The 128,864-nt window shown below is 42.1% G+C and overlaps 2 protein-coding genes across 2 annotated transcripts; both read right to left on the reverse strand.

Moving 5' to 3' along the window:
• Positions 1–5,493: 5,493 nt before the first annotated feature.
• Positions 5,494–53,051, reverse strand: ATG14 (autophagy related 14). Its single transcript, XM_003267724.3, has 10 exons — positions 52,773–53,051; positions 37,732–37,794; positions 36,298–36,340; positions 31,269–31,350; positions 26,230–26,467; positions 22,361–22,590; positions 20,991–21,108; positions 17,122–17,212; positions 16,957–17,042; positions 5,494–9,032 (listed from the first exon to the last, which is right to left on the reverse strand). Exons 1-10 carry the CDS (start codon positions 52,991–52,993, stop codon positions 8,726–8,728), a joined length of 1,479 nt encoding a protein of 492 aa, XP_003267772.1. The 5' UTR covers positions 52,994–53,051; the 3' UTR covers positions 5,494–8,725.
• Positions 53,052–55,577: 2,526 nt separating this feature from the next.
• On the reverse strand, positions 55,578–81,604 carry TBPL2 (TATA-box binding protein like 2). The gene is given in 8 exon segments (XM_003267725.4): positions 55,578–55,654; positions 65,374–65,468; positions 70,197–70,364; positions 75,015–75,106; positions 76,906–76,993; positions 77,626–78,083; positions 81,442–81,525; positions 81,527–81,604. Coding segments are annotated over 8 exon segments (1,140 nt in total).
• Between the last annotated feature and the right edge of the window lie 47,260 nt (positions 81,605–128,864).

A 128,864-nucleotide genomic window follows, 5' to 3' on the forward strand; every position in this document is an offset into this window, starting at 1 on the left:
GGGCATGGTGGTGCACGCCTGTAATCCCAGCTATTCGGGAGGCTGAGGCAGGAGAATTGCTTGAACCCATGAGGTGGAGGTTGCGGTGAGCTGAGATCATGCCACTGTACTCCAGCCTGGGTGATAGAGTGAGATCGTGTCTCAAAAAGAAAAAAAAGTTGATATTTTTACTCTTTCCATGAATCACAAATGTTTTTAATGGCATCTAGAATGGCGAATCCATCCCAGTTTTCAGTTGACTTTGCCCAAATCCATCAGAGGAGTCACTATCCATAGCAGCTGTGGCCTTACAAAATGTATTTCTTAAATAAGACTTGAAAGGACAAAATTACTCCTTGAGCTATTGGCTGCAGAATGGACGTTGTGTTATCGTGCATGAAAACATTAATCTCCTTGTATATCTCCATCAGAGCTCTTGGATGACCAGGTACAATGTCAATGGGTAGTAATACTTTGAAAGGAAGCTGGTTTTCTGAGCAGTAGGTCTCAATAGTGGGCTTAAAACAATCTGTAAACCATGCTGTAAACAGATGTGTTGCTATGCAGGCTTTGTTCTATTTACAGAGCACAGGAAGAGTAAATTTAGCATAATTCTTAACAGGCCTAGGAGTTTTGGAATGGTAAATGAACACTGGCTTCAACTGAAAGTCACCAGCTGTATTAGCCCCTAATGAGAGAGTCAGCCCGTCCTTCCCAAGCTTGGAAGCCAGGCACTGGCTTCTCTCTAGTTGTGAAACTCCTAGATGGCATCTTCTTCCAGTAGGATGCTGTTTCATCTCTATTGGAAATCTGTTGTTTAGTGTAACCATCTTCATCAATTACCTTAGCTAGATCTTCTGGATAACTTGCTGCTTTCTCTTACACTTTTATGTTACAGAGACAGCTTCTTACACCTCATGAGCTAACCTCTGCTAGCTTTCGACTTTCCTTCTGCAGCTTCCTCACTTCTCTCAACCGTCAGAGAATTAGAGATAGGGCCTTGTTCTGGGTAAGGCTTTGACTTAAGGTAACGTGGCTGGTTTCATCTATCTAGCCCACTAAAGCTTTCTGCGTATCAGCAATAAGGCTGTTTTGCTTTTTAAATCATTTGTGTGTTCACTGGAGTAGCATTTGTAATTACTTTCAACAACTTTTCCTTTGCATTCACAACTTGGCTGTTTGGCACAAGAGATCCAGCTTTCGGCCTGTCTTGGCTTTTGACATGCCTTCCTTACTAAGCTTAATCATTTCTAGCTTCTGATTTAAAGTGAGAGACATGGGACTCTTTGATTTGAACACTTAGAAGCCTCTGTAGGGCCCAATTCAATTGAAATTGGCCCAATTTCAATATTGTTGTGTCTCAGGGAATAAGGAGGCCTGAAGAGAGGGAAATGAGGGAACAGGAGGTCGGCGAAGTAGTCAGAATACACACATTTATTAAGTTTGCTCTCTTATACGGTTTGTGGGCCTCCAAAACAATTACAATAGTAACATCAAAGATCACTGATCACCATAACAGATATAATGAAGAGATTTGAAATATTGTGAGAATTATCAAAATGTCAGACATGATGAAGTGGGCACATACTGTTGGAAAAATGGCGCTGATGACTTGCTCAACGCAGGGTTATCACAAACCTTCAATTTGTAAAAAACCCACTGAGAGGTGTGACAAAGCAAAGCGCAATAAAACAAGGTATGCTTGTATTAAGGAAAAAAAGAATGTAAAATGTCTCAAAGGAGTAGCAGAACTCCCTTAAGCCAGTACCAGTGGCCCCTGAACCAGAAAACAGTTATTTCCTCCTGTGGATACTAGACTTAGTCCTCTTTATTTTGAATGCAACTGTGAAACTGCTGATCACAGAAGATACTCTCTGCTCCTATCATTCTTTCATCAGCCTTGGGTTGAGAGGTGTTTCTATTCCATCTACCATCAAACCACTTGGCACTTTAATTCCCAAATTGAGAGCAACATGCTTACACTCCAGAAATGTTGTCTTGACAATTTTTTTTTTTTTTAATTAGGGAAATAAGCTGCTGGAAAGGGTAGGAAAGTTCTTTCCTCAAAATCCAGGTGTCTTCTGAAGCCATACAGTAAATGCTAAAATGCCACACCCAAAGGGAGGGTGAGGTCAGGAACAATCTGATATGGATCTGGAGGTATCAATGCCACAGGACCCTTTTTTTCTTTTTTTTTGAGATGGAGTTTCGCTCTTGTTGCCCAGGCTGGAGTGTAATGGCACCATCTCGGCTCACTGCAACCTCTGCCTTCTGGTTTCAAGCGATTCTCCCGCCTCAGACTCCTGAGTAGTTGGGATTACAGGCACACACCACCACACCTGGCTAATTTTTATTATTATTATTATTATTTCTAGTAGACATGGGGTTTCATCATGTTGGCCAGGCTGGTCTCGAACTCCTGAGCTCAGGTGATCCACCCAAAGTGCTGGGATTATAGGCATGAGCCACCAAACCTGGCCTTTTCTTTTTTTGAGATAATTGGCTCTTTCATCCGGGCTGGAGTGCAGTGGCATGATCTTGGCTCACTGCAACCTCAGCCTCGCGTGTTTACATGATCTTCCCACCTCAGCTTCCCAAGTAGCTGGGATTACAGGTGCCTACCACCACACCCGACTAATTTCTGTATTTTTAGTAGAGATGTGGTTTCACCATGTTGGTCAGGCTGGTCTCGAACTCCTGACTTCAGGTGATCCACCCACCTTAGTTTCCCAAAGTGCTGGGATCACAGCTGTGAGCCACCACGCCCAGCCCACAAGACTCTTTAATGCAAGCTTGTTCAACCGGTGGCCCATGAACTGCATGCGGCCCAGGATGGCTTTGAATGTAGCCCAACACAAATGTGTAAACTTCCTTAGAACATCATGAGATTTTTTGCAATTTTTTTTTAATAGCTCAGCAGCTATTGTTAATGTATTTTATGTGTGGCCCAAGACAATTCTTCCAGTGCGGCCCACAGAAGCCAAAAGATTGGACACTCCTGCTTAATGCCTCTGAGTTTTTTTTTACTCAACTGGCTCTAGCCCATTTTCAACACTTAACTAGTATCATCAAATACCTTCTGCCAATTTTCTCACTTTTGTTTTTTTGAGACAGAGTTTCGCTCTTGTTGCCCAGGCTGGAGTGCAATGGTGTGATCTTGATCTCGGCTCACTGCAACCTCTGCCTCCTGGGTTCAAGCGATTCTCCTGCCTCAGCCTCCCGAGTAGCTGGGATAACAGGCATGTGCCACCACACCTGGCTAATTTTGTATTTTAGTAGAGACCGGGTTTCTCCATGTTGGTCAGGCTGGTCTGGAACTCCCGACCTCATGTGATCCGCCTGCCTTGGCCTCCCAAAGTGCTGGGATTACAGACGTGAGCCACCACCCCCAGCTAATTTTCTCTTTTTAAAGGGCAGCATTCATTCAAAGGCTCCTTTAGATCCCTCCCACCACCAGAGTATCTCTCACTCCTCCCTACAAAAGGCACAACAAAAGTCATTGATGTAACTCTTGTTAGTTTACTATACTCTTTCTTGGAGGAAAGATTATCCCACTGGTGGTTTCTGGTTTTTGTTGTTGTTGTTTTGAGATGGAGTCTTTCTCTGTCGCCCAGGCTGGCATGCAGTGGTGCGATCTTGGATCACTGTGACCTTCGCCTCCTAGTTTCATGTGATTCTCCTGCCTCAGCCTCTTGAGTAGCTGGGATTACAGGTATGCACTACCACACCTGGCTAATTTTTTTTTGTATTTTTAGTAGAGATGGGGTTTTGCCATGTTGGCCAGGTTGGTTTTGAACTCCTGACCTCAGGTGATCCGCCTGTCTCTGCTTCCCGAAGTGCTGGGATTACAGGTGTGAACCACTGCGCCCAACTTTTTTTTTTGAGACAAGGTCTCACTCTGTCACCCAGGCTGGAGTACAGTGGTGCAATCACAGCTCACTGTAGCCTCAACATCCTAGGCTCTTGTGATCCTCCCAACTCAACCTCCTGAGTAGCTGGGACCACAGATGCACACCACCATGCCTGGCTAATTTTTAAATTTTTGTAGAAATGGGGTCTCATCGGCTGGGTGCAGTGGCTCACACCTGTAATCTCAGCACTTTGGGTGGCCGAGGTGGGCAGATCACGAGGTCAGGAGATCGAGACCATCCTGGCTAACATGGTGAAACCCCATCTCTACTAAAAAAAAAAAAAAAAAAAAAAATTAGCCAGGCATGGTGGTGGACACCTGTAGTCCCAGCTACTCAGGGAGGCTGAGGCAGAATGGTGTGAACCTGGGAGGCGGAGCTTGCAGTGAGCCGAGATCACGCCACTGCACTCCAGCCTGGGCGACAGTGAGACTACGTCTCAAAAAAAAAAAAAAAAAATGGGGTCTCACTATGTTGCGCAGGTTGGCCTTGAACTCCTGAGCTCAAACAATCCTCCTGCCTTTGGCCTCCTAAAGTGCTGGGATTACAGGCATGAACCACTGTGCCCAGCCCTAAAAAAAATTCACTTCAACTATCTAAGCAGATTGTGAACTCTTTCCAGTGTATTTTCTTACGAGGTCGGCTGGTGGTGGTTTTTCCTCATTGAGTTTCAAGGCTGACGTGCAGATGGCTTGCCCAAGAGTCCAGTTTCAAGTTTTCTGGTACATTTTATTGATGCAACTTTTAAATAATCTCCTCACTACCAATGACAAAGTTATCCTTAATTCCTCCCAATCTGTTTCCTGCATCAATCATGATGTAACTCAGGATGGAGAAATCTCCCTTTAAACACCAGATGGGAGCATGCTTTAAACTGCTGCCTGGAAAGACTGAAGGACATTGCCACCAAAGCACACACCCTGTTTGAGAACCCTTCCATTTCCTTGCCTATTTCCTCCTGTTGCCTGCCAGCCTTCTGCTCCAGATAAAGGGGCAGTATGACCATGGCAATAGCTCCTGGAGGTATCCTGGCTGGCCTGGCTCTTCCACAGTAGTCACTCTTGGTAGCTTTCCACCACCTGCAGGTGGTCCTTCTCTACAATAATCTAATCTGAAGGGTACCGCCGACTACCCACCTGGGAGAAATTAGTTATAAAAAATAAGGGGTATTGGGTTGGGGAGGGATTCTCCAAAGCTACTCAGGCATGTGAATGGTTCCCTCTAACATTTCCCTTTTCCTCTTGTCCTGAAGAAAGTCTTGGCAGGTTCCACGTGGGCATCCTAGAGGCCCTCTGCCCCAGGGGTCTGTTGCACAAAACTAGGTCATTGTAGGCCACATGCATCAAATGATGGCTACCAAAGAAAAACACGTCTTTAGGGAAAGTATGCAACCAGCTTCTCAGCTTGAGAAAGATCATTGTTAATACCACCATGATCCATAATTTTAAAAAATATATTAACATTTTTTCTAACCTGGCAAAAAAATTCTACAAACTTATTCTATAATTTGTATAAAGTACCCCAGGGTTCAATCTCATTCTTGCTACCCTCAATGTAGCAGTGCAAATGAACAGTTTGAAAAAGACATACATACACATTAGCGAAGTACTGTTAAAAGATTTATTGCAGTAATACAATAAAAGTTTAGAAAACATTTGTATGACTCAAACTGGTTTGGAAGTTGCAGAGCAATGAGGAATTCCTGCAACATGATACTGTGAGGAGATTCTCAGACACTAGTCCTCTAACAGCATGCCACTGAATGCTCTTCTCCAAATTAAGTGAGTCCTTACATGAGTCCCGTCCACTCTACCCAATGGTCATATACTGTTTTTCCCCCTTACAGATGTGCAAAACTTTTCTTAGTTATATTCCATAACCAAAAAATGTCTTTAACAGACCATTTTAAGCAGCCTGTTTGGTGCCTGTGGGTTTTTATTAGTATTACCTTGTTTCAATAAATCATTTTAAAATGGAAAACATGACCAAGTTCTATGGCTTTTTGTTTAAACAAAATACCAGCTTCAATTTTTTAAAAAGCTGTTTACATAAGGTTCTGGCACCTACATGAAAGATTTTAATGAGCAGCAAAAAGAGTAGAAAAAACAGTGGTTGAAATGTATACTTAAGAGTATTTACAGGGTGGATCCAGTGCAAAATAATGAAACCCAAAATATTTCAGCAGTGTAAGCCAGTATGTTGGTGTTTCAAAACCACAAAAGGGTTCGATCATTTAACCCTACGTAAAGTGCCTCTAGTTGATATTAACAACAAAATATATCCTATCCCTAAAGTTCCCACATCTTTGTAAATTTTGTGGAAGTACTCTAGATGAGTTTGTGATCTCTGGATTCTATTCTATTTAGCTTCATCTCACATTCATGGTTTCATAAGAGGCTTAAGAAAACCATGACTATTGCGCATCTCTCAGTTGAAGTCAATCTCCACCACCAAGCTCCAAATCCCACTCTTACAACTCGTGAGAGTAAGCTCTTACTTCTGAGGGTTTTAAGTAGCTAGACAACTCTTACAAGATCGTAAGTTTATTTGGTATCTGTTCAAGCCTACCATCTTCACTCTCTACGAACTCCAGAACTGGATGGGAAAATGGAAACCCAGCAATCAATCATGAAGCTGAGCACTTAAAACAGAGATCCCAGCAGTGTAGAAGAACCCACAAGGGGCCGGGCGCAGTGGCTCACGCCTGTAATCCTAGCACTTTAGGAGGCCAAGGCAAGCGGATCACCTGAAGTCAGGAGTTTAAGACCAGCCTGGCCAACATGGTGAAAACCCTGTCTTTACTAAAATACAAAAATTAGCTGGGCATGATGGCGGGTGCCTATAATCCCAGCTACTCGGGAGGTTGAGCCGGGAGAATCGCTTGAACCCAGGAGATGGCGGTTGCAGTGAGCCGAGATGGTGCCACTGCACTCCAGCCTGGGCAGCTGAGCAAGATTCTGTCTCCAAAAAAAAAAAAAAAAAAGACTACCCACAACGAGAAAAGCCTACTTCCTCCTTTCATGGAAAATTCATAGAGCCAAGGAATTTGTGACTACCGGATAGAAATAAACTCTCCCTTCTGTAACTCTACCCAAAACTATACCAAACACCAAATATACCATTAGCAAAAGCTATATAGCACCCTGGACTTGGAGGCAAAGTATCAACTATAATTATCATTATGAGAAAAGAAGCTGGGGCATGGCAAACCTCTGAATGATTTATCAGAGGTGCTATCATGCCAATCACATAAGATATGGTAATAATGCCTGTTAGGACTCTCATAGGATTTCTTTTGGTAGTTGTTACATAGGATTTTTTACAATTATTAAAAATAAACTACTTACATATTTGTACATAATGCCTCCTTATAGTTTTCTTGTAAGATTGTCACTAAAAGAATGACAAGACACATGAGCTGAAAATGATCTCCTGGTGAGGGAAATTCTTTTTTTTTTTTTTTTTTGAGACGGAGTTTCGCTCTTGTTGCCCAGGCTGGAGTGCAATGGCACAATCTCGGTTCACTGCAACCTCTGCCTCCTGGTTCAAGCGATTCTCCTGCCGCAGCCTCCCGAGTAGCTGAGATTACAGGCATGCGCCACCACGCCCGGTAATTTTTTGTATTTTTGGTAGAAACAGGGTTTCACCATGTTAGCCAGGCTGCTCTTGAACTCCTGACCTCAAGAGATCCGCCCGCCTCGGCCTCCCAAAGTGCTGGGATTACAGGCATGAGCCACTGCGTCCGGCTGGGAAATTATTTATGTTGTGCTTTCCCCAGAACAGAGCAGAGCAGCGTCAGCCGTAAGGATCTGTGCTGCATTTCTGAGCAAAGCTGTGTCCTCAGAGCAACAAAGAGTTCGGGGAAACAAGCAGGATGGTTTCCCCTGAAAACACCTGCCACCTACTCACTCCCATAGAAAGAAAGTGGATACCACAAGAATGACCAGAGGCCACTTAACTAAGTGGCTTTTCCCCTGTGCCCAGACAGGCATTGAGCTTACATAAGGGAATGACCTTCATGACTTATTTTCACCCAGAAAAGATAAGTTCAATTTCAAAATGCTCATAGTGTGGATGGCAGGAATTCAATCAACTAGGTAAGAATAAGCTTAATTCCCTTCAGAATACAAGAAAATAGTTAAAAACTCTCGACATTATTGCAGCCAGGATTTCTTCCATTTATGGATGTGGGTCCTAAAGAAAAAGACTTTCACTTTCTTTGGTGTGTGGGGGAAAGAAAAACAGGAATGTCTGACAAACTACGACAGAGCAGCATGAATAAAATACATGTAACTCACTTCTCCCAAACAAAATCAAAGGACCAAATTAGAAAGAAATTTCAAATTGCCTGCTGGTTCTCATACAAAAAACAATGGCAGAAAAACTCTTATTAAAGAGCTTTTATCTTTCATGTCCTAATCATCAAGAATCACCTCTTGTGATTCAACCAACCTCTAAAACTTAAAGTGTCAGGAACAGTCTCAGCACCGCAAGGACCGGCACGCTGACCCATGTCTGTGGGCCCAGTGGCCCGGGCCCAGAGGGAACCCAAATCAACTGCTTCCTTGGCAGAACTGGCCACACGCACAGGTCCTCCTTCCACCAACACTGGTCTGGGTAGAAAGACCTTCGACCCCTGTTCTATTATCATAAGCATGTTGGTCACCATTGTAGGCCACTTGACAAATAGAAATGTTTGTCTCCCTGCTTAAAAAAAAAAAACCACTTTAACCTCTTTGTTCCAGGCACTATCTTAACTTAAACAGAAAATGTTTACTAGAGTGTAGTGGGAAAAGAACTTTCTTGATGCAGATTTGGCATGTTTTGGTCCATGCTCGTTAACGGTGTCCAGTGTAAGCTTTAAACCAGGAGGTCACCGAGGCTGCTGCAGAGGAGATCATCCCACCTGCACTGCTGCTCGCGATGGGTGGGGACGCCTGGGTGCTCTGACTCTGGGAGACTTCCACAGACTGGGAAGGGATATCACAAAACCGGGGACTAGGCAAGTTCTCCCAGTCTGTGCCCAGGTCGGTTTCTTCATCGCTGACACGCTCATCTCCGCTCTCATCTGATTCTCCAGCAACTCCGGGATCCACAAATTCCATGGACTCCTCAAGGTCTGCTCGTACTTCAAAGGGCCCTGACCTGTGTGCAGACAGTGAGGGTCTCTTTAGGATAACCACCATTCTCAACACCAGAAAATATGCCATCTTCCTGAAGGCCCTCGCCTGAGGGGATGAGGGACGCCGCACACCCCATTCATTCCCCAAGTCTGTGCAGCACTCCGTGTTGACATATGATTGCGTTTTCCTTTAACCAAATAATCTCCACCCAAGTTAGAAATAAAATCATGATACCACACTTTCCCACAAGTCTGCCTACTTAATTGGTGATGATATTCACTGAGATGGCCCATGCTGGTCCTAAGTCTGACTTCCTGTTGTAAAGAACTGCAGTGTCTATGAAGTAAATACACGGCACTCCAATGAGACAATTCTAACAAAAAGCCACTTCATGTATACTCTGGATATTATTTAGTGTAACAAGTAATAAATGGTATACAAAGAAAACTCAGTGGGTTCCTGTAACATGTTTAAAAATATCACCACAATTTTCTAGGACACATTTCTAGCACAGAATGAGGCACAACTGTTTAGAATATATTCAGAGGCAATGTTGTATATTTCTGCACTGTATTTCAGGAGAAAACAATTTTTTATTTCCCAAAGGTCCCTAATAACACCCTCACTGCCAAGTCCAATAACCCTTTCTTAGGCTTCATCCTCTTTGCTGGCACCTCAGCACAGGGAACCGAGTCAGCAAACCTCAGAAGCCTTCTGCATTTCTTTTTTTTTTTTTAATTTAGACAGTCTCATTCTGTTGCCCAGGCTGGAGTGCAGTGGCACGATCTTGGCTCCTGCAACCTCCACCTCCCAGGTGCAAGCGATTCTCCTGCCTCAACCTCCTGAGTAGCTGGGGTTACAGGCACCTGCCACCATGCCCGGCTAATTTTTGTATTTTTAGTAGAGACAGGGTTTCACCATGTTGGCCAGGCTGGTCTTGAACTTTTGAGCTCAAGTGATCCACCCACCTCCGCCTCTCAAAATGCTGGGATTACAGTCGTGAGCCACCACGCCCGGCCGCCTTTCTGCTTCTTTTCCCCCTCCCTTTCAAATGCCCCTCAGCTCCTGCTCCAGGGCAGCCAGGCTGCATGTCTTCCTTGTAGGCAGCCACCCCCACCCACTGCCTTCCAGGGAACTGCCCTGCAAACAGCTACAGGGTGGGACCAAGGTGCCTGCCGCTCTCTCCCTGCTGCTGCCTCCAAGATAAGCACACGATGCCTTGGTTCATTTAAGGGTTTCACGGATAATGACTTTGGGGAAAATAAGAGAGGTCAAAATAAATAGCAGGCAGAAATGAGAGCCTAGAATTGTATAGCCTGCCATTTCAGCCTATGGTCCCAAATTCTCCACAGCCTTCACAATGATGAACGGCTAGACCTGGCCTCCAATGCACCTCACCAGGTCTGCACCTTTGACTCACTTTTTACAGAAGCAAGCAGCCCTCATTCCTCCCAGACACCTGTGCTTCCCAGCTGGCTAAAGCAATAATAATAGCTAACATTTATGCTCCAGGGACTGTTTTTAGGGCTTTATTAAATTGGAAGATATGCCATGGGGTTTCCCACTTGGTCTCCAGTGAGCAATTTACATTTTCAAAGAGCCCCTCAGGCCGGGCGCGGTGGTTCACACCTGTAATCCCAGCACTTTGGGAGGCTGAGGCGGGCAGATCACGAGGTCAGGAGATTGAGACCATTGGCTAACACGGTGAAACCCTGTCTCTAGTAAAAATACAAAAAATTAGCCGGGCGTGGTTGCGGGCGCCTGTAGTCCCGGCTACTCGGGAGGCTGAGGCAGGAGAACGGTGTGAACCCCAGAGGCGGAGCTTGCAGTGAGCCAAGATCGCGCCTGGGCGACAGAGCGAGACTCTGTCTGAAAAAAACAAAGAGCCCCTCAGACTAGGGGTGCTCCCAAGTTTACTAGGCCCCACCCTGCCCAGAAGTCAGTATTTTGCAAGGGCGAAAGGAGTAGGACTTCCTACTGCCCCTTGAATTTCTCTGCCAGCAAACTATTGGCAACAGCACAGGTTTTAGCTCTAAGCACCCTTTTCTGTATCCTCAAGTTTCTCCTTGCACTTCATTTCTTTTCTCCCCTTTTTCTTTCCTTGGCAAACAGTTCTACTCTAGAGCCATCTTCTCAGATTCCTCTCCTAGCGCCACTCCCAAATATCCTCTGGTTACTAAACCCTCAGGCTTATCTCAGCTATCTGAACCAGTCTCAAAACTTTAGCTGGCTGGGCCTCCTCCCCTCCCACCTCCCACTCTGTGTCTGGGGTCACCAGGGCTACCTGTTACCATTAAATAAGCCCCCTTTCCATTCTCAATTTGTCACCCTGGCCCAGGTCCTCAGCATATCACCACCACTTCCCACCTGCCTCATCTTGCTGGAGAGCTGCCTCTCTCCTCCTGGCATGAACCCACTAAAAATGTTCACAATTTGAATTCCTTCCCTGGGCTCCCTCCTTTACTAAACCCAAGATACTGTGATTCTGTTCTGTTCAGCTGTGCAGTCCAGGGGACCTCAGAACTGACTGCCAGGCTAAGTCTCTCATCTTTCCCAGGATCCCCCAAAGGTCCCAGTTGGCTTTTTACCACAGCTCGCTCCTCCCTTCCTCCCTTCCTTCTTTCCCTTTCTCCCTCCCTCCCTTTCCGTCCTTTCTTCCTCGCTCCCTCCCTTCCTCCTTCTGTCCCTCCCTTCTTTCCCTCCTTCCTCCCTCCCTTCCTTTCTTCCCCAGTCAGCTTTTTCCACAGCTCGCTCCTTCCTTCGCTCCTCCCTGCTCCCTCCCTTCCTTCCTTCATTCCTTCCTTTTTACCACAGCTCCTTCTTTCCTCCCTCCCTCCAAGGCTCAGCCTCTTTTCTTCTTTGATGCTGCCTTCTCTAATCCTGGGGACTTAGTTTTCCCAGGAGACAGGCAGAAGGGACAGAGAAGAGGAAATGACATTTCCTCCAGGCAGAGTTCCCGGGGGACTCCAGTTCTCTGAGTGGAGAAACCCACCTGGCATGGAGCAGGCGCTCAGCTAAGGACAATGAAAAGCGACTGAATGGAAGACTCCTCAAGGGGCCAGTATGGAACAATTTTGGTTCCAATGATCAACCTACATTTCTGAGAAGCCACAGAGCAGGAGGAGGGTCCTGGCAGAGGCCCCTGTAATGTTTCTCCACCCAATGCCTCTCTCCCACCACTTCTAGATTAGAGATACATCACCTGCCTGCCAGACCCCAAGCTAGAGACACAGCACATGCAACCAGCTAGCAAAATAATTCATCCTACTTTGCTTAATGTCTTTGGGGAATAAAGATTATAAAATAGTTTCCTAATTTTAGTTTAGCTGAATAATGGATATCTTTTTATTCAAGACTCTGAACCAGGAATACTCATTTTCTCATGGTGCTGCAGGGAGATATTCTACCAATTAAGGCAACATAAGGATCTTTCTAGCTCTGTAAGTCACTTTTACAATATATCCTATTTCAAATATGTGGGAGTGTGTGCATTTATGGATACAGAGACTGCACAAAGGATAAGCAATGGGCAAAATATTAACAGGTGAATCTGGGTAAGGGTGTATGTGACTGTACTATTTTTATTTTTATTACTTATTTTTTTATTTTGAGATGGAGTCTCACTCCGTTTCCCAGGCCAGAGTGTAGCGGCACGATCTCAGCTCACTGCAACCTCCACCTCCTGGGTTCAAGCGATTCTCCTGCCCTCAGCCTCCCAAGTAGCTAGCATTACAGGCACCCGCCATCACGCCCAGATAATTTTAGTACTTTTAGTAGAGATGCAGTTTCCCATGTTGGCCACGCTGGTCTCAAACTCCTGAACTCAAGTGATCTGCCCACCTCAGCCTCCCAGAGTGCTGGGATTACAGGTGTGAGCCACCATGCCTGGACCTATTTTTATTTTTTTGTAATTTTTCTGTAAGTTTAAATTTGTTTCAAAAAAAAAAAAAGTTTATCTTTTCAGAATAGAATCTTCAGTTGTGCCGGTCTGAATAGAAACAGGAAATCCCACCCAGGTTCCATTAACAATCTTCTCTACACTTTGATTCTGATGAAGCAGGTGTGAAAAGGGGACTTTTGAAGTTCTACTTCCTGTCCTCTGGCCATAAACTTAGATGTGGCTCACAGCCTAATTGTGTGTGCAATTCTCAATGGAAAACCTGACTCAAGAGTAAGCCTACAGAAAACTTTAGACCCGCTACAAAAATTCACCTCCAGTATGAGTGCCTTTTTCCCTCAACTACCAGCAATGCTGGATTCATCGATCCTTCCTATTTTTGTCAAACTGATGGTTGCACATGGAAACTTGTTTTGAACTGCATTTTAAATTTTTTATTATTTTAATTTTTTTTTTTTAAAGAGGTGGGGGTCTCACCATGTTGCCCAGGCTGAAGTACAGTGGCTATTCACAAAAGTGATCACAGTTGACTGCAGCCTCCAACTCCTGAGCTCAAGTGATCTGACTACTAACATCTCTTGTGTGAGCCGCATGTTTTAATCTTTTGTCTATTTTTCTAATAGGTTGTTGGTCTTTCCTGTACTGATTTGAAATATTTCAGTTGTCTAGATTTTAATCTGTTGTCTGTTATAGAGGTTGTGAAACCTATCTATGACATGTCTTTTAGCTTTGTTTATGGCAGCTTTCACTAGACACACTCAGAGTTTTGACACAGGAAGATGTCTAACTCCTTTCCTTTATGGTTTCTGGGTTTTGTGGCTTACTTGGGAATTCCCTCACCACCCTATCATTATAAAACACTGTCCTTTTGCTTATTGTATAGCTGTATTTTTTAAAAATAAGGTTTTTTATATCATCTGGATTTTATTTTTCTATATAGAATGTGGTATGAACTCAACTTTCCCCCCATATGAATACCCAACTGGCCCAACACTATTGAACCATTATCTGATTCAACACCTCCTCTATCATAAGATTATATTTCCACACATACAAGAGTCTGTTTCGGGACTATTCTCTTCCTCTGATCACTCCACCTATTTGCATGCTAACAGCACTCTGTTTTAATTACCTTTATGCTATGTTTTAAATGGACCAACACCATCCCTCATTATTGTTTTCAAAACTTCCTTGCAGACTATACTTCTAGCTGAACTTTAGATCAGCTTGTCAAAGCTCCATGAAATACGATCAGTCTTCCTTTTGAGAAGTAGCCCTTTTGCAACACTGAGCCTTCTCATCCTGGAAAATCATAAGGGTTTTCCCTGCCTGTGGCTTTCTTTCAGCTCCACTCCTCATACAGTGTGTAGAGCCATTCAAAAAATACATGTGGAATAAAAATAAGCTTCATAATTTTTATAATCATTTTACATATATTTTATCAAGATCACTGCTATAGAATTTATAGTTTTTGCTGCTATAATAAAAGGAATACTTTTTCCATTAAATTTCCAAACTGGTTGTTGTTGGCACACAAGACAGCAACTGTTTTTTGTATGTTTATCTTTTTCTTTGTGAAGAGACAGGGTTTCATTCTGTCATCCAGGTTGCAATGCAGTGGCACAAACTACCGCAGCCTGGAGCTCCTCAACTCAGGCGACCCTCCCACCTCAGCCTCCAGGGTAGCTGGGACTACAGGCATGCATTACCATGCCAGGCTAATTTTTTTTTTTTTTTTTTTTTTTTTTTTTTTTTTTTTTTTTTTACTCTTTGTAGAGATGGAGTCTCACTATGTTGCCCAGGCTGGTCTTGAACTCCTGGGCTCAAGTGATCCTCCCACTTCAGCCTCCCAAGTAGCTGGGATTATAGGCGTGAGCCACCACACCTGGTTTGAACTATCATTTCAAATAGTTTCTTAGTTCTCTTGGATATCCAGTTCAATAATTATACCATCTACAATACTCTCAACTTAGTTTCTTTCTTTCCAATATAAATACACTTCACTTCTTTTTAAAAATGCTTTGCCTTGGCAAGGCCATCAGAGCTATGTTAACACAGCACTGATAGTAGGCATCCTTGATTTTTCCTATGTAATCTATTACATAAATTACATCAATATCTATGTAAGTAACGTGCCATTAAGTATAACTTTCCTTGTAGGTTTATGATAGATATCCACTAGTAATAATCTACTTTTAACTTGCTAGTAATTTTTCCCCCTAATTATTAATGGGAACTGCATTTTATTTAATTCTCTTCGGCATCTATCAGGTCGATCTTATGTTTTTTCTTCTTTAATCTGTTAATGTGATGAAATAACAAATACTGGTTAACTGCATGAGTATCTGCCACTGTGGAGTCAGCCAGGTGTGCACTGAGACCCTTGGCTCCACTTGTACTGGCTCTGTGACCATGGCCATGAGTTACTTGATCATACTAAGCTTCAGTTTCTCCTGTTATAAAGTAGGAATAATATCCAAGGCAAGTAAAGTGGTTGGCCTTGTGTCAATAAATAGTGGCCCAATAAATATTAGCTCTTATTAGTAAGGATAAATTTCCTAATTTGAGCCCTTTACAGGTAAGGTACAGACAGAATGGTGAGTAAACTCACAGAAACCAACCATCAAAACTGGGATGGATTTCTAATGTCACATTTCCATGGCTTATGAACCAATGAATGGGATTAGGGGTGAGAGGCATGAACTCCCTGTAAAATGGCACAACATTGTAAGTATATGTGCAGTTTCCTGGCGAGTTCACAGCTTTTTATAAAGGAGTCTATGTTCCGGAAACGTTAACTATCTGAGGTGGGGAGGGGGAGGAAGCATAAGACAATGTTTAAAGGCAGATTATCACCGCAAGTTAACTGCTGCATGGGGGAAGCCAGGCACACGCCTTAGTGGACGAGGCCTCCCCTAATGCCTTAGGTTTCAGTAGATGGATGATGCGGAAGGGAATCCCAAAAGAACTTTCCCACCATTTGTCTTTTCTTGAGTTCTCTTTCAAAAGTGTAAATATATAACCATATCACATCTCTGCAGAAAGGTATGGACAGACTGCTAAGAGCAAGGAAAAAAGGGCAAACGCTCAGCACAAGGGTGCCTGGATGGAACGAAAGCTAAGTCTCGTACAGTACGTGCTTTCATGGCCTGAGAGAATAAAAAGATCTCACACACCAGCCCTGGTTGGTATTTTTTGTTTAACTGTTTTTAAGCTAATTGATTTCAAACCAGTTCATCCCCTACACCTCTAATACCTTTTATCTCCAACAAATGGTGATCAGATTGACTCAGTGATAAGAAGAAAATTGTGCGGCCAGGCACGGTGGCTCAAGCCTGTAATCCCAGCACTTTGGGAGACCGAAGCGGGTGGATCACCAGAGGTCAGGAGTTTGAGACCAGCCTGGCCAATATGGTGAAACCCTGTCTCTACTAAAAATACAAAAATTAGCCAGGCATGGTGGCGCGCACTTGTAATCCCAGCTACTCGGGAGGCTGAGGCAGAAGAATCGCTTGAACCCGGGAGGTGGAGGTTGCAGTGAGCCAAGATTGCACCACTGCCCTCTAGCCTGGGTGACAAGGGTGAAGCCCTGTCTCAAAAAAAAAAGGAAATGGTGAATTGGACAAGGAGTGAGAAGAAGCCAAAGAAAATGCGCAGGAAACAGGACAGACACTAGGTAGGGCTAGAGAGTTCACAGCTTTTTATAAAGGGGTCTATGTCCAGGAAGGGCTGGAGAAGAAATAGACGCAGATCCAAAGACATGGTCTTTGGACTTCAGGGAGAGCACAAAAAGGAACATGTGGGTTCTTCAGCTGTGCTTTAGGTATTAAAAATGATTGATATTAATTTTTTCTAAGACATGATTATAAAAAAAAACCCATAAAAGTTCAAATATAATTACCTTTGTTTCTTTCTGTATGGGACTCCACTATTTTTGTCCGGTTTGAGGAGTTTGGGATTAGGGAACATGACTCTGCTATGCCAATATACAACTCCTCTAACAGGATTCACAAAAACACTTAGAGAAAAGCAACAAATATCTCCTTACCTGCCTAGGTGTTCAGAGCTCGGACTGACCAGGTACATTAGATTCCTGAGGGTATGCAGTGGTTGTAATTGATCTAAATTTACATGCTAAAAAAAATTAAAGAATTGGTTAATATTTTCAATTATTTAACAAAGTAAAAATCAGTTCACAACCTATTTTTCATACCTGAGAAAAACAAAGGTAAAGAATATTTGCATTCAGTTTCTTCACTGCTCGAGTAAATTTCTGCTTGCTTAGATTTTCGCCACAAAATTCACTGTAAAACAAACACACAATTTATAAAGTTGCATTTTTTGAGGAAATTCTGTTAAAATCTCCATTTACAATGGGGAAAGGATTCCCTATTTAATAAATGGTGCTGGGAAAACTGGCTAGCCATATGTAGAAAGCTGAAACTGGATCCCTTCCTTACACCTTATACAAAAATTAATTCAAGATGGATTAAAGACTTACATGTTAGACTTAAAACCATAAAAACCCTAGAAGAAAGCCTAGGCAATACCATTCAGGACATAGGCGTGGGCAAGGACTTCATGTCTAAAACACCAAAAGCAATGGCAACAAAAGCCAAAATTGACAAATCGGATCTAATTAAACTAAAGAGCTTCTGCACAGCAAAAGAAACTACCATCAGAGTGAACAGGCAACCTACAGAATGGGAGAAAATTTTTGCAACCTACTAATCTGACAAAGGGCTAATATCCAGAATCTACAATGAACTCAAACAAATTTACAAGAAAAAAACAAACAACTCCATCAAAAAGTGGGCGAAGGACATGAACAGACACTTCTCAAAAGAAGACATTTATGCAGCCAAAAAACACATGAAAAAATGCTCATCATCACTGGCCATCAGAGAAATGCAAATCAAAACCACAATGAGATACCATCTCACACCAGTTAGAATGGCCATCATTAAAAAATCAGGAAACAACAGGTGCTGGAGAGGATGTGGAGAAATAGGAACACTTTTACACTGTTGGTGGGACTGTAAACTAGTTCAACCATTGTGGAAGTCAGTGTGGCGATTCCTCAGGGGTCTAGAACTAGAAATACCATTTGACCCAGCCATCCCATTACTGGGTTTATACCCAAAGGATTATAAATCATGCTGCTATAAAGACACATGCACACGTATGTTTATTGCGGCACTATTCACAATAGCAAAGAGTTGGAACCAACCCAAATGTCCAACAACAATAGACTGGATTAAGAAAATGTGGCACATATACACCATGGAATACTATGCAGCCATAAAAAATGATGAGTTCATGTCCTTTGTAGGGACATGGATGAAACTGGAAAACATCATTCTCAGTAAACTATCACAAGGACAAAAAACCAAACACTGCATGTTCTCACTCATAGGTGAGAATTGAACAATGAGAACTCATGGACACAGGAAGGGGAATATCACACTCTGGGGACTGTTGTGGGTTGGGGGGAGGGGGGAGGGACAGCATTAGGAGATATACCTAATGCTAAATGACGAGTTAATGGGTACAGCAAACCAACACGGCACATGGATACATATGTAACAAACCTGCACATTGTGCACATGTACCCTAAAACCTAAAGTATAATAAAAAAAAAAATCTCCATTTACAGTACAATTAGGTATAACACATACTCTGTGCCCTTTTACTCCTTAGTAAATTGCACTTAAAGACTTTCTAAGAATACACCATTCCCCTCAGAGAACAATTATACTGCATCTATACAAATTACAAATGCACATACCCTTTGACCAAGCAATTCCACTTCAGGACATTTATTCTACACAAATATCTGCACATTAATGAAGTGAAAAATGTACAAGATTATTTCTTGAAGCATCAACAGCAGACTGGTAAGATCTTGACACCTTTACAGAAAGGCAAACTATACAACTGTCATCTGCTTTACGCAGAATGGCAGTCAAAGGCTTACAACGGCCCTATGAGGCCAAGATTTGCACCCCATCTTCCTCTCTGCCCTCGTTATTCTATCCAGGACTTTGCAATTGCCATTCTTTTTGCCCACAGCCTCTTTCCTTAGGGGTCCACATAGCTTGCTTGCTCCCTCCCTCCCTCCCTCAGTTCCCCTATGACCACACACCTGCCCACTCAAACACAGCAAGCCCCTCTCTCACCACATTCCCTTTCTCTTAACTTTTTTTGTTTGTTTTTTAGGCAAGGTCTCACTCTGTCACCCAGGCTGGGGTGCACTGGCATGATCATAGCTCACTACAGCCTGCAGCCTCAATCTCCTGGGCTCAAGCGATCCTCCCACCTCAGCCTTCCAAGTAGCTGGGACTATAGGTGTGTGTCACCACATCCAACTAATTTTTTTTTATTTTTAGTAGCGACAAAGTCTGTTTCCCAGGCTGGTCTCGAACTCCTGAGCTCAAGTGATCCTCCTGCCTCAGCTTCCCAAAGTGCTGGGATTACAGGTAGGCATGAGCCACCATACCCGGCCCTCTCATCCTGTTTTAACGTTCTCCACAGCACTTACTGCCATGTGACGTGCTGTTGATTTGTTTACTATTTATGCTGGGCCCTCCATGAAAATGTGAGCTCCAAGAGGGCAGGGATTATTTTTTTGTCACCAATGTACCCTCCAGTGTTGGCACGCAGTAGGTACTTCATAAATATGTGTTACATAACTAAAAATTTTAAAAGCAAAGTGTAAAACACCATAGTATAGCATACTACCATCTGTGTTTATTTAAAGGGGGAAGATGATGGCCGGGTGCAGTGGCTCATGCCTGTAATCCCAGCACTGTGGGAGGCAGAGGAGGGTGGATCGCTTGAGCCCAGGAGTTCAAGACCAGCCTGGGCAACATAGGGAGACCCTGTCTCATACAAAAAAATACAAAAAAAATTAGCCAGGTGTGGTAGCGTGAACCTGTAGTCCCAGCTACTCGGGAGGCTGAGGTGGGAGGATCGCTTGGGCCTGGGGAGGGAGGAGGTTGCAATGAGCTAAAATTGTGCCACTGCCCTCCAGCCTGGGTGACAGAGTGAGACCCTGTCTCAAGAAAAAAGAAGAAAGCAAACTTCTAATTTTTTTTAAAAATTAAAAAGAATAAGAATTTTTTTAAGTGGGAGAAGATGGTAATAATATGTTCATATATGCTTGAAATGCAATGATAGTTGGAGGGTAGTAGGAAGGTTGTAGTGCAAACTGGGTAGACTGTATATCTTTAAATTTTCTGAAATTTTATTTATTTATTTTTGAGACAGAGTCTCACTCTGTCACTCAGGCTGGAGTGCAGTGGTGTGATCTCAGCTCACTGCAACCTCCAGCTCCCGGGTTCAAGAGATTCTTCTGCCTCAGCCTCCAAATAGCTGGGATACAGGCGCGGGCCACCACACCCAGCCAGTTTTTGTACAAATGTTTTGAATTTTAAACCATGTGAGTTTTTTATTAAACAACAACAACAACAAACAAAAAGAATTCAGGGCAGGGCACAGTGGCTCACCTGTAATCCCAGCACTTTGGGAGACCGAGGCAGGTGGATCACTTGAGGTCAGGAGTTCAAGAGCAGCCTGGCCAACATGGCAAAACCCCCCTCACTCCTAGAAATACAAAAATTAGCCAGGCGTGGTGGTGGGTGCCTGCAATCCCAGCTACACAGGAGGCTGAGGTGGGAGGATTGCCTGAAACTGTGAGGTGGAGGTTGCAGTGAGCAGAGATTGCGCCACTGCACTCTGGCCTGGGCAACAGAGTGAGACTCTGCCTCAAAACAACAACAACAAATCAAAGAATTCAACAGCTACAATTTAACATATGAGGATCTGCAGCAAACCCTCTGAACATCCTGATACTCCCCTTTATATTCTCTGCGGTCTTCTGGAAGACTTCATGTACAATTGTAACATAATGAAACGAATCTGCACATAAGGCTTTTGAAATTAATCTCAGTATTTCAATCCGACCTTCTCTGTCTTGATAATACTTACATTCTTATTTTTGGTTTATTGGAATAAATAAGGACAAAACAGAAACTTGAAAGAGCCATGATAAAGATGACATTACCACCTTCAATTACTTACCTGTTGCAGAGCTTTTTGGGAAGATTTACATCAAGTATATGAGACAGAATGTTGACCAGCTGAGTTGCATAGCACAGCGCAGCACTGATGGTGTAGGCAGGGTTACTCTGCTCCATGTCTGCAGTAAGAAAACCACCACCATGTACAAAACCTTAATTCCAACAAAACTACTAATGATCCACGAGTTTATCATTTATAATTTTATCATGATAGCACTGTTACGTTTTAGTGCTTACTTAATAGACGCTCCATGACCAGACATAAATGGTGCATTATTTGTATATATATATATATTTTTTTTTTTTTTGCTGAGAACAATGTAACAGAGCAAATGGGCCTAAATAGACCCAACATAAATGAAATTAAAGTCTGACCTGCATGAACCTGATAACGTAATATCAAAACAATGAATGCCCAACTTGAATGTCACCTCCCCAGAGAGGCCTCTCCTGACAACCCTACGGAAGAGTCATCCCTTCCTCTGTACCCCATCCTGCCCCAGGATGCTCCCCTAGTTCCTTCCACGGCACCCACTCAATTTACAGCATCTTGATCATTTACTTGCTTCCTACCTTTCTCCCCTGAGAAGGGCAAAGGGCCACATCTGTCTTGGTCACCTTTGTATCTCCAGCACCCAGCAGTGTGCATGACACAAAGCATGAGCTCACTAAATATTTACTGAGTGACTAAATGAACAGTCTTTCTCCACCAAAGAGAAACTGCAGGGGTTTTAAAGGGTTTTTCCATTGGGGCCTTTCAATCTCCATTTAGGACTACTAAAACACATTACAAAGTTATACACTATAAATATGGGTCTCAACAGGTTAAATATACTTCTTTAAATAATGTCCTCATATAAACAAGGCAATATTAACCCCCAAAAGGTGAGACATCTAAAAAATGTTTTCAGTCCATCAAGTGATAAATGAATAAACAAAATGTGGCTTATCCATACGATGGAATATTACTCAACCATAAAAACGAATGAAACACTAATATATGCTATCATGTGGATGAATCTTGAAAACATTATGCTAAGTGAAAGAAGTCTGACACAAAAAGCTATATATTCTGTGATTCCATTTATATAAGTTGCCCAGAACAGGCAAATCTATAGACACAGAAAGCAATGTGTGGTTGCCAGGAGCTGAGGGGAAGGGAGAGTGGGGGAACGTGACACTTTCATGCCATGGGGTTTCTGTCTGTGGTGATCAAAATGTTTTGAAATGACATGGAGGTGATGGGAGCACAATGCTGTGAATGTACTAAATGCCCCTGAATTGTTCACTTGAAAGTTGTTCATTTTGTTATGTCAATTTTACCTATAACTCTCTCTATATATAGATTTCAAAGGATATGCTGCTTCTCACCGGGCCCCTGGGTTGTTTTCTTCTCCTCCACCCAGCTGTAGTAGGCAGAGTAGTCCCCATTGTTAGGAAGGCTAATCCAAGGCCCTGTAATGCTAATGCTGGTGTCTCCGTTGTGATCGTCACAGACCCATCGTCCTGAGAGGTAAGTTGTCCTCCGGGCTTCAGCAAGCTTGCTCACAGTGCTGGAGGTCATGGCATTGTCACTCTCTGAAGACACATCTGCGGGGTCTCTACAAGTAGGAAGACACATACGGATTTCAAGAGAGAGGGTTTTTAAGGGCATGCAATATACCTGCAAGACATGCTAGAACATCGAAAAGCTGCCTATGAGCACAGGAATTTTACATTAAATTTTTATTTTTTATTTTAGAGACGGGTGTCACTCTGTTGCCCAACATGAAGTGCAGTGACAGATGTGATCATAGCTCACTGAGGCCTTGACTCCTAGACTCCAGAAATCCTCCTGCCTCAGCCTCCTAAGTAGCTGGGACTACAGGTACCTACCACTACACCTGGTTAACTTAAAAAAATTTTTTTTGTAAAGATGGGGTCTCACTTTGTTGCCCAGGCTGGTGTTGAACTCCTGGCCTCAAGCAATCCTCTGGAAGTGCTGACATTATAATCATGAGCTACCATGACCAGCCAAAGTGCGAATATTTCAGTTGTGAGCTATCATGCCTGGCCATGAATTTAACTGAAATATACATAGATAAGAGCTTGCTATCGGAAAGGAAGATCAAACCAGCTGTGGCACAGAAGCCCACACAATGTGAGGAAGACGGAACCATGAGGTAGGGCTGAACATATAAGGTTTTCAAACTACTTGGTCTCAACACCTCTCTACATGTTTAAAACACTTTGGAATCCGAAAGAACTTTTGTTTATATGGGTTAGATTACTGATACTGAATTAGAAATACTGAGAAAAATATAAATAACTCATTCAAAAATACCAATAAACCTATTATACATTTTTATGAAAAAAATCTTTCAAAACAAAAAATTAGTAAAGAGTGACACTGTTTTACATTTTTTAAACTCTCTTTAATACTCAAAGTCTTTCTGTTGTTCTTCAAGTAAAAATGGCGTCCCACAAAAAGAGCAGCTAGTTCAGCATGCAGCTCAGTCTCTCAAGTGCTTTTCCTTGAGCCAGCAATGGTACTTCAGTGTGCAGCACGAGGGCCTTACGCATGCTTCCTATGCCATCACATGCCACAGCCAGCCCTGTATTCACAGGTTCCATGTCTTGAACTAACCGAGGACTGAAAATATTCGGGAAAAAAAAAAAAAGAAAATAAACAACAGGGCTAGGTGCAGTGACTCATGCCTGTAATCCCAGCACTTTGGGAGGCTGAGGCAGGCAGATGACTTGAGGTCAGGAATTCGAGATCAGCCTGGCCAACATGGTGAAACCCCATCGCTACTAAAAATACAAAAATAAGCGGGGCGTGGTGGTGGGTGCCTGTAATCCCAGCTACTCGGGAGGCTAAGGCAGGAGAATTGCTTGAACCTGGGAGGCAGAAGTTGCAGTGAGCCGAGATCATGCCACTACACTCCAGCCTGGGTGACAGAGCGAGACTCCATCTCAAAAAAAACAAAAACAACAACAACAACAACTACAAAAAACCAAGAACAAAAAAAAATAACAACAAGCCCGCCATGATGGCTTATGCCTGTAATTCCAGCACTTTGGAAGGTCAAGGCAGGTGGACTGCTTGAGCCCATGAATGGTGCTATGATCACACCATTGCACTCCTCTGAAAGTGCAATGAGACTCCCTCTCAAATCAAAGAACAAAAAAAACCCACCATGAGAAGTCACAACAGGTACAAATGCAGTGAGGGGGAAGAACATGGTGTGCTTGGGGAACAGAGATGCTCAGTGTGGCTGGTGTGTGGGATGCACAAGGGAAGTGCCAGGAGATGGTACTGGGAAAGCAGGTAGGAAGCAGGCAGTCTGGAAAGGGCCTTCTGTGCTGCACCAAATTTAGATTCTGTCCTCTTGGCCAGTGGTTCTTCATATCTTTCCTTCTGCCACAACATACGTGTAAGATAGCTGCTACCGCCTGATAAGACCGTGGCCAGTTCTGAGCTGTACTGCTACGTCTCCCTTCTCCCACAAGAAGTTGAGAGAAATACAAACAAGAAACCTTATTAGAAGGGTAACTTTAAAACCACCAGCATCTTTTAAAAAAATTAATGGCATATAACATACACTAAATAAAAGATTAAAACAGCACAGAAATAGTTTTTCTTCACGTTTTCTCTTCGTGTGTGTATTTTCTTTTTGAAAAAAGTCAGCCTTACAGAAAAGTTGCAAGAATTTTAAAGTTTCCCTGTATACACTTCACTCAACTTCCCCAAAGTATCAATTCAGGAAAATATTATACAATAATCACCACCAGATAATTAGCACTGCTACAACACTATTAACTAATTTACAGACCTTATTCAACTCTAACTGTCCTGCTAATATCTCTTTTGGGGTTCAGGACTCAAGATCACACATTGCACTCAGCTGTCAGTCTCCTAAAAACTTTCTATTTTGCTCTATTTTGAATCTGCCTTTTTATTTTTCTATTTGCCAACTCTTACCAATGACAAAATACTTAGAGTCAAGAGAGCAGCTTCTCAAGCTGGAAGTAGCAATCAGTCTTTTTGGTTTTTAGGAAGCCAACTCTGGCAACAGACTAAAGGACAGACTGAAGAGAACAGTTATGAAACTAGCAATAGTCCAGTGAGTGTCAGTTTCCAGGAAAAGATGCTGGAGAGTGACAGCAGCCAGAAGAGACAGGAAAATCCTCAATTAGAGCAGCCTGGTGGCTTGTGGGAATAAATGGAAGCCTTCGGTAGTAGTTTCCAAATCTGCTGATCAGCAGCAGCATCAGGGAAGTTTAAAGATATAGAAGTATTATAAGATGGACTGGGAGGTTGGAGGGGTGCCCTCTGGAACCTCTATTTCTCAGATGAACAGCCAGATGGGGGAACCACTGTCCTGTCCATCCCACCAGGGGTTATCCATGCACTACCGCCTAAGACTAAAGTCACAGTATTCAGTGCTCGGTAACAGTTAACACAATAAGCAGCAGTCACCAGGAAAAGGCTAAGTCAACATGTAGTGCCCACCATCTAAGAGACCCCAAGCTCTAGAAATTTTCTTAGGTATTTGTCATGATTTCTCTGTGAAAAAGGCATTTTTAAATCCCCATTTATCAGACAAGGAAATCAAGATTTTGAGGTCCAAGAACATGCCTCACAACACACAACTAATAAATGGCCCAATACCGCCCATCAGATGGTTCTCTGTTTTTGTTTGTTTTTTTGAGACAGAGTCTCGCTCTGTCACCCAGGCTGGAGTGCAGTGACACAATCTTGGCTCATTGCGGCCTCGGCCTCCCGGGTTCAAGCAATTCTCCTGCCTCAGCCACCTGAGTAGCTGGGACTACAGGCACGCGCCACCACGCCTGGCTAATTTTTGTATTTTTAGTAGAGACAGGGTTTTGCCATGTTGGCCAGGTTGGTCTCAAACTCCTGACCTCAGGTGATTCGCCTGCCTCGGTCTCCCAAAGTGCTGGGATTACAGGCATGAGCCACCACTCCCAGCCATCAGATGGTTCTTAATCAGGAGTGTGAGTCAGCACCTCATCTAGAAGCTCCAGGACAGTACACAAGCCTGGGCCCCACCCCTCACCTGGCTGCCTCCCCAGCTTTGTGCGGTGCGTACTGTTTGTTGAAACAGATAAGACTTATGTTCCATCACCAGGAAAACCAATGACCCTAGAATAAGGCCCAATAAATGAGGTAATGACATACTTTAAAAAGTATCTGGAACTTGATCTATTCCTGGAGTCAAAAGGCTTGCTTAATGTACCTCACACCAGTCTTTACTTCCTCGATTGGAAAAATGACAGAGGTGAGCTCTAATATATGGGATCGTCGAAGATTTGCCAGACGCTCATAATGACTTCTTAAGTCAATGGTCTTTTTTTCTACCAGGTCACCAAGTTTGCGATTATGCCTCTGAATCTTCTCCTTTTTCTCTTGGTGCCGTTGTGCTCGACTGTAAAGCTTCTGATTCTTTTCCTTGGTTTTGAGAAGGCCTTCAGAATCTAAAATAAATAAATCACACCCAACAATTATCTCTGCAAACAGTTCCTGTGTACTGCAGAGCTCCACCCCACAAACACGCATGTTTTCCCTTGCAATCTAAACTGAAAGCAAAACCTGAATAATATAATGTTCACTAAGTGGAAAATTTGAGAGTTTAGGTCAAGTAGATATTACACATAAAGCAAAGAGAACCATGATTAAAATGACTCTGGATCTCTATTTGTAATCACTAGTAAAAGGAGTCACTCAATGACTATCGAGTTTAAGTTTAGCACAGGAAGGACCTGATTCTCCTACAGTGTGCACCAAAGAATAGTCACATTGGGCAGAAAAGAGATCTAATTCGAGTTTGAAAAACTTACTGGCTATCTGATTTCCCTAGAAACTTCTTAGGTGTGCCTTGGGCTATAATCAGAGAACCCAGGGATAATCTCACAGCAGGTGGTCATCCAGTAGAGGAGAAGGGCAACAGAAACAGCCCAAGAGCTCTGAAAAGTCACAGTGGAGTGTGGCAGCAACCAGCAGGGTGGGTGGGAACACATCTGGTGAGGTATCTAGACACACATGCCCAGCATTTTAAGTGCTGCAAGGGAAACAAAAGCCTGGCCACACAACCACGAGGAGACATACACTCGTCCTGTCAGATTTAGGTCCTTTTTGTGGAGTCTTTTCGAGTTCTGGATCCTACACCTGCTAGGGCTGTTGGGCTGTAGCTAAACTTCACTTGAATGACAAAAACAAGCTGTAAACTCTCAGACAGATATCTAGGAGTTGCTTAGTCAACTTAAACCCAAGTTCAAAACCAAGTTCATTATTTTTCCAGGAAAATCTTCTCCAGTTTCCCTACTTCAAGATTATTTTTGACGTGTCCACTGCCTAATCAACCCCTTGATGGTCAATTCCATTCCCAGTCCAAGTCTTTCTATCTAGGCCTTTCTTTTCATTCCTACTATCACAATCCTAGTTAACGCTCACCAACACTCTGCCTATCTCCAACACGGCTCGACTCCACGCCTTCATGCCCTCTTTCACTTGCTCAATCTTTACAAATTATAGTCAATGCTCAGTGGTTCTCCACTGCCCATCAAATACAGAGCAAACTCCTCAGCCTCAAGGCCTCCTCCAAATTGGTACATATCCCACAGTTACCCTCTGCACACTCTTCGCTCTAGCTGTACTCAATTGCAACATATTTCAAATCCTTTCTGCAAGATGGAACCACTTGAATGTATGGATGGATGAATGCTGAATCAGTTATCACTCCCTAACACTCAGGCTATCTATTTGCTCCTGTTTTCTAAATGTTTGAATTTTACTCATTCAGGGAGGCCCCCATCCATAAACACTCCCCAGACCTTTTGCTCTTTGGAACCCTGTGGTAATGTGTTCGGATTCTTCTGATGGTGCATAGCTCTTGGTTCCCCATATGAGGTCCTACTGAAGCCTTGCTGTCTCCTAACTAGGGTATAAAACGCACCTGATAAATGTCTGTGGGTCCAAACCACCCTCCCACCCTCTTTCACTGAGCACCACTGAACTTAGGTATTTGGTTGCATGCATTAGATTTCTGACAGTTTTTTTATTTGTTTTGAGACGGAGCTTCGCTCTTGTTGCCCAAGCTGGAGTGCAGTGGCGCCATCTTGGCTCACTGCAACCTCCGCCTCCTGGGTTCAAGTGATTCTCCTGACCCAGCATCCCAAGTAGCTAGGATTACAGGCACACACCACCACACCCAGCTAATTTCTGTATTTTTAGTAGAGATGGAGTTTGACCATGGCTGATCTCGAACTCCTGACCTCAATGTGATCCGCCCACCTCAGCCTCCCAAAGTGCTGGGATTATAGGCGTGAGCCACTGCACATGGCCGATTTCTTACAGTTTTGAAACAATCAGCCAGGTGTGGTGATGGGTGCTTGTAATCCCAGCTACTTGGGAGGCTGAGGCAGGAGAATTGCTTGAATCAGGAAGGTGAAGGTTGCAGTCAGCCGAGATCGTGCCATTGCACTCCAGCCTGGCAACAGAGCGAGACTCCATCTCAAAACCAACAACAACATCTCTTTGTCATCCTGCTTAATGTGAACGTCCTAAAGGTTCAGTCTCTTGGTTCCATCACATGCTAACTTATTTTCATTATCCTTACCAAGCTCTTTACAAGTGCTGAAATGAATCTATCCAGCCATGATCCTGAGTCATACAGCGGTCAGATTTTTGGGGGAGGATCCATTTCAAATTTATTATCAGGACCACTTGCAGGTGGCAGGAAATCATCAGTCACCTCATCTGCACCCAGTGCAGACTCAGCAGGCAGTCATCCTCTCTCCCTACCATCTCCCCACAAACATCAAAATGTTTGGTGCTGTATCTGTAATCTACTCTTGCTTCTTTAGATAAGTAACTCTGACTATAGCACAGATCAACTCAACACTACAATTGCATATAACCTAACTTCCCTATCTATGCCCTATATCTGTATTATACCATATAATGTATATCATGAAACCTTAAGTCAAAAGATTCTAGAGAAATAATTCATCAGTCTCTACAATTTATAATTTGTGCCCTTTCGTGACTACATGTCGTAATTGAACAACAACAAGCTCTTAAGCATGAGTCCAAGCATAGTTTCTGGAATCCATTAACACCTTTAAAATTGTTTGCAAATTTTCTAAGTCTGGTCTAGAGGGTGGGAAGGAGACATGTACATTCTAAAAGAGCAGCAGTTCCCAACCCTGGCAAGTCATCAGAACCACCTGGAGTAGTGCTATTCAAAGTGCGGTGTCTAGATCTGGGCCCATCTGTAAACTGTTACCAGTCATGAGGAGAGGAGGACAGAAATACAGAGTAAGCACGTGGAAGCTTTTTTCAACACGGCAGTTTGACATTGCCATAACATTCAAGCATGTGATCATTTTCCTAAGTCCAGGATAGATCCTAGGGTTCTCTCTAGATTTTAAAAGGGTCACCAGGTGAGTGATGATTTGCTAGGGATGAAAACCACTGTTATAGGGTCCACTCCTTTAGATCTATGGCTAATTCCTTGTGGTGGTTCTTTTTGTTTTTGGGAGTTAGGAATGTGTTAAAAAGAGCTGATCAGCGCTCTTAACATGCTCATCAGAGAAACACGCATGCTCAGTAAATTCAGCAATTTTCAGGAGGTTCACAGATGCCCGGTGGCAAAGCCCTGAATATCATGGTAAGATAGGGAGAGCGTGAACTAATGTTAAGGAATGGGTTTTGATGTTGCTACTGAACCAGAGCCTTTGGAGAATGCATGCAAGACTGGGTGGAAAGTAGGTTCTATATAGTTCTGGGCACTGTTCACTGTGCTGCCCTAATTCTCTAGTTTAGTAATCCCGTGAAACTCCACGTGAGCACTTTATTAGGACAAATGTTTTCAACGGAAGCTTTACACCATTACATGCCACTATAAAAGACTTGCTTCTGGAAGCAATGAGTAGACAAGAAAATGTATTCACGAGGTCTGATGGTGACTCATTCTAAACTTTAAACAGTGATCTTCAGAAATTCATGGACTGCAGCTTGCTGCCAGCGCTCATTTAATGTTACATAAACATGCTCTTTGAGTCTGAAGTAAATCTGATTTTTAATGTGAAAATAAAATATAAAAACTGTTCTTGGAGTTATTTCTAAACAGAACTTGTCTCTAATCCTAATGTAACAGAAATGTATATGATGTTACATTAGGATTAGAAAAAAGAGTATTCTTGGGGCAAATGGGAAATGGGTTAAGGATGTAGGACTTCTAAGAGAATTCATTTTGACAACGACCTATGGTAAAGTGTACAAATATGATGTAAAATTAATACAGATTATGATGCGGAAACTCACTAAGGGAAAAAAAACAATATTCTGTGCTTCTGGCATGAGTCAATAATTATTACAAGTGAGTACCAAGTTAAGACTCTGAGCTTCCTGTTAGCCAGGGCAAATAGGAACATACATTCCTTAACTTTTTTTTTTGAGACAGAGTTTCGCTCTTGTTGCCTAGGCTGGAGTACAATGGCACGATCTCAGCTCACCGCAATCTCCGCCTCCCAGGTTCAAGCAAGTCTCCTGCCTCAGCCACCTGAGTAGCTGGGATTACAGGCGCCTGCCACCATGCCCGGCTAATTTTTGTATTTTTAGTAGAGACGGGGTTTCACCATGTTGGCCAGGCTGGTCTCAAGCTCCTGACCTCAGGTGATCCACCCGCCTAAGCCTCCCAAAGTGCTGGGATTACAGGCATAAGCCACCGTGCCTGGCCAACTTTTTTTCTTTTCTTTTGAGACAGAGTCTGGCTCTGTCGCCCAGGCTGGAGTGCAGTGGCGCAATCTCAGCTCACTGCAAGCTCTGCCTCCTGGGTTCACCACATTCTCCTGCCTCAGCCTCCCGAGTAGCTGGGACTACAGGAAGCCGCCACCACACCCAGCTAATTTTTTGTATTTAGTAGAGACGGTGTTTCACTGTGTTAGCCAGGATGGTCTCGATCTCCTGACCTTGTGATCCGCCTGCCTTGGTCTCCCAAAGTACTGGGATTACAGGCGTGAGCCACCACGCCCGGCCAACTTTTTTAATTGAGAAAAGAATCTGGTTATTTAAGGCTTCTATAATTCTGTATTTAATTTTTAAAAATTCCTTATACAAATGTTTTACAAGGAAAGATGAAGGCGAGTAGTAAAATTCTCCAAGTTGCCACGGCCCCACTCCTCCCTTTCTTTCTGTGTCCCTCTAGTTTATTAATCCCATGAAATTCCACATAGGTGCTTTCTAGGGCTGGAAGGAAGGATGTGAATTACTTACTTTTCTCCATTTCTTCGTTTCCTTTACATATTGTTTGTTTTAACTGCTCAATCCTCATCTTGCAGGACATTATTTTCCATCTCTGAAAAAAGCATGTAATAAATATCACAAACGTTGGTCTCTTATGATTAATATGATTATCTACCTGGGATCACTGCTTATTTTCAGATATGTCAGAAAACATAATGAAGAAAAAGACCTTATGTTACAGCTTTTGTAACTATGGAACATTACGAAAAAGAGAATGATGTTTTTTTAGTTCAATGCAGAGAAAAGAGAAATTAGGCCAGTGCCGTGGCTCATGCCTGTAATCCCAGCACTTTGGGAGGCCAAGGCGGGCGGATCATGAGGTTAGGAGATCAAGACCATCCTGGCCAACATGGTGAAACCCCGTTTCTACTAAAAAAAATACAAAAATTAGCTGGGCGTGGTGGCACGTGCCTGTAATCCCAGCTACTCGGGAGGCTGAGGCAGGAGAATCACTTGAACCAGGGAGGCGGAGGCTGCAGTGAGCCGAGATCATGCCACTGCAGTCCAGCCTGGCAACTGAGTGAGACTCCATCAAAAAAAAAAGGAAAGGGAAATTACAAGAAAGAAATTCACATAGTTTTGTATGTATCAGTAAGCAAAGAGAAAAAAGTTGGACATTCTCTAAACCCACTCTATCTATATAGCTACTAGCCACATGTGGTTACTTAAAACTCAATTTAAATCATACAAAATAAAAAATTCAGTTCCTTACTCACACCACCCTCATGTCAAATGTTTGACATCACATATGGCTAGTGGCTAACAGACTGGACAGCGCAGATACAGAACTCAAGTATCATCACGCAGAGTCCTACTGACGTGCGGCTCCAAACCTCTAGTTCTGGTTACTGAGGAGACGGTTAACATAACCAAGTCATCTCACCCAATAAGCAAATAGTACTTGCAAGTTAATAAAAATGGCAAAAAACATTATTTTTTCAGTGCATAACTCAAGTAAGATTTCCTGAAAAGCCTCAGAAAATTATATGAAACATGAAATTGCCTCTTTATATTACCAGGAGTTAGGTTCAGCACCCCCTAAAGCAGCGGTCCCCAACTTTTTTGGCACCAGGGACCAGTTTTGTGGAAGACAATTTTTCCACGGACAGGGTGGCAGATGGTTTACAGGGATGAAACTGTCCCACCTCAGATCGTCAGGCTTTAGATTCTCATAAGGAGTGCACAACCTAGATCCCTCACATGTGCAGTCCATAACAGAGTCCGCACTCCTATGGAAACTAACGCCACCACTGATCTGACAGGAGGTGGAGCTCAGGCGGTAATGCTCACTTGCCCTACTCACCTTCTGCTGTATGGCCTGGTTCCTAACAGGCCACAGCCAAGTAGGTATATGTGGCCTGGAGGTTGGGGACCGCTGCCTTAAAGTGAACAAAGGATCAATAAAAATAGGATCTATGGCCGGGTGCAGTGACTCACACCTGTAATCCTAGCCTTTGGGCAGCTGAGGCAGGCACATCACTTGAGCTCAGGAGTTCGAGGCCAGCCTGGGCAACATGGCGAAACCCCATCTCTACCAAAAATACAAAAAATTAGCCAGGTGTGGTGACATGCACCTATAGTCCCAGCTACCAGGGAGGCTGAGGTGGGAGAATCGCTTGAGCCCAGGAGGCAGAGGTTGCAGTGAGCCAAGATTGTGCCACGGCACTCCAGCCTGAGTGATAGAGCAAGGCCCCGTCTCAAAAAAAAAAAAAAAAAAAAAAAGAAGGATCTACTACTTAGTTAAAAAGAATGATTATTCTCTAATGCCTCTGTAAAAGTGAATAGTTAAAAGCTTAAAACAATGCTCAAATGTTCATGGTGTTACACTTATCTAAGTAGTCTGATGGTAACAGATAAAGAACAGATTACAGGGATGTTATGGTGAGCGAAACTCTAACATCTCGAATAGAGTCAGACATTCAAAAACAGATCCACAGGGACTGAGGGGTTCAGAAATATATCAGATATGACCTATCCTCAATTTTAAAAGGTAACAGAGTCTTTAGAAATGAATACTGAAGTCTTAGATAGAAAAACTAGAAACATTACAGAGAACTCAGGAAAATCTTCCACAGAACGTTTTGTTTACTAAAACATTCAGAGAATAAGCAAAATTCACTTCTATCACAAATTTTAATTACAATGAAATATATGACTGGGCGCAGTGGCTCACGCCTGTAATCCCAACACTTCGGGAAGCCGAGGTGGGCGGATCACGAGGTCAGGAGATTGAGACCATCCTGGCTAACACGGTGAAACCCCGTCTCTACTAAAAAAACACAAAAAAACTTAGCCAGGCGTGGTGCAGGCGCCTGTAGTCCCAGCTACTCGGGAGGCTGAGGCAGGAGAATGGCGTGAACCCACAAGGCGGAGGTTGCAGTGAGCCGAGATCGCGCCACTGCACTCCAGCCTGGGCGACAGAGTGAGACTCTGTCTCAAAAAAAAAAGAGAGAGAGAGAAAAAAAGAAATATATGAATAATGTTTACTGTTGTGAAAAAAAATTACACATTACAGAAGAAAAACAGAAAATGTGACTGTTAGCCTGACTCCTTCCCATTTCTCAGGGGTAATCCTTTAAAATTAAAGTTTAATGTGTATCTTTTCATCTTTTCAGATTTTTTTTTTTGAGTCAGGCTCTCACTCTGTTACCCAGGTTAAAGTATGGTGGTGTGATTACAGCTCACTTCAGCCTGGCCTCCTTGGCTCAAGTGATCCTCCCACCTCAAACTCCCAAGTAGCTGGGCCTACAGGTATACACTACCATGCCTGGCTAATTTTTGGGTTTTGTTTGTTTTTGCAAATATGGGGTTTTGCCATGTTTCCCAGGCTGGTTTTCAATTCCTGGGCTTGAACAATCCACCTTGGACTCCCAAAGTGCTGGGATTACAGGCATGCACCACTACACCCAGCACAGATTTTATAAGAGTATATTTATATTTAAAATACTCACATAAATGAAATCATACTTTATCCTAGTTTACATTTTTTTCCATTAATAAATACAACTTGGACATCATTCCACAGCCTGCAGACTGACCACATTCTTTTTAACAACTACACAGTATCATAATTTTTTTTTTTTTTTTGAGATGGAGTATCACTCTGTCGCCCAGGCTGTGGAGTTCAGTGGCGCGATCTCGGCTCACTGTGACCTCTGTCTCCGGGTTCAAGTGATTCTCCTGCCGCAGCCTCCTGAGTAGCTGGGATTACAGGCGTGCGCCACCACGCCCGGCTAATTTTTCTATTTTTAGTGGAGACAGAGTTTCACCATGTTGGTCAGGCTGGTCTCGAACTCCTGACCTTGTGATCCGCCTGCCTCAGCCTCCCAAAGTGCTGGGGTTACGGGAGTGAACCACCACGCCTGGCCCTTTTTTTCTTTCATAATTGAGATTTCATTGGTTGTGCTGAAGATCAGTACACAGACATTTCAATTTGTACCCAATTCTTAATATACATACCCAAAATCTAAAAGCCATGTATTTTAATTCTTTTTTAAAGTTATTCCAGTGACTTTCCAGCTTAAAATCTGGAAGCAAATTTTCCTTATGAGGTCATCAAGTACCAGTGTCTTCACACATTGATAAGCTGTTACGTATGTCCCACCAATTCACAACTGAATAGCATGTACACTACATATTCAAATTTTCAATCTTTCACAGCACAGTATCAAAGTTATTAGGAAAACAGGACTACCACGACCAAAGAGCTCACAGAGTGCACGAAATTCTGACAGGGAGAGCCATCATCAAGGAGCGGTTTTCTTTAGGAAACAGTTCTACTAAAAAACAACACGGGAACAGAAGTAATTAAAAATGTTCAATACATTAAATGCAGGACTGTGACTCCATAGTGCCATTTAGTATGCCTGGTATTATAGGATATAAAAACTAACCCCCCAACTACGGAATGCTAAGTTGACACCCAAGACAGTCAAAGCCTCCCATCACTCAATATCTCACACTGTCTTCTGGTTGTACCAAAATGTAAACAACCAGAGAATGATTTCACCTCCTAAAAAAAAAGCACTGACACTTCAAAGGGGCTCTCCTCAGTTTTAGTTTCTCGTTTTCTGCAGGTAAATCTTCAGTTTCTTGGTTAGCCACTTCTGACTTTTCCCCCTTTGCTCCCTTTGTCCCTTTTGTTTGCACTTTTTTGTCTGAAGATTTATCCTTTCCTGCTGCTTTCTCAGCTTCGTTTCCACTTTTGTAGGAGCATGTTCAGCTGATAACCGTGCCGATCTCCTCTTGGGCTCTTCCTTTGTGGCCCCTTCAGGGGAGCTGACCTTCCTCTTGGGCATCCCGGCTGCAGGGAAGGCGCGTGCCGAGTGCCTGCGAGGCGTAGCGCATCTAGAGCCTCAGCAAAGCTGGGCTGCCTGGCCGCTGCCACGCCTCTCCCAAACTCTTTGTTAAATTTTTTTTTTTTTTTTTTTTTTTTGAGGGAGTCTCACTTTATTGCCCAGGCTGGAGTGCTGTGTCGCAATCTTGGTTCACTATAGCCTCTGCCTCCCGGGTTCAAGTGATTCTCCTGCCTCAGCCTCCCAAGTAGCTGGGATTACAGGCATGAGCCCTTGCACCTGGCCAGAAGTTTTAAACTGTTATATAATGTCAAAATGCTTTCCTCTATGGTTTATAAAGGTTCTCCCCACTCCAAGATTATGTAAATAGCCACCCATATTTTCTTTGACACATTTAATCATTAATCCATTTGGAGTGTGTATGATAAATAATTTTTGCACAAAAGAGTAATAGCCCATTGTTTTTGTTTTTCTATGTCAACACCTCAGGTTTCATAATTATCCTTTACAATGGCTCCATAATTAATAGCCGATACCCATTTTTGGTATCTAGATGAAATATTTGAGAAGGCCACGCTACAAGTGGATTAAGTAGAGGACTGCTAAATAGGATTTTTAAAATTTTTAATTAAAAATAATTTTATAAGCTCTACCAACTTAAAAACATGTAGCCTCAAGTAAAAAGAACATGTATTACAACTTACCAACTGATCTGTTATCCATTTTCCTTCCATAGCTTTTAACACTCTGTAAGGAAAAGAGACAGAAAATAAGCTCTTAAAAATAATAAAGTTCTGTGAAGTTCAAAAATGTAAAATCAAACACTTTTAAAATTAAGTTCTTAGAAATGGCTAGAAATATCAAAATGGGACTTAGCATTTAAAGTGTTTTCCAAATTCCCTGTTCTCTGCAATTTTTTTCATCTCCTTCCTTTTGTAGTTCTGAATATTGCTAAGAGCCTTTCTACAAATGTCCACAATAAATCTGCCTAACAGTCTTAGCCTTTGTCCTCAGTCATCATCAGTAACTGCCATCTGTCATAATTCATAGCAATAGTTACAAGAGAATTAATGATCTAATAGTCCCCAAAGAAATGATACACGCCAGTATCTCCAAATATTGGTTCTATGGAATAAAATGTTCTATGGGAAAAATAAAGTTTTTGTGTTTGAGTAAGTTAGGGAAATTGCAGAGTTAAATAAATTCAAGCAAGTTTCTCTAATACAGAATATCCTGGTAGATTTAAACTGCTCATGAATGTGTTTATCAGACCACTGCAGACTCTAGAGAAGCTCGGGTCACACTTTGGGAATCACTGGCCTGGGCATTAATTGTTTTCATCAGGAGGTGTGAGACATCCATGTTGGCATGGTTTGGGGAGGTGCCACAGAAGAGACAACCCTTTTAGAACCCTGAGAGTTGGGCAGGGTGTGCTCAGAGAAGAGGAAAAGCACTGAGGTAGAGAGAAACTGAATGAAGGCACAGAGATGCAAACCTCTAGGGTGCATCTAGGGAGCAGGTTCTATACCAGAAGGTTGTATAGGACAATTCTCAATCCTAGGGGGTCAGAGATTCATCAGGGGTGCCTGTTAATAACTCAGATTCCCACCACTCCCCCCCCAAAAAAACAAACCTCAGATTCCTAGGCCTCTCCCCAGATCTACTGAATCAGAATCTCTGAGGATAGGATTCCAAGAATCTGAATATTTAACCATTATCTCAGCTAATGAATTCTGATACAGGTAATGTACAGACCATATGTTGTAAAATACTGATATGGGCAAAAGAAGAAAGGTAAATGGAAGCAGTAATGTCCTGTGGGAGCCACCAGCACTAACTTAAGTCTACTAATCATGCTGACTGTCCTGGACCCACATATCAATTATCAGTGCCAGGGATTTGATTCATTGAGTATCCACTGTGTACCATGCACCGGATCTGAGGCCAGTATTTTCTAGAAACTTGGTAACTTCTCCTGCTTTACCTCTCCCAGATGCACTCCTTTCCCACACTTTAAGAGGTTGTATCCTAAATTCAGTTAAGTTAGCAATCCGTATATCTGCATACCACAGCAATGAATTCAACCAAATGGTGACTAGATCACCTCCACAAATTAAAAGGCAAAACAAAACACTCACTCTTTCTGAAATTCTTCTTGCTTGCTCTTAAGTCGGCTTAACCTTTCCTGCTTGTCAATAAACCTGTAACAAAAAAATTCAATGTCTTACTTAAATGTTCATTTTTTCAGTTCAATGACTAGGCAAATTCCCAAGAACCAATCATTCTGCAGTCATGTGAAAATGTCACTGTCCTGATAGTAAATACACATCTTCTCAATGGGGTGCATACAACTGCTAACCATTTGGTTCTTTTAAAACTAAGCTCAAATCCTCAACTTTAAAATTATTTCCTGTGTTTATAAAATATGTCTATAGATATCTTCCCCCCAAGTTAAATTATTTGTCAAAACAGGCACATCAGAACACTAAAGTGAATTTGAATTCAAGGAAATTGATGCTTTCACTAGAAAACAAATTTTAATTACGAATCTGGATTCAATCCTGCTCTCTCCTATAAACTGATTCCTTATAATAAATTTTTAAAAATTGTAAACTTTTTTTCACTAATTTTATTGCTAGTTATCATAGGCTAAAAAATTACTCGTAAAAGTTATCAAAAAGAAGAGGTATCACATTGCAGTTACTATTTTCTTTTTTTTCTTTTTCTTTTTTTTTTTTTTTGAGATGGAGTCTCACTCTGTCGCCCAGGCTGGGGTGCAGTGGTGCGATCTCAGCTCACCGCAAGCTCCGCCTCCTGGGCTCACGCCATTCTCCCGCCTCAGCCTCCCGAGCGGCTGGGACTACAGGCGCCCGCCACCATGCCCAGTTAATTTTGTTTTTAGTAGAGAAGGGGTTTCACTGTTAGCCAGGATAGTCTCAATCTCCTGACCTGGTGATCCGCCTGCCCCTGCCTCCCAAAGTGCTGGGCTTACAGGTGTGAGCCACCGTGCCCGGCAGCAGTTATTATTTTCTATTTGCCAGTTTCCTATCCTTATTTTCTTCTTGCTAACTTACTTGGGATTGTTTTTTGGTTTTTTTTGCAGTTTAAGGTGATAACTCAGGTCAATTTTAAACTTCTATTCCTTTTAAATATAATCACATGAAGTTTTAAATTTCCTTCTATGCACTGTTCTAGCTATATCCTAAGATTCAGTATGGCATATTTTCATTATTATTTAGTTTGAAACTTTTAATCTTCCATAAGAATCCTTCTTTGACCCATCCATTATTTAGAAGCATATTGTTTAATTTTCAGATATACAGGCTTTTCTAGGTAGCTTACTGTTACTGTTTCTAATTTAATTCATTCTGATGTAGTTACAAAATATATTGTGTGATTTCAATCTTGTAACTTGAGACTGTCTTATGGCTTTGCATACGGTGTGCCGTGGAGAAAGTTCCATGCGTACTTGAAATAACGTGTATTCTACAGCTGTTGGGCAGTGTTCTATAAATGTCTTCTAGATCTGTGCTGTTCAATGTGGTAGCCACCAGCCACATATGGCTACTGAGTGCCTAAGATGTGGCTTGCTGCTTAATAAGGGCATGGACAAAAAAAAAAAAAAATTGTATGACTAACATCATACAACTGACTGTGGAGTGAACGTGACCCACTGACCATTTTCAAGGGAACAGGGATAATGACTCATGCTGCAGTAACATGATGTGGTGTTCAAGAACAGGCTTTTGGCTATCTCCCAGCAAAAAGGAAAACAATTCAACAGGCCATAACAGACCTAAAAATATTCTGGACAAAGAAGTCTTTCTAAAATACTATTTCTGTAACCCCATGTTTGAAACATACCCCAAGATATCTACTTCTAAGAGGAAGAAATAAAATGGTCTAATCATGACCCTAACAAATTTAATAGTCACTGAAAATGCACAATATATATTAAACAGAAAAAGCAAATAGGCAATATTATATGTGACAGAATTATATACTTATAATGTGACTATTTAAATTTAAATTAATTAAAATTATATTAAAAGTTCAGTTCCTCAGTTGTACTGCCATCCACATTTCAACAGCCACATATGACTTACTGGATGGCATGCATACAGAACATTCCCATCACTGCAGAAAGTTCTACTGAATAGCACTGTAATGTCCAGTAAGGTGGCAACGGCGTGAAACAGTATTAGAAAACTCAGAAACCAATGTGGAATGTGGATGAACCCACAGATTCATCAATCAGTCTATCAGGCATTTACTAGGTACCTGCAACACAGAACAAGGCATCCTCCAGACTACTAAGAAATCTAATTATAAATTCTCCTGCAGTTGACTGTGAATTCTTGGACCTATTACTTGTTATATGCTTCTGTTTCCTTGTATCAAAAATGAGAGACTAATATAGTATTTACTTTTACATCACTGAGACAACATGGTGATTTATGTTCTGATAATGTAGAAAATAACAAACTCACAAGTTAGCAATCTCAAACCATGCAAAGGACTGACAGGGAAAATAAAATCTTGACTTCAGAGGCCATAAAAGTTCTCCTTTGAGGTCTGTTGTAAAAATGCCACTTTGCTCTAAAACAAATTGGGAAGACAGACAACTGTGTCTAGCTTAATAGTGAGCTGGTTGATTTTCTTGGACTTTGTTAAAAACACAAAAGAAACAAACTCTTACAAATATACAGATGGCAGCAGGAAAAACAAAAGATAAGTCCCAGTGTATCAAATATTGAAAAGAATGGCAAAAATAGCAATTGCTTTTGCACCAACCTAATACTTCATGAGTCACGTCCTCCTTCATGAAAGAAATAAAAAATAGGTGGTGTCAGTAAAGCTAAAGAGCAAATGATACCAAGCCACACGGGTGGGTCAGGGCTGCAACTGCTTACTCGGTCACTCATCCAGGCTCTGCAGTCTCCATCCCACCACTCACAGAAGGAGACAAAAAACTCATTCCACAAGTCTGTGCTTTCTCAATACAGCTTCCAAGAGGTGAAAAACGGAGTATCACTATATTCAAACCAAATTTAATGATACATATTATATATATAGTTTTTAAAAGTGTGTGTAGGGGGATCCATATTTCACATATTGTTTTCCAAATTGCGGCTGTCACATAAAGTATCTTTCACTGGATGGACACCATATATTTATATAAACCTCTACAGGTGAACACCATTCTTCCTTCCAAATTTTCACTATGATCAGTAACGATACAAGTGAATAGCCTAGTGCACCTTTATAGGCTTTTAAGTTTCTCTATGAGAAATTCCTACAAATAAAATAAACTGGGCCGGGTGCAGTGGCTCACGCCTGTAATTCCAGCACTTTGGGAGGCCAAGGCAGGTGGATCACCTGAGGTCAGGAGTTCGAGACCAGCCTGGCCAACATGGCGAAACTCCGTCTCTACTAAAAATACAAAAAATTAGCCGGGCGTAGTGGCGGGTGCCTGTAATCCCAGCTACTTGGGAGGCTGAGGCAGGAGAATTGCTTGAACCTGGGAGGCAGAGGTTGCAGTGAGCCGAGATCACGTCATTGCACTCCAGCCTGGGTGACAGAGTGAGACTGTCTCAAATAAATACATAAAATAAAATAAAATAAACTGCTTAGTCAAAGAATATTTACATGCAAAATTGTGGGCAATCCTCAAATTTCCTCTAAAACACTTATACAGTTTACAACCCCACCAACAGAACCTGTGTTCTCACACTCTCCCCAAACACTGGACATTTCTTTTTATTCTCTGCTAATTTGATTGGCCTCCCATCCCTCCCTCTGAGAGATGGTTCATAATTCATTTATCTGCATTTATTTCATTATTAGAAAGTTTGAACAACTTTTCATATTTTACTGGCTAGTGATTTTTCTTGTTATTTCCCTATGTCCTTCATCCAATTTTTTAGTTTTTTTTTCCTTTGAGGATTATTTAGCAGGGAAATTGGTCATTTTTCTTTCACACAAATCATTTTTTCTATTTTCATGTTACTTATGTTTCTGCTCTACGGAATTTTCTGAACCTTTATGTAGGCACACATCTTTTTTTTGTTGTTGTTTAATGACACTAGTTTTTGTGCTGTTTTCTGAAAGAAATCTGCCAGTGAACCTGTTCCATGCCTGGCTCTTACAACACTATTTCCTGTATTTTCTCTCCCAATTAAAAAATGTCTTCTATATTATTTACTAAATTATTCCATACTTATATGATTTGGGTTGTTCCCCCCTAAAAAGCATTCTCTCAAATGAACTTTGTGGTTTCATAAATTCTTCCATACTTTTATGACTTACGATTTTTTTTTCTGTTAAAAAAGGTACTCCCTTAAACTGACTTTCCAGCAGTCCCTCTGTGATACAGATTGATGGGAACAAGGAGAGAGGTGCTCACACACAGCCCCAGTGGCACCAGAGAAAGCACACAACCCAGCTCGGGCTTCAGAGGCAGCCACCCAGGAGCGCTGCCTGTCCAAGCTGAGACCTGAGGGTGAGCCAGAGTTGATCCTGTTAAGGGAAGGAAGGGCATGGAGGCAGAGAAAATTCTATGTAACTGCACCAAAGCATTTCAACATGCCAAGTGGGAAAACAATGATGGGAGTATGCTACTAATGAGGTAGTGGTTATGAATGTGAGTCTCACTTCCACTCTGTTCCCCGACTACAATCATGGGCAACTGAGTGGACCTAACCACAGGTCAGACTATTCACATAAATCTGCCCTGTATTACCAGAAAAACAACACCAAGGCATGCACTCTATTAGGGATGCAGACTATTAATTCTGTGCTAGGAATAACTAGCCTCACCGTAACACCCACAATTTACTGAGCACTTACTATGTCCCAAGCACAGCACCTTTCATAACATAACTCTCACCCCTCTACCTGCCTGTCTAGTCCTTTCCCTCATCCTAGGGCTACACATTTACTTTGTGCCTAAGGTTATGGCAATGAAAAGTCTCAAAAACACTACTAATGTATTTTAAGAAAGGCAAAAAATAGATTTCAAATAAGCAATTGAGGGCCTAAAAAAAATATTCAACCCTTTGATTCGGTTATTGCATTTCAAAGAATCTATCCTAAGAAAATAACAGAGATGAGGAAAGATTCAAGTTTGAAGGCACCAATCACAAAATCAGTCCTAACAGCAAGAAACTGGAAACTAGTGTTCACTGGGAGAAAGACTAAATGATAGTATATTGCCACAAAAGACATTAAAATATTTTTATCAGCAAAGATACAAGTATGCTTTTATTCTTTAATCATACAAGAGTATGATTTTCATAGGCAAATAAGATTTAAAAACCTGGTCCTTATCAGGATTTTTTAACCTTATGTTAGAATATTTAGGATATGAGAAAGCATAGTATAAATATATCCCACTGTCAGGAATAAAGGTTAAAAATCATTTACAGAAATTAGAAACAGGCCAGGTGTGGTGGCTCACACCTGTAATCTCAAGACTTTAGGAGTCTGAGGCAGGAAGATTATTTGAGTCAAGGAGTTCAAGACCAGCCTGGCAACATAGTAAGACTCCATCTCTACAAAAAAAAAAAAAAAAAAAAAAAATATATATATATATATATATATATACACACATATATATATATGTATATATATATATATTTAAAAATAGCTAGGCATGGTGGTGCATGGCCATAGTCCTAACTTCTCTGGAGGCTCAGGTAGGAGGATCCTTTGAGCCCATGAATTAGAGGCTGCAGTGAGCTATGATCCTACACTATACTTTGGCCTGGATGGCAGAGTGAGAACCTGTCTCTCAAAACATAAAATAGAAACAAAGTGTTGTTTAGTTTCCTCGTTTGTAAAATGCGAATAATGCTTACATACTCCTTGGTAAAGGGATTAAATAAATGTGAAAGCAGTGGGTACAGATGCTTAGCACACACATATGCCAGCTTTCCATTTCTTCACTGCAACAAGTGATTCTGCACTTAATCTTACCATGCATTAAACTCAACTATAGAATCAGACCATGGAAAGAGACTGAGGGATTATGAAACCAGGATAAGGCAGTCCTAACTACACTCGCTTCTTCTGCACACAGAGAAAATGTATACTACAGTTCCTTCATTCAGCTTACTCTAAACTGGGACAGCCTTTAGAAACAAAAATAGAAAAATTCATTTGTTTGTAAAATAGTAAATAAACAAAAATAAAAGGGATAGTCATATATAATCTTTTTTTTTTTCATGAAGTGACTGAATGATTCTAACTTTGGGTTTTAAAAAGATAAAAGTTTACAGCTGTAAAAGGAATATTGTGTACCGGCATGAAAAGATGTTTAGGTATGTTAAATGACAACAAACAACAACAACAATGAACCAGCAAAATAGTATGTATTGTGTGATCCCACTTTGGCAGAGAATATGCAAAGGATATTGAGGACTGTGCCTCATCTATAATAGAGGCACCTTTATGTGGTGGGATTGAGAGAGAATTTTCCTATTTCTACAGTGTTTGAGGTAAACATTTCAAAATTTCAAATGTCATATTTACAACATTAAGCTCTCTTTAAAAACATGCATTTTAGATTTAAAATGTAAACTTAAAATTCAAAATACTCAAATTCAACTACATCTTGTTTGAAGAAAATATCCAAAATAAAAATGTTTTTAAAATTTGATGGGATGGAAATGGTCACTGAGAGTTATTCTTTACCAAGGAGGAGACCCATGGAACTGACCTTCTGGGAGCCTGGATTACATCATTTACTTGAGGTAGATCAGTTCAAGAGGAGTTCACAAATATCTATCCCAAATGGGCTCTGATTATTAAGTGAACTAAGTTTTCCATTTTAAGACATGACTACAAATTCATCTGAAAAATATTTTAAAGGATTAAACTAGGGCTGGAGACTTTCACTTGGCTCTGGCTGAAAGTAGTTCAATTTTACTAAAAAGACACTCATTGAAATCTCACAATGACACCTTAACCTGATCCTTAAAGCACCCTGCTCCTTTCTAAAAGAAAACACATGCTCTCTCTGAATCCTTACACAGCCCTCTGGGATGTGCCATCACTGCTCTGCCATGCGCAAGTAAGCACTCAATTTCCATCATCACGTCAATTCAGTACCTTCCCTAGCAACAGGAGGTGACAAATCTCAGGATTATTTTTATATAATCACATTTTATTTTCCATGAAGTATGTCTTTTGGTGTTCAAAAGAGACTTGAGATTATGAAAACTCTTTTGCATTATGACAGGCCTTGAAAATATCTAGAGGGGAGAGAAATTGGGCATTCCAGCAATCTTCACACAGTGGCAGGGTGTACAGGTGGGGGGTGCTGCCTCTCCAGGGTTAATCCCAGCCCTTGGTTCACTAGAGCACATATGACCTTCCAAGATATAGCGCAATCTGTATAACAAAATGGAATGTTTTTCTTTTCTGATACTGTTACACACACACATGCACACAGTATAAAAATACAGTTCAGATCTAAATGTGAACTTAAGAATTAGCACAACCCAGGAGTCAGTCAGCCACAACACCCCTGAGACTCAGTTTCCTCTGCTTTAAATACATTAATAACTCATGGGGTGAGGGTAGGGAAGAAATGAGATAGTAAATGCAAAAACCTTTTATAAGTTCTAAAAGGTATAATCATAAGACTAGCCAGTGATACTGGCTGAAAACAAGTTATATTTTCTTAGTAGATCCACATTTTCTGGTGGAAACACCATAAACAAACTCCATGGGATAGGAATTGAGACCCTCTGAAGGACACAGTGAAACAGTCGTAAGGCTGATGAACTCTTGTCTACCTGTAGAGCTTCTGTTCTGCTGAGCTCAGTATACAAAATTGAATTCTCAAGACAATAGATTTTTATGGGCCACAGTGGCTGACAACCAAAAATATACTGGAGGGAGAACAGAAGTATCCAAACGATATTTTTTGGATGTTGGTTGTGCCTTCCCCTTGAAATCTGCAGTAATATTTAAATTTCTTCCTCATCCTTTATCCCATTTCTCAATTTGTTTAGGGCATGCATTTCTGTTTCATGGCAAAAGTATAATCATATATTCTAAAACTTGTCAGTGAAAGTAATGTGGCATCATTCCTGAAAACATAATTATAAAGTAGTATCTATATGTTCATACAATTTGTCTCTCTTTGTAATCTACATGTGAAAATCAATGACTCCTAAACCAGCAGATACATTTCCCCAGGTATCCTTAGATTAATTCTCAGTCCCATTCTCCCACCTAACACGAACTGGTAACCAATTTCTTTCCTGTTGTGAGTGGAAAGATTACTTCAACCTATCAGGTATCTACTGCGTAGCAGTGCTATTTCTGGTGTCAGACAAATACATAATCCATACAGTTCTGTTCCTGTTAATTTTAATATGTCCAGCAGTACAGATCTAAAGAAGATTGTGTTGGAGGTAATGCCTAATATCATTCCTCTTCTTCATTCCTTAAGGAAGCATACAGTTCAAAAGGCAGATGACAGGGAACACACCTTCAGTTTACATTGAAGGCTGGGTCTCCCCTGGGGATGGGGTGGTGCGGGGGCGGGGGAAGAAAAGGCAGATGTGAAAGCAGAGGAGGTATTGTTCAGGACTGGGGGCCAGGTAGGAGATGAGGAAAGGATGATGTGGGTGAGGATACCAAAGTTGTAGAGAAGTCTTCCCATCGAACAACAACAAAAAAATAATGAGTTTAGGTATTTCTCAGCTAATCTGTCTGCCAAACTCATATTGTCCCCAAAAGTATATAAAGACACATGGTTCCCTTCTTAAGAGTCAAAGGAGGCCGGGCGCGGTGGCTCAAGCCTGTAATCCCAGCACTTTGGGAGGCCGAGGCGGGCGGATCACAAGGTCAGGAGATCGAGACCATCCTGGCTAACAGGGTGAAACCCCGTCTCTACTAAAAATACAAAAAATTAGCCGGGCGTGTTGGCAAATTAGCCGGGCGTGTTGGCGGGCGCCTGTAGTCCCTACTCGGGAGGCTGAGGCAGGAGAATGGCGTGAACCCCGGGAGGCGGAGCTTGCAGTGAGCCAAGATCGTGCCACTGCACTCCAGCCTGGGGGACAGAGCAAGACTCCGTCTCAAAAAAAAAAAAAAAAGAGTCAAAGGAACTAATTAATGTGAGATCAATTTATTTCTTTCATACTTAAATTTCCTTGAGCTGCTAAACCACTAAAACCTAGATATTCAGCTAGTCTGTTAATGAAACCTGAAAAAAATACATTTACAAGAATACATTTGATATGCATGATCACATTCAAGATCCATGCAGGCACAGCCAGTTTGGCTAATTTACTGAAAATCAGAGGTTAAACAAGGGTTTTAAAACTGTGCTGTAAGGTTCCATATTTTATTAACAAGTGGTTTTCTACAGTTAGGGGCTTTTCATGACGTTAAGGGGAAAAAGAGTCTAAAGGCAATCAGAATACATTTTCAAAAATAATGAAGTATCTCAAAATCAACCTGTGGCCCACACAATTCAAGGCCTATTGACAGTCAGTAAAAATCTTTGAGAGCAGAGACCTTTCTCCTCTGTATTGCCAGAAAATTTTGTGCACATAACAGTGCCCAATAAGAGCTCATTAAAAAATATTTGGCTATTAGAACAATGGTCCTGGGTCTCAAGAGATTCTTTCACCCTACTAGATACTGGGCACTATTCTGGAAACAGAGAAAAACTAACAAACCATTCTTCTTAAAACACATAGTCTGGAAAAGAGAAAGATGGAGAGTTAGGTGAAGCTGATCTAAGCAGACCACTGTGACAGTTCTGTTATCCCTGAACTCTAAAATTTCTTTTTTATTCTAAATTTTGAATGGTTCTGGTATTTGCTTTATATTTTTCTGTTTGGTCAGGAAAAGAAATCCACTATAACATATCTCTCTTCTGAAAATCTAATGCTCAAATTTAGCCAAGAATTTTTGAGGTTTTTTTTTTTTTTTTTTTTTTTTTTGAGATGCAGTCTAGCTCTGTCTAGGCTCTGTCCAGCTCTGTCCAGGCTGAAGTACAGTGGCGTGATCTCGGCTCACTGCAGCCTCTGCCTCCCAGGTTCAAGCAATTCTCATGCCTCAGCCTCCCGAGTAGCTGGGATTACAGGCCTGCACACCACCACCCAGCTAATTTTTGTTTTTGTTTTTTTGAGATGGAGTCTCGCTCTGTCGCCAGGCTGGAGTGCAGTGGCGTGATCTCGGCTCACTGCAACCTCCACCTCCTGGGTTCAGGCGATTCTCCTGCCTCAGCCTCCTGAGTAGCTGAGACCACAGGCACGCGTGCCACCACGCCCAGCTAATTTTTGTATTTTTAGTAAAGACGAGGTTTCACCATGTTGGCCAGGATGGTCTCAATCTCTTGACCTCGTGATCCACGCACCTCAGCCTCCCAAAGTGCTGGGATTACAGGCATGAGCCACTGCGTCCGGCCTCATTTTTGTGTTTTTAGTAGAGATACAGTTTCACCATGTTGGCCAGGGTAGTCTCGCTCTCCTGGCCTCAAGTGATCCACCTGCCTCGGCCTCCCAAAGTGCTGGGATTACAGGCATGAGCCACTGCGCCCAACCCCTATGTTGAGTTTTAAAAGTTGTATTGCTTTTGACATTCCTTCAACAACATGCCTAAGTTCTGCTACCTGCTACTGCTGGGCTGGTGATCTGAAAGAACAATACCAGAATTCATGCCTTCATGAAACTACATTCTGGATGTGGTTGTCTTCCTCAAATAAATAATATTAGACATTGTGTGTGGTACCATGAAAGAAATACGGTACTGTGATAGCACATAATGAATGGGGGAAAAGATGGAGATGGGAACCTATCTTAGTGAGGGAGGTCAGGAAAGGCCTCACCGAAGAAGTGGCCTTTAAGTTGAATGGTGAAAGACAAGGTATCAATCAGGAGGAAACGTGTTCCAGGCAGAAGAAACGGCAAGGAAAAAGCCCCACTGGTGGAAGTTTCATGTGACTGAGGATTTGAGAGAAGGCCTATAACTGTGGAGCAGTGAAAAAGAGGGAGCACAGGGATGAACTTATTTGAGTGCTTAATACATTCTAGGCATCATGCTAAACATTTTAAATGCATGCTCTTATGTAATCACTACTAGAAACCTATGAAGTTAGATACCCTGCCATTTTCAAAATGAAATAAACATGAAGTTAAGAAACTTGCTCAGGGCCAGGCATGGTGGCTCATGCCTGTAATCCCAGCACACAGGGAGGCTGAGGCTGGCAGATGGCTTGAGCTCCGGAGTCCAAGACCAGCCTGGGCAACATGGCAAAATCCTGTCTCTACAAAAAATACAAAAAAACTAGTTAGGCGTGGCCGGGCGCGGTGGCTCATGCCTGTAATCCCAGCACTTTGGGAGGCCGAGGCGGGCGGATCACGAGGTCAGGAGATCGAGACCATCCTGGCTAACACGGTGAAACTCCGTCTCTATTAAAAATACAAAAAAAAAAAAAAAAAAATTAGCCGGGCGAGGTGGCAGGCGCCTGTAGTCCCAGCTACGCAGGAGGCTGGGGCAGGAGAATGGCGTGAACCCCGGGAGGCGGAGCCTGCAGTGAGCTGAGATCGCGCCACTGCACTCCAGCCTGGGTAAAAGAGCGAGACTCCTTCTCAAAAAAAAAAAAAAACCTAGTTAGGCGTATTGATGCGCGCCTGTAGTCCCAGATACCACGGAGGCTGACGCAGGAGAATCGCTTGAGCCCAGGGAGGTCAAAGCTGCAGTGAGCTGTGATCTTGCCACTGCACTGCCTGGGTGACAGGGTGAGACCCTGTCCCCTCCCCCCTCAAAAAAACTTCCTCAAACTCACATAGCAGCCAGGCGCGGTGGCTCATATCTGTAATCCTAACACTTTGGGAGGCTGAGGCAGGAGGATCGCTCAGCCCACAAGTTCGAGATCAACCTGGACAACATAGGGAGACCTTGTCTCTACAAAAAATTTAAAAATTAGCCACGTGTGGTGGTGCATGCCTGTAGTTCCACCTACTCAAAAGGTTAAGATAGGAGGATTGCTTGAGCCCAGGAGTCTGAGGCTGCAGCATGCCATGATTGTGCCAGTGCACTCCAGCCTGGGTGACAAAGCAAGACCCTGTCTCAAAAATAAAATAAAATAAAATAAATCACATAGCAAGTGGTAGAGCTTGGACTCAATCCAAGGGAGCATGAGTCCAAAGCCCACATTTTAAACTGAACCCCAGAGTCTAAGTTAGAGAGGCAAACAGTAGACAAATCACCAGGCTTCGTATGCCATAGTAAGGAGCTTGGATTTTATTTTAAATGCAATGGGAGCCAATGAAAGGTTTAAGCAAAACAGTGACATTATCTTATTTACATTTCTATTGTGGCTGCCCTTTGGAGACCAGAGGCAAGTTAAGGAAGAGTTGTCTGAGTAAAAGAAGGGAGATCACTAAGTAGTCAGGAGAGAAATAATGGTGGTCTGAACTAAAAGTCGGATAGATTCAAGATATATTTTGACATCAAAGTGAATTACACTTGCTGATTTTTGGATGCAGAGAGTAAGAGAAAAAGAAAAGTCTAGGATAACTCCCAGGTTTCTGGCTTTAGTAACAAATGGATCATGATGAATAATACCAAAATGGTCTAGAAACTGAGTTTGGGAAAGACGGACAGAGTCAGCTCAATCATTCCATAAATCTTTATTGAGCTTCTACTATGTGAGAATACGACAGTGTATAAAAGAGAAAAACTCTTGCCCTCATAGAGTTTATATCACTGGGGTGGGGGGCAGTTAGACAAATTAATATGTACAACCATCAGATGGTGATAAGTGTTATGGAAAAGATAATAAAGCTGGTTAAATAGGCAAGAGGTTAGCATTTTAATAGAAGGATCAGAAAAAGTCTCTCTAACGTATGAGCAGGCACCTAAAAACAAAGGAGGCAGCCATGAAGATTTCTGAGAGAAAAAGAGACTGTCTAAATACCACTACAAAGGCCCTGAGGAAGGAGTGTTCTTGGTATGTTTGAGGACAGACAAGGAGGCCACAGTGGCACAGCAGATTAGGTAAGGGAGAAAATAATAGGAAATTAAATCAGAGGAACAGACAATATAGAACTTTCGTTAAGGACTCCAGCTTTTACTTTGGGTAAAGTGAAAAACCACTGGAAGATTTGAACAGAAATGGAGGAGTAGCATAACTCTGGCTGCAATATGGAAACTGTATAAAAGGGGAGCAAGGATGGAAGCAGAGACATAAGAGGAAATAACCTTATGTTTCTGGTAGATCAGACCAGGTGATGGTGAAAGGGTCAGATTTAAGATAAGTTTTGAAGAGTAGATGGGATTTGTTGATGGGACTAAATAGAGTTGGGTTAAGAGAGGAGTCAAGAGGCCGGGCGCGGTGGCTCACGCTTGTAATCCCAGCACTTTGGGAGGCCGAGGCGGGCGGATCACGAGGTCAGGCGATCGAGACCACGGTGGAACCCCGTATCTACTAAAAATACAAAAAAATTAGCCGGGCGTGGTGGCGGGCGCCTGTAGTCCCAGCTACTCAGAGAGGCTGAGGCAGGAGAATGGCGTGAACCTGGGAGGAGGAGCTTGCAGTGAGCCAAGATTGCGCCACTGCACTCCAGCCTGGGCAACAGAGCGAGACTCCGTCTCAAAAAAAAAAAAAAAAAAAAAAAAAAAAAAAAGAGGAGTCAAGGAGAACTGAAAGGTTTTTTAGCCTGAACCAAAGGAACAATGAGACTGACATTTACTGGGTTGGGATGAGCATGGGAAAACCGATTTATGATGGAAAATAGGGAGTTCAGTTTGCCATATTAAAATGAAGATATCTATTACAAATCTAAACATTGATGTTGAATAGGCAGCTGTTTTCTGGACTTCAGAGAAGTCTAGGTTGGAGATACAAGTCTGGCAGTCTTAGGCATATAGATGGTATTTAAATTATATGAATAGATACAGTAAAACGTGTAGATAGACAAGAGGGTCCAGAACTAAATCCTCAATTAACTCCATCAGTTAGACATTTCCATCTCATACCCAGTATTCTTATAACTGATTTAATTTTTAAAGCTATCACTTACTACATAAGCAGTTTCTAAAGTCATCAAGAGCACCAATGACACACAGCAACAAACTAAAAAAGTTTGTCATTCAAATCTCCTCAAAAGAGAAAGAAAAGAACTCCACCCAGGATCACAGAAATACTAACTCAAAACGTCCCCAAATATAGAGGATATAAAGTCTAGTGGTTAAGTGCGGGTACATAGGTCCAAGCTGTCTGAATTTTAATTCTTGTTCCTACACTTAACTATTTGTGTGACCTGGGGCAAAGCACTTACTGTGCAGCTTCCTAATAAGTTGGGGATAAGTCATTGGGTTGTTGCGAATGAATTAATACCTGAATTTTTGTGCTCAGAATGCTAGCCATCTTACTATCATTGACACTAAGTTGTTGAAACAGAAGTTGAGAGTGGGAGATCCTGTAGCTAATCACACTAATTTTTCAATTTTCTTAACCAAGAACTTGTAGCTGTCTGTTTAGATTTCGAAATGAAACCAAAACACGTTCCTAAAGGCAATTCTCTTAACTAAAAGCGTGCAGCTCCCAATGTGAATTTTAAAACAAGGCCAAAACACGTTCCCAAATTCCTAAGAATCCAAAACAATCTTTAGAGGCAGGGAGGGGAAAGGGGAGTTAAGAGCAAGCACCAATTCACACATTAGAGTAAGCATGTCTGATAACAAAGTCCATCTGTGACAGACTACCAGGCCCAAATCCCTCTAAAGCAGTTATCTGATTCTCTTCTACTCTCTCCTCTAGAGTATAAACACGCTTTCGAAAATAGAAAGCCAAGCTTTTGAATGGGAGTACATACAGCAAAGAGCTAGGAATCTAACTCAATGGCAGCAACAGGGGAAAACTTCTCCAGAGAGTCACCACTTATTCCTTTTTTCCCCAGTGACCGAGAGCACCGTGGGGTCAAACGCCTCTTTGGTGGGTGATGGGGAAACGGCGACCTTCCCTCATCTGGCCCCTACGCTGTCCTCTGGTAGAAAAGCTCCGGTGCAGAGCAGCTAGCTACACTCCCTCCCTCTCCCTCCTCTCGCTGGGATCTGGTGCCCGGACGGGGAGCCCCAGGTTCCAGCCTTCGGCCGCCTGGCTGGAAGAGACACAGCAGAAGAAACAATAGGGCCGTGGCGGCCGCCGTACCTCTCCCGGTCGCGGCCGTCGAAGTAGACGAAATCGCCGCTCTGAATGCATTTGGCACAGGTCAGCCGCCGGCGGGTAGTGTTGCACAGCGGGCAGCGCTCCACAGCCACGTACAACCCCTCCGCGTCGTCCACGGAGTCCACCAGGTCCCGGGCGAGCGGCCGGGGCCCGCAGCCAGGAGCCTCCGGCGCCCGGGCTCCCTTCCCACTGGGAGACGCCATGATGGCCTGAGAGGAGAGTCAGTCACGTGGGATTTTGTTTTCAACCGGGTGCATTCTGGGCCAGGAGGAGGGGCCTGGGGAAGGCGGGCTGGGATCCCGGCGACCCCCCGGATTCCTCTGCCGCCCAAGGTACCTGTCCTGGGCACTGTTGCTTTTCCGGTCTGCTGAGGGGCAACAGGTCCCGAAGCAGGGGAAGAGTTATATTAGAGGGCTAGTCTGCCAAACAAAATGTTATCTGCTGGCTCAGGCCAAGACTACGAGTTAAAGCCTCAAACTTGTGCAGAAAATTGTAATACCATACCCTAAGGATTCTGGGAAAACGGAATGGGAGCAGAATAAGGGAATTTAACTTGCTGTGGATGGTTTAAAATCTGCTAAAACTACAGCAAACAAAGTAGGGTGAAGGGGCTGGGTCTTGGAACTAGGTTGAATTTTGGCTCACTCACCTGCTTAATAGCTGTGTGACTCGGGGCAAGTTCCTTAATCTCTCTGCGCCTGTTTTCTCGTGTTAAATGGATAGAATTATAGTACCCATCTAATGCCGTGAGGATTAATATGGTTAATAGTATTATACTTTACCAATAGTGAAAACCACCAAAGTGAACGTGCAAAGTCAGAATTGTATCTTTCTGAAAAGTTAATCACCTGGCTAACGTACCTTCCCTACCCTGGGCCATGCTTTAAGAGAATTTGAACTAGGTAGATGGTTAGGACTTCCCTTCAAGTTTCTTTTAGGGGATAGGGGATATATAAGGTGATGTGTTGGGAGAATCATATCAGAGTAATTAGTGTTTGAATTTGCCTCTAAACTACAGAGAAAAGTGAGTTTATAGGTCAGATTAAATAGACCAGTGATTCCCAAGGATGATTTTACTAGGCTATCCACTGATAAACTGCCCTGAATTCTCTCTCTAGCCAGGATTCCTTTCTCAAGTTGCATACCCAAAGATCCAGAACTACTTACTAGGTATCAAGTGACATTCCAGGACACCACAAACAAATTGTTGGAAACTGACCTCTACCTTCCTACAAACCTGTTTTCTTACTTTGGTGAAGGACGTAATCACTGATGATTTACAGCCAAGAGCCATGATTCGTATTAGCCCGTCCCTCCCTGTTAATCTCCACATCACCATCAAAAGCTGGTGATTCTACAACTTAATTAGGTCTTGAGTCTGAGCCCTTTGCTCCTCCGTCTTCTTAATCTTACCCAGTCTTTTTAAATACAAATCACGTAGGATTACAAAAACAAGCAAAAGCAAAAATTCTCTATTTTCAGAATAGAGTTTAAACTTCAATACAGTTTAAACTTGAATAGAGTTTAAACTAAACTTGAATGGTTCCTGAAAGTTTAAGATTTGTTTTTAAGTGAGAAGTCTTTCTGATCATTTCAAACAAAAGGATTATTAAGGTCTCGGCCTTATGTTTCATTTGTATTCAGACAGGATCCTTCACAGTGCTTAATACCTAATGATCAGGATCAACTGTTCAATATTTTAGAAGGCAAAAAATACAAATTAATTCCTATCGTGCTAGATGATATCACAGATAGTATTTAGCTTATGCAGTAATTTGAAACTCCTATATATTGCTATATATTTTCAGAGAACGCATATTAATGTATTACTTAACAGAGCACTGAGGTTTTTGGATACAAAATGTAGTTTAAATATTTCTTTAAGGGGAGGGGGCAGTGCCACACTTCTCAATGAAGAGAAACATTTGTACAGTTCAGAATTTTTTTTTGACACCTATTATGCCATGAACTCATAGGGAATAGGTTCCAGCAACCCAGGCTCCTCTGCATTGGTTCTCACTAAGTCCTTCTCTGGGTGGAGCAGGCTGGTGCTTCAGCTGAACTCAGACACCCCTCCCTTTGACGTCTTTTTCTGATCATTTACCTTCATGCGTTTCAGGAAACTTACTTGGCTCTTAGAGTGCCAAGGCCTAGGCAGGTGGATCACCTGAGGTCAGGAGTTCAAGACCAGTCTGACTCAGTAGACACATTCATTCTCTTGGCAAAAATCTTGCCCTTGTTTACAACAATGCCAACAGCATGCTGGGTAACACTGTAGACTCTTCCAGCTTTGCTGTGCTAACATTGGCAGAGCACTCCTTTTTGAAAAGCACCCATTCCGTTGATGTCTACAATATCACCTTTTTCGTAGATTTGCGTGTATGTGGCCAAAGGAACAACTCCATATTTTCTAAAAGGCCTAGAGAACATGTATCAGGTGCCTCCCCTCTTTCCCTTTGTGTTCGTCATTTTGGCAAATTATTGGAAGATGGCCCTTCTGGCTAAAAGGAAACATGTTGAGTCTTAATGATGCTACAGTATCATTCTAGTGAGACCCTAAATCTCTCAAATTTTGAAATGTTTACTTGTTCAGTTTTTAAAATAACACAGAAGGAGTCATTTTGAATAAGAATTTTTCTTCGTTTCTTAGGTTACTTACACAGAGTCACCCTTTAATAAGTAATGTACTTGGAACATCTACAATTAAAGGTAGAAGAATCCAGCTGTTTCTGTGCTGGGCTTATGGACGTATTCAAACCAGAATAATGTGAGATGTTGAATGATATTTCAGGCTTTTTTAAAACCTTTTAGAATAGGATAGATGTTTTCAAATGCTTCATAGATCTCAGAACGTTCTTTGGCACCTATAAAGAAATCCAGGTTTATATAATTTTTAATATAAAAATACCAAAATTTACTTAAACACTAAAATTTCATTGTATTGTCTCCAATTACTTTTAATATGACATCTCTTTAGCTGTACCTGAGAAATGGCATTTATTCCAGGTAAATAATTTGGCAACTACAGCCATATTTCCACAAGACAGAAACCTTACAGCAGAGTTTTCTAGAACTTCTCTGTGGGTGTCATCTTTGCTCACACAGTGCTCAGTATGAAATGTGGAATGTTATCTCTACATGTGCCATGAATATGGCCTCAGAGTAATTTCATCAGCACCTGCGGGCACTTAGCTACCAGCAAAAGGGACTTCCTTTGATCTACTTCCTCTCTAGTTAACATCTTGATTCCCTAATATTGACTAACAGATGGAGACAAATGAGCTTTAAATTTGTTTTAAATTTTAGTTTAAAATTTTAAATTTAAAAGAGTTTTAAATTTTAGTGCATGGAAAGGGATTATTAGAGGGGAAAATTGTATTACTATCACTCGTAAAGTCTTAGGTTTCAAGAAATTGTAAATCATAACTGCTCGAGGAATTACAGGGATAAAAACATGAATCAAACACAGTCTCCACCCTTGAGAAGTATTAGTCCCTATTCATGTCTCACCACCAACAACCAAACACCACCACTACCTCCACCTTCCAAATTATGCAGGCACGTTGTGCTAAGGGTCATGGACTGGTACTACTTATGTTTATATGGAGCTTCAGCTAATCAGGACACTAATCAGCTAATCTGATATTTTGTGGGCTGGAGGCAAGGAAGGAATAAAGGAGGATAATGAAAGGAACAACTGTTAGCATGAAGAGAAATGGAAAATAGCTTTAGTTGATAAAGACTCTTAACTATAAAGTACATTGCTGATAGGAACATAAAATGGCTCAGCTACTGTGGAAACTAGTTCAGTGGTTCTTTAAGTTAAAGAATTACTACATGACCCAACAATTTCACGCCTTGGTAAATACTCCCCAAATTGAAAACAGGTAACTCAAAAAAATACTACGCACTTTCATTGCAGCACTATTCACAATCGCCAAAAGGTGGAAACAGCTTAAATGCCCATCAATGGATGGATAACAATTTATAGTGTAGGTGGGGCCTGGTGGCTCACACCTGTAATCCCAGCATTTTGGGAGGCCCAGGGAGGTGGATCACCTGAGGTCAGGAGTTCAAGACCAGCCTGGCCAACATGGTGAAACTCCCATCTCTACTAAAAATACAAAAGAAAATTAGGCATGGCGGCGGGTGTCTGTAATCCTAGCTATTTGGGAGGCTGAGGCAGGAGAATTGCTTGAACTTGGGAGGCGGGGGTTGCAATGAGCAGAGTTCACACCATTACACTCCAGCCTGGGCGACAGAGCGAGACTCTATCTCAAAATGAAAAAAAAAAAAGTATAGTGTATATATACAATAGAATATTACTCAGCCATAAACAGAAATGAAGTACACATGCTACAACATATAGCATGTTTCTTAGGCTCATCTAAGTGAAAAGCCAGACACAAAAAGTCACGTGTTATAAGATTCTATGTTTAAGAAATATCCAGAAGAGTTAAATCCATGGAGACAGAATTCAGATTGGTAGGTGCCAGGGGAAGTGGGGAGAGGGGAATGGGGGGAACGGTTTAATGATATCAGGTTTTATTTTGGAGCAATGGAAATGTTTTAGAACTAGGTAGAGCTGGTGGTATATTCACAATACACAACCAGCTACTAAATGCCACTGAACTGTTCACTTTAAAATGGTTAAATTTGTTATGTGCATTCACCTTAAATATTAAATAATCAGGGATGAAGTCCTTATAAGCTTAATTTTTTGAGAAATAAGGGCAGGCATGGTGGCTCACACCTGTAATCCCAGCACTTTGGGAGGCCAAGGTGGGAGGATCCCTTGAGCCCAGGAGTTTGAGACCAGCCCGGGTAACATAGGGAGACCCTGCCTCCATAAAAATAAAAAAGGAAAAAAATGAAAAGAGAAAAAATAAACAGAAGAAAAGGTAAGTTATTTATTCATTGCCAAAAAGTTTACTATCTGTAGGTCTTCACCTTCAAAGATTTGGGGTGGGAAGGAGAGTGAGTTACTGACACACATAAGAGAAACTGGTTCTTTGGGGTAGAAAAAGCCACAAGTTTCAGCAGATTTTTAGTTCTAGCCCTAAAATTTTGGTTTCTACAAAACCAATCTCTTTAGAAACTAAACAGTGAGTTGGTGAAGAAGCAAGAACCTCTGCCTCTGGTTTGATGGACTTTTTGGGCTTCTAGCTACATTCATCTTGAACAACCTTGTTAGCAGACAGTGAAGCATAATAGGTACAGCAAACACACACATGCCCCTCTCCCAAAATCCCCAAAACCAAGGTTCTTCTTTTCATATTTAATTGAGGAACAGTGTCCAGGTCCAGTATTTTGGACAGGCCTGAACTTCACTTTTTTTCCATAACACTTTTATATTAAAAAATCCTAACTAGGAGGTAGTATAGCTCAGGAGTAGAGCATTGGACTTCAGACTAAAAATCATAACTAAGAGCATTGCATTCAAGCACAAGGAGCATACCATCTGGAGGCCCCTGGGGGGTACCCTTTCCCAAGAGGGAATGGACATTTGAGGGATCATTATATCATAGAGAAACAATTTTAGACATAAGAGGACTTTAGGGAAATTAGTACAATTTCTTCATTTCATAGAGGCAAAAGAAACAGATGTTACCTGAACCGTACAGCAGCAGCTGTGGGAGAAGAACACGTGTATCCGGTGTTCCTTCCTTTACACCAAAAGTCAACAAATCAACATTGCCAGTATTTGTAACCGGGTGTTAAAATGAGGGGATTTGGTCAATTTAGTCAAACATTTCCTCACTAAAATATTGCCATCAAAGTTTAAGGGAACCTAAATTGGCTCCATAGTCCTGTTAATAATCAATCAATAATCAAAACCCCCAATTTGTAATACCAGGCTCCAATTAGATGACCCTTGCCTTTAAAAAAAAAAAAAAGTCTCACTCGGTCACCCAGGCTGGAGTGCTGTGGCACCATCTCAGCTCACTGCAACCTCTGCCTCCTGGGTTTGGGTTCAAATGATTCTCATGCCTCAGCCTCCCAAGTAGCTGGGATTACAGGCAAGCACCACCATGCCTGGCTATTTTTTTGTATTTTTAGTAGAGATGGGGTCTCGTTATGTTGCCCAGGCTGGTCTCAAACTCTTGGACTCAAGTGATCTGCCCATCTTGGCCTCCCAAAATGCTGGGATATGAACCTTGCCTTTTAAGCAACACTTACCATTCTTTTTCTTCAGGCTGTAATGACTGGGGAATAAATACCATCCCTAACCTTGGTGACTAAGGTGAAAATTGTGTGGCCTGGCGCACTAGAGAAAGGACTGGCTTTGAGATCAAACAATATGGGCTTAAGTGCCAGCTCTACCACTAACTAGCTTTAAAATAACAGGAAAATAAATTAACCACTTTCAGTTTTCTTACTTGTAAAATAAGGACAATAAAGCTTCTTACAGAGTTGTGATAAAGAGCATGTGAGCTAAGGTTTGTAGAAAGTTGGGACATTTTATAAAATCTAAGCCATATTATTGCCCTAGAGGAATGTAATTCCAGATTAGGGACATTGGCATGGCTAGTCCAAGTACACATGGCTTATCATTTCATTCTGATAAGCCAGCAACATGTAATTTGTTTATGTCTGTCTCCTTCAGCAGGGCTGGATTCCTGCCAGATGGGGAGTATGTTAGATTCACCTTTGTCCCCAGCCCTCAGCACATTACAAGTACTTGGTAGGCACCCCAAATTTATCAAATATCTGTAATTTGTCGATAAGGTTTGTAAGTTCATCCCTACCCCTTAGTCAGCTCCAAATATCAACCTCCAATACTACGTGGATTTTCCAGTTCTTTTCTTACATCAAGTCATAACTGCACATCTTATTTTCCTGAGTGATGCCACATTCGTGTGTGTATAAGTCAAAACCTTACAAGTTTGTAAAAATAGCATTGCACCGCTCAAGTTATTCATTTTATGACATATACCAATTTACTATTAGTTGGGGGTTACTGTTAACAATTGGCAGGGACATCCTGTCGTGTCTCTGGCCCACTCACTAATAAGTCTTGGCATTTTTCTGCTGCCCTCTGACCTACTCATTTCCGATAAGCACGGATGTTGAGCTGATTAAGGGTGACCCTCAGCAACAATGACACAACTTCTTAGTTCTTTACGCTAGAGGGAAATAAATAAGCGTTTTCCTGAAGGCTCTTTGTCTTCATATTCCTATCATCAGGGCAAGGCATCACAGCAAAATTCCAGTCTTTGTCAATGATAGAGAAAAAACCAGCAGAGTGGGTTTTCACTAAGATAATAATAGCTCAACAGTGCCAGGCACTGGTTTTCTGCTTCCTTACAATGCTTAGGAGGTAGATTCTATGGTCACTTGCATTTTGCATATATGGAAACCAAGTCGGAGAACTTAAACTCACCAAGGCCACACAGTCAATAAATGGCAGATCATGATTAAAACTGGACAACTCTCCAGTCCATCCTTTTAGCTGCCACACCTGCTGACCCTCACTGCTAAGAGGATCTCCAGTCCATCCTTTTAGCCGCCACACCTGCTGACCCTCACTGCTAAGAGAATCTTAATCATTCTTTCAGCTGACAAGGAGAATTAAGAAGTTGCCCAGGAGACCACACAGGTGTTATTGTAGACTTGCAAATTGCTGTGGGATAGGGTGAGCCCAGTGGGCTCTGGAGCCAGGCTCCTCACATGCCTGTTGCCCTGTGGCACACACAGCTGCTTGATATCGTTAAGTTTACTAAGCCTTTCCATTTTACAGGTGAGGAAACTTAGGTATAAAGTACAACTCAGAGTTAACCAGACCCCATGTGAAAGTCCTTATGTAGCAGTGTCTGTCACATGAGTGCCCAATATATTAGCTCTGATGATTATGCCTGATCTTAGAAGTGGAATTTGACATATTAGCTGTTTGTTGTACATTATTCCAGCAGAACCAAGCTATGCTATTAATTTTACTGTGGTTTGAGAAAAAAACATGGGTCCTAAATGTCACACCAGCCACAGAAAACAAGCACGGATCCAGAACTGTGTAAGCTGGGCCCAGGTCCTGTTGCTTTCTGCTCAGGACCATGACAGTAGAACAGCAGGGCCTCTTTGTTTTCAGCTTACGTGACTATAATTAGGACATTCAGAAGTAACCTTGAACATGGTGGCTGTAGCTTTGGCAACTCAGAGGAGTAAGACCATTTTATATGGAAAAATTATTTTCAAAGACCTGCAAATGGCATGATACAGTGGTTTCAAATTGCCACACATCTGTACTATGGGCATTGGCATTCTACAGTTCCTACCTAGGCAAGAGCTGGAATTCATTATTTTCTACACTTTACCATTTTCTAGGCAAGTTATTTACCATTATTGAGATACTGCTTTCAGAACATCTCTGTAGAGTACCCAGTTGTGCCATGCTGCACTAGGCCACACATGAGCCTCCCTAAGCTTCAGTTTAGGGAGAAGTCTGAAAGGAGACCGCTTTGGTCCCTTTCCTGAGGTGTTCACCTGAAATTAGGCCCTTACGTTTTTTGTTTTGTTTTTTTTTAGACTCTCGCTCTGTCACCTAGGCTAGAGTGCAGTGGCACGATCTCGGCTCACTGCAACCTCCGCCTCCCAGGTTCAAGCGATTCTCCTGCCTCAGCCTCCTGAGTAGCTGGCATTACAGGCATGCACCACAATGCCCGGCTAATTTTTGTATTCTAAGTAGAGACAGAATCTCGCCATGTTGGCCAGGCTGGTCTCAAACTCAGCCTCCAAAGTGCTGGGATTACAGGTGTGAGCACAGTGCCTAGCCAGACCCTTAAGTTTTTAATCCATTTGCAGGTGAAAAGAGTCTAGAGACACAGGATTAAGTAATAAGGAACATTTGTCTCTAACGTTGAGGCAAAAATAACCTAAACCATGTAGCTCTAGGCAAAATAGTTTAAGACAATATAGCATAAACAGGTAAAACGCCAACAGATGATAATTATTTATCATTTCAGTAGTAAGTCATGGATTAACTTTTACGTCACAATATAAGCAGAATTTGGATGTCAGTTAATATATTTAATCCTCACCTCCAGAAAAGTCCTTGCAAGAAATTTAAATTTGCCTATTCTGTATACTTAGAAATTTTAAGGGAAGTGTACTGTATAGTCTTCAGTATTTAGTAACAATCCTTTACTTCTGTGATTTGAAACTTCTGGCAAATGTGTAAATGAAAGCTTTTTAAAAGAAATTTGGGGGCCGGGTGCGGTGGCTCATGCCTGTAATCCCAGCACTTTGGGAGGCCGAGGTGGGTGGATCACGAGGTCAGGAGATCGATACCATCCTGGCCAACATGGTGAAACCCTGTCTCTACTAAAAATATAAAAAAAAATTAGCCAGGCGTAGTGGCAAGCGCCTGTAGTCCCAGCTACTCGGGAGACTGAGGCAAGAGAATGGCGTGAACCCGGGAGGCGGAGCTTGCAGTGAGCCGAGATTGCGCCACTGCACTCCAGCCTGGGCAAAAGAGCAAGACTGGGCCTCAAAAAAAAAAAAAAAAAAAAAAAAGAAAGAATTAAATTTGGGGTAAGTGGGAAAGCTGATCTGAATTAAGGGCATTTAAAGAAATCTATAATAGGAACTTTGCCTGTACTTGGCAATTTGCACTTTTATTAAGATTTATTTGTAATGATACATGGCACTTATGAAAGTTTCCTTCCAAAGGACTTGAAAGTGTGTTTCCTTAAGTAGGGTACGTGTTTGCCTCTGATATCTATACTATTCAATTTTATTGGCAGGCTTTTCTCACTTCCTCTAGGACGTATAGAGGTAAACTTTATGTCAGTCACTAGGGGGTCTTAGTCACTCCAGACTCTAGATTAGTGGCATCTGAGGAATTGTAGTTTTGCTGCATTCAAAGGGTTCTTGGATTCCAAACAAGCTTTCCCCACTTTGTTTTTAATTTTTTAATTAAGATGAAGTCTCGCTCTGTCACCCAGGCTGGAGTGCAGTGGCGTGAACTTGGCTCACTGCAGCCTCTGCCTCCCAGGTTCAAGTGATTCTCCTGCCTCAGCCTCCCAAGTAGCTGGGGTCACAGGTGCCTGCCACCATGCCCAGCTAATTTTGTATTTTTAGTAGAGATGGGGTTTCACCATGTTGGCCAGGCTGGTCTTGAATTCCTGGCCTCATGTGATCTGCTTGCCTCAACTTCCCAAAGTGCTGGGATTACAGGTGTGAGTCACCATACCCAGCAACTTTCTCCTCTTTGAAGGCACATTAATTATTTCTTAGAGAAAAGCAAACTATGAAACTCAGAGTTATAAAAGAACACTTAAAACAGACATGTCATTCTGCTGGATGCTGATTTATGACTTAATCAGCTTTTCTGAATTCAGGTAATATAAAAGTCTTAATTTTTTTAGATGAAGCAAGATTTTATAAAATTCTAGTTTGGAGGAATATATATTTAAGAGAAGCTAAGAAATATAAAAATTAAAGTAATGAGGGGAAATTGGCCGTATTAGATATACCATGAGTATTAAAGCTACAATAAGATAAAGGCAATAGAATTATAATAGGATAATCCTAGAGCAAAGGCAGAACTGAAGAGCAGCCACATATGTAAAATAAAGATCAAAAGGGTCCTCCAAAATTAATGAGAAGATATGTAGTGTTAAGTTGGTTGGCTAGCTATTTGGGACTGGGGCATGGAGATCAGTTTGGCTCAGGCCACATAAACTTGGCATTCATTATGGTAGAGGAGAGTGAAATGTATAAAAAGGCAAAACTAGACTACGCGATCTCGGCTCACTGCGACCTCCACCTCCCAGGTTCAAGTGATTCTCCTGCCTCAGCCTCCTGAGTAGCTGGGATTACAGGCGCTTGCCACTACACCCAGCTAATTTTTTTTTGTATTTTTAGTAGAGACAGGGTTTCACCATGTTGGCCAGGCTCATCTTGAACTCCTGACCTCGTGATTCGCCTGCCTCGGCCTCCCAAAGTGCTGGGATTACAGGCGTGAGCCACTGCGCCCAGTCATAAACTAACAACTTTCTGTAGGCTGGGCACAGTGGCTCACACCTGTAGTCCCAGCACTTTGGGAGGCCGAAGCAGGTAGATCACTTGAGGTCAGGGGTTCGAGACCAGCAGAGCCAACATGGCAAAACCCCATCTCTACTAAAAATACAAAACTTTAGCTGGGCATGGTGGCATGTGCCTGTAGTCTCAGCTACTCAGGAGGCCGAGGCAGGAGAATCACTTGAACACGGGAGGTGGAGGTTGCAGTGAGCTGAGATCACGCCACCGTAGTCCAGCCTGGGCAACAGAGTGCGACTCTGTCTCAAAAACAAAAACAAACAAACAAACAACAATATACATAGCAACCTTCCCTAGAATGACATAGAAAAGAGTCTGAACCATTCCCTCAAGTAGTTTTAAAAAGTGCTATTTATGCAAAAATTATGTAAAAAAAGCCAACTGGAAAAAATAACAAATATAGCAAAGAGTAATTTATCTTTAATAGTATTATAGTAAACTCATAAATCCCGAGAAAATACAAACTAAGTAGACAAAAGTATAAGTTATGTACATATTATTTACAAGAGATAAAATGCTGTTTATTGGATCTGTTGAAAAGTGGTCGATTTCTGTCTCTGATTACCAGTGGGGTTAAAGTAGTGAGATAATTTTTACATATGCAGTTAAAGTTTTCTTTGGTACCATTTTGTTTGGAATGCTGCCAAGCATTTGGTAAAAGATATTTAGATACATTGCACGTAAGACCATGTGATACAGAACTATGTCATATATCCCTTTAAAACAATTGGGTGATTTGTTCTAAGAGCAAAATGGACATAGCCTTAAACGAAAGTCCCATTTCTGAGTGTCCACACTAATAACATAATTGTCTACAGGTAAAAACAGCCAAATGTCTGCCCTTCATAAGTAGCAAACAAAGAAGGAACATTTACCTATCTAACAATGGGACAATACGTTTGATTCAATAACATGTTAGAATGAGTTCAGGAGAGGTAGGTCTGCTGGCTAAAGCCATCCTGCTGCCTGATTGTTAGCCTATGAGCTAAGAATGGTTTTTATCTTTTTCAGCAGTTGGGGAAAAAATATTACATGACACACATAAATTATGTCATGATATGAAATTCACATTTCAGAGCCCATTCCTTTATCTAATGTAACATTCAGAGCTGCTTTCACACTACAATGGCAGTGCTCAGTAATTGTGACAGACCCTGTGGCTCACAAAGCCTAAAATATTTAGTATTTGGCCCTTTCCAGAAAAGGGTTTATTAACCCCTGTGTTAGGACCTTGTGTGGCCATTAAAAGCCTCTATGAAGAGTTTGTAACAGTAAGTTTAAGCCATATATGTTATCATGGATAATTTGGTAACAAAATCAGGAAGTAAAGATGAAATACTTAATAAAATGACATAAAAACATGAAAAAAATATTGTTTTAGGTATTGGGACCTGTGGGTGATGTTATTCCTTTCTTATTTTTCATTCCAGGTATTCTGTATAACAAGAATTACTTAACCATGGTGAACAAAGGTATTTAAAAGAATAAGCAAAGCACATGCATAGCAATTACATTTTATGAGTCAGAAAATAATCTTAGCACTTACCTGTCAACACAACTTTTCCAGATACAAAGATAAGCAACACAATTCGTGGTTTTACCATTCTATAAATAAGACCAGGAAACAGTTCAGGCTCGTAACTGTTAAGATGTAAAAGGAAAATGTTAAAAATAGCACTATTCAGCTCCTTTCCCATAACATGTAAGGCCCAGTATATTACAGTGCATATTAAAGCAGTTGTAAGTAAGTTAGCTATTTTTATCAAAAACCTTTTAACTATCTTGATGAAAAGAGTCTTGAGTGTCCTAGGTAATATCTTATGGAAGTTAGGAACATAATTAATTTTTGGTCATAACACAAGTGCAAGCTATCCTGGATGGTTATTAGAAATCAAGGTAACTTAGGGCATCTGATTTAGTGTATTAAGATCTTGTTGGTTAAACATCCTCTATCTTTTCAAAAAATTCTGTTAATAAGAATACATAATCATGTTTTTCTGGATTTCCAAATTCTCCAATAATAAACATATTTTGTATGCTTTTATAAACTGCTGAAGTTAACATTTTTAGCAGATAGAACCTAAAAATATTTCTTTTTTTTTTTTTTTTTTTTGAGACAGAGTCTCGCTCTGGTGCCCAGGCTGGAGTGCAGTGGCGCAGTCTCGGCTCACTGCAGGCTCCGCCTCCTGGGTTCACGCCATTCTCCTGCCTCAGCCTCTCTGGTAGCTGAGACTACAGGCGCCCGCCACCACGCCTGGCTAATTTTTTTTTATTTTTAGTAGAGACGGGGTTTCAGCGTGGTCTTGATCTCCTGACCTCGTGATCCGCCCACCTCGGCCTCCCAAAGTGCTGGGATTACAAGCGTGAGCCACCGTGCCCGGCCAGAACCTAAAAATATTTCTAGGCCACTGCTCTTTATATTTGAACAGGTGCTATATAAATAAAGAAAATCCAATTATACCAAGTTTTTAAAATTCAGGATTTGTTGCTATAAATAGTAACTCATATTTACTACTAAATGTAAGCTGGCTACTCTGTGGAGCAAAAGATGATAGAACTTAAGAGCTGCTTCTCCACACTCCAGCCTGGAGAGGAGGGCAGATTCTTAAAAAGGCTTGAGGAACCTACCAAAAAGAAGTCAGGAGGTGAGAGGAGGTGAATAAAACTATTCTCAAAGCAGTGGCTAATGGACAAGAAATATAAGAAAAAAAGACATCCAAGCAATGGAACACAAGCATCTTTGCACTTAAAGGGTGAATCCAGACTGCATGGAAAAGCTCCATTCAGTTCAGCAATGAACAAGACCCAAAACAACAGCAGATGTGGAACCTTTTACTGGCTCCAGAAAGGCTCATCTTGAAGTGAGTCTTGCCCATCTCAACTATAGGAGGTCACTGTGGGTGGAACTGTCTTCCTGGAATATCACTCTGTCTTACTGCAGGGAGCCTGTCAAGACTTTTTCCCACTAACCACTTCCCAACACTGGGGAGACCATGATACTAGGGGGAGCCCCAAAAACCCCTCCAGGACTGAGATCCAGGCCAAGAAAATAAAGGCTGGAGACACAAAAGGAAGATTTCCATTTGATCTTCCAGCTGAATTTTAAGACTTAGAAAAGAGAAAACAAAAACTTTGGTATGTAAGTGATATTGAACTGCATTTAGCTTTTAGAACCATGGTTTTAAGATTACCAGTATAATGAGCTCCCAATTAGGAATATGCTTCATTTTATTTATTCTCTGCCTCATTCCAAAAGAAGGCTGAGGCAGAGAAAGAGAGTGGTTTTGGTTAGGGATAGAGAACATTTCACAAAGATTGAGAATATCGAACACCTGCCAACTTTGATCCATCCTTCAAGTCTCACTTTAAATGTTACTTCCCCAAGAAAATCTTCCTTGATCTCTACTCACCCCCAATTACATTAAAGACCCTGCTTTATGATCTCATAGCCCCTGAAGGGCCTTACCTTCACAGTCACCATGTTTCCTTACTGTCATTGACTTGTCCATCTTTTCTTTTAGACAGTGATCTCTATGTGGGCAAAGGACTATAGCTATATCACTTGCCATTATCACCCTAGCATCTGCTACATGGTAGTCACCTACATCTTATTCATCATTGACTTGTCCATCTTTTCTTTTAGACAGTGATCTCTATGTAGGCAAGGGACTATAGCTATATTGCTTGCCATTATCATCCTAGCATCTGCTACATGGTAGTCACCTAGATCTTATTCATATAGCAAGTATTTATATCAGGATACCTTTGAATTAAAAATTAAAGAGGGAGCCGGGTGTGGTGGCTCACGCCTGTAATCCTAGTACTTTGGGAAGTCGAGGTGGGTGGATCGCCTGAGGTCAGGAGTTCAAGACCAGCCTGGCCAACATGGTAAAACCTCGTCTCTACTAAAAATACAAAAATTAGCCAGGTTTGTTGGTGGGCACCTATAATACCAGCTACTCAGGAGGCTGAGGCAGGAGAATCACTTGAACCCCGGGGGGTGGAGGTTACAGTGAGCTGAAATCATGCCACTTCACTCCAGCCTGGGCAAAAGAGCGAAACTCCATCTCAAAAAAAAAAAAAAAAAAAATTAAAGAGGGAAAAATTCTCATTTACAACTGTGGAAATGATTATGTCATAGAAAGATTGCCAGAGAAAAGTGCCCGGTAACAAAAGGAGATACTTGTATTATTAAATGTTGACATACAAATTTGCAGAACCTGGGGAACTGAATGACCTTAGGGGTTTAACACAAGGCAAATTTGGCCTGATAATTATATCACATATATGATTATGTGGCATCGTTCCCCACAGAGCTACAGACAATTGGAGGGGCCTCATGTTAAAAATTCAAACTTTCTAAGAGGTGTTTTTTATGTTCCCAGTGTCAAGAATACACACTCTGGAGTTGTAATCCATAACCTGAGGCTGACAGCCAAATGGAGAGGATGAGGGGGCGGCAAGAATAAGACTAGAAATAGAAAGCTGTGGGAATACCAAGCAAGCTTCCTGGCCAGATTTAAAAAAAAAAAAAAAAAAAGAAAAGATGACTGAGATCATAAAACTGTCCCAGGAGGACGATAGAACAGGGATGGGCCCACTCCGTCTGATGTATTCTCACTGCGCCCTATCGGCAACCCTTCCAGAAGCTGGTAGTAATAACAAGGGGCACCTATTCTAGACTTAGATCTGCTCTGCAAGGAAGATGTTGGTGAAAAAGAAATGAATGGAAACTTGGGAAGAACTACACACATCCTTTTCCAACCCTGAATGGCCAGAAGGGAATGCTAAATCTAATGTAGACACGACCTTACAGTTCAGGCAGAGCTCTTGCAGATGTACACTAAGCCGATTCAGAGAAAGATAGGCTGGAGGCTCGTGACTTGAGAGTCTAGAAGATAAGACAACTTAAGCAATGGGAGACTCTTAGAAACAGGCTTTATTAGGAATCTGCAAATTATGCCAAGATTGAAGGAAGAAAGATACCTAAAGAGGCAACATGTCTTACATGGGGGAATGGGAGGACTTTATAGGGAGCTCGGATTTTTTAAAAATGGGGTGTATTTTAGGCATTCATTCAATAGCATACAGTGAAAAAACTGAAGAAAAAAGAAAACACAATCAAGAGAAAAATAAACATGTCAAAAGAAAAATAATCATATCATGAAAGCTGAATCTCAGAATGAATGAAAATATTTTAGAAGAAAAAGGAATTTTTAACTTCTATTCAGATCATATCTGAAAGGAAAGCTAACAAATGTTAGGGAAAGCACAGCAATATGATCCCTATCTACTCTATTGACGGGATAATCATTCGGTGGCCAAGAGAGGATAAGGCGTTGGAATGAAAGAACTTCAGTTCCAGCTTGGCCAAGAGAATTTAAGAGCATCTGTGATTCTAACCCAGGCCAAGTGCCCTAGTCCAGGTGTATATCTCGGTGAGTCAAGGGTTTTGCTGTCGATGAGTCACCCTCCATCCTTGCTCTCTGAGGGCCTGGGCTGGATGGGAAAGCCACCAAAACAGCTGGGGGCAGGGGAAGAGCACTAGCTGTTGAGATGGGAAGTTTGAAGTCAGGAAGGCTAGAGATATTCCCTAGGGAAAGGAATATACTACAGGCAACATTGCGATGGGGACTGCAGTTACACACACACACCACACACACACACACACACACACAGTCTCAAATAGGGGACAAACTAGTTAGGATTGCTTTTTTTTTGGAACGGAGTCTCACTGTGGCCCAGGCTGGAGTGCAGTGGCGCGATCTCGGCTCACTGCAAGCTCCGCCTCCCGGGTTCACACCATTCTCCTGCCTCAGCCTACCAGGATTGCTTTCATACAACGTGCTACAGCCATTCTTTTTTCATCTTCTCTCCAATCCATTCTCCCCTCACCAGCTGTCAAGCTTCTTCCTACTAGCCTAGTCCATTTCACATGCCTTATCTTGCCAGTGTCATTGCTAAGCTACGTTTTTATGCTTATAAATCTGTAGATCAGTGGATCTCAATGTGTGGGCCTCTGACCAGCAGCACTGGCATCACCTTTGAGCTTTTCAGAAGCACAAACTCTAGCAAAATCTCTGGTGAAGAAGCCCAGCCAGAGATGTGTGCTTTAATAAGCTAACTGATTGCTAAAGCAATGTAAATTTAAGAACCATAGTTTCAAAAGACTGGGCACATGTGGTAACCTATAAGGACTCAGGCATAGTGTCTTAATCTTTTCACTATTGTGTCCCCCGCCTTTTTTTTTTTTTAAATCACAATTTCTCTGAAAGATACTTTATTGTAAGCAACCCATAATGAACTTAAATACATTTAAGTATTGGTAATCTTGGTAAATTCAAAGTTCAAACTATATAACCGTCATACCTACTGAACTGCTGATGGGTTAGCACCAAACCTTCCAGCCTGATGGGAAATCTCACATCACAGCTTCCAACCATGTTCTGAATTTTAAAATCGAGGAATCTGGCAGGGAACCCAAGCTTCTGTACCACACGAGCATATTTTCTTGCTGCAAGTCGAGACTGCTCTTCACTGGGGAGGGGCAAATATGTTTAAAGATGTCTTAATCACTACATCATCTAAACTACTGGTGTTGTACTGGATTGTTACCACTTGTACCACATTTATCTTTCCATGTATACTATGAAGCTGTAGGCTTTGTGAGGAGCAATTACTTCCCATACTTTCATCCCTAGCACCTTATAAAAGGTCTTGTAAAATTGTACAGCTATTGAACAGAATCATAAACAAATTTTTGTCTTCATTTGTCACCTTTCATATATGAAGTACTTTTACTTTTACTTGGGTGTTATTTGCTAAAACTATTCCAGGGATTCGCAAAGTGTGTCCCCAGACCAGCAGCTTAACCTGGGAACTTGTTAGAAATGCAAAGTCCCAGGTTCCACCTCAGACATGCAGAAACTCTGGGGGTGGGGCCGAGCAATCTGTCTTTTAACAAGCCCTCTAGGTAACTGTGCTGCTCACTGCAGTTTGGGAACCATTCATCCAGTCCCAAAGTATGTCCCATTTAGAAGAGAACAATGGCTGGGCACAGTGGCTCACGCCTGTAATCCCAGCACTTTGGGAAGCCGAGGCGGGCAGATCACCTGAGGACAGTAGCTCGAGACCAGTCTGGCCAACATGATGAAACGCTGTCTCTACTAAAAATACAAAAAAAATTAGCTGGACGTGGTGGCAGGCACCTGTAATCCCAGCTACTCAGGAGGCTTAGGCAGGAGAATCACTTGAACCTGGGAGGCAGAAGTTGGCAGTGAGCCGAGATCGCGCCATTGCACTCCAGCCTGGGCAACAAGAGTGAAACTCCATTTCAAAAAAAAAAAAAAAAAAAAAAAGAATAAGAAAACAACAAGAAAAAATAAGGACACATGCATACAAAAAAAAAATCGCATATAAGGAGGTAAGATATGTGCTGATTGAGTGGCACAGACAAGGTATCAGTTCTTGAGTCTGTATTGGACACACTGTCCAAAACAACCACATGAAAATACCTCAAAACCCGCCTTGTTTTGCTCGGCTTTCCCACCCAATCTTCAATTCAATTCAAACTCAATACAAGAAGGACAGGAATTTGTCCTACTCTGTGGCTATGTCCTTTAAGTGTCTGTCCTGCTGCACCCCTAAATTCATAGCAGAGCCTGTGGAGTCCTGAGAGGTGAGGCTTCATTTCTCCTTAGGTATTTTTCAACTGCTAGTGACAAAACAAAACAGTAGGTAGCAACTCCTGGAGGGTGAATCAGGTGAATTCCACCCCCCTCATGGGTTTGGCCCTATTTTTAGGCTGTAAATCAGAAACACCTGAAAGAAAAGCCAGTTTGAACTTGTTTGCCTGGACCAAAGCAAGTGTTTGATTCTTTTATCCAGATCCTTCACTAACACTGCCCCCTCTCGGGTATTCATTACTTCATATATGTGTCACCTCATTTAATGTTGATTCTCCTCACCCACTGTTTTTTTTGTTTTTTAAGAGACTGGGTTTTTGCTCTGTTACCCAGGCTGGAGTGCAGCGGCATGATCATAGCTCACTGCAGCCTTGAACTTCTGGGCTCAAGCGATCCTCCTGCCTCAGCCTCCTAAGTAGCCTGCAGGGGCACACACCACCACACAAGCCTAAATTTTTATAGAGACAGGGTCTTGCTGTCTTGCACAGGCTGGGCTCAAACTCCAGGACTCAAGTGACCCTCCCCACCTCAGCCTCCCAAAGTACTGAGGTTACAGGTGTGAGCCACTGCACATGGCCATCTGTTGATCTAGTATCTAGTCATTAGATTGACTACAGCTGCACAGCACTGCCTTTGGCTCTCTTCACCCATTTCTCACTCTTGAAATGTCCTTATCAAGGCCATGTCCCCAGGTTAGCAGTGAAATAAACTGTTTCCATTTTGAACTACATTTTTCCTAACTAGTCTATTACATTTCCCATAATGTAAATAAATTCAAATTTTAAGTTTGCATAGTCCTATAGTTTTTTGGGATATCAGCTGTGATATTCTAAGGACACACAAGTTTCTATTGAAACAACTAATAGTTGAAAGTCTACATACATGTTCATTGTACAAACATTAGAAAGTAGTTTAAAAATCTTAAAATCTCACCCATACTGGTGTTAACTACCTAAATTTGATCTTCTGCACTTTTCCTATGCAAACACAGGTATCCCTCATACCCTTGCTATTACAACAAAAGAGAACAGGTTTGGATAAAATGTGGAGATAATACTGGCACCTCTTATTAACTAACTTCTCACAAAACTCATTATCCAAAACTTCAAAACCAAATACATTTGGATAACAAGTATCTCTTATTATCTGAACTCATTATCCGAACTTTCACTATCAGATTTTAGGAATAAATTCAGATAAGAAAAGACACTCATGAATGTGTGTAATATATGTAACATGAGCATATTTTACAATGAAAGTTGGATAACAAACACCATTTAGTTGCTTACTTCTCCCTCCGCAATCCAACTTAATACAATGTGACCATCCTTTCAGCTCAGTATGTGTGTGTATATGGCTAATACAATTTTACTTTATGACTTCAAATTGAAACCCTATTATTAATTAGGTTTTCCGTTTTAATGCTGAAATGAACATTGTTACAGACATCTTGCACAACTGTCCAATAATCACTTTAAAATGGAGATTCCTGGGATCAACATAAGAGAAAGTCCAGAAATGTACTCAGATACATGTGAAGAACTTAATATGTAAAAACAGGTCAGGGGAAATGTGGTAACAATGGATTCTTCAATAAATGTATCTGAGTACCGACTGATCATTTGGGAAAAATAATTATCTTACATTGAAATAAAATTCTAGATCTGCTCTGTCCAATTAATATAAATTCAGTCCCTCAGTTGTATTAGCTGTATTTCAAGTGCTCAATAGCCACATATGACTAGTGCTATATCATTGCATTAAACAGTGCAGATATAGAACATTTCCATCTAGAGAAAGCTCTAAGTGAATCAAAATACCAGCTATCCTTTTCCTATCACAAAGCAGGACCTGAAAAACACCAAAAAATATATGAAAGTCAATATTTATATAATATTGTGCACAAATGCCTTAAGGGCAAAGCCAAGTAGAAAACAAAGAAAAAATGGGATAAAATGAGTATACCCTTCAAAATTTGTGTTTTTTAAAAAACCCACCATAGGCCAGATGTAGTAGCTCATGCCTGTAATCCCAGCACTTTGGGAGACCAAAGTGGGAGGACTACTTAAGCCCAGGAGTTCGAGACCAGCCTGGGCAATATGGTGAAACCCCCGTCTCTACCAAAAAAAAAAAAAAAATATTAGCCAGGCCTGGTGGTGCATGCCTGTGTTGTCCCAGCTACTTGAGAGGCCGAGCTGGAAGGATGGCTTCAGCCCAGGAGGTGGAGGTTGCAGTGAGCCCAGATTGTGCCACTGCACTCCATCCTGGATAACACAATGAGACCTTGTCTCAGAAACCAAACCAAACCAAAACAAAACAAAACAACAACAAAACAAAAATGAAAAAACACACACCATAAAATGCCATAAACAGTAATCTGAGAAAAAATATTTACAGTATAAAATGGTGAAAATAGTTAACAAAACAAAAACAAAAGATAAATCTCTCCATAGATAATTGAAAAAAGACATAGCAATTTCTGTGCTTCTAAAAAGTTATTTAATCTCACTAGTAAATCAAAGAAATGTAAAACAATATAACTTTTTGCCAATCAATTTAGCAAATATAAAAATATTGACACCCAGTGTCCATAGGATAAAATGAACACTTAGTACATTTATAGAGCGAGAAATTGGCACAACCTTCCAGGAGGAGAATTTGCTTCTCATCTTTTAACACCTACAGGGGAAAACAGTCTCTGTCACTACAGAGTTATGGTGAAAGAATACCCATCAACACAGGGCTTCCTCTGTGTGAGATCCAGGAGAGACGAGATTTTTAAGGGATGCCTCCTGAGCTAATGCAAGCTAATGGTCAAGGAATGTCTAATTGAGCTCCTTTAGAAAGTTCTATCCATTTATCTGCAATGAGGAAAATCCACAATAACTACTTCCCCAGACTTATAACATACTTCATCATTACTATAACTTTAAAAAACTTCACCTTAGAAACAAGTTGTAACAGCGCAGTTAAGTCCCCTCAGTTGAATAGGGGAAACTGTAAAATGGGGGATATGTCAGTATTTTATTATTTTTTTAATAGAGACAGGGTCTTGCTCTGCAACTCAGACTGGAGTGCAGTGGTATGATCATAGCTCATTGCAGCCTCAAACTCCTGGGCTCAAGTGATCCTCCCACCTCAGCTTCCCAAGTAGCTAGGACTACAGGCATGCACCACCACATCCAGCTACCTTTTAGATTTTTTTTTTTTTTTTTTTTAAACAGAGATGGAGTCACACTATGTTGCCCAGGCTGGTCTCAAACTCCTGGGCTCAAGCGATCCTCCTGCTTAGGCCTCCCAAAGTGCTGGGATTACTATGCCTGGCCCAAGTCAGTATTATAGCAGTGTTTTTAACCCAAAATGTGGCATTTCATTGAATAAAGTCTTCGGCAAAGAAAGGCATTTTGCTTCTACTATGAGCTTTAGCACATTAATTCTATGCTTTCTTGTTTTACATACTAAATTGTTTCTCTGGTAAGGGTGGAGGGATGATTCCTCATACCTTTTGGCTCCCGTGCAGACCATCTTCCCAGAGCTAAATATAAGGGCTGTTGTCCTGGGCTCTCGGATCCTCATTATGACAGCAGCAAACCTCTATACCCAGAAACCAAAAGAGAATTAGCCTCTGCTAGGAGTTAACATTGTCCCAGTTGAAAAAGCTGAGCTGGATATGAAAATTTCAAACAGATTGGATGGGAAAACTAAATGTCTGAGTCTTTTCTCCCTACATTAACAAAAATAATGATTCTAAAATGTACTTATTAACAGGTAAAAATATCGGTAACTGTTAAATTTGAATGCCCGTCATGTTTCAGTTCCTATTTATTCTCATGATAGGATGAACTTGTGTTCATTACCATCCTCATTTAGTGTTGAGGGAAAACAAGTAGCAATATAACCTCCAATATTACACAGGAAATGGTAAAGTTAAGATTCAAAACCCAAACTAATCAGATTCTCTGCTTTTTACTTTGACACACTTCCTTTTTCTTTTGAGGAATCTTTTGGGAAAAAAATAAGAAGTATGTTAAAGGCTTACCAAGACTTTAGAATGTACTGAAAAGCGACCAAAATGCAGAAGAGTCTGTATGATAGGCATGCTAAAGATGAATGACAGAAAGTTGATGTCAACGTTCTTGCCTCTTATAGTTCTCAAAGTGTCATTCAAGACCAGCGGCATCAGCAAGCCCTGCAGGTGAGGCTGACACACGTGAGGGTAGGGAACCTCTGGCCTGCCACATGGATGTGTCATCAAATGGCCTGCTCCTACACAGGTAGTCTCTTCACCCCAACTCCTCTCCCTGGTTAAGCTAGGAAGGAAACTGGGGTGGGTGCTAGCTTAAGGGCCAAGCCAGAATTTCTCTGGGTGTCAAGCACAAGTTCAGAGAGATCCTATACACTCATCCCCAGCCCCGCCCACCCCTACTACTTGTCCAAAATGAGGGGTGTGCTGAGGATGGTGGACAATAAAAGTTGCCTAAAACGCTGATTGTTCAATAATGTGATCACAGCTGCAGCTGTGAGGATCTTAGCTCATCTTTGTCCTCACCATTGTCAGCTGTATGAAATATCAAAAGGAAAGCTTTATTGTATTCGGGTAACATTCAGGTAACATTTAAATTCAGATGTCAGCAACAATACTACAACAGCAAAAACAAATAATAGTTGATGCCTGCAAGGTCTCTGGGTTCCTATGAATGTGACCTTTTTTCATCTAATTCCATAAATCTTCCACCACCTAAGCCAGTGAACTTTTTCCCAGTAGGAAGCAGGTCTCACTCATCTTTGTACTCCTAAGTACAGAGCCTGGCAAATCGTTAAAAGTTGATAGGATCGACAAATCCAATTACCCTAGGTAAACAGGCCATTGAAAACAGGATGGCTGGCCTTGGCAGGATACAAGAAAGAACAGATTTTATTAAACTTTGAGGAGGAGGAGAAAAAAAATCCCTGAATCTTACATTAGTAAATAGGAGCTTGAACTTTAAGCAATTTAGCCTTCTCAAATAAGAGGAATTGTAATGGAAAGATACATAAGTGTCAGGTAGCTGAGACAACATTTGGCAAAAATTATTTCCAGAAATATGATGGCATTTTAAGAAAGTTAGCATCCCAATAGTCAGGTGAAAAATTATATTCATACTAAAAAATATTTTTGAATGACAAAGGAGAGAGCTTATCTTTAAGAAACTGCTCAATTACTGCTTTATTCAGCATAAAGAATAAGATTATTTTTTATAACTCAAAACAGATATTAACCTTGAGTTGCCAAAAGCTTTTTCAGTAACAATTTTTTAAGAAAAAACAGAGGAATTAGTCAATATCATGATCATATTAAGAAAAGTAAATCTAAAGAGAAGCTAATTATTGAAAGGAATACTGAGAAATGTTACCTTTGGGTTATATTCTGCATTTTTTGCATGCAAAGCTATTTTCTTCAGATCCAACTTACAGGCCAGGTTTACAGTGGAAACTATATTCCTGAAGAAATAAGTCAGTTTAGAAACATATCAGATATAAAGAGTAAAAAAAAAAAGACAAGACAACTTATTTTCTCATTTCTTAGGTTATACATTAGCAATTTCCTAGGGGGAGAATTATTCCAAATGTGAAATACATGACAACATGATTCCTAGTAAAGTGTAAAATCCCAAAGTGAAGTGCTAAAAGAGTTTTTCCTAAAATGTCATGACTAGCTGCTAAAATTAAGTTTTAGATCTTTTTTCAAAACAATGCCTCAAAATAGAAATTACAATTCTGAATCAATTTGCAAATCAAACTCAATTTTACATCTTTATATCCTTGGTGTTTATCCAACCCTACCCACAATTTTCAGCAACTTCAGTGTTGTAGTATAAACAATACAATCCTTCAAGAATGCATCTATTAATCTTTAAGTCCCCTCCACCCACCATAGAGGATTAAGAATTAGTGCTTCGCCTTACAGATAATCAAACTGTCTAAAGCCACAATCCATTTAGAACTGATAAAACAAAGAATTATGAAATCTGAAATTCTCTTCCCTACTATTATCCTGAAATTAGTTGTCATCGCATTCAGGAATATAAAATGTGTACCCAATGTGCTCAATTAAAACAAAAATAAAAACTTACTGTAGTTGAGGTACAATTCCACAACATTCTGAAACAGGGGTCATTGGTGTCATGGGAGTTATGGATGCCCGAGACAAGGAGTCGGAGTTTGGTTTCTCAGGAGAGGGCTGGACTGAGTCAGTATCACCAGCGTGCAGCTGTGAATGGGAATTTGACAAGCTGCTGCTGTTTAAGCCCAGCCCAACGTCCTGCTCGCTGGGTGATGGCAACCTACTTTGTGGACGTTGGCTTTCAGAATTTTCTTCAGTTTCGTGTTTGCTAATGACAGGCTGGTCTTTATTTTCTTGGGTAACTTCATCTGGTAGGAAGCTAAGATCCACAGATGAGAAATCACCAGATGTTTCTTTGACTTCAGGGTTCGAATTAAATGCAGTATCCGGATTGGATGCATTCAGTATGTACATATCATAAGGTACAACTGGGCTGAACAGGGGAGACCTGGGTGGGGCAAGGCCATCCTAGGCAGTTCCCAAAACAGACAGACAAAAACACAACAGACAGAACAGCATGTTACACAAAAGGGATGTCACTATGGCAGGCAGGCAGGCAATGTATTCAGCGTAAGAGGCAGTTCGAGATTGTTTGTATTCGTGCACCGCTTGTTTCTAGAAAATGCCATTAAGATTCTACTACAGGCCAGGTGTGGTAGCTCATGCCTGTAATCCCAGCACTTTGGAAGGCTGAGGCAGGCGGATGGCTGGAGGCTAGGAGTTTTGAGACTAGCCTCAAAATAGCCTGGCCAATGTGGTGAAACTACGTCTCTACTAAAAATGCAAAAATTAGCAGAGCATGGTAGTGCCTGCCTGTAATCGCAGCTACTGGGGAGGCTGAGGCATTAGAATCTCTTGAACCCAGGAGGCAGAGGTTGCAGTGAGTCGAGATCATGCTGCTGCCCTCCAGCCTTGGGTATCACAGCGAGACTCCATCTAAAAAAAATTCTATTACAGTTACAGCACACTTAATGGAAACAGGAAAGAATATTTTAAAATGCAGAAAAAGCATTCTTCATAAACTATCTTAGCTACTTTGGTTAGATCTCTAGTAAGTTGCCACTAAGTCCAATTTTGCAATAGAGGCAATTGAGCAACCATGCTCTAAATTGTTGTATACTTTGAAGAGAACAGATATACTGCATTATTTAAGTTAATTATAAACTTTAGTTGACTTAACTTTGAAATAATTTTGAGTTTTAAATTTAAATAGAATAAATGAAGGAAGTTTAAGATATAGTTGAATGCTAATCAAGACTCACTAAAGACCCATGGTTATTCCTTCTAGGCAAAGGCGTAATAAGAATTCTTGTAACGTTCTAGTTACAAGAATTTACACTAGGAAAAAAGTTATTGAAACTTAAATGGTAAGAATAGTGTAAATCAATGTATTTTCAGTCTAGGGAAGGCTGCTCAACTACCATTATCCAGCAACGGAGAGAATGACGTGTGCACCTGAGGAAAGCAACTAATGTAAAAATCATGGGCTTTATTACGGGAAAAAATCGATTACTTTGATAAATGCATTACCACCTGCTTCACCCAAATTACAGGCCTGGACTCCAGAATTTGAGCGCTGCTTACAGGAGAAACTCAAAAAGATCTTATTTCTTTTCTGACCACTGAAGGGTCAGGAATGCACCGTGTTGCATCTTCTCAGTGACAATGCTGCCTCCGCTAACGTACATCTGACTGGAGCCTATTGGAGTGTTCTGTTACTACAAGTCCAGCAGGTGGCAGGGGTGACTAATTGTTTAAAGAAAGCACTTAGAATTAAAAACAAAATCAAGCTATTCTCTTGAAATAAGATTTTTGACCTCTATTTCATTTTGAATACATGATAGGCTCCCATCTTTCCCCATCCTCAACCCACAGAGTGGCCTTAAGAAACGTGAGGTGGGGACAATGGGCCCCAATTCCACTGCAGGGTTTCCTTGGCCTCACCTGTCCCAGATGTAAAGGGTCTCCTCGGGCAATTTACGCTAAAGCACCAAAGCTACAACAGTCAGTGTCTCCCTTCCCCTTCCCCATCATGGCATTTTATCAGGGAACAAAGCTAAACGTACACAAGAATGTAAGGCAATGGCGAGGAGTTGAAGGGGGATGTTTTATGGTAATGGAAACTTGACGGGCTCCCTGCAGGGTCTGCCTGTAGGGACACGCCTCAAAACATGTCTGTGTAGCACGTTCATTGCATCCTTGGCCTCAGGATCTTTAGTCATTTTTTGTTAAACTGTATCCACTTACCTTTCTCAGAACCTTTCCTGCCTGGGCTCTCTGCTGTGTTAAATGCTAGGGAAAGTCACCATTTCTACCTCAGTGCTGATCATTGTCTTTTTTTTTTTTTTTTTTTGAGACGGAGTCTCGCTCTGTCGCCCAGGCTGGAGTGCAGTGGCGCAATCTCGGCTCACTGCAAGCTCCGCCTCCCGGGTTCACGCCATTTTCCTGCCTCAGCCTCTCCGAGTAGCTGGGACTACAGGCGCCCGCCACCACGCCCGGCTAATTTTTTGTATTTTTAGTAGAGACGGGGTTTCACCGTGGTCTCGATCTCCTGACCTCGTGATCCGCCCGCCTCGGCCTCCCAAAGTGCTGGGATTACAAGCGTGAGCCACCGCGCCCGGCCCTGATCATTGTCTTTATAAAAAATTCTCCCACCAAAAAAAAAAAAAAAAAAAAAAAAAGTTGCTGTCTTGCCTTTTTTTTTTTTTTTTTTTTTTAGAGATGGAGTCTCACTCTGTCTCTCAGTCTGGAGTGCAGTGGCGCCATCTCGGCTCACTGCAACCTCTGCCTCCTGGATGCAAGCAATTCTCCTGCCTCAGCCTCCCGAGTAGCTGGGACTACAGGCTCCTGCCACCAGGCCCAGCTAATTTTTGTATTTTTAGCAGAGGCGAAGTTTTGCCATGTTGGCCAGGCTGGTCTTGAACTCCTGACCTCAAATGAGCCACGTGCCTCGGCCTCCCAAAGTGCTGGGATTACAGGCGTGAGCCACCTCACCCTGCCCAATGCTAAGGATTTTTAAAAGTCTTAAGAGTAATTAACTAAAAGAAGCCACAGGTGTTTCTAGTTGACATTTGGCAAACCCTGCAACCACCAGCTCCACCAGAGACTTGACTTCTCGAGGGAGGCCTAGTACTGGCATCCATGCTGCAGGGGACAGGGGATCTCTGTTTCCCCTGTCAAAGCAGAAACCCTTGGGAACCTGAAGTCGCTACAGCTAGCACGACACTCTCTCTGTGCGTGTCCTTTAGAACTGGTGGGGGGCCAGGAGCGGTGGCTCATGCCTGAAATCCCAGCACTTCGGGAGGCCAAGATGGGTGGATGACTTGAGGTCAAGAGTTCAAGACCAGCCTGGGGAGAAAAGCAAAACCCCCATCTCTACTAAAAAATACAAAAATTAGCCAGGTGTGGTGCGTATGCCTGTAATCCCAGCAACGCGGGAGGCTGAGGCACGAGAATCGCTTGAACCCAGGAGGCGGAGGTTGCAGTGGGCTGAGATCGCGCCACTGCACTCCAGCCTAGGCAAGACTCCATCTCAGAGAAAAATCAATCAATCAATCAAAAACCAAAACAACCCGGGATGGGCCATGTAATCTGGTGACTGAGTGAAGGGTTCTGGATTCGGGCTAGATGAAGTTCGAGCTCTGTTAGGCAACCTTGGTCAAATTATTTCACTTTTCGAAGCTTCTAACCTTCAACTGAATGACGTGGGAAACCAAGCCCGCCTCTTATGGTCGCTATGAGTTTTAAGAGGAACGAAGGCAAAGCCCTTGGCACAGGACCGGGCGGGACTTGGGTCCTGACTCTGGGACAGTGGCGGCAGCCTCACCTGAGCGGCGCACTGGTCCAGGTAGAGCTCCAGGTAGGTCTCCTCCTGCTCCATGGACGGTAATCCCACTGTTGGGGGTGGGGTAATCCCACTGTTGGGGGTAAGGGCGTAAGCGCCGAGCGAGCAGCCTCGGAACCCGCTCCGGCCAGGGCGCAGAGGCCATTTATGAGCCTGGGGGCAGCGAGGCGGGGCGGCCCTCGGCCCAGGTTCCTGCAGAGGGCGCGAGAGAAGCGTTGGGCAATGGGCCTGGAGCGGGATGCGGAACTCAGCTACCAGCCCATGGGCGCTGGGAAGCGGAGATGGGCTAGGAGTAGGCTGGAGAGGCGCGCCTCGCCTGGGGGCAGTCACCCCACTCTGCCCGCAGCTGGGAAGGGCCCGCGCCTGCAGATTTGATTTCCTTCGATACTTGCAATGTGGTCTTTGCTTCCAGGAGAGAAATTCCCGGTGCAAATGCATGGAAAGTGAGAAAAAAAAAAGGGATTTTTGTTGTTGTTGTTGAGATGGAATCCCACTCTTTTGCCCAGTGCCATCTTGGCCCACTGCAACCTCCGTCTCCTGGGTTCAAGCTATTTTCCTGCCTCGGCTTCCCAAGTAGCTGTGATTACAGGTGCGCACCATCATGACCTGCTAATTTTTGTATTTTTAGTACATACTGGGTTTCACCTTGTTGGTCAGGCTGGTCTCAAACTCCTGACCTCAGGTGATCCACCCGCCTCGGCCTCCCAAAGTGCTGGGATTACAGGCATGAGCCACTGCACCCAGCCGTTTTTTAAAGAAACTTAAATACTAGGTTTCCACTCTGTCGCCAATGCTGGAGTGCAGTGACAGGCGACCATAGCTCACTGCAGCCTCGACCTCCTGGACTCAAGCTCCTGCCTCAGCCTCTCTAGCAGTTGGAATTACAGGCGGGTGCCACCACGCCTGGCTAATTTTATTTTTATAATTTTTATTTTTAGTAGCGACAAGGTCTCGGTGTGTTACCTAGGCTGGTCCTGGACTCTTGGTCTCAAGCCATCCTCCTGCCTCAGACTCCCAAAATGCTGGGATTACAGGCATGAGCCACCGCATTCCGCCAGGATGTTTTTTTTTCTCTTGAGCAGAGTGAGTGGAATGAGTCGCCTTACCTAGTCAGGTGTAGTATTTTTACATTATCATTACTTCTCGCTATCAAATCCCACGTGTTTTTTCTCCAATCACTGAGAGTTCCATCTAAAGCCACATACAAAACAGTGTTTTGCTGCACAGTTAGGGTTGAGGAAATCTCACAAAAACAACGCAAAACATTCAGAGAGGGTTTCTCTTTCCTGAAATCATTATTTTAATTTTCAGTGCCTGCATAAGAGCTTAACTGTGTAGAACGATTTTATAAACATAATTGATATCTTTTTTCTTTTCTTTTCTTTTCTTTTCTTTTTGTTTTTGAGACGGAGTCTGCTCTGTCACCCAGGCTGGAGTGCAGTGGTGAGATCTTGGCTCACTGCAACCTCTGCCTCCCAGGTTCCAGCAATTCTTGTGCCTCAGTCTCCCGAGTAGCTGGGATTACAGGTGCCTGCCACCAGGCACAGCTAATTTTTGTATTTTTAGTAGAGATGGGTTTTCACCTTGTTGGCCAGACTGGTCTCAATCTTCTGGCCTCAGGTGATCCACCTGCCTTGGCCTCCCAAAGTGCTGGAATGACAGGTACGAGACACCGTGCCTGGCCTATAATTGACACTTTTAATATAAGATATATAAAAATGTACAGATGCCCGAGTGTGGTGGCTCATGTCTGTAATCCCAGAACTTTGGGAGGCTGAGACAGCTGGATCACCTGAGGTCAGGAGTTCAAGACCAGCCTGGCCAACATGGTGAAAACCCATCTATACCTAAAATACAAAAATTAGCAGGGCATGGTAGTGTGTGCCTGTAATCCCAGCTAGTCAGGAGGCCGAGGCAGGAGAATTGCTTGAACCTGGGAGGCCGAGGTTGCAGTGAGCCCAGATCGTGTCACTGCACTCCACCCTGGGCAACAGAATGAGACTCTGTCTCAAAAAAAAAAAAAAAAAAATGAACACAGGCAGACATAAAATACATCTTTTTTACTAGATTTTGCTCTCTGAGAGCAAGAATTTTGATAACTAATTTTAATGTCTCTGTACCAAGCTTATCTCCTCAGTAAAACTGGATGGATGAAGGAAACTGACCTTAGAACATAGCATAGGAAGCACATTATAGTAGAGACAGCTCATTCTAAGAATCAAATCACAATGAGTCTTACGGAATTTCTAATTATGAATAAAGGAAACATTTTGATGAGATTGGAATTTCATATAATTGCTTACGCGATGGTATTTAATTTAATCTAAAGGTTTGTGTTGAGATAACCTACACATTTTTTTTAGCACAGTACCTGCCTAGTAGCTCAAATATTAGCTCTTAATTTTGTTATTAGACTGTTATAGACTGAATTGTTTCCCCCCAAAATTTATATGTTGAAGCCCTGATTTGATCTGACTGTTGTCCTCACAAGAAGATGAAATTTGGACACACACAGACACCAGGGATGTTCACACAGAGAAAAAGGCCAGGTGAGGATGCAGTGAGAAGGCAGCCATCTGCAAATGAAAGAGAGCGGCCTCAAGAGAAACCAGCCCTGCTGACGCTTTGATCTTGGACTTCCAGCCTCCAGAACTGTGAGAAAATAAATTTTTGTTGTTTAAGCAATGACAGGCTGTAGTATTTTGTTGTGGCAGCCCTACCAGTCTTACACATAGACTTATAAAGTCTCTCATCATATGTGGTAGGCAGAATAGTGAGATGCCCCCTAAATTCCTATCCCTAATATATACATACCTTCTCCCAGTTATTCAAATACCAATCTAAGTGCTGCTATGCACGCACTTTACAGATGTAATTAAGGTCCCAAATCATTTGACTTTGAGAAAGAGTATCCAGGCTTTTCTTGGGTAAGCGAGCCTTTAGAGGGAACTGGCTCTTCTTTGGGAGAGAGAGTCAAAATCTGAGAAGGATTTGCCATGAGGGAGATTTTTCATTGCTGGCTTTGAAGATAAATGGGGCCATATTGGAAAGAATGTGGGCAGAGCATGGTGGCTCACTCCTGTAATCCCAGCACTTTGGGAGGCCAAGGCAGTAGGATTGCTTGAGTCCAGGAGTTTGAGAGCAGCATGGGCAACACAGTGAGACCTCATCTCTACAAAAAATTAAAAAAAAATTAGCCAGGTGTGGTGGCATGGACCTGTAGTCCTAGCTACTTGGGAGGCTGAGGCGGGAGGATCACTCGAGCCCAGGAGGTTAAGGCTGCAGTGAACCATGTTTGCGCCACTGCACTCCAGCCTGGGCAACAGAGTGAGACTTTCTCTCAAAAAATAATAATAATATTTAAAGTAATAATTAAAAAAAAACATATTGGGAGGAATGTGGGTGCCTCAAGGAGCTTAGAGTGGCCCACATTTGACAGCCAGCAAGGAAATGGGGACCTCAGTCCTATGACTAACATCAATCATGAATCAGCTTGAAAGTGGATTCTTCCCAGAGCTTCCAGAAAGGAGCTTAGCATGGCTAATATGTTGGTTTTCGCTTTGTAAAGACCCTGAGCAAAGAAGCTGGCTATGCTATACTCAGATGTCTTAGAACTGCAAGCTTATAAGTTGGCGTTTAATTGCTAAATTTGTGGTAATTTGTTACTTTACAAGAGAAAACAAATACATAAAAATTATAAGTAGAGACACAAATTTGCAGTGATGTGCCATGCAAATGATAGAGGAATAAAATGTTAATAAGCTCATTTGGGTAAAAGGTGTACCAATGTTCCTTACATTATTTTTATTCCTGTGACTTTTTGTAAGTTTGAGATTGTTTCCAGGTAAAATGTTTCAAAATATAATATTAGTGATTGTTTTGTGAGTGTTTTAGTTGTTTGAGATTTATATAAGATCTTTTTTTTTTTTAAATTATTTTTTGAGATAGGGTCTTGCTTTGTCACTCAGGCCGGGAGTGCAGTGGTACGATCTCGGCTCACTGCAGTCTCTGCCTCCCGGGTTCAAGCAATTTTCCCACCTTAGCCTCCTGAATAGCTGGGATTACAGGCATGCACTACCTCGCCCAGCTAACTTTTGCATTTTGTTTTTTTTTTAGTATAGATGGGGTTTCACCATGTTGGCCAGGGTGGTCTCGAACTCCTGACCTCAGGTGATCTGCCTACCTTGGCCTCCCAAAGTGTTGGGGATTACAGGCGTGAGCCACCGCGCCTGGCCCAAAATCTTAAGTTATTCTATTTCTGGGAATCAAAGATTGCTATGGTTTGATTGACTAACAGTTAATTGCTAGCATTTATTCAGCTCTTACTATGTACCACACACTATTCTAAGTGTTTCACATATATGAACTCATTTAAATGTCTTAACAACCTGATGAGATAAATACTGTTTTGTGTCCATGTTACAGTTGAGGATACTGAGGCACAGAGAGGTTGAGTAACTCATCCCAGAGTGTCTGACTATGGAGTCATTTGCTATGTACTGTCCCTTACCAAAGGCTTACATAGACCATTTCAAATCGGTAGTTTGTTTTCCTTTGAACTGTGGTGGTTATCTGTTTTGATTCTGACTTTTTTTTTTTTTTTGCTTTAGAATTTATAATATTTTATACTTTGGCAAAAAAAAGAAAACCAAAAAACTACTGTATCCAATTCATTCTTTTCTTTCTCAATTTACTGTTGTAAAGATTAAATGATTTAAATAGGAGTATATGTTAACTTTTTTTTTTTTTTTGATATAAGGCCTCACTCTGTTGCTCATGCTGGAGTGCAGTGGCACAATCACAGTTCACTGCAGGTTCGACATCCAAGGCTCAGGTGATCCTCCTCCCTCAGCCTCCCAAGTAGCTGGGCTTCTAGGCTTGTGCCACCACGCCCAGCTAATTTTTTGTATTTTTTATAGAGATGGGGTTTTGCCTTGTTGCTCAGACTGGTCTTGAGTTTCTGGGCTCAAGCAATCCACCTGCCTTGGCCTCCTAAAGTGCTGGGATTGTAGACATGTGTCACTGTGCTTGGCCATACGTAAACTTTTAGTAAGCACTTTGCAAGTATGAAGTATTGTTATTAGAATCTTTAAAAGAATGTTAAGACAGGAGTGCGTATGCGTGGTCATGAAGAGTCTTGAACAGAGGTCAACTCTATCGAAAATATGCCTTTAACTCTTATTTTAAGAGGACCTGTCACTCCTCACAGAAAAAAAAATATATATATATATATATACACATATATACATATAATATATATTTGAGACATGCCAGGCTGGAGTGCAGTGGTGTGATCACGGCTTACTGCAGCCACAACCTCCCAGGCTCAAGTAATCCTCCCACCTCAGCCTCTTAAGTATTAGTTATGACTGCAGGTGTGTACCACACACCTGTCTACAGGTGAAAACCCTGATCTCTACACAAAATTTTAAAAAATTAGCTGGAAATTAAAACAAAAATTTTTGTAGAGCTGAGGGTCTTACTAGGTTGCCCTGGCTAGTCTTTAACTTCTGGGCTCAAGAAATCCCCCCACAACCTTGGCCTCCCAAAGTGCTGGGATTATAGGTGTGAGCCATCATGCCTGGCCTCCTCATAGACAATATTAAAATGAACCTACATTCTACATTAAATATCATTTATATGTAACAATTTAAGAATTGAATTGCTTATGATTAGTTGATTTTTTTTTTTTTTTTTTTTTTTGAGACGGAGTCTTGTTTTGTCGCCCAGGCTGGAGTGCAGTGGCGCAATCTCGGCTCACTGCAAGCTCCTCCTCCCGGGTTCACGCCATTCTCCTGCCTCAGCCTCGCGAGTAGCTGGGACTACAGGCGCCCGCCACCACGCCCGGCTAATTTTTTTTTTTGTATTTTTAGTAGAGATGGGGTTTCACTGTGTTAGCCAGGATGGTCTCTATCTCCTGACCTCGTGATCCGCCCGCCTCGGCCTCCCGAAGTGCTGGGATTACAGGCGTGAGCCACTGCGCCCAGCCTGATTAGTTGATATTTTATAGACATTTAATCAAATTCACTAATTTCAGTTTTGGAATTAAAAAAAATGTTTGGAGTCAATAGATGTTCGTAGCTCTCAAACAATTTTACTGTCCCTTGAAAAGCTCCTAAGCCCTGGGCACTGAACCTCAACCTCTCAAATGCAGTCACGTCACCACTGGGGCCTGGGATTCTCTGGCAAGAATAATGAAGATGGAAATTCAGTGTTGGAGGGATGTTGAGAAGCATTGTTCACTAGGGGGCGCACTTTCATCTCCATGAGGGGAATACCTTCTGGTTTGGGGAGCAAACAAACAGCTTTGAGGGGAGAGGGGAAAAAAAAGGGGGAGCATGCACTCCCTAAATGTTAAAGAAAAAAAGGGTAGCTACTTCTCCATGTCAGAAGACCAGAGGGTACTTCCAAAAATAAATAAGATTAGTTACTGTATCAGTCAATGTGAATATATGTGCACATTTTATACAAGGAGGTCCTATTTATAGGAGCTAAATGGAAAGTGCTTGTAAAGTAATCCACATTCACACTATCTTGATGGTTGTTAAATGTGAGGGGCAATTTCACTGCCCAGGAAAAAACGGAAAAGAATTTGCATAAATGAGATTAGGTTTCTAGAAGCCATGTTGGGAGAGAACTTTTTTTAATGGTGGCAATATTTGCTAAATGCAGCCTTCTCTTTCTTTTAGAAGCTACAGACATTGGGTGTGATTAATCTCTACATGGAGCTGTCAGTTTCCAGACAGTGATTTTATACCAAGAATAGAGAGGTGGATTTGAGCACTGCACAGAGGCTTTTTCTAGATCAAAATTCAATGAATTCTTGTCCTTTCAGTAATCGTTTGAAATAAAAACCCACAGTAATTCTTCCTCCCCCTTTTTGGTGGAGGTGGAGCATGAACGTCAGCATCTGGGAAGGAGCCTGTGTAATGGCTTAGTCAGGAGGTGCTGAAGCACAGCACAGATAACCTTGATCTCCATAGTCTTGGCTCACCAACCCCAGTCCACTGAAAATCTTGAATCATAATGGTGCAGCTTTCCTTCTCAGGCAGTGCTATACACTGGCCATAAAGAAGACTTGCTGTGTTTAAAGTTTCTCAGGAAAATGGCTTAATTTCACGTAATATTAAAGACAAGAATTAAAATTTCACAAGTTCCTTTTTCTCCCTTGACTGATCCCTATTATTTTCTTTCTGTGTGAACACATTCCATCAGAGCGTTTCTATAATAAATAATGCATTCTTTTAGAAAGCATATTATAACTGGGAAGTGTTATTTATAAGCATCGTTTTGGCAGTTGTTTCATGGAAACAGAACCAATCAATCAGCACTGATTCTGGGCAGGAGAGAGTTGCTTTTCCAATTTCCACGCTGAGCACATCAGGGATGTCTGATCCCAGACAGTAGCTACCTGCCTCCTGCCACGCACAGCAAAACAGGGAGATTAGGTTTTACAGTATTTGCTTGGGAAAGTATGGATGAAGATTTCAGCTTCTGTCTGCTCTGAACTCCACTTTTTTTTTTTTTTTGAGACAGGGCCTTACTCTGTTGCCCAGGCTGGAGTGGAGTGGCACGATCTTGGCTCACTGCAACCTTTGCCTCCTGGGTTCAAGCAATTCTCCTGCCTCAGCCTCCTGAGTAGCTGGGATTATAGGCGCACACCACCACACCCAGCTAATTTGTTTGTATTTTTAGTAGAGACGGGGTTTCACCACTTTGGTCAGGCTGGTCTCGAATGCCTGAACTCAGGTGATCCGCCTGCCTCGGCCTCCCAAAGTGCCATGCCCGGCCTGAACTCCACTTTGTATGCACCTGACTAGGAATGGATTTTTGTATGTGTTTGTACTTGTACTAACAATGAAAATCTTCTATATACATCTACTAGGTACCCATAAAAATTAAAAATCTTCTAGAAGACTTCGATCTGAACCATGTCTCTAGAGCACTGGCCCTCTAGAAGGCAGCTTTACAAAATAGCTCATGGGATTATGTAGGGGAAGATTATGGTGTGTGTAGAGAATTAGCAGTGCCACCACTAAAGGCCTCCACAACTCCTGTGAGGTCCTGGAGAAGCAGCAACCTTTGGGAGGAGGCCGGAGGCAGAAGTGAGTCAGCACACCTACCCAGTTCCTGAGAAGAGGCTCCCTAGGGCTACTGAGTCACTCTTCCCTTAAGCCTGGGAGTCAGCCCCTCCCCTATCGCCTTTTTTTCACTTCTATTTCAGAACCACATCAGTGCTAAGAGGTACAGTGTGCAGTGGGAATAATAAAATATAATTACCATGATGACAAATCAGCAAATGATGCTGTTTATGAAAGGAATTCTTTGGATATGCTGTAGTTGGAAACACCAGACTGGCAACTCTCCAAGTTGTGCTGCATGTAAATCAAAGGGAAAACTGTTGGCAGGGAGTTTTGACCAAGACTTTCCACTTCGGGGAAGACCTGAGTACTTTCCTGCTGGTTGAGTGTTGGATAGAGAAGTCACTCTTCACGACATTTCCAAACATGTCCCTGTATTGACTATCTCAAGATGACTTAGCTGTCATTCCCTCCTTCTCCCTGATATGTTCACTCGTCCATGATTCTGTGCGAGATACTTTTTAGAATCCATGGAGGCTGCAAAGATGACTATCTTTAAGGAACTTACAATATAGTAGGGACAATATATGATAATAAAGATAAGGATAATAATAGCACATGTGGATGATTTGCTATGTCTGGCTAGTGTTCTAAGTCCCTTAAAACTTCTTTTTATCAAAATAATGCTATAGGCTGGGCACAGTGGCTCACGCCTGTAATCCCAGAACATTGAGAGGCTGCAGTGGGCCGATCACCTGAGGTCAGGAGTTCAAGACCAGCTTGGCCAACATCGTGAAACCCTGTGTCTACTAAAAATACAAAAATTAGCCAGGAATGGTGGTACATGCCTGTAATCCCAGCTACTCAGGAGGCTGAGGCAAGAGAATTGCTTGAACTCAGGAGGTGGAGGTTGCAGTGAGCTGAGATCACACCACTGCACTCCCAGCCTGGGCAACAGAGAGACCCCATCTCAAAAAACAAAAACAAAAAAACCAAAACCCAAAATAATGCTAAAAATAAATGTAATAATCATCTCTGTTTCAAAAATGAGGAATTGAGGCCTACGGAAGTTAGGCAACTCACTCAAAGATAAGCTGTTCATACAAACACAATATCACAAAGTCAAATTCAGTTGAGTTTCTTGGCAGTTCATAGGAGGGAGAGATTCCTTCCTGGGGCTAGACATCAAGGCATATTTCATTAAGGAGGTAGCAAGAGACCAAGGTCTTAAAGGGTATACGGGTTAAATTGTGGCCTCCCAAAAAACATATCCACTCAGAACCTGTGGATGTGACCTTAAAAAAGGGACTTTGTAGATGTAATTAAGGCTCTCAAGATGAGACCACCCAGGATTTAGGATGGGCCCTAAATCCAATGACAGGTGTCCTTATATGACAAAGGCAGAGGGAGATTTGAGACACTGAGACACAGAGAGAAGAAGGCCACACGTGAAGACAGGCAGAGATTGGCAGCCCCAAGCCAAGGAATGACAAGGGCTGCCAGCAGCCAGCAGCAGCTAAGAGAGAGGTATGGAGCGGATTGCCCCTCAGAGCTGCCAGATGGAACTAGCCCTGCTGACATCTTGATCTTGGACTTGTAAGAATAAGTTTCTGTTGTTTTAAGCCCCCTGGGGTGTGGTAATTTGTTACGGCAGCCCTAGGTAACTAACACAAAGAATACGTGAGAATGGCTGTGAAACAACAGCTCAAGCAAAGACACTGAGGTGGAAAAATACAAAGGCTTAGGTTTGTTGGCTTTGGTTTGTCTGAAGCATAAGGATCCTGAAATGGAATGTGTTGTTTAAGACGTGGATCATATTATGGAGGGCTTTGAATGTCAGGTTAGGAAATGTAGATTTTATTTGATGATCAGTGATGAACTTGTTGAGTTGTGTATTCAGAAAATGAAGGTGTCCCTGAGCTAACAGGAGGTAATATGGGTCTGAACTAGGGCAGGGACCGTGGAATGAAGAAAGCGTTAAAAGAAAAACTTCAGCTGAATTGAATTTAAAGGAGTTTAATTGAGCAATGAACCATTCGTGAATTGGGCAGCCCCCCAGAATCAGCAGATTCAGAGCGACTCCAGGGATGTCTGGTGGTCAGAACAAATTTATAGACACAAAAAAGGGAAGTGACATGCAGAAATCCGAAGTGAGGTACAGAAACAGTTGGATTGGTTACAGGTTGGCATTTGCCTTCTTTGAACACAGTTTGAACACTCAGCAGTCTATGCTGAAGCATGGCTGCTGGGATTGGCCAAGACTCAGCTATTGTTACAGGCACATACTCCTAAATTAGGTTCTCAGTCTTGTCTGCCTATTAAGCTAGGTTACAGTTCGTCCACGGGGACTCAAATATAGAAGTACGGGGTCCTTCTTGGGCCATATTTAGTTTGCTTAACAGAAGGGACAGAGAAGAAGTGTCTTGCAGGAATCAAAGAGACTTGGCAATCAATAGATTCTTGATCTAACTTGCTAAGTAGCTTGATTCATGTTTTACCTGCTGTTGTTTACATGTGTTTGTCTTCTGGGCTGCATAACACCCACACTCTAAATGAGCTACCCCAAGTCATTTGGCTGCCTGCCAACTAGGATTATTAGCTTTTTCCGGCTCCTTGGTAATTAATCTATGTTCTAGGTTGAGGACTTTCCCTTCTCTGTCTCTATTCCTCTTATGTGAGCTAAACCTTTGGAAATTGTTTCAATACCCCATGCCTCCTTCCTTTGGTACCTGAGCTGGGGGCAGGAGGCAGGGTTTCAGGGCAGCTATGCTGGCCTCACTCCAGCATCCTATTATAGATCCTCTCTCAAAACACTTCATGCTGAGTATGGTACAGAGGAGGCCTTGATCAAGCTGCGACATCTCAGACAGATGTGACCCTTAGAGCCATGTAAAGAAGTTGGGCATTACCAATGCCCTGGAGACCTTGAATGTGGTCTGAGGCTTCAAGCCTTATTAGCATCATATTCTGTTTTTTAGTTTCCCCAAATCACACTGACCCTTTTGATCTGGCTTTCTAATATTAGACTAGTGGGAAGAAAAGAAGAGGAACCAGTGTTTACCCAGGGCTTACTCAATGGCCAGATATGGTGTGAGGTGCTTTGTATATATTACTTCATTTAATCTTTACATCAGAAGTATGAGGCAGGTGCTATTATCCTCATTTTACAGATGAGGAAATTGAAGTGCAAAGCAATTAAGTCACTGCACAAGGTCACACAGGCAGTAGAGCTGCCAAGATACAACCTTGGGATTTTCTCAGATATCACACCACCTCTTACCCAGGATATTTTTTTTTTTCAGTGTTACTAAGGTGGCAGAATTCAGTTTTTGGCATATGTGCAGGATTTGGCTGGTGCATGCTGGGTTTTGACTTTGTGCCATGATTTTGTACAATCATTTCCCCTGTGGTCCCTCCTATAGCACATGCCCTGACCTAGCACTTCCTGGACATCAGCTTCGAGAATGTTTGAGAACTTTCCAGGCTGATGAACTTGTGCTGTTTTCTGAAGGAACAAGAGCATGTTTTAGCCTTACGTGGAAGTTTTCTGGTTGCATGCCTAGGTTTGGTTGAATTGGAAAGAGTGAATAAAATGGATCCTCCTATATAGCATTGATCTCTACACTGGTCTTGGAAAAGAAATGATTTTGGCATAGTAACTGTGGGTAGTACTGACTGCAAAACCTGTGAGGTTAGGGTCTCTGTTCACATCCTCTAATCTCTAAACCCAGGCCAATATCCTTAGGAACCAAGCCAGCTGTCCTTGGTCCATGCTGTTTTTGTCCCATCTTCCACCTGCTCAACCCCAGAGTGCATTTTTCCCTTCTTTCTGCAATCCTGAGTCTAAACTTTGTTCATGGCTCCACTCCAGCTCATTTCCTCCATTAAGCCTCTCCCAACCAGCTTTCCTTTTCTGAATTCCTGAAGCCAGTTTGCTCACATGATGCTCTTCCCAGCTCCCTGATTCTGGGTCTGTGTATTATCTCTTTAACTGACTGTAGCCTCTTAGAGTGAGGAGTGCAGTCTTCCTTCTGACCCCATGGTGCCTGGCATAGTGCTGGGCATGCAATGGGGGCATCAATTATTGATTGAGGTCTACCTTTTAGATTCCTGCTCTCAGAAAAGGGAGTAGAATGGAAGGGCTGTCTGTCTGTAAATGATAACAGCACATAAACGCCTGGATGGAAATATACCAATATTCACAGGGGATATTTCTGGGTACCGAGCTTATTGGTGGGTTTCATTTCTTCTTTGAACTTTTGGTATTGTCCAAATTTTCTACAATGAACATTTATATTTTACTTCTTCCAAAAAAAGAGTATTTTATAAAAGTGTATATTACTTTTAAGAGAAAGAACAGTGCCTTGTTTCCATCCCCATTTCTATTTCCTTGATGCCCATGGAGATATGATTTTTTTTGATTTAACCGTGTGCTTCCAGATCAGGAATCTAGATTTCTCATTAGCCCTGCTATTGACTTTTTAATTTTTAATTTTTAAATTTTTTGTAGAGATAGAGTCTCGTTTTCCTGCCCAGGCTGGTTTCAGACTCTGGGCTCAATGATCTCCCACCTCAGCCTCCTAAAGTGCTGAGATTACTGACTTTCTGAGTGCCTCTTAAAACTCTCATTGCTTTGGTGTCTCCATCTGTAAACCTGACCAAGTGATAAAGGAATTCTCATCTCTACCCTTTTCCAGAACTGTAAGGCATTTGATGAGGAAATGTTGCAAAATCACTTTAAAATAATCTGGTAAATGTTTATAGACCCAAGTTATTTGGCTGTGCATGCCCCAGATTTCTATGCACCCCATTCTCTGTGCAACTCAGTTTTCTAAAGCACTTTTTTTGGAAACTCAGCTTTTTGTTTAGAATTTTTTAGCCTCAAAAGTACTGTCTTAAAGAATATTGGAAGATATATGGGATTTCTGCTGAAAAGTACCATACTAGGACTGTATACTGGGAGGCAGAATAGCGCTGTGGCTAAAAGTATAGGCTTTGGACTCAGTGTCCCTTGTCCTGAGAATGTTTGAGAACTTTCTGGGCTGATGAACTTGTGCTGTTTTCTGAAGGAGCAAGAGCATGTTTTAGCCTCACGTGGCAGTTTTCTGGTTGTATCCCTAGGTTTGCTTGTATTGGAAGGAGCCAATAAACTGGGGCCAGGTGCGGTGGCTCATGCTTGTAATCCCAGCACTTTGGGAGGCTGAGGTGGGAGGATCACCTGAGGTCAGGAATTCGAGACTAGCCTGGCCAAGATGGTGAAACTCTGTCTCTACTAAAAATGCAAAATTAACTGGGTGTGGTGGTGGGCACCCATAATCCCAGATACTCAGGAGGCTGAGGCAGGAGAATCACTTGAACCCAGGAGGTAGAGGTTGCAGTGAGCCGAGACTGTGCCACTGCATTCCAGCCTGGGTGACGGAGGGGGACTCTGTCTCAAGAAAAAGAAAAAAGCATCCTCTTATATAGCCTTGATCTTTACATTGGTCTTGGGGAAAAAAAATGACTTCGATACAGTAACTGTAAGTGGTACTGGCTGCAAAACCTGTGATGTTAGGGCCTGCTAACAGAAGTTAACTTTAGCCAAGATGTTTAATCTCACTCAGCCTCAGTCTTCCCATCTGCAAAATGAGGACTTAAAAGCAATTGCCTAAAGAGACAATGTCTAAAAGTTTTAGTATAGTGCCTAGCCATGCTCAAGGGCTCAGTAAATTTCAGGTACATTTCTAGAACCCAGATCACCTTGCTAAAATGTAAAGTTTACCTGACTGCATGCTTCCGCAAATCTGCATTGTTTTCCGCACTGAGTTTAGAATAAAATACAAATTCCTGAGCCTGGGCAAACAAACATAAACCTTCCCATCTTCAGTTCCCAGATGACACTTCCAGGCTCTGAAAAAGCTCTGAGTATCATTGTTCCTATAGTTCCCTCAGCTGAGAATGTTATTTTTCGATTCTCTGTCTTCGGAAATCCTTCCTAGCCTTCAGATGCCACCTTCTGTGTGGAGCCCTCCTTGATCTCCCAAGGCAAACCTAGGACACAGTGTTTCTTCTGAATGCCCATACCAATTTGGCCTGTGTCTCATTTAACCTTGTCCTACATTTCATTGTTTACACTCCCTTCTGGATTGCACACTCCTTGAGGAGTGGAAGGTTGTTGATTCACTTTTGCATCCAGATAATGCCTAATCAAAGATAGGCAGCCTTTCATAAACGCTGGGCGTGCTTAGTATAATTCCTTCCTGATAGGAATCAGCAGCAGCTCTAATGCTTTTTTAGCAGCAGCATGTTTGTAGAGCAGCTAAAGGGGAGGTTTAAGGAAGGACTGTGCGTGCTCTTTCCTTCTTTCTACCCCCAATCCCCAGCAGCAGAGATAGGGTTCCTAGGTCTCCAGCTCTGCATGCTTGACTAGCCTCCCCTCGCAGCGCATTTGCTGGAGATGAAGTGGAAATTGTTCCTGATTTAAGTGCATGCATCACATCAGAGGCAGGCCAGGGCCCCTGCGTCTTATGAGTCAGCAGGCATTAAGCCCAGCTCATCTCTTCCCCTTACCTAAAAGCCCACAAAGCAGTAAACTCATTATCACTGCACAGAGAATAATGAATAGGCCAAGGACAGATCGGTCTGGATTGTTACAAGGGCTGCTTTTGTGAGGAAAGAGGCAGCGAGCCATTTTGCCTTCAATCGCTCGTTACTTAACACTACTCACTGCCTGAACCAGAGACACCCACTTAACATTTTATGCAGTAGGTACCCCGGATACTGTTATCAAACAACTGGGTCTACTTGCCTGGCGCAAAAAAGCCAAACACTGACATTGGGATTGCAGCGAGAGAAACTGAGGCATTTATTGCCGGGCACCAAGCAAGGAGAATCAGGCAGCTCAGGCTGAAGACCCAAACTCCCCAAAAGCTCACAGGTAAGGATTTTTAAAGGCAGGGAGGGCCGGGCGCGGTGGCTCACGCTTGTAATCTCAGCACTTTGGGAGGCCGAGGCGGGCGGATCACGAGGTCAGGAGATCGAGACCACGGTGAAACCCCGTCTCTACTAAAAATACAAAAAATTAGCCAGGCGTGGTGGCGGGCGCCTGTAGTCCCAGCTACTCGGAGAGGCTGAGGCAGGAGAATGGCGTGAATCCGGGAGGCGGAGCTTGCAGTGAGCCGAGATTGCGCCACTGCACTCCAGCCTGGGCGACAGAGCGAGACTCTGTCTCGAAAAAAAAAAAAAAAAAAAAAAAAAAAAGGGCAGGGAGGCAGAGGTTACAGGCAAAATCATAAACCAATACATGAAGGCTGGCAGGGCACAGTGGCTCATGCCTGTAATCCCAGTACTTTGAGAGGCCGAGACGGGTGGATCACTTGAGGCCAGGAGTTGGAGACCAGTCTGGCCAATGTGGTGAAACCCCGTCTCTACTAAAAATACAAAATTAGCTGGGCGTGGTGGCATGCATCTGTAATCCCAGCTACTCGGGAGACTGAGGCACAAGAATTGCTTGAACCTGGGAGGTGGAGGTTGCAGTGAGCCAAATCGCGACACTGTACTCCAACCTGGGCGAGAGTGAGACTCCACCTCAAAAAAAAAAAAAAAATACATGCAGGCTATACATTGGTTTGACCTGTATAAAAGGTGAGATATCTTGAAGCAGGCACCCACAGGTCATAGGTGGAGTCAAAGATTTGCTGATTTGTGATTGGTTAAGGAGGTGGAGCTTTGTCTAAACATTTGGGATCGGCAGAAAATAATGTTAGTTTTGGCTCGTGGGTGTGATCTCCTCCAGGGCCCTCAGAAAGAAATTTAGAAGAAGAAACAGCGGTCGGAGTTCAGTCCTCAGTTCCCCCTTATCTAAGGTCTCTATACCAGTGTAGCCATTTGGTGGAGGTCCAAATTCTGAAAAACAACTCAAGAATATATGCTAAGATGTTATCTTTAGTTTCTATTGGGAACCAAATATTCGTGTGACTCTAACTTCCTTGGCTATTGTTTTAAGCTACTGTTATCGCCTTGCTTATCAAATTGCTCATTTACTTGTCAAGGCTAGCTAGGTGCCTGTTAATTCCCTTGAAGGAGCTCAAGATTTTATTTTATTTCCCTGCTTGGGGTTGGGAGTGGAGGAGGGTGCTGCAAGCCCTTAAAAGGGGTCCCTGCTCTGCCTCAATAGCTCTGAGAATTCTTGCTGGTGGGGTATGTGGAAGGAACCTGTGCTCCCTCTGCCACGAGTCTCTGCTTCCACTGCCTTTCTGGCATCTACTCTGGGCTCTGCCTCTGCGTGTCTCATTCCTTTTGCATAGCCTATGTACTTACTCAACTCCCGTACAAACCCCTCAGTCTCCAGACTGCCACTGGTCATGGCTGTGTGTGTGGTGCAAGCTTTAATGAAGATTTGGGCAACAGTGTGTGTATGTGCATGCATGTGTGTGCATGAGTGTGCATGTGTGTATGCATGAGTGTGTGTGTATGAGTGTGTGCATTCATGTGTGTGCATGTGCATATGTGTTAATTTCCTAGGACTGCCATAAAAAGTAACACAAACTGAGAGGCTTAAACAATAGAAATTTCTTGTCTCATTGTCTCACAGTTCTGGAAGCTAGACACCTGAGATGAAGGTGTCTGCAGGGCTGTGCTGTCTCTAACAGGTGCTAGGGAAGGATCTGTTCTAGGTCTCCCCTCCAGCTTCTGGTAGTTCCTTGGCTTGTGGCAGCATCACTCCCATCTTCATATGGCTGTCCCCACGTGAGTGTCTGTGTTCAGATTTCCTCCTTGTATAACCACAGTCACAGCACCCTCCTCCACTCCCAACCCCAAGCAGGGAAATAAAATAAAATCTTGAGCTCCTTCAAGGGAATTAACAGGCACCTAGCTAGCCTTGACAAGTAAATGAGCAATTTGATAAGCAAGACGATAACAGTAGCTTAAAACAATAGCCAAGGAAGTTAGAGTCACACGAATATTTGGTTCCCAATAGAAACTAAAGATAACATCTTAGCATATATTCTTGAGTTGTTTTTCAGAATTTGGACCTCCACCAAATGGCTACACTGGTATAGAGACCTTAGATAAGGGGGAACTGTGGTTATATATATAACTTATTTCCAAATAAGGTCATATTCTGAGGTACTGCGGGTTAGGACTTCAGCATACGAATTTTTAGGGGACACAATTCAACCCATAATTGTGTGTGTGTGTGTGTGTGTGTGTGTGTGCGCGCGTATGCGTGTGCATGTGTGGTCATGATTAGGGATGTTAGATTACAGAATAGAAGGGTAAAACACTTTTAACTGCATACTCAACCATCCCAGCTCTCAAAAGTCCTCAGCCTTTCTGTCCTCTGAGGGCGCATCCTGTGTCATGCCTTCCCCACAGCCTCCTGCCACACAGCGGGACACCTTCTGGCCCTCTTCTTGGGCTTTTCCCTGCCTCCTCATGGCTCATTCAGCTCCAACTCCAAAAATCGCTGTGCATTTCTGATATAAAACAGTTTCACTATTTTCCTCCCCAGGCCAACCATCCAGGCCTGGTCTAGAGGGCCATCTTAATAATTAAAAAGTCCACTAGAGATGTTTCTAACAAAGACAGTTCTCTCGCTGAGGAGGAATTCTGTGGTCAGCTCTGATAGTAACACTTTTTTTTCTCTTCCTTTCATCAGTAAAATGAAATTATTTATTAGCCTAAATGTTTTATGCACTAGTTTCTGTTATTTCTGGGTGCATTTAAAAAGCAATGCCTCCTGTACAAAATCAGAAAAAAAACAGAAATGATAGCGAGGACAGCTTGTGCCTCATGGGCCAGGGATGGACAGCTTATTACCCCTCCTTCTACTGGAAACATACTGATAAATACGGTAACTCTTTCCTGCCAGGCAAGGTCATGGTTTCAGAACCCTTCTCTATAGAGTTGACTCAGGCCATCGTTATGAGTTCATTAGAGCTGATATGAGAGATTAAGCGAATTTGCCACCGTTTTAGACATTCTGTGGAGGGAATTTTATTCTTCTGGTGATGACTTCTATTTGTGTTCATTAACAGTTGCCAGTGTTTGGAAATGAATATAGGGTGGACAATGTGATTTCTGTATTAGTCAGAATAGGCTGAGTCATGCAATGGTAACAAATGATGCCCAAATCTTGGTAGCTAACATGAATAAAGGTTGATTTCTTGCTCATAACACGTGTCCTTTCAGGATCACCTGAAGCTCTGCTCCACATCCCCTTCATTCAGGGACTCAGGCTGATGGAGCAGCCTCTACCTGGAATATTGCTGCTCTTGTAGCAGAGGGAGAGAGGACATGGGCGAACAATAAGCTGGCTCTTTAAAGCTTCTGCTTTTAAGTGAGCCAAGTCAATTCCACTCACATTTCATTGGCTAAGCCAAATGTCAATGAGGAGAGGGAGTATTAATTCTCCCTCAGAGAGGGGCAGCAACAGCATTAAAACAGTTTATGTCAGGTACCTAATTTTTGTTATTGATCTTAAATGTCCAAGGAATGAAGTGAAAGAAAATGGAGACCTTTTATATTTATTAATTTTAATGGCTCTTCTTTTCTTACTATATGTGGTAGAATTCTTATGAGGCTTAAGGAATAGAAATATATATTTGATGGGATTGACATCAGAACCTTTATTATTTAATGCCTTTTCTGTAGCAGGAATGTAACTAGTTTTAAGAGAAGGCTACTTAATGGTCAAAATAGGTGTATTAATGAAGGACTAAGATAATCATGGTTAAATCCCAACTCTAATGATTTAATACAACACTGTTGTTATTTATCTTCATAGCAAAGTATGGTAAACCTAACATTATTATCCTAATGAAACATATGTTGTACTTTTTTACATGCTTTTGCTAGGCAAATAATATTTTCATATCGAAATACATTAAGGCAGATATTAAAGGGTAGGTGCAGTAGCTCACGCCTGCGATCCCAGCACTCTGGGAGGCCTAGGCGGGCAGATCACTTGATGTCAGGAGTTTGAGACCAGCCTGATGAACATGGTGAAACCCCATCTCTACTAAAAATACCAAAAAATTAGCTGGGTATGGTAGCGCATGCCTGTAATCCCAGCTACTGGGCTGAGACAGGAGAATCGCTTGAACGCAGGAGGCGGAGGTTGCAGTGAACCAAGATTGCACCACTGCACTCCAGCCTAGTGAAAGAGCAAGACTCTGTTCAAACAAAACCAAACCAAACCAAAAAAAAAAAAACCCAGATATTAAAACATGATCACTTGCTGTGATAATTATTCACTTCGTTCCATTAATGTTAGAGTTTCAGCAGGTTACATGCAAAGCAGAAAGTTGCTAAAGTGTGTCTGGAAGAACATTAGTTAAGAAGACTGCTGATAAATATTGAACCAAAAAAAATTTAGTAATTCAAAGGTTCAGGGAATATTTGGTTAAACACAGTAAATAGGATTCTTTGATTCAAGATATATCAGAACTTCAATAATGTTTCATTAGTGCATAAACCCTTTGTCAAGCAATGTTCTATAGAAAACACTTTGGGAAATGCTGGCTCAGCTTTTAATCTGTGTGTGGTGCGGATCTCCATCTCACTTCATTTTTATTTTTTTATTTTAGTTTTTTGTTTCTTTTTTTTTTTTTTTTGAGATAGGATCTGGGTCTATTGTCCAGGCTTGGATGCAGTGGTGTAATCATAGCTTACTGCAGCCTCGACCTCCTGGGCTCAAGCTATCCTCCCGCCTCGGTCTCCCAAGCAGCTGGGACTACAGGCATGTACCACTACACCTGGCTAATGTTTTATTTTTTGGTAGAGGCAGGGCCTCCTTATGTTGCCGAGGCTGGTCTGGAACCTCTTGGACTCAAATGAACCTCCTGCCTCATCTTCCCAAAGTGCTTGGATTACAGGCATGAACCTCCATGCCCAGCCTCCATTTCACATGAGCCTTCCAAACCCATGGCCATTTTGGGCTCTACCATCACCCAACATGCCCGGAATCACCAGTTCAGCCTTTCCCTTTCTGGTCACAGCATCTTTTCCTGCCAGCCTGCTTTCAACCAGTCTCAGTACAACCACTTATCAACCTCACTGGAACTCCAATCCTTGCGGACTTCTGTTTACTTCTAATCATTGTGTCTCCTGCTCTCTTGATTTCCTGCTTATCACCTTAGACTGCATGATACATCATTTTAGTAACATACTTGGCCAATGATCTAAAGCCATTTTCTATCCTATCTCTTAGTTGTACTCCTTTCTATCCTATCTCTTAGTTGGGTTTGGTGAAACCCAGCTAATAGCTGATGATCCTTCTGTATTTCCCTGTTCAGCTTTTTACTCTCCTACTCACTGTAATGACTATTCCAAGGCTTTTCTGCTTCCTGGATTCCACAACCACCTCCCTCCACTCTCTCTGTATGCCCTATCTCCTTTAGGGCCTGGTGTTCCTAATTCTGAAAACTCCCTATAGCGATCCCCATTCTAGCCTCCTTCTCCCCTGTTGGGACAGTAAAAATGTTTCTCCCCGTCTAAGAACAATACCTTTCTGGGGAATTTTGACTCTCATACCCTCCCAACTTTCCAAAGACCTTGTAGTATTGATTATACCTTCTCTCTCTCTCTCTTTTTTTTTTTTTCAAGACGGAATCTTGCTCTGTCGCCCAGGCTGGAGTGCAGTGGCACGATCTTGGCTCACTGCAACCTCCTTCTTGCAGGTTCAAGTGATTCTCCTGCCTCAGCCTTCCGAGTAGCTGGGATTACAGGCACGCACCACCACGCCTGGCTAATGTTTGTATTCTCAGTAGAGATGGGGTTTCACTATGTTGGCAAGGCTGGTCTTGAACTCTTGACCTTGTGATCCGCCCACCCTGGACTCCCAAAATGCTGGGATTATAGGTGTGAGGCACTGTGCCTGGCCCACCTTCTCTTTCTTATATAGACTCAATCTTACTTTTCAACTGCTCTTTCTCATCAGCCATCAGCTTTGAGATATGCTTAAGTCCCATTTTAAAAAGGAAGAAAGAAAGGGAGAAAAGGAAGGAAAGAAAAACCTTCCTCTGACATTACATTCTCTCTAGCTAGTCCTGCCTTTTCATAGACAAAATTCTCATTGTCTCCATTTCTTCTTCCATGCACTCCTCAATTTGCTCCTATCTAGTTTAAAAAAAATGTTTTGTTAGGATGTTATATATGGTAAAGTGTGCTTATCTTAAATGTACAGCTCAATGAAGTTTTACGTATTTATACACCTCATGTAGCTATCACCCAGATCAAGATATAGAGAATTTCCAGGAACAAAAGGTAGAATATTCTCAATGTTTGAGACCTTGTTATCTTCACTTAACAATACATCTTGATCATTCCGTAGCACTATATAGAGACTTTTCTCACTTCTTTTCAACTGTGCAGTGCTTCATTACATCACTATACCATCATTTATCAATATTCTGCTGACGTACGTTTAGACTGATTCCAGTCTTTTGTTATTACAACTAGTGCTTCAATGAACAGTTTTGTGCAAACGTCATTTTGTATTTCTGCCCATGTATGTTTGGTACAGATTCTTAGAAATAGAATTACTGGGCCAAAGAAAACACATTTGTAATTTGGCTAGATATTGTCAAATTTTTCCCCTAGAGGCTGTAACATTTTACATTCCCACCAGCATTGTATGAGAGTACCTGTTTCCCCATAGACTGGCAAATAACATAAGTTGATAAACTATTGAGGTTTTTGTTTGTTTGTTGTTGTTTTTTTTCTTTTTTTTGAGAGAGGCTTGCTCTGTCGCCAGGCTGGAGTGCAGTGGCACGATCTCGGCTCACTGCAACCTCTGACTCCCTGGTTCAAACGACTCTCTTGCCTTAGCCTCCTGTGTAGCTGGGATTACAGGCATGTGCCACTATGCCCAGCTAATTTTTGTATTTTTAGTAGAAACGGGGTTTCATCATGTTGGCCAGGATGTTCTCGATCTCCTGACCTCGTGATCCACCCACCTCAGCCTCCCAAAGTGCTGGGATTACAGGCATGAGCCCCCACGCCCAGCCCAACTTCTGAGTTTTAAATGCATACCTTTTTATTTATCTTTTCTTGCAGCTTAATTGAGATATGATTGGCATACAATATAATGTCACAATTTGATAAGTTTTGCTATATGTATATAACCATGAAACCATCACTACAATCAAGATAATGAGTATATCCATCTCACCTGGAAGTGTCTTTATACTCCTTCATCATCTATCCATCCTTCCCTCATCCCATCTCCAAACGTAAGACTTCCCTCAAATTTTGGATTTCCTGTACCCTTTCTCAGGGGATCAGGGGATATGCCTCCCAACATGAGAGTGTAAATTAAAGAAGAAAACTGCATAGTGAACCCAGGAGGGAGGAGAGGTAATTCTCAGCATGAAAGTGAAGGGAGATCACAGTCTGATGACCTACTGCAATTGAAGCTGACAGTGCCAGCCTGGAGGACAAGGATGACATCAACACAAGGCTTGATGTGTCAAGAGTTTTGAGTGGAAACTCAGAAACGTTAGAGAATTTGTGGCTGAAAACCAAGCAAATGAAAATAAAAGATAATTTAAAAAGTAAGAAAGGAGAAATAATCCTATGCCAGGTGACTCACATTGTCACTGTAATATAAATATTGAAGTTGATTTAACCAAGATTGTGATATGATTCAGAAGAGTGGCTGAACAGGAGGGCTGGTGCATGTGGCAGAAGCAAGAGGAGGCCAAATCCTTTTCTCCCCACAGGAGAAGCTGAAGGACAGCACTTACGACTGAAAGATAAAGAAGAAGCAATAGGCCGGGTGTGGTGGCTCATGCCTGTAATCCCAGCACTTTGGGAGGCTGAGGCAGGTGGATCACTTGAGGCGAGGAGTTCAAGACTAGCCTGGCTATTATAGTGAAACCCCATCTCTACTAACAATACAAAAATTAGCCGGGTGTAGTGGCAGGCACCTGTAATCCCAGCTGCTCTGGAGGCTGAGGCATGAGAATTGCTTTTAACCAGGAAGTGGAGGTTGCAGTGAGCTGAAATCACACCACTGCACTGCACTCTGGATGACAGAGTTAAAAAAACAAAAAAACAAAGCAATGGAAGTGCATTCTCAGCTACTTCCTACGTAGCCTTACATCTTGGCTTGAATGGCACATCCTTGTGTCATTTTTCCTGAATGTTCATAACAGAGCATGGTGGCCTTCTTTCTGGCAATCTTGTGCATACCTCTATAAGGGAAACACTATAATTTTTTTTTTTTTTTTTTGAGACAGAGTCTTGCTCTATTGCTAGGCTGGAGTGCAGTGGTGTGATCTCGGCTCACTGCAACCTCTGCCCCCTGGGTTCAAGCGATTCTCCTGCCTCAGCCTCTTGACTAGCTGGGACTACAGGCATGCCCCACCATGCCCAGCTAATTTTTGTATTTTTAGTAGAGATGGGATTTCATCATGTTGGCCAGGATGGTCTTGATCTCTTGACCTCGTGATCCGCCCACCTCTGCCTCCCAAAGTGCTGGGTGGGATTACAGGCGTGAGCCACCACGCCTGGCTAGGAACCACTATAATTTTAAAATTTACTTTTCTGTATGTCCATCAGATCGTAAGCTCCTTTGGAGAAGGACAATGTTTTATAAACCCTTGGTCTGACACAGAAAGTACTCAATTTTTATTTGCTGAATTAATGAACAGTACTACAGAACACTGCACAAGCAAAACTTGCAAAGTCTAGGTAAAATTAGGAGGCATATAAAAAGTCTATTAAGAAGCATAGTATATTACAATTAAAATAAACTCAGAATAACTTAAGAACATTTTACTGACATTAATCCTAGAAGCCTTGAAACATTACATCTTCCATGGTACTGAACTGTAGTCACACATGTATCTCCACTTAATTCTTCAGGCTGTGAATGTTTCTTAATGAGAATAAGTGCTTGGAGCCCTGTCATGGGGACATTTATTTAAGTTTTTTCATTCCTTAATGAAAAGATTTTTATATTCATATTTCTATTACCTCCTGCTGGGATAATTTCATAAACCCTAGTTATATCATTAAGAATAAGAAACCACTATTTCCAGGAAGTATTATGGGATATTAAATTGTGATTAACAGTGCAAATGTGTTCTACTTTAAAAGCTCAAACAGGTTAATTGATAAAATATATTAATTTTGCTGGAGGTAGAGAGTAGGCTGGGAAAAGGAAGTGGGAGAGTGAAAAAGTGACTACTTGATTAATAAAAATAATTTTCTTCTTGCAGAACAACTTCCTTTATATTATGAGCTCCCCAAATGCATTTAAAATACAGTTCAATTTGCCATGGTTTGACTTACCTACAGATTTGTTTTCTAGGAGTACATCTATGAAATAAACATGTCAGTATTTGTTTTCCTAAAAGTACAGTGTTTGAGCTGTTTGCTCCAGATTTAATAAACAGGGTAGACAAGGCAGTGGCATTGCTGACTGCTATACCCAATGACCCACTTGCAAAATTTTCTTTTTTTTTTTTTTTCGAGACGGAGTCTCGCTCTGTCACCCAGGCTGGAGTGCAGTGGCGCAATCTCGGCTCACTGCAAGCTCCGCCTCCCGGGTTCCCGCCATTCTCCTGCCTCAGCCTCTCCGAGTAGCTGGGATTACAGGCGCCCGCCACTGCGCCCGGCTAATTTTTTGTATTTTTAGTAGAGACGGGGTTTCACCGTGGTCTCGATCTCCTGACCTCGTGATCCGCCCACCTCGGCCTCCCAAAGTGCTGGGATTACAGGCGTGAGCCACCGCGCCCGGCCACTTGCAAAATTTTCTTTGCCCATTTTCAAGATTTTGAAGCTTTGTTTGGTGCCCGTGGGAGAATGATTGCTTCCACTAGTGGATACAACTATGTTTCCACCAAGGTTTGGAAGCTGAGGTTTCCATATGCCATTGGCTGAACAAACAAACAAAAAAACAGGGGGTTTACAATGTTGATGAGGTGATTGTGCCTGGCTCCTAAGGGGGAAATGGGATTGCTGCCTGCAGGAAATATGATGAACCACTAGAAACCTTTCAGGCAAGGATTTGCCACCCAGCTACGGGCAGTGCAGTCAGGAGGCAGCTTCCAGTTCTCTTCTCCTTCAAGGCCTGCCGCCTCACCAGGTCACACTCTTCCTAGTATGACAGCCACACGAGGAGTGGGTATTTCCACCTGGTGCAGGACATGGTGATGGCCACACTGGCCCTGGAGCTCCCAGCAGGTTGGCCAAGGCTTTGTTGGGCTTGCCTGGCAGTTTAACATCTCCCTCAGCCCCATTCCTCTCCCTTAACTTCCCATTGGCGATCCCAACAAACACCTTGCACCCCAAGCCCCATGGCAGCATCCATTTCCGGAGAACCCAATCTGCAACGTGGATCACATGAGGGAAGAAGGGATATGCACGTGACTCAATGAAGCCACGAGTGCCTCTCCACTTCCGCTGCCAACAATCAAAGTAGGCAGGACACTGCAGTAACTCAGTGGAAACTGGAGCGTGACAGGCTCAGATCCCTCATGTGTGAGGTGTGGTTCACTTCATCAGGTAGAATCCCAACAAGCTAAGATGCTGGTGGAAGGCAAGGGAACATGGAGTAGCTGGTGGAAGAATAAGTCATGAATACCAGCTATGGTATTTGTGCAACATTGCTGATGTAAGAATGATTTCAGCAACACATGTTTTCTACTCTGCTTTTCATGGATATGCTTATGTACCCTAACTTCCCTCTTCTTTCCTCTCCCTTTCCTCCTGCAGTTATATACAGGGCATATGGATGGTGGTTAACCTTACAATTTAGTCTACATATTACAGGCTACCAATAAGGGCTGAGATAGAGCAAAAGAGAAATGACATCTCCCAGAGCCTGGACTTAAAGCCAGATGTATAAACTCTTTGGGCTTTGAGACTTTAAAGAAGGGGCGAGTATACTTTTGTTTGCATAAGGACACTTTAATTTTGTTAGATGAGAGTACCTCAGGGATTATAATTATGTGCAGAAAGATTGATACTGGGCAGTGAAGGGGTGGAATATAAGAATAATAGTAATAATTACTTTCATATCTCCTAGTAAGTATTTACTGAGCACTTACTCTGTGCTTTACATGAATTAACTCATTTAAACCTCAAGAGAGCACTATGAAAGTGGTACTATTATCTCCATTTCCCATTGAAACTAAAGCTTCTATGGCCATAATTGCAGAGCATTTCCCCAGAGGCAATGAGTGTATAGGGCCCATGCTCTTAATCTCTCTAAGCTATATGGCCTTCTTTTACTGTAGAAGAGATAAGTTATTCTTTTAGGTGGCCTAACATCTAAATCTTGTTTGAAAACTTCTCCTCCACATGATTTGGGTAGCAGACAGGCTCCATCTGCCACTATAAAAGCTGAAAGTGAAGATGCTCTCTTCCCAGGTTCCTCTGCACCTTGGGTGTGGGCCTGTAATTTAGGTCCACCAATCAGGTACACTCTCTGGCGGTCACCGCAGCAAGATCAAGCTTCAGGAGTACCAGCTGCAGCAGTGCTCATGGTGGCTTCCAGCATCCAGTGCTGGGAGTGTTGGGGTTATAGCTGCAGCTTCTGGCGATTGGCAGTGGCAAAAGGCCTGAGCTTGCTAGACCAGTCTTGAAGCATCGTTTTGGGTGTTTTTGGCTTTGCAGCCTTCAGGGTTATTTACCTGTCCTTCACAGCTATTCTACAGGGTACCCAAATATTCTGATTTGTAGCAACAGCTCTCATCATTGTTTAGCTTGCTTTCTTTTTTTTAACAGCTCTTTATTGAGGTACAATTGATATACAAATAACTGCCCAACTTAATGTGTACAATATGATGATTTTGCACTTATGAAAATGTCATAGGATCCTTCAGGTGTCATTTCACCAGCTGGAAACCTCTGTGGCTGGTGGTGCCTCTGCTTGAGTTTTGCTTGTGCCTGCTGGGCTTGTGCCACCCACTCAGCCTGGCAGGCTGCACTCAGCTCGCACAACTGGCCCGGATTCCATGCCTGCCAAGGGCGAGCCAGGCGTGGCACAGCGAGGGGTATGTAAGCGAGCGAGCATGGGGTCCGGCCACTGCACAGCCAGGCACACCAGCTGCTGTGGTGGGGTTGGTAGCTCCAGGTGCCAGCACAGGCACCAGCTCCATGCAAGGCTACAGCTGGACCAGGCATACCATGAGGGGCTTCCACTGTGGGCACCAGCATCTGGACAAAGGGAATACAGTGGCACCTGAAAGTTTGGAGACTCCAGGAACCACAGAGCCTAAAGAGGGGTTACAGTATGTCACAGTCCTGGCCTGGGGAGCCCTGAGGTCTGGGCTTCCAGAAGGGTGGCAGCTGTTTTCTCCCTCTTATTGCCCACAGCCTGGTGAGTGGGAGGTATGTTTGTGGGGTGCGTTTCAGCTGTTTGTGTTACAATTCTGTCAGTCCTGCTGGCCTGCAGCTCCCAGGCTGGCCCAGCCCTGTTGCTGCTTCCCATTATGTTGAGTGGCCACCTGGCACTCCAGAGGGCACAAGGGCTAGACTGTTACAGCTCTGGCTTGGGGAATCCCTAGGTCAGGGCCCCTAGAAGGGTCACCACTCTTCACTGCCACAGTCTGGGAGCTTGTCACCGCCCACAGCTCAGCCAGCCCACTAGGAACATGTTATAGCCCCCTACCTCCCACCCACAGCTTGGTGAGCCAGCCAGGAAAGCGTTATAGCTCCCAGAGCTATATATCCACCATTCGGTGGATGCTGAGTTCTTGTCCCATGTCCAGGAAGAATGAGAATACATGGAAAACTGGAGGGTGGGCAAGGTGGAGAAGAGCTTTACTGGGCTACTGAACAGCTCTCAGCAGAGAGGATACCCAAAATGGGTAGCTCTTGTCCACCAGCAGGTAGTCCACATGAGTGAGTCTGGCTGAGTCTGGGGGTTTTTATGGGCTCAGAATGGAGGAAGTGTGTGTTGATTGGTCTAGGGCAGGCCTGGAAAAAGCACCACTTGATTGGCTGAAAGGCATCAAGGAAGTTCTCACTCCAGGTCAGGGACTTCACCTGGAACTGGCAGCCCGGCTCCCAGGCTTCAGGTTGTCCCTGGCTTGAAGGTGGGGTTTCACCAAGGACCCAACCCTTCCCACCTGGGAACCTGTCTGCCTCCTGCCACCATCACAAACACCCACAAAACTATCACCACAATGAGGATAATAGACATATCTGCCACCAACATTTCCCTGCATCTCCTTTTTTGTATGTGTGTGGTAAGAACATTTAACATGAGACATACACTCTTAACAAATTTTGGAGTGCATGATACCATATTATTAATGTTTAGACTGATTTATAAAATAAAATATTAGCTTATAGACATATAGCTCATAGTTCTTTTTCTGTGCCAGTCACTGTTCTAAGCATGTTACGTATATGAGCCAAATTAAGTCTTAGAAAACCTTAAGATTTAACTTATACTTTGGTCCCCATTTTACAACGAGGAAACTTAGCTACAAAGAGCTCAGGTCCCAAGGTCACACTGAGACATGGCTCAAGCCCAGGTAGTCTGTCTCCAGTCTTCATACTTGCTGTGGTGATTTTTACCAGTGTACCTTAATTTCTGAATCCTTTACTGGAGTCCACTCTCCCTTGCATGGCTGGATTTTATCATCAAAGAGGATTTGTGCTGTTTTTATTTTTTCAAGGAGAGCTCAGAGGTGTGTTTTGTTTGGGTTTCCCCATGCTAGAGAGTCTTTCTTTTGCCTTTATACGTGAAGAACAAATTTGCTATATACAAATCCTTAGATTATACTTTCCCATAGAACTTTCTGTGCTCTGCTCCATTGTCTTCCAGAGTAGATGATTTTCGTGCTGAAGTCTGAGGGCCACTTGATTTTTCTCTCTTGTGTGTAAATTTTTCTTTTTTGCTTTGTGTGTGACTTTTGCTTTTCTCTGTTTGGGTTGGTTCTTTTTCCTTCCTTAGGATACATCTTGGTTTTGTTTTTTCTACCTCACTTTTTCCTGGGACATTGTGGTCTTTTGTCCTGAAAATTGAAGTCTTTGTTTTGGAACAGTTTTCTTCTATCATATTTTGGAAAGAATTTCTTAAAAATTCACTTGTTTGGTTCTGGTCTTCTCTGGTATTCTATAAAGGAATAGCAACTATGTGTACATTAGATTTCTCTTTACTTTCACATCTGTCATCTTCACTATTTTTTTTTTATCTCATTGCTCTTTCCATCTCTTTTGGGGGCTCTAAAAAAGCCTGCCCTTTATGTCCTTTATGATGCTTTTAATTGTGTTTTTCCATTTTTATTTATCATGTAGTGTTTTGGGGTAATGTTTTATATTTCTGTTCTATTTCCCCCCTGAGCTCTGCTGGTTTTCCTTTTATTCCCTATTGTGTTTGGAATTCTTGTTCTGATTCCTTGGATAATTCCTTTGTTTGCATATATTCTTTATCTGTATTTTGACTTATATTCCTTTACTGTTTTTCTTTTCTTTCTTCCTTTGGTGCATAGTGCCTGGGCTGGTGTATTTCTGATGTCAATAGGGGGAAGGTACTAGCGGGAGGAGGTGAGGAGTGAAGTTGAGCAGTCTTCAGCTTCCCAGAACTGTGACTTCCTCTTTCCTAAGCTTCATATAATCATCATATTTAGCATTCGGGAGGTAAGCGTGGTGTCCAATGAAATCCCTTAAACTACCTTTCTCAACTATGAGACCAGGCCATAGATAAACAGACTATTGCTATCACGATCTCTCTTTCAGTACCTTTCCCCTGCCACTGTCCGATGCAGAATCAATGTCTCCTTAGGTGCCTGTACTGCTTCTCCCATCATCTCCCATGTCCCTGAATCTTGGAGCTTTAATCAAAGACTCTTTGGTCACCTGTTCTCAGAAATGTATATACCCTGCTTGAGGGCCAAAGGTGTCAGTGTTCACCATCATTTCTGTTCAAGTTTGAAAGTATTTGGCAAGCATTTCTCATGGTGAATGTTTAGAATTGTAGCATTTCCTTGTTCACTGAAGATGAGATTAGAAATCTAGGAGTGACTTACCTGGGTAGTTTTAAATCAGGGTCTCTCATGAAGTTGCATCCTCAAGGATTGAGTGGGCTTAGAGAATCCTCTGTCAATCTCACTCTCATGTTTGTTAACAGGTCTCAGTCCCTTGCTGGCTGTTGACCAGAGACTTCAGTTCCACACCACCTGGGCCTCTCCATAGGGCTGCTCACACATGGCAGCTTGCCCCCCAAGGTGAGAGAGAGAGAGAGAAAGAGAACAAGAGAGCCATGTTGAAGGCTGGCTACCACAGGGTTATATGTATGTATATGCATGTGTATGTATATGTGTAGATATATATGTGTATGTGTATAAGATATATTACACAATACACCATTTGTGTTTATAATGTTATAACATTATAATGTTTATAAAAATTCTAAATTGGAATACACTTAGTAAGATAGCTTCAAAATATGAATCAAAAACTGATAGAATTACAAAAAGAAATAGAAAAGTATCTCATGATAGTGAATGATTTTAACTCATCTCATCCAATAAATCAAGTATATTTTAAAAATCAATAAAAATAAATAAATTTTGACTAAGTCATATAATAAACTTAATTTAAGGGACACATAGGATGCTGCAAAACAATTGGAGAATGCACATTCTTTTCACTGTCATAGAATCATATGAAATTTGACTAAATAGTCTATAATGCAAGTGTCAATATATTTTAAAGAATTGGAACCACAATTTCTGACCACAATGGAATTAAAGTTCAAATCAATTTGTGAAAATTGACCATAACAATCCAATATACTAGGAAATTTAAAAACATTCATACAATACTGTTAAATAATTCATAGGTCAAGAAGAAATCATAATGGAAGTTTAAAAATATGTAGAACTGAAAAATAAAAACAAGTGCTACATATAAAAATATTTGAGGCCGGGTGTGGTGGCTCACACCTGTAATCCCAGCACTTTGGGAGGCCGAGGCGAGCGGATCACCTGAGTTCAGGAGTTCAAGACCAGCCTGACCAACATGGTGAAACCCCATCTCTACTAAATACAAAAAATTCGCCAGGTGCGGTGGTGTGCACCTGTAATCCCAACTACTCGGGAGGCTGAGGCAGGATAATTGCTTGAACCTGGGAGGCAGAGGTTGCAGTGAGCTGAGATTGCACCACTGCACTCCAGCCTGGGCATAAGAGTAAAATTCCATCTCAAAAAAAAAATTTGAGATTTGGCTTCAGCAATGCATAAAGGGAAACATATCTTTTTCTGGTTAATGAATTGATTTTTTATTTTTTATTTATTTTTTTGAGACGGAGTTTCGCTCTTGTTGCCCAGGCTGGAGTACAATGGCGTAATCTTGGCTCACTGCAACCTCCGCCTCCCAGGTTCAAGCAATTCTCCTGCCTCAGCCTCCCAAGTAGTTGGGATTACAAATATATGCCACCATGCCCGGCTAATTTTGTATTTTTTTTTTTTAGTAGAGACGGCATTTCTCCATGTTGGTCAGGCTGGTCTCGAACTACCTACCTCAGGTGATCCACCCACCTCAGCCTCCCAAAGTGCTGGGATTACAGGCATGAGCCACCGTGCCCGGCTATTTTTTATTGTTTTAAAGGTAGGGCCTCACTCTGTTGCCCAGGCTGGAGTGCAGTGGTGCAATCACAACTCATTACAGTCTCGACCTCCTGGGCTCAGATGGTCCCCCCATCTTAGGCTCCTGAGTAGCTAGGACCACAGGTGCAGCCCCACATGCCCATCTAATTTTTATATTTTTTGTAGAAACAGGGTTTCACCATATTGCTCAAGCTGGTCTCAAACTGTTGAACTCAAGTGACCCACTTGCCTCGGCCTCCCAAAGTGCTGGGACTACAAGTGGGAGCCACAGCGCCCGGCCAATTCATTTATTTTAATTGAGAAACAAATATTGTAAATATTTATTGTGTACAACATTATGTTTTGAAATATGTATACATTGTGAAATAGCTAAATCAAGGTAATTAACATATGCATTACCTCATAAACATATTTTTTTGTGATGAGAACACCAAATCTACTCTGAGCAATTTTAAAGAATCTTATACATTGTTATTAACTATAGCCACATGTATACAATAGGAAAAATCTTATATGGCCTGGCATGGTGGCTCACGCCTGTAATCCCAGTGCTTTGGGAGGCTGAGATGAGCGGATCACTTGAGGTCAGGAGTTTGAAACCCACCTGGCTAACATGGTGAAATCCCATCTCTACTGAAAATACAAAAATTAGCTGATGTGTTGGTGGGTGCCTGTAATCTCAGCTACTCAGGAGGCTGAGGCAGGAGAATTGACTGAACCCAGGAGATGGTTGCAATGAGCCAAGATTGTGCCACTGCACTCCAGCCTGGGCAACAGAGCAAGACTCTGTCTCAAAAACAAAAAACAAAACAAAAAAAAAAGAAAAAGAAAAAGAAAAAGGCTTATAGTCCTGCATGGGTCATTAAGAAAAGCCAAAAGGCTGAAAATTTTATTTTTTTAAGACAGAGTCTCACTGTCACCCGGGCTGGAGATAATCAGCTAGTTAAAAAATTTATAAATGTAGCAACAGAATATACCTAGGAGTATGAGAAATATGAAAATAATAAAGAATAGAGTAAAAGTGAATGAAATAGAAGACAACGGTAAAAAAAAGTTCGATAGAGCAGAAAAATGGTTTTTGGAAATCACTAATAAAATTAACTTACCTCTGGTAGATTAGTTAAAAGAAGAGAGAAAGGGCACAAAAACACTGTATTAGGAAACAAAAACAAAAATACTGTATTGGGAATGATAACTGGAACATAACCTAAGGAGCAGCAGAGATTGGAAAGAAATTAAGAGGAAAATTTTATGACAATAAATTTTAAAACAAATAAAAATGAACAAATGCCTAGAAAAGTTACCAAAATTAACTAAAAAGAAAAAAAACCCAAACCCCTGAGTATTCCCTTAAATGCACAGAATTGATAATTTCGAATGGAATTCTCATAAAGAAAATTAACAGTTCCAGATAATTGTGAAGACAAATTCTAGATAAACATTGAATGCAAACTCTTCTAGAGAATTGAATAAATAAGAACATTTATTTATTCTATGGATTTATTAAATTAATGATGTCAGAAGAGTGTAGTAACTATTAGAATTAATCAGCAAAATATTTGGTGAATTCATTGGTTAAATATTTAGCCACTACCTAATGTAGATGACAGGTTGATGGGTGCAGCAAACCACCATGGTATGTATATACCTATGTAACAAACCTGCACATTCTGCACATGTACTCCAGAACTTAAAGTATAATAATAATAATAAAATATTTAGCTACTTTAAGGTAATTTGGGGAGGCTGGGCCTGGTGGTTCATGCCTGTAATCTCAGTACTTTGGGAGGCCAAGGCAGGTAGATCACTTATGTCTAGGAGTTCTAGGCCAGCTTGGGCAACATGACAAAACCCTGTCTCTACAAAAAAATACAAAAATAAGCTGGGCATGGTGGTGTGCACCTGTAGTCCCAGGTACTCAGGAGGCTGAGGCAGGAGGATTGTGTGAACCTGGGAGGCTGACACTGTAGTGAGCCATGATCATGCCACTGCAGTCCAGCATGGGTGACAGAGCAAGACCCCGTCTCCAAAAAAAAAAAAAAAAAAAAAGAAGGAATTCGGGTTTTATTATATGCTCTATGATTTAGTTGACATAACTGAACTTACATCAGGTGATAAAAGTGCAACAGAATCCTGTTTTAAATTCTCTTATTCATCCAGAGTACCAATACAACATAGTTCTTGTGCTAGGTTTTGAACTTTCTAGCAATCTGTGAGAGTATGGTGTTGTAGACATCCATAAGCAGAGTTCAGTGTTAGCAGAGACCATAAACTCTTCCCTAGGAATTACAGATAGGGAGGGCTTCTTCTCATATTACCCACATCCATTCAAATTTGCTCAAATTTTTCCACTTAAATAATCTTATATAAATAACTGAGTTGGTGCAATCCCTTTTCTTCCAGCATTCCAAAGAGAATCTGAATCTGGAAACACAGTCTTTACCATGGAGTTTAAGAGCAATATCTTTAATTAACATGAAATGTAAATTCAGCCCTTTTCCCTCCCTGCTCTGCATCCTGCCAAAGTTTGGGTCTTGTGAAAATCTTCCCATTAGTTGCTGATGCCTGAAAAATCCTCTCATCAGTTCTCCCTGTGCCCCCCTCATGCTCTTGCTGGAATCCCTGGGGTTCTCCTTTTCTTTTGTGATCAAAGAAATTATTTCTGCCCTAGATGTTCATGAATCACAGTTGCAGACTTCTGGTTGGTTTGTCTATTTTCTTCCTTCTCCAAATTTCTTTTTACTTCCAGTGGAAGCATCACTTCCAGCCCCTTCTGGAGGCCCTTTGTTTCCAACAGTCTGCCCTGTCTTTCCTGCATGACCTTATGCTCAAGCTATGGCTCTGGGGTTAGGCGTACTCATTTTGGGCTTACAGAACTCTTGTGTATCCTGGGCAATTTATTCAAGTTTTTTTCCTGCTCGGTTTTCCCATCTGTTTGGGAACAAGGATTCCTATATTGCAGGGCAGTAATAAGGTTAGAATGAAATTAAGAGCTCAGCATGATGCTTGGAACACAGCACTCAATGCACGTTGACCACCATTAATATCATAATCCCTATCCTCAAGGCCCGTTTTCTTTGTATTATAGGGATAAATAAACCTTTAAATTTTTTTATTATATCAATTATCTATTGACCTTATCCATTTGAAGGAAGGGCACATTTTTTTGTTTTCTTTTTTAAATTTTTTTAATACGTACTTTTTTTAGAGGCAGGGTCTCACTATGTTGCCCAGGCTGGCCCTTCAGCTCCTGGGCTCAAGCGATCCACTTTCCTTGGCCTCCTAAAGTGCTGGGATTATAGGCATGGGCCACTGCACCTGGTCTCATTTTTAGATTTTGATATGTAAATACCTTTTTGAGACCTCGAGGAACATAAATTGCAAACACAATGATGATGGCTTGTTTCTTTCTTCCTTTTTTTTCTTTGAGATGGAGTCTCACTCTTGTTGCCCAGGCTGGAGTGCAATGGCACAATCTTGGCTCACTGCAACCTCCGCCTCCCGGGTTCAAGCAATTCTCCTGCCTCAGCCTCCCAAATAGCTGGGATTACAGGTGCCTGCCACCATGCTGGCTAATTTTTTGTATTTTCAGTAGTGATGGGGTTTCACAATGTTGGTCAGGCTGGTCTCGAACTCCTACCCTCAGGTGATCTATCTGCCTTGGGCCTCCCAAAGTGCTGGGATTACAGGCGTGAGCCACCATGTGCGGCCGTGATGGGTTGTTTCTCTGATTGTCTTTAATGTACACATAACCTCCTTCTGAGCTAACATCAAGTCCTTGTGAAATATCTTAGCTATAGCATAGCAATGCCTCTTGCTTCAAGAACCCTTAAAAATGAGTTGATATTGGCCAGGCGTGGTGGCTCATGCCTGTAATCCCAGCACTTTGGGAGGCTGAGGGGGCAGATCACAAGATCAAGAGATCGAGACCATCCTGGCCAACATGGTGAAACCCTGTCTCTACTAAAAATACAAAAAAATTAGCTGGGCGTGGTGGTGCACGCCTGTAGTCTCAGCTACTTAGGAGGCTGAGGTAGGAGAATTGCTTGAACCCAGGAGGCGGAGGTCGCAGTGAGCCGAGATCACGCCACTGCACTCCAGCCTAGTGACAGAGCGAGACTCTGTCTCAAAAGAAAAAAGTGAGTTTATATTTAAATATTGTAATGCCAGATGAGACCATTTTCTCTGATTATTTCACAGATGTGCACAAGACAGTTTTTCTCACGCTTTAGCCCTTATTGGACCTCTTATCAGTGTTTTGCACACTTGTAGGCCAAAAATTTTAGTCAACAATTTCTAAAATGTTGCTTGCTAATGAAAAATAATAATGAAAAATTATGATAATCACTTCACATTTATAAGAGGGAAGATAATTATATGCAATTTTTGTCAAGGCAGCAATGACAATGGATAACTTCAGCTGTGGGTCACATTAGTTTCTTATTTCTTATTGCTCCTTAATTAGAAAACCCAAACTCACAATGATAGGTTGCTGAGAATAGCAGTAGGTGTTGGCTTTTCTGTCATATAACTCTAGTTATTATTTGAATTGTCATGGACCCCATATTCTTAAACAATATCACCCAACCCACACTCATTTGCAGTGAGCCTTTGCTACTCTTCTCTTCAAGAGGCAAAGTCTATTCCATGTTCTATCCCCTGTGTATAGGTTTTCCATTACCACAGAAATTAGCACAAACTATAGCTTAAAATAAATTTATTATTTCACAGTTTCCATGTGACAACAGGCCAGCACATTTTATCTGAGTCTTCTGCTCAGGGTCTCACAAGGTTGAAATTCAAGTGCCATCCAGCACCCTCATTTAGAGGTTCTCCTAGGGAACGCTCCATTTCCAAGCTCCCTTAGGTCATTGGCAGAATTCATTTCTTTCTGGTTGTACGGCTGAGGTCCCCATTGTTTTGCTAACTGTTGGCCATGGAACACTCTTAGCTGCCAGAGGCCACTCTCAGATCCTTGCCATGTGCCCCCTCCCCATCTCAGTGATGGAGAACCTCTGTCTCACTGAATCCTGCTCACACTTCAGATCTCTCTGACTTGCCCTTCTGCTACCAGCCAGAGAAAACTATGCTTTTAAAGGATTCATGGAATTAAGTCAAGCCCACCCACTGTTCTTCAGGTCATTGATTAGTGGTCTTAATTACATATACAAAATCTCTTTTGCCATGTTACATAATCACAGGAGTAATACCAAGTGCCAGAGATCATGGGAGCCATCTGAGAATTCTGCTACTACAGTAAATCTGGACTGGCCTCTGATTTGCTTTGTAAGTCATATGAAAGTGGCCCTAGGCCTTAAGAAGTCTTGCAGCCTCTTGTTTTGCTTTTTTGAAATGCTCCTTCTTGGAACCCAGATGCTATGTTCTGAGAAAGTTCAAGCTGGTCATGTGGAAGAGACGCAGGGTTCCCGTGGACAGCCTGAGCTGTGCTCCAGGCCAACAGCCAGAATCAACTGCCAGTCATGTGAATAAGGCCACTCTCCCATAGTCCAGCCCCAGTTAAGCCATCCTATTCAACACGAAGAGACAAGCTGTTTCAGCTGAGCCCTGTCCAAATAGCAGGATTGCAAGCAAACAAATGATTGTTGTTGTTTTAAGCCACTAAGTTTCGAGGTTGTTTGTTATGCAGAAATATATAAATATATAAGTAGTTTTAGGGCTCTATCAGGTGCTAAGACTGTAATAGATCACACTTAAACATTGGGGTTTGAATGTGTGGGTAAATGAATTATTATTTCATTCTTTCTTCACAGTGGACTCTGGAAATGACTGATTCACTGTTGGAGTTTTTGAATGTGATTTAAAATATGCCAAGACCAGACACGGTGGCTCACACCTGTAATCCCAGCACTTTGGGAGGCCAAGGCTGGCAAGTTGCCTGAGCTCAGGAGTTTGAGACCAGCCTGGGCAACATGGTGAAACCCCGTATCTAAAAAAAACACAAAAATTAGCCAGGTGTTGTGGCATGTGCCTGTTGTCCCAGCTGCCTGGGAGGGTAAGGCTGGAGAATGGCTTGGGCCCAGGAAGCAGAAGTTGCAGTGAGCCATGACTGCATCATTGAACTCCAGCCTGGGTGACAGAGTGAGACCTTGTCTCCAAAAATAAAATAAATAAAATACACCAAATAATATATTATTGATTTATATCCTAGATGTCTGAAGAATCACCAAGAGTTAGTGAAAATTTAAGGTCTTAGTGACTCAGCCAATTGTACCCATTTCAGTCTTCTGAAGAAATCTTGATTTTTTTTCTTTTTTTGAGACTGAGTCTTGTTTTGTTGCCAGGCTGGAGTGCAATGGCGCGAACTCAGCTCACTGCAACCTTCGCCTCCTGGGTTCAAGTGATTCTTGTGCCTCAGCCTCCCGAGTAGCTAGGACTTCAGGTGCCTGCCACCACGCCTGGCTAATTTTTTATATTTTTAGTTGAGACGGGATTTCACCATGTTGGCCAGGATGGTCTCAATCAGCTGAGCTTGTGATCCGCCTGCCTCAGCCTCCCAAAGTGCTGGGATTACAGGTGTGAGCCACGTGCCCGGCCAGAAATCCTGATATTTTATGCTCAACATTAAAAATCTAGATAGCTGGCACCTGAAGTTAGCTTCAGTTAGGCTTCAGACATACTTGTGTTCCTCCCTAGATTTCCTGCTTGTCACTCTGAACCCTCAGCCACTTATTCTATCTTAGCCACAACAAGGTCATCCAATGCCACTGTGGCCACATGGTTCTGCTACCTGGGTCTAACTGGCCTCTCAGTGGGAGTGCTGGGTCACTCCCCTTGCTGCTATCCTGCATACAGGCTAACTACCCATGTGCCTGGGAGTTCTGGCTCCTCCTGTCACTTCCTGACCTAGACAAGTGCCATATATACCACAGGGTATGGGATCTGCCTTCCCAAGAGGTCAACTAAGGTACTGGTATTAGTCAGGGTTCTCCAGAAAAACAGAACCAACAGGAGATATCTGTATCTATATGTACCAATTTATCTATCTATCTATCTATCTATCTATCTATCTATCTATCTATCTATCTATATCTATCTATCTATCTGTCTATCTGAGAGAGATTTAAGAAATTGGCTCATGCAATTTCATGCAATGGAGGCTTGCTTAGTCCAAAATCTGGTGGGGTAAGTCGGTAGGCTGAAGACTCAGGGAAAAGTTGCAGTTTGAGTCTAAAGGCCTGGACAGAATTCTTTCTTTCTTAGGAGGTTGGTCATTTGTTCTATTCAGGCCTTCAACTGATTGAATGAGACCTGTTCACATTATGAAGGGCAATCTGCTTTACTCAAAGTCCAGCAATATAAATGTTAATCTCATCCAAAAAATGAGAATCCTCATAGAATTATGTTTGGCCAAATTCTGGGTACAGTGGTCCAGCCAAGTTGACACATAAAATTAACCATTACAGGGCTGAATAATGCAGCCTGCAAGTGCAGGAGACATAACTATTTATAGGACACACTTTGGCCAGTGGAAAACAGGAAACCGGAGAGAGGGGCCAGAGAAGGTCCCTCTCCCCTCCCCTCCCATAGGCTGTCCCCTGACGTCTGTCTGGAGACATCCCAAAAACCTGAGTGTAAGCACCTGAGGAGTGACTTGCTGGATTTCTTACGGCTCATTATGAAGCAGTGGCCAGCACAGCCATGCATCTCCTTGCTCTGACCCTGTTCTTCCCTGATTCCTTTCCCAGAGATGTTCAGTTCTCAAAAAGCATTAGCTTTTTTTCTTAAGAAAAATACTTGTCTTTGGCTCTGTTTTGTAGGGAATCTGGGCTAAGAGAAGGGCTTTCAATATTCTTAAAAAATACCATCAAGATACACTATTTGAGGAAGACACTTTCAATTTTGTTGTTGTTGTTGTTGTTGTTGTTGTTGTTTTAGACAGAGTTTTGCTCTGTCACCCAAGCTGGAGTGCAGTGGCCAGATCTCAGTTCACTGCAACCTCCGCCCTCTAGGTTCAAGGGATTCTCCTTCCTCAACCTCCCGGGTAGCTGGGATAACAGGCACCTAACACCATGCCTGGCTAACTTTGTATTTTTAGTAGAGATGGGGTTTCACCATGTTGGCCAGGCTGGTCTCGAACTCCTAACCTCAAGTGATCTGCCCACCTTGGCCTCCCAAAGTGCTGGGATTAGAGGCATGATCCACCATGCCAGGCCAACACTTCCAATCTTTAAATTGGTCTTTCTTGGCATTACCAGTATAATTTTAAAAATTTATGTTATTCTGTATACTAGAAATAGTTGAAATATATATTATATATAATGTATCTAATGTATATATTATATATCATTAGATCTAATGTATATATTATATATAATGTATATATATTATATAGTATACTATATAATCTATAATGTATATATAATATATATATTTCATATATATATATTTTTTTGAGACGGAGCCTCACTCTGTTGCCCAGGCTGGAGTGCAGTGGCCTGATCTCGGCTCACTGCAAGCTTCGCCTCCCGGGTTCATGCCATTCTCCTGCCTCAGCCTCCAGAGTAGCTGGGACTACAGGTGCCCACCACCATGCCTGGTTATTCTTTTTTTTTTTTGTATTTTTAGCAGAGACGGGATTTCACTGTGTTACCCAGGATGGTCTCGATCTCCTGACCTCGTGATCCACCCACCTTGTCCTCCCAAAGTGCTGGGATTACAGGCGTGAGCCACTGCGCCTGGCCTATATATATGTTTTGAGACAGAGTCTCAGTCTGTTGCCAGGCTGGAGTGCAGTGTCGCAATCTCGGCTCACTGCAACCTCCACCTCCTGGGTTCAAACAATTCTCCTGCCTCAGTCTCCTGAGCAGCTGGGACTACAGGCACACACCACCACACCCAGCTAATTTTTGTATTTTTAGTAGAGGTGAGGTTTCACCGTGTTGTCCAGGCTGGTCTTGAACTCCTGACCTCAAATGATCCACTCACCTTGGCCTCCCAATGTGCTGGGATTACAGGCGTGAGCCACCATGCATACCTATTTGAAATATTAAAATAAAACCCCACTTGAGCATTTTTCCCTTCAACAACTCATGTACTTCAGTATGGAAAAATGGAGTTAGAGTTACTATACATTTCTTTACACAACATGCTAAAAAATGTATGGCTATTAAACAAGTAATTAAATTGATGGCAACAGTGGGAGACAGATTTTTCACTGTTGGAGTGGGTGTTTATAGATAAGCAAAGGAAATAAGCTAGAATAATTTATGGAGTAATGGATTAGAGCTGGAGACAAATCTGTGAATTTATATTTAGCTTAATATATATATACAGATGATTACATATAGAAATATAGATGCATGTAAATACACAGGTTGGTATACACACATATATTTCCTTGCTCTGACAGTCAAGTAGGCCTAGAAGCAATGACATCCCAGTAGTAATGAGCACATCTAGCACCCAGATCTTGGTTTCTAATATCATTCTCCAATAAAGGGAATCAGGGCTCTTTGGAGAAATGACTGATTCTAGTGGTGTAAGAAAGTACAGTACAACAGTGCTAAACACACACACACGATGACGTGGGTATGTGAAAATCATAGAGGAGTCAACTGAAAGCTCCCAATGGCCAAAGATGGAACAATTTTAGCAACAAAATAAAGAAGCACTGTATTTTAACTCAAAGGATAAAATAAATGTCATGAGTCTACACTGATTCATCAGCAGTGCTAAGTCGTGATGGTAGTATGTACCCTGATATGGATATGACAAAAATGGCACTTCACCTCTGTGGTCTTCCTCTCTGGAACCAGAACCCCAGTCTAGTCATGAGAAAAACATCACACAAATCCCAACTAAGAGGTAACCTATGCAATATCCTACCCATCTACTTCAAAACTGTCAAGGCTACCAAAAACAAAGAAGGTCTGTGAAATTGTCACAGCCAAGACACGCCTAAGGAGCATGACTATTAAATAATTATTAAATAGTCATTCCAGGATGGGATCCTGGAATAGAAAAGGGACATTAGATAAAAACTAAGGAAATCTGAATAAAGTATGGACTTTATTAATAATAATGTATCAATATTAGTTCATTAATTGTAACAGATGTACCACACTAATGTAAGATCTTAATAATAGGGGAAATGAAAACTCTGCCAGGAAATATGAGAACTCTCTGTACTACTTGTCACAATGTTTCTATAAATTGAATCTGTTCTAAAAGTAGTTTAATATAAAAAATGTATAGTGGAACTTGATCACAGTCATAATTTCCACAATTTCCTTTAACATGGAACTGTGGACTGCCTACTGTTCTCTTTGAATATAGGAGAGCATGCATTGACATTCAGTTGGAGCCTCTTTTATTTGAATACCATTCTTGTAACATACCTATTTGGTGCTTTGTCAGTGCTGATCTCAGCATATTTTTTCCTATTACTCTTATGACTTATGGAACTTTGGGCAACCAAGCAAATGATTAGCATGGATTTTCAGGCATAAGGAGAACAAAGTCATCCAGCACTTCTCACTCACAAATTGTATCACAATCCACTAAGGACTGATTTATGCCTTTGTACTTCTCGGTGATTTCCTCCTGCAGTAAAGTACTAGCGTGTGTAATGGATAATAACTGCTCTTCCACCTTGTATGCTGTTATTATCTTCTATAACAAAATCATCAATTAAAAGATTTTACCAATAGCTTTTCCTGTCTTGTCTCTGAATATTATTTCCTTTGCAACTATTGTTCAGCAATACCATGACATATACCTACTTTTAATAAGACTCATATGAATAAGCAATAGTCATTATTTCAGACTAGCAAATGTTATCTCTTTCACATTGGAGAATATTAGTTTTTGTTTGTTTTGGAATAGGATAGATAATTGTTTCATGCCAGTGGTCGCTATGCAGTATTTAAATATTACACAAAGGATTCGGTGGCACCACACTACTATTTGACAGCATTTGAAGCAGACAGCACACTGGAAACTAGAGAATAGATTGATAAATGAATAACATTCAATTTCAAAGATTCATTGTATTTCCTCTTCACTCTTTTCATCTTTGGTTGCTTGTGGGAAATCAGAATACCCACAGATTTACTTGTCCCAACATGAATAGACTCACATTCTATATTTGTTTTGGATTCTTGTTCACTTTTTATGTTTGTGTTGTTCTCAATTATAGTGTGTCTATTACCACTTTCATTACTACATTTACACTTCAATGAACAACTTTTAAGCTACCCTTTCACTTTTGTGATTTGGACATAAATAGAAAAAGAGTAGTTTTAAAATATGCATACTCAATGCATATAAATACCATCTAAACGGTATGAAAACACACTCCCTGAGATGAAACATACTCTGATATATCACATTAACTGAATGTAAGCTAAAGCAAGCGGATTGAAGTAGTCCTTGTATTTACAGCTTCAAGGATGTAGTGATTATTATGTATGGAACGGGATTCATAGGGACATCATATTTAATTACATGAACACTGGTCACTTTTTAAAATGTTTAACAGTTTATTAGGTTTTGCTTGAAGCTTTAAAGTATGATAAGTTTCAGATGCCAAAAGTTCTGAGACCCTCATGTAGAAAGTTTAAAGTAGGTGTTAAGAATCAATAGATTCTTGTTCTGCAGTACTGTGAATGTTCTTTTTTTCCACACTGTCCAATGCAGTAGCCACTAGTCACATGTGGCTATTGAGCACTTGAAATATGGCTAGTGTGAGTGAAGTTTTAATTTTATTTACTGTTGATTAATGTAAATTTAAATGGTGGAGGGCAGCACAGGGTCTGATGGGTCTGAAGCCCTTCACCCACACCAAGAATGTAGACAGGTCATGAAAGGAAGAATTGGAGAGAGCTGTAACATGGATTCCCCAACTCTTTGGATTTCCTTCAAAGGGTAGAGCTGGTGCATGGATGCACCTCATTGAAGCCTGGCGAAATGAGCTCCGTTCAGAAATGTAAAGGATGAGAGAGGGGCTGGCTATCTGCTGACATGCAAATCAAAGCTTACTGGGACCAAGGCAGCCTGAATGTTTCCCAAGGCCTAGGGGTGTGTGTGTGTGTGTGTGTGTGTGTGTGTGTGTGTGTGTGTGGTGTGGTGTGTGAGAGAGACAGGGAAAGGGAGGAGTGAGTACCTATCCCAGATACTGTATGATAGGGCTTCCTGGACTGGTGATCAGGACCCAGCCGAGCAACTCTGAAGCTATCACCAGGTTTCCAGGAAGGCCATAGAAGGAATAAGGGACCAGACAAATTTGAGGTATGATTACTCAGGTCAAGGAAGCTGCAAGCAAAAGTTCTCCGATTGGGAAGTCTCTGAAGAAACCATGAAAGTTACCCACAAACGAGGGTCAGCTTTAAACATTTGCCAAGACCAAAGTTTTCAAGGCCATCTTAGGTCAATTAGGGGGACGTTCCCTGTCTTCCTTGTCTCTTCCTCCCACCCACTCCCCTCCTTGCCTAAGGGGTCAGACATGGTTAGTAAGTAGGACAACAGGGAGTGTCTCAGCCCAGATACTCTACTTCTCACTAAAGTCTGTTTGGGTATTTCAAGTCAAGGTATGGATTTTTAGTTCCTAAAAGCAATCAGAAAAGTTGTAAGACTGCCTGGGTTTCATTCAGAGGAAGAAGAACTTGCCCCATCTAATGAATTTGAAGGGGTACTGAAAGGCAAAATTAAATTGCTTCTTGATTATGGCTCATGAGTCCAGCTTGTTCAGTATTCTAGGTATATATGTGAACAAAAGTTTCATCATTCTTTCTTCTGAAATAGACCACCAGAAAGCCACTCTGGTGATGTACCTGTGACCCTGAACTGGAATACTTGGGTAAATAATGATCTTGTTTTTATTAATTTTTCTTAAATGTATGTATAGCTCACATTTATTCCAATGTCCAACATTAGAAGTGTTTTGGGTCTTCATTTAGAAGTTTGGTGATTTTTTTTTTTTTTTTGAGACAGAGTCTTGCTCTGTTGCCCAGGCTAGAGTGCAGTGGCGCAATCTCGGCTCACTGCAACCTCTGCCTCCTGGGTTCAAGCGATTCTTATGCCTCACCCTCCCAAGTAGCTGGGATTACAGGTGCATGCCACCAAGCCTGGCTAATTTTTGTATTTTTAGTAGAGATAGGGTTTCACCTTGTTGGCCAGGCTGGTCTCGAACTCCTGACCTCAGGTGATCTGCCCGCTTAGGCCTCCCAAAGTTGGGATTACAGAAATGAGCCACCACACCCAGATTGTGGTGATGTTTTTGTTCCAGAAATATCAGTTAGCCTAGGAAAAATTGGTTTTGTTATACATCATTTTGCTTCAAGTCAGTTTCCAAGAACCTATCAATGACAATAAGTGAGGGCTTCTTGTACAATTTTGGAGCCCTCCCCTCTTTTTATTTATTTATTTTTTATTTTTATTTTTGAGACGGAGTCTTGCTCTGTCTCCAGGCTGGAGTACAGTGGCATGATCTCGGCTCACTGCAACCTCCGCCTCCTGGGTTCAAGTGATTCTCCTGCCTCAGCCTCCCGAGTTGCTGGGATTACAGGCACCTGCCACCATGCCCAGCTAATTTTTGTATTTTTAGTAGGGACGGGGTTTCACCATGTTGGCCAGCCTGGTCTCGAACTCCTGACCTCAGGTGATCCGCCCATCTCAGCCTCCCAAAGTGCTGGGATTACAGGCGTGAGCCATTGCGCCTAGCCTTTTGGAGCCCTTTTTAAGAAAAATTGTTTAAAATTGTCCTGCTTTTTCACAGTTTACAAAAATATATGACCAGACGAATGTATTGGTAGGATCCCCCTTCTTCCCCCAGGCTAGGGTCTTGGAAGAAGCTTGTGTAAGTGAAGGGTTCTAAAGCTTAAGCTTGTTTAGTTTCATGGTAAATTAGTCTCTGGCAGCCTTTCTGTTTTTGGGTATTGTTGTATTTATGTGACAACTGGAACTGTGGCAGCCATCTTGGGACCATGAGGAAAGTCAGGTTAAGAGGACAAGCCAAGATGCTGAGGGTTGCACAGGGCAAAGAGGAAAAGAAACTTGTTAGAAACACTGAGCGCCTAAATTTCTCAACCTTGGAAGCCTTCTAAGTGCAGACTTCTTGGTGAAATGATAAATATATTAATGTTTAAGCCTCTCTCCAATAACTTGTAGGCAAAGACATCCAAACAAAAACTACCCCATGCGCTTTCTCCATTGTTTCATACACATTCACAAACATACACAAATAACCCTAAATATGTGGAAAGGAGATAATCTCGGAATATAAGATGATCCTTTACATCAAATTAATTTGCTTTGTGAAAAACTCAATTCATTGTCCTACCTGTTCTCATTGGCTGTATACTCAAGGAAAACTTTACGATGGCATTTGGGAAGCACTGGTCTAGACCAGAGATACTCAACAGTGTGGTTCGTGAGCTAGGGTCAGTCCCAACTGTTCCTTACCAGCCTATCATGAGACAAGCACAGAAATGGAGAGGAAGAATTTAGAAAGTTTTTGTAGCATTTGGAGATGTGACAGAGTAATTTTACATCTATTGAATATAATTATTAAAAATTGGGGGGCTTGTACTTTGTATATATATTTTTCCTAATTTTATTTTATTTATTTTGAGATGGAGTCTTGCTCTGTCACCCAGGCTGGAGTGCAGTGGTACAATCTCAGCTCACTGTAACCTCCGCCTTCCAGGTTCAAGCGATTCTCCTGCCTCAGCCTCCTGAGTAGCTATACAGGCATGTACTATGGCACCCATCTAATTTTTATATTTTTAGTAGAGATGGGGTTTCACCATGTTGACCAAGCTGGTCTTGAACTCCTGACCTCAGGTGATCTGCCCATCTTGGCCTCCCAAAATGTTGGGATTACAGGCATGAGCCATTGTGCCCAGCCTATTTTCCTAATTTTAAACAAACTTTTAATTTTAGAACACTTTAAGACTTACAGAAAAACAATGAAGTAGTACAGAGGGTTTCCGAACACCCCACAGCCAGTTTCCCTTATTATTAACATCTGACTTTAGCGTGGTACATTTATTACACATAATGAACCAACACTGACACATTATTATTAATGAAGTCCACACTTTATTCAGATTTCCTTAGTTTTTATCTAATGTCATATTTCTGTTCCAGAATCCCATCCAGGACACTATATTACATTAAGTTGTCATGTTTCCTTAGGCCACTCTTGGCTGTGACAGTTTTTTAGACTGTCTTTGTTTCTGATGGCCCTGACAGTTTTGAGGAGGACTGGTCAAGTATTTTGTAGAACGTCCTTCAATTGAGATTTGTCTGGTATTTTTCTCATGATTAGTATGCTTTTTTTTGGAGAGAGATTCTTGCTCCGTCTCCCAGGCTGGAGTGCAATGGCGCGATCTCAGCTCTCTGCAACCTCCGCCTCCTGGGTTCAAGTGCTTCTCCTGCCTCAGCCTCCCGAGTAGCTGGGATTGCAGGCGCTTGCCAGCACACCTGGCTATTTTTTGTATTTTTAGTAGAGGTGGGGTTTCACCGCGTTGGCCAGGCTTGTCTTGAACTCCTGACTTCAGGTGATCTGCCCACCTCGGCCTCCTAAAGTGCTGGGATTATAGGCGTGAGCCACTGCACCTGGCCTGCTTTGTTTTTTAATTTGATTTTTCTAGTATAGTAATCTATTTTCATTGTATCTACTAAAAGTGTCAGTCTGCAGCAGATTAGGAAAAAATAAAACAAAACTCATTCCTTCCAACAGATAGTTTGAGAAGCACTGTTCTAAACCACTATTGTTCCAGCCTTAGTATTTCATATTCTCAATTTC

The sequence above is a fragment of the Nomascus leucogenys genome, chromosome 1a, assembly GCF_006542625.1.
Source record: "Nomascus leucogenys isolate Asia chromosome 1a, Asia_NLE_v1, whole genome shotgun sequence".
Taxonomy (NCBI): domain Eukaryota; kingdom Metazoa; phylum Chordata; class Mammalia; order Primates; family Hylobatidae; genus Nomascus; species Nomascus leucogenys.

Excerpts from the sequence above, each read along its gene's own strand:
- ATG14 (XM_003267724.3), bottom strand. The coding sequence starts at position 52,993 with ATGGCGTCTCCCAGTGGGAAGGGAGCCCGGGCGCCGGAGGCTCCTGGC. Across the intron at positions 26,468-31,268 it reads AAACGAAGAAATGGAGAAAA|ATTCTGAAGGCCTTCTCAAA; the intron begins GTAAGTAATTCA and ends TATTTATTTTAG. Across the intron at positions 21,109-22,360 it reads GAAAACAACCCAGGGGCCCG|ACATGGAGCAGAGTAACCCT; the intron begins GTGAGAAGCAGC and ends TTCTTACTGCAG.